This window comes from Nelumbo lutea, chromosome 3, assembly GCF_056320005.1.
Source record: "Nelumbo lutea isolate HS-2025 chromosome 3, American lotus-T2T, whole genome shotgun sequence".
In the NCBI taxonomy this organism is placed as follows: Eukaryota; Viridiplantae; Streptophyta; class Magnoliopsida; order Proteales; family Nelumbonaceae; genus Nelumbo; species Nelumbo lutea.
Window position 1 is genome coordinate 76,204,637 of NC_142686.1, and position 144,179 is coordinate 76,348,815.

Consider the following 144,179-nt stretch of genomic DNA (forward strand, 5'->3'; position numbering starts at 1 on the left):
ATGACACATGGTGTGACCTGCCCCGATCTGAAACTCCACCATTAAATTGTAGGGTCCAACTTCCACCTGCAACACCCGCGAACCCAAGGTCCAAGAAACATTACCGTTGAAGTCTAAGATCTCCATACCCATGTTTCGTCCCTAGTGTCCTCAATCCCTATGGCCCGTAGAGTGTGAACGAACACTACATTTACCGAGTTGTCTGCATCTATCAGCATCCTGGTTACTTTTATACTATTAAGGCACCTAAGGGTGAGCATAAAATAACCGAACCAAAATTTTGGTTTTGGTATTTTCAATTCGGTTATTTTGAAAAATCGGTTCGGTTTTGGTTTTAAAAATCGATTTGCCAAACCTTGGTTTTCGGTTTCGGTTGTGAGATTTAATAATTCGGTTAACCAAAAAAACTGAACTTTTAGGAGGTAAATTAGTAAATATGCAAATATAATGAAAAGACCAAAGGTTATTAGCCTTTGATCAAAACCCAAAAAGCTGAACTTTGAGGGATAACTTGGTAAATATACAAATATAGTGAAAAGCCCAAAGGTCTTACCCATAGGCCAAAACCTATTAGTCTTTGTCTCTTTAACCATCGACTTTCATCTTCCTCCAACCTCTAAAGACAAAAGCCTTGAGTCAGTGAGTCCCTTACAGCGGTGATCGTCTGAGCAAGAAAGTAGCAGCAAACTACGAGTTTCAGTTCCACTACTCCAAGGTTCAACATCCACCAAACTAACTTTCTGGCGGGCAGCGGCAAGTGATAGAGTCCGGTGGGTCTTCTTTAATTTATAGTTTTTCTGTTCATTTTAGTTCCCTCCCTGTTTTCTTCTTTGCCATTTGAATCTCTAAGTACAAGTATTTTTTTTCTATTTTCCCTTTTAATCTTCAGTTCTTCCTGGTATTTTTGTTAGCGCCGACTCTGGACTGTGAAAATTTTTAGCCACTAGATTCTTTAGTTTTTAAGTGCTTTGCTTAAAATTTGTACTATAAATTTTAGATGCACTTGCACAAATGCATAAAAAAGATCGAGAGTAGCAAGCAGATTCGGTTTTAACTAAATCAACCGAAGTAACCGAAAAAATTTTTGGTTCAGTTTGTTCAGTTTTTTCAAAGTTCGGTTTCCCTCGTTTTTTGAAAATTCGGTTTATTCGGTTCGGTTTTTAACCGAACAAACCGTGTTCTCACCCCTAAAGGCACCCTATCATGTACAACATTTAGTTATGGTGGAGGATCTAAAAGAGAACACCATTCATGTTCCCTCTCTCCTAATCTTGGCTAAGGCTCTAGCCATCCTCTGTTGTGCTTCTATGGAAATGCCTTCCTCTTGAAGTAACTATCGTAGATGGTCGCTCCTGAGAAACCTTACCACTAGCACCATAGGTGAAGCCATGTTGAAGACCACGCCACTGATTTTGTTAATGCGTCCTAAAGGTGGGTGGAGCAACAAGGGATGGTCATCCACTCCTCTAGCTAAGACTTGAGACGAGTCCTTTTAGCTGCATGAACTCCTCAAAGTACATTCATAGCCTATAGTGGAACTCGTAGAAGTACTTTCTCTGCTTCTCCTCTTTTGTGGGTTGCCACACAACCAACAACCTCTGGATCTTGTCATCCGCAAACAACCTCTCCATGATGGCCAATACCTCTTTCCCATACGTGAATGGCACAAGGATCGGTTGCCACAACAAAACCTTTCCAAATAAACTCCCTCCTCTTCCACGGGATGGTGACCTCCATCTATTGCTTCCTTCTTCTACTAAATAAACTTCTTCTAACTATTGCCCCCTTCCACGGTCCTCCCTCAGCCTCTTCAATGTTTGGCTAGTGAAGTCGTATAGGTTTGGGTTCTCTAGATTCACACGATAGTGGGGTGAATGTTAGATCATCTTCCCTTACCTGATAGTGTTTCACCTTGTGGGTGGTGGTCCTAATACGGGTATCATTCTGGGACCCATCCGATACGCCCCTATAGTGGATGTATCGGAGGTCTCACCGGTTCAGGGGGTAGAGGACCCCTAAACCGGCCCTCCTGAACCGGTTGCCAAAAAAATAAAGAAAAAAACAATAAAAATGAGTATCAATTCGCATGATATGCCCCTACCCATGTATCAGGCCTATCAATATTTTGAACCTTGCCAACAACACCTTGGCATATTGGCGAACTCTTCTCAAATCGGGCATGGTGAATTTGCTCTCTACCACAAACCAGTTCAAGTGGAACTTCTCTACCATTCGGTAAACTACAATTTTACTTTATTTGCTTTGTCTTGCGTTTTATGGAAGGTATTTGTAGGTTTAGGGTTTGAGTTTGTAGAAGATCCACGATTAGCCCCTTGTAGAAGTGTCCATGATTCTCTTTGGGATAGTACTACTAGCTATGCGACAGTGAATCCTGTAGTATTATTACTATTTCTGATCTGCGTGATGTATTAGTATTATATAAGTCTATCCTCTTACACCAAATACATCAACAAACATTACAATGAGTCATAAATTTACCAAGATGCCAAAAGTAGCTGAAAGAATAAAATTGCAAAATGATAAAAATGCTAGCACACAGATTATAGGGTGCAAAATGGATCAAATCATGATCTGATTCTATTCAAATCAATCTTGTTTTGCTGGATTTAGATATTGCACTATCACTAGTGCATATATTATATTGGTTTTTTTGCAATTTGACTTTTTATATTATTAATGTTGTTTTACAAAAAGGCATGTATACCCCCATTTTGTTTAAAATTTATATGATAAAAACGGTTGGAAAAATTGCTTGTGTTTTTGCTTTTCTTTGGGTAATTAAATCAAATCTAATCAAACTCAAGTGTCCAAAATCCTTAGTGAATTTCAATTAAAATTAATCTTTGTGAAATCCATTGAATCATCAGATCAGATTGGATATAAGATATATATTATCAAATCGATTTCAAATATACCCCTAGTCTCCTATCCAAATTCGATTAGATCCTTTTGCATCCCCAACCAAGGTTTAAAATTTCATCACGTATCGGCATGCTGAAACAGTATCGAGTTTGTATCGGGCTGGTATCAGTCTGATTCGTTATGTTTCAGCTGAGTATCGACTGATACACAATGAATTCACTGTTAAAAAAAAGAAAAGCCTTTGAAAGAGGGCTTCTAAACCCATTTCCACAGCCCTCTTTCCCCAAACCCTCCAAAAACTTTCTTTACATTACTATAGACTCAAACCTAGAAAAAACCCATCAAAACACCTACAAAACTGAAAATTCAACAAGCTTTTCAAGGTTGTTTAAAAAGTAGCAAAAATAGGATTTTTTACAAAATTTTTAACATTTTCAGCCAATGTTTTTGGTTTTTTTTTTTTATTTGGATGGTTGAAAACATCTTTATGTATGTTGATTTGCTATTCTTGTGCAAAAAATCCCACTTATTTTGCTGTTATATGTAAATCTTTGTAAATATTTGAAGAAACTCCAGAATAATAAAAAATCTGAAAAAAAAAGACATTTTTAGGTTTTTCTTTTGATCTACCTGTAGAAATTGATTATGTTGTAGATCTATGCATGATCTACCATGTCCATAGATCAATTGAATTTTTTTTCTAAATAATTTATTTTTTTTTGTATATATATATATATATAATTTCTTTAATTTTATATGATCTAACCCTATAGACTGAGTTTGTTTTAGATCTATGGATGATCTACCATGTCCATAGATCAATTGAATTTTTTTATAAATAATTGATTTATATTGTACATATTTGAAGAAATTCCAGAATAATAAAAAATCTGAAAAAAAAAGATATTTTTAGGTTTTTCTTTTGATCTACCTGTAGAAATTGATTATGTTGTAAATCTATGGATGACCTACCATGTCCATAGATCAATTGAATTTTTTCTGAATAATTGATTTTTTTTTGGTATATATATATATATATATATAATTTCTTTAATTTTATATGATGTAACCCTATAGACTGAGTTTGTTTTAGATCTATGGATGATCTACCATGTCCATAGATCAATTGAATTTTTTTATAAATAATTGATTTATATTGTAAATATTTGAAGAAACTCCAGAATAATAAAAAATCTGAAAAAAAGAAATTTTTAGATTTTTCTTTTGATCTACCTGTAGAAATTGATTATGTTGTAGATCTATGGAAGATCTACCATGTCCATAGATCAATTGATTTTTTTCTAAATAATTGATTTTTTTTTGTATATATATATAATTTCTTTAATTTTATATGATCTAACCCTATAGACTGAGTTTGTTTTAGATCTATGGATGATCTACCATGTCCATAGATCAATTGAATAGTCATTGGCTCAATCGGTACATAGTACAAAGTAATCTATACTTTTAATTTTTCTATTCTATGTAGATGGGTAGGTATAGGTTTGTATTTTACCTGGAGAAATTTCAGCAAGAATTCAATTTAACCCCATATCATATTTTATCTTATCCTATGATATGAATAAAACAATTTTTTTAAAGAACGCAAATAAATGAAGAATACAAATAAATTAGTTTTTTTAATATTCATCATCATATATATATATATTAATTTTTAGAATAAAAAATATTTATAAATTCTTTAATTTTATGTAATTTAACCCTATAGGCTAGTATGTTGTAGATCCATGGATGATGTACCATGTCCATAGATCAAATCCATTCAATCTTTCTGTTACATATTTACTTTTCTTAATTGTAATTTAAATTTTAGAATAAAGCATGAAAAATAATTATTTGAATAAAAATAAATAATTATTTAGTTTTAGAAAATTAGAATGAACATGCAAAATAATTACTTGATCTATTATGTCCATAAATCCATTCAATATTTCTATTACATATTTACTTTTCCTAATTTTTATTTAATTTTTAGAATAAAATAAGAAAAATAATTATTTGGTTTTTAGAAAATCAGTATGAAACATGCAAAATAATTACTCGTACTAGTCCAAATAAACTTGCCCTGCAACCAAACAGCCTAAAGTACAGGATATGGCATCACAAGTGAAAGTCGGTCTATTAAGTGTCACTACGCTCAAAGCACAGGTTACTTCCATTGAGATAAGATGCTGTTAATATTCTGGTAAATCAGACATTAATCATCCAAGCTGCTTTACACCTATACTCAAGACGGGATTTCCTGGAAGCAAAAATCATTAACCCTGATAGCACGGCATCCAGTCACACGATTTCTGCTTTTAGGAGATCTCCCATTCTCTTTATACTCCAGTAAGGCCTGTAGCCTGTACAATGCCATTGGTAGCATTAATCTTCCACCAAGGACTCCAAGAATTCAACTGATGATTCCACCCCCTTCCTCCTAATTCCCAAGCATATTGCTAATTGGCAGCGGTCATGATCACAAACATTCAGAAATTGGCATTTATCCTTGGTGATAATACACTAGAAATTACAAAGAAAGTAAATCAATTAATAATACATACCCACATGCCTTGCTTACAAAGTCTGTATACACAACTATAAGAATACCATGACCACAAGATAGAATATAATTTACAAAGAAAAAAACGATGCCGCAAAACCGTTGCTTGCACAAGATTTCCCGACTTAAAACGACAATAACAATGACAGCAACAGTGCCGTGACAAAAAACTAAGAATCAGGGGGAAAAAGCTATGCAATTCCCTACCTAAATCCAAAGATTGTGTACTTTGTTGATCCAGTGACTACTTTCTTTACAATTTATATTCATGTCTCTATTTTGAGAAGCGAATTGAGGGAAGTGCTATTGAATCTTTGTGCAAGGCCTCGGATCACAAGAACAACAATATCTCGCATATGTCGAGTCTGCACCATCAGGTCCACTTCATTCTCGCTGTCCACTACAATCCTGAGACGATGTTGGTCGTTTCGGAAAAGCTCCACCTGCATATTTACAATTTTAGGTAAGGGAGAAAAGGGCACCTCAACCTATGGACTGAAGAGGAGAAACCAACAAAAAATAGAGAACAGTACTACAGCAGTCCGACACCCCAATACAATTTGCGTATAGCACATTACTTGGCAAATGTAACAGCAAGAATGAAATGCATCTCAAGCCAGCAAATGGCATTTTCTGGGTCATCAATAGTAACTGTTAATTAGGAGAATTTGGAAGATGTCTTCATATATTCCAACTATCCAAGGAGAGCAAAGTCTCTTTCAAAACTTGCCAAATTTAATTGGATTTGGGTTTTAAAACCAATATGCTAATCATGTAGACGTATCCAGGTGTCATATCCTTTACTTCATAGTTTAACCTCTAAAGCCCACTAGGTATCTTCCTCATCCAATCAATCACAATAAGAGATTAAGAGAGTATCCAATAATGAGACCTTGTATCCAAACTGCTTGTTAGGAACAAAAGCAGTTTAAGAAGCATTCATGCTTTTAACATCAGTATGACAGTATAGATTCATAACGGATAGATTTTTGGCAGACTATCCAACATAAGAGATTCATATATACATTTTTTTAAAATATTATGGTGATGATTTTACTTTATTATTAACAATTTCTGCTAAATCTGAAGTATTACAAATACAGAGTATAAAGAAGCTAAGATATTATTCTTGTATCAACTCATACAAAAAATTCTATAGATGGCATGAAGAGTCAATGTTGGAAAAAACATTTTTCTAAAATGCTACATGGACTACCAGTCTTGTACTACCACATACACCAGGTAATTGTCAATTAATCTGCTGATTTATCCCATCCCAAAGAACAGGTTGGTTAACTGATTGCACTCATTGAATTATTTGCCATTTTGTAACGGAAGAAAGAAAATATGACAAAATTGTCCTTGACAGAGCCTTGCAATCAAATGATCAGTATTATTTGTTATGGTTTGGAAATGGAATTTCTGAAAAAGGACAGCTGAATCAAATTAATAGGTGTTTCATAGTTTTTCCACTGTTACTGGTAGGAAACTACTCCTAAAGCTACAATTTAACCAGATAGTTCATCCTCTTGGACAAAGAACACCTCAGACCTCTTTCCTAACTTATGTGGAAACAGTAGGGGCCATTGGCACTCCATGTCCCACAAATGGAATGAAATGCGGCATTGATCCTCCAACCCCTCAAATGGCGTTGACCTTAGGAAAAGTTGAAGAATCCTGACTTGGAGGAAAGACTTACATGAAAAGGAGGAGAATAACTTCCACGGATTTCAGTAGTTGGGAAGGAAGTCTTTGAACCAGGCTTCACAACCTTTACTCTCTTTCTGTTAACTTCTAGAATTCTTCTTTCCAGACTTCCAGCTCCAGGAACCTGCAATGATGAAGGTCTAAGCTTTACTTTCAACAAGTATGTAGGTAATACTAAGACAAATTAATTTACTAAGACGAGAAACAGGGAAGAAATGAAAAGTTCATGTAAATAAAAAGATGAGCACCTTTTTTGGAGAACGGTCCTTGTCACACAAAGCCTGCTTCCAGTAAAAGCAACAATCAGAAAATTAAAATAATCTTTTAATCTTTTTTTTTGATAAATAAATAATCTTTTAATCTTTTCTTTTATTGAATGCCTATTAATTAACTTACACTCTCCAACAAGATCAGAAATTGTTCTTTGCAGGAAAGTCAGCAATATTAGTTGATTATGAAGTTTTAATTGAACCACTAACTCAAATGAATGAGAACTTTCTCATCTCAAATTTCAATGGCAGAAAAAAAGTTGACTTCATGAACTAATTAAATTAACTCCTATAACATAAGTACCTTAGCACCAAAGTCATTATATTTTTTTACCTACTTTCCCAATGTTGTCAGACTTGGAATGGACCATGGTTTTAAAAGGTGAGGTGAGGTGGAGCCAAAATGCCTAACCCCAGGCGCCTTACCCCTATCCTAGAGACTACCACCTCAATTTTTGAGAGGCATATACCTGACCACTTTGCACTTCAAATTTGCGAAGCATATGCCTCATAAAAAGCGTTAAAACTGGAAAAAAAAAAGAATATTTTAGTATAAACTAATCAACCATAAATAAAAAAAAAAAAAACATTTTAAACTCAAAAATATCTCATAGTATCTCTTTTAACCCGAAAAGATTCTCTTAATGTACATGTTAGAATGGCAACTCATTCACATGTTCACCCAAGGCACCATAGTGGGACCCATCAATTTGAATATTAGTCACAGTCCCAACTTAATAAAAAAAATCATAAAATAGCATAAGAATATAATGAAAATAGCACGATACATGAGAATGGAGTTACAACCAGTGAACCCATTCCCACAAACCACTATAAATCAAATATACTGCAGATTTACAGATTGCAAGAAATTAGAAACGGGCTGCTGAAAGGATCCCTGGTAACTGCAGTGCAGGAGACCAATATTCCAACAGCAGCTCTGACCAGCTCATCAACCTGCTGATGTTCCTCTGGAAGATTATATTTTTTCTCAGTCCAAACTGTCTAAACCACAGCTGAGGAGTCAGACTCCAGTTTTGTTTATCCACTGAACTTGAACCCAGAGGTCACCAACTAGAAAGGAGCTCCCTCAGATTCCTAGGAGGCACCTGAGAGAGATTTGTAGCTCATAAAAAGTGTAATCAGATATCGTACACCACCAGGAGTGGATAAACAAATTATCCAAGCTCTCCGAATTCAGTTCACACTGGGCAGGAGGGGTCTTGAATCTGAATCACTCTTCTAAGAAGACAGTCCTTTATTAGACCTTTCTCAAGCCGTTTAATTCTAATAAACAATTTCATATTAAAAATAGTATAGTTTAATAGAAAGTATACAAATTAACTATGAAAGAAAAACATTGTATCCGAAAATGTATAAAGAAATTAAAAATATTAATTTGTTGTATATATATATAAACTAGGAAATATGAAAATTAAATAGTCTCAAAACAATTAGTCATAACACCTACTAGCACAAACAGTCTCAAAACATTTAAGAGTAAAGCAATTTTACATCAAAATTGTCTCAAAACAATAAATGTTCATAAGCATAACACCTACTAACAATTTTTTTTTTGGTAGCTTTGACCAAGTCAACATTTCTAAAAACAGGGAATCCTAAAACCTGATTTGGCGGATCCAAATAATCCGATTATCCAGTCTGATCCAATTCCAACATGCATTGCTCTATTCAAAGGAAAAAATAAAAGTAAGCCAGGTAGAGAAGAAGCAAACAGACAAAACCTGTAAGATTCCTTTTGTCCCGTATTCCTTTTCCTCCACTGTACCTTCACTCGTAAGATTTGGGTTTTCTTTTACAAGGCCATTTCGTACAACGGATGCATGCTCTCAGAATCTGCTCAGGCTTTATTAAAGGGATGGGAAGTAGCTGGCACGGACAGGAAAGGTAGTGAATTTTGGTCTACTATCCCTTGCCAGTTTTTTGGTATATCTGCCTGGAAATTAATTCTCAAGTTTTTGAGCAGAAGAGTAGCCCTGTGGAAAGAGTGATTAATGGTATTACTGAGGCTTTTAAGCAACGGTTATCAACCTCAGCTCTTTTCTAGGAGAATGACTTCTCATCTTCCTTATTGGCTGTAAACCTTCTTGAGGATACTTGAGTACTTGTGGATGTATTGTACAGAATTCCGTTGCACATTCACTCTTTAATACAATATTACATCACCTTCATAAAAGGAAAAAAAAATAACTTGTATTGGGGGTTCATATCGTACAGGATAATGGTCTTATATTTGGGTCTGGAGAACAATGTAAATTGGGTGAGTAGAAATGGTTCCAAACCATCTGTTAAAGCTATTTTACATACAAATAGTCTTAAAATAGTAAATATTCATAAGCTGTAAAACCTGCTAACAAATGTTTTTTTGGTAGCTTGAACCAGGACAACATTTATAAGAACTGGGAATCCCAAAAACGAATGTGGTGAATCCAAATAGTCTATTTAGGTAGAGAAGCCAAATAGACAAAACTTGTATTGGGGGTTCGTATCTTACAGGACAGTGGTCTTATATTTGGTTCTGGATAGACATGTATTGGATGCATAGTTCTAGGAAATAATTTTCTTACTAAAAATGAAAAACAGGAAATATATAAAATTGGTGTATATGTACTTCATGAAAATATCAAAATGTTTAATACACAGTTCTTTTCTCCCTGCAGCATGCACACAAAAAAGGGTTCTAAGCTAAAAAAAAAAGAAAATAAAAAGGAAAACAATCACCTCAAACTTGACAGCTCCAAGATCCAGCTTTTGCTTTACTTCTTTGTGGACATCAGGCTCTGCAAACAGATCAACAACCACAGCCTAAATATTAAGACGAAAAATACACGTACGTGTGTGCGCATGTGCACAAACACAGATTTTTCTAAGCAACTGAGCAATTGACAGTTTTACACTGATAAGTAAGGTACAAGGACAACATGGCAATTAAGGTAACATACACTGACAATTGTAAAGAATGCAGGAGAAAACAGAAATTTTCTTTGATTTTGACATAGATGGGTCTTTGCATATCAGAGGTGTCATTCATGACAATTTAAAAATCATTATTATTCATAAAAAAAAAAAAAAAAAAAACATTATCATGAGCTACTAGAACTAGAGCAGTTTAAGGGAAGAATCCACTCTAAGAGCCAAGCTAATCTATCACATGGGCAAAAAATGGCATTGGATTCCAGAGGAGCAAGTTGACCATTGAAGGTACTTTCAAGTAGTGAACAATTTGAACATTGACATTCAAAATAACTATGGATTGCCAGATATTCCTTTCAAACCTATGGGACAAAAGCATGTTCAGATAGGACCAAGATGAATCAATGACCTAGCTGAAAAAGGAGTACGGTTGATACTTGGTAGAGCTAAAATTAAGCGGAGGACCCCAGATATGGGGTCACAGCAATTAAGCTGTTTGTATTTCAATGCCATGCACATTTTTTGTGTGCTATTTGATTTAAGCTATATATGGTCTCTTTCTCTCACACTTTTACAAGAGAAAGGGTTATACATTTTTTTTTGCAGTAATATATTAATATACTCTGATTGCTATGGATGATTTTTGTTCTCAAATTGATTGTTGTTAGTTAATGATATAAAAGAAAGATGTAAAAGAATAGAAATACAGTAATAGATAAAAGCATCAAGGATAACCAGATTTAGACATCATTACAAGTGATTAACCAATTCCTAACTTCAAGTACCACCAGATTTACGTCTTATTAGATTGAATTTGAATCTTCTTGAGAGCTACCCAATGGAATGGTTTGGTCCTTGATAAAACCTAAATAATTTCTAGAAGCTTCACCTGTATCTAGTTCCAGCATAGTAATTTTTCATCATCAATAAAGGCACAAAAATCAAGGAGAATTTTGTTCATAATATAGCTATTGTATCTTACCCACTTAGATTAAAATTGAAATTTGTATTATTGTAGTAGGGGCTGAGCTATAAAAGTGAAATTTGTAACCAGCTAAATGAATTTGCATAAAACAAAGTAAAGCCCTAGATTTGAATATCTAATTGCACTCCTCAATCTCTCTCTTTTGTTTTAATAAAATTCTATCAACTTTATATATAAGAAAAGCCACATCAAGAATACAGGTTCAACAAATAAACAAATCACTCTATATGGAACACAAGCTAAGGCAATTGGACCAACATATGTGGTAGCTTAGTTATCCAGAACACAAAATAGAAGTTTAAACAGAACATAAAATTGATAGTTACTTAATGAAGAATTTATGCATAGACAATCAAATATCAATGATTAATATGCTAAGCAATCACAACCAATCATGAGTAGCAACTGGGCAAGACCAAATGACTGATCAAAGGGAATCAAGTAGAGGCCATAATTTGTTTAATCACAGAAGCAGCTAAAATATCTAATATAGACAGCTGACATCTAAACAACAGTGGCAAGATGGAGTTTGGAATTTACCAACAGCTATTGGCTCCGTAGATGCAGAAATAGGTTGCCCTTCAACTCCATCCTCTCTCACAGGAGTATAAATTGCCACAAGCCTGTACCCCACATCATCAACATTAGCTTCATACATCCTCCCTGTCTCACCTGCAAATAACAAGTAGCTCATGAACAATATACAAGATAAATAAAAAATTTGAAGCTCAGAATATGTTGATAAACTGGCTTAAACTCTCATAAAAGAGAGGAGATAAAAGAAAACAAAAGATACATCCCTACTATGATGGTAAAGAGCAATAGACAAGCTTCCTGTCGCAATGCAGAACTAACAAAAACAGTCAAACCCACAGAGGATCATCAATTAGGAGATTCAAATTCTAGGCCAGCCCATATTCACGGCCTTAAGCTCAACATCACATATTCTGCACAGACATTCAAGCAAAAAGACCCATGCACAATAACTATTATGCAGGTTTTTTTTTATTTACAATCTTGTTGCTGCTATGCACCATATTGGGGTATCATTGCACACAACCAATCATGCGAAGCATTTCAGTCAAAATTTTAAATGCCTGTCAAATAAGTCCTATATTTTTGTCCAACCAGGTCCTGCAAAGAGCAAATCTTACATGCTAAGGCAAGATAAAGGTCACACTATGAAAGAATCTACATTCATTCGTTTACCAAAATGGCCCATCTTTTCGCCCAGTGTTTTAAAAGCGCAAGGCACAAAAAAGGCGCAGGGGTCAATTTGTGCCCGAGGCACAAGGTGCAAGGTGAGATGTGCGCCTAGTGGTCGAATAGGACTGCAATCGGTCCTAGGTTCAACATGAAATAATCAAAATAAAAAGATTGACAAAAGAGAGAGGGAGACAAGAGAAGAGGACAAGTAGAGGAGAATTCAGAAATAGAGTTGACTAAGATTGTCGCCCCACTCTACAATTTATATTAATGTTTAAATAAAGATGAAAGGGCTGAATTACCCTTACTGCTTACATGGCAAATAAATAAAGTAGAAGTTCAGGACTGTTATCAGTCTTGAACCCTAATGGATTTCAGGATCGAAAGTAAGAAGAAAGGTAAGAGGAAAGAAGAGGAAGAGGGAGGAGAAGCAGTAGAACACAAGAGTTGAAAGGAGGAGCAGAAGCTTAATGTTCTGCCGCCGCCACTTTAATTAATATTTATAGGTTATGCTCATTACATGGAAAGGACAGATCTGCCCTTAGTCTTTACATAGCAAATAGAGAAAAAATTAAGACTGAAATAAATAACAACTGAAACAACTAAATGACCAATAGCTAACCCTAGGCAGACTAGAACATCTTCTACCCTACGAACACAGTAGGACCGTAGCTGTGGGAACCACATCAGTGTTCTCTACACTTCTCCTCAAGTTGAGTAAATGTTTATCATTCCCAACTTGGATAGATCTGCCTCTAGCTTCTTCCATGGTACAGCTTTGGTGAGGATATCTGCCAGCTGCAAGTTGGAGGTGATGTATGAGAGACACACTTCTTGTGATGAGACCCTCTCTCGTACAAAGTGTCAATCAACTTCAATATGTTTAGTCCTGTCATGCTGCACTGGGTTGTGTGCTATATTAATAGCCGCTTGATTATCACAATACAGCATCAGGGGCTTCTCATACTCAATACCCAACTCCTCAAGTAGTGATCTCAGCCAAAGAATTTCAGCCACTCCGTTAGCCATTGACCTGTACTCAGCTTCAGCACTGGATCGAGAGACAACACTCTGTTTCTTATTCCTCCAAGAGACTAGGTTACCTCCCACAAGAGCATAATATCCAGAGGTAGACCTTTCATCAACACTCCCAGCCCAATCGGCATCCGTATAGACTTCCACCTTCATGTGGTCATTGTTCTTGAACAGTATACCTCTACCCGAGCATCTCTTCAAGTATGCTAGTATTCTTTCTACTGCTAGAAGGTGCATGGTTCTAGGAGAATGCATGTACTGACTGACAACACTAACGGCATAACTGATAATTGGCCGGATGAGGCATAGATACAAGAGCTTTCCCACTAACCGCTGGAACATAACTTTGTCTTCAAGAAGCTCCCCACTCTCTACACTAATCCTGTGGTTCTGTTCAATGGGTGTAACTGCAGGTTTGACACCCAGCTTTCCAGTTTCAACCAATAAAACATATTTCCTCTGAGAGACAAAGATCCCCTATTTAGATCTAACAACCTCAATACCCAAAAAATACAGTAGTGTACCCAGATCTTTCACTTCAAACTCTTGATGAATGAGCTGTTTGAGGGACTCAATCTCATGGTTGTCATTTCCTGTCACCACAATATCATCAACATATACTGCAAGTAGTGTCAGTGACGACTCCACTCTCTTGATGAACAGTGTATGATCCGACTGGGCATGTACATAACCGAACTTCCCAAGGGCTAATCTAAATCTGTCAAACCAAGCTCTAGGTGACTGCTTCAAACCATACAATGCCTTATTGAGCTGACAAACCTTCTTACCTGCCTCTGTATCATAGAATCCAAGAGACAACTGCATGTAAACCTCTTCCTGCAAGTCCCCATTCAGGAAGGCATTCTTAATATCCATTTGGTACAAAGGCCAAGTGTAGCTTGCTACAAGAGATAATAGAACCCGAATGGTGGTCATCTTGGCTACCGAGGCAAATGTCTCCAAGTAATCTATACCATAAGTCTAAGTGAACCCTTTTGCAACTAGCCAGGCTTTGTACCTCTCAATGGAACCATCTGCATTGTGCTTCATAGTAAATACCCACCTGCATCCAACCGGTTTCTTTCCTTTGGGCAAGTCAACTAGCTCCCAGGTATTATTTTTCAACAGGGCATCCATTTCAACTTGCATTGCACCTCTCCACTCCGGGACTGATAAGGCTTCTTGCACTGTTCTCAGAATAGGGACATCAGCAACGGAGGTGAGATAGGACCTGTAGGAGGGAGATAGACGATCATAGGATAAAAACTGGGAGATGCAGTGGGCTGTAGATGTGGTGCAATGTCATTTTCCTTTACGGAGGGCAATGGGAAGGTCAAGGTCATCTGCAGAGGGTGAAAGAGCAACAATGGAAGGAGTCTTTGTGGGCCCTGGGACTATAATATCTGGACTTGGAGCCGCAGAAGAGGTTGGAGCTGGCCAGGACTGCTGATGACCGGGATCAACCTGCCTGTATCGCCTGTGATAGACTCTCAACTCCCGATCCCTCTGACCACCCTCGCTACTGCAGCCCTCATCACCAACTAGAATAGGTAAGGAAACAGCCCCAAAAGTATTAACCCTGTCCTCACTGCACTCCCCCTGAAGAAAAGGACCCAAATCTCCACGCTCACTACTCTCCCCCTGAGGAGAGACCCGAGAATAGTAGGGTGTCTTCTCAAAGAAAGTGACATCCATGGATACAAACTTCTTCCCTGAGACAGGATCATAACAGCAATAACCCTTTTGAATTTGTGCATAACAAAGAAATATGCATTTGGAGGCCTTGGGTTCAAACTTGGAGTGATGGGGACCGAGAAGCTAAACAAAACAGGTACAACCAAATGTCTTGAGGGGAATAGTGAACAACTCCTCATTAGGGTATAGAAGGGAAAAAGGAGGTTTCATATCAAGAACCCGAGAAGGAATCCGATTAATAAGATATACCGCCGTAAGGATAGCATCACCCCAGAAGCGAATAGGGACATTGGAGGTAAACATAATACTTCTAGCCACCTCCAAGATGTGCCTATTCTTCCTTTCTGCAACCCTATTCTGCTGAGTTGTATGAGGGCAAGTGCTCTGGTGGATAACCCCATGATTAAGGAGGTACGATGCCAATGGCTTAGCAAAGTATTCCTTTGCATTATCAGATCTAAGCACTTTGATCCTAGCATCAAACTGGGTTAGGATCATTTGGTGGAAGTTTTTGGTCAGGGCAGGCACCTCATCTCGTGAATGCATAAGATAAACCCAAGAAAATCAGGTGTGGTCATTAACAAATAACAAAAAATACTTGTACCCACCCATAGAAGGAATGTGAAATGGCCCCCAAACATCAGTATGCACAATATCAAAAGAACCATTACTCCTTTTATTACTCAATGAATAAGAGTTTCTACAATGTTTAGCAAACTCACAACTTTCACACTTCAACTGAGATGACTCAGCAGACTCAAACAAAGTAGGAAACAGACTCTTCAAGGACCGAAAAGATAAATGACCCAATCGGTTATGCCAAAGCATAACCGGACTCACAACCTGAGAAAAAAGTAACTTCTTATCTACTGACTCTTCCCGACGAGAACTCTCCCCGAGCAGATAGATCCCATTCGTCTCACGGCCAGTCCCAATCACCTTTGTCTCCAGGTCCTGAAAAACACATCGGTCAGGAAAGAAAGTTACTAAGCAGTTCAAATGTTTGGTAATACTACTAACGGAAAGGAGGTTAGTATCCAATTTAGGAACATGCAAGACAGAGGACAAGGATATAGTATCTGACAGTTTGATGTCACCCTTGCCAGAAATTGGGACAAGAGAGCCATCAGCTATAGATACTTTATCCCTACCAGAAGATAAGTATTAAGTAATAAACAAAGAGGGCAAGCTAGTCATATGGTAGGATGCACCTGAACCTAAGTGTGCAAAGGGCGATGTGGCCGAGGCTGACCATGACTACGGTAACTGAGTTGAACTGCCAACTTCCTTCTCCAACTGTATTAAAGCAGCTCGAACTGCAGTTAGGGTCTCTAATGGTGTGCCTCTTGTGCCAGATGAGGATGTTGAACCAATAGTCATAGCCACATGAGCATTACCCTTTTTATTTCTCAACTTTGTCGGGACCAAATGTGGATGCAACTTCCAACATGTTTCTTTTGTGTGTTTGGGTTTCTTGCAATGCTTACACATCACATCCCTTTTATATTCCTTTTTTCTGTCCCTCTCTGAATCACCCTCTGCTTTGGGTTTGACAGCTACCAAGGCAGGTGTAAGCGACTAAGGTTGCATCATGACTTTCCTCCTGGTCTCTTCACTATGCACTAAGGAGTATGCCTGAGAGAGGGTAACACTATCTCTGGTCAAAATCTGCTGCCTCACAATATCATATTCTGAATTCAGTCCTGCCAGGAACTCAAACACTCTGTTTGTCTCGATGTGCTTTTTATGTATCTGAGCATCTTCGGGACTCTCCCACTCAAGAGTCTCTAAGTGATCAATCTCAGGCCACAGGGACTTCAAGGTAGAGAAGTAGACCGACACCGGTTTCTCTCCTTGTTTAAGGGAATTCACCTCACATTTCAATTCATATGCTCTGGCAACACTAAGGGGTTGGGAGTAAGTCTCTTTCATCACATTCCATATCTCCTTGGTTGTCTTTGCCCACGAGTAATTTCGACTGATATGGGGCTGCATAGAATTACAGAGCCATGTCATAACCAAGTAGTTTTCTTGAACCCACTTGGTATACATAGGGTCTCCCTTGGAAGGTTCTACCACATCTCCCAAGAGATACCCTACTTTGCCCCTTCCTCCAATAACCATCATGGCTGATTGGGCCCATTCCAAATAGTTATACATAGGGTCTTCCTTGCAGCCGAGGGAGAGGTCCTCTCTTGTCGGGCTGTGTATGATCATTATGGGCTGAGAGATTAAGTGTAAGACCATTGAGGATAATACCTGATGGGCTAATCTTGCATCTGCCCAAAGTCCCTGGGTGTTACAAGGTGGCTTGGCCCAGGGACCATTTAGGGTAAGTGTTGGGCCCATAGAGCCCATCTGATGGGTTTCAGGGGGTGAACTGTCCATAACAATGTATTCGGCCAGGCCTTGTAACAAAGGCTGGGTTGAACCCATGTGGCTGATGTGTAGATCAATGTTTGGGTCCCACGCCATACAAGGAAGCCCAAATGGGCAGCAGTTTGGAAGGCTAAATGAATACATAACCCTAAATGGGCCTTAAGCCCATTTCGAACTTGGCTAATTTGATTAGTCTTTAAGAGGCGAATTCTGAGATAAGATCAGTTGATAGGATTGGACCCACACCCTATCCACTCAGAGAGTCCAAGATCTAAATGAGATTTAGATTTGAAAACTTCCTAATTAGATTAGGAGCTGGCGGATCTAATCTGTAGATAAGATAAGGATTATCCCTTATCTTAAAGGGACTTCTAATCCAGATATGATTTGGGTTAACAACTCCTAATGGGATTAGGAGCTGACCCCTTTAAGTCTATAAAAGGAAGAGGGGACGGTAGCCTTTAGACACATCATCCAACACAATTACCAGCAACAGTCTTGTCTTCAGAGCTGAGATCACAGAAGAGAGAATTCTGCACCCTGCAAATACTCTCTAGTCGCCTCCTTCCTGCAGCAGCCGCCTATAGCAGTTCGATCTCCATTGCTTGGGAGAAATCAAGATTGGATCTTGATTCCAATCTTTTGGAGAAAAGATTGGTAGGAGTTATATTCACAAGTCGTCCAGGTGATTCTTGGAAAGAATCAAGTTCTTAGGAAGGACACTGCTGATTCTGCTCCACCTTACACTGCACCATCTTCAGTGGGAGCAGATTTTGGTTTCTACCTTGGGCATGAACACCTCCATTGAGAGATATTATTTCTCTGTATCAGGTATTATCTCTCTCTCTCCTCCTTTTGGTTCAGATCTGGTTCAGTTTATGGTTCAAGAATGATCCTTGAAAATATGATTTTCTAAATAGGGAATTCGATTCCCAGTTGAAGGAAATGAAAAATTTTTGAAATTTTCCCCCTTTATTCCGCAATCTTAGGCGTCCATGTGATGGGTTTCCTATCCCTTCACCTTTACCCTCCCTCATAAATGTCCCTGATAGTGGGGAGTGAAGGGCATTAACTTCCTATATGGGATTATTGGATTCTAGGGTCTCAGATTGACTGATCAAAACTGCCAAACTAACAAATGATAACCATTTTTTTTCTTTAATTGCAAGAGAAACTGTTTATGCTCCCCATAACAGAAGCTCCAAAAGCATTAAATGCAGAACAGTAATCTTCTTCTCCAACTTTAATTGCAACCTTAACACTCATTTATAGGATACCTACCCTAGATTAGCCTAAACCTAATCTACTAACAGTACAAATAGTAAACCAGTAAAATTGATCTACTTAATTACCCTTAAAGATTGGTTGAACTTCTGGTTTTAACTTCCAAAATAAAGACCACAGTTTCCAAGGGCATTCAATCAATGTTCTTTGATTCTTGTCATTTAATTGCTTTCATGTTTTTTTCTTTTTTTTTGAAAGAAAGATAACCAGATTTCATTAAAGAAAGAACAGGTACATGAGAACATTTAATTGCTTTCATCACAACCCTTTCTGCAGAAATATTTATCCTTCTAACTAATGTCTTTCCTCTTTAATTACCAGCTGCTTTATTGACCTAATTCAAAACCCATTTGGAGCTTTAGTCCTACTTAATGGCCTAAGCCAAAACCCATAGAATAGGAGGCTGGATATGACACTAAAGGAGCTGTAAAGCATTTCAGAGAGAAAATGAACCAGAAATGGGCTATAGTGTAATAGGAAATAGGCCCGTAGTTTGAGCCTTCTTGTACAACATTATAAAACTGTAATTTTAATTAATATGAGTTCATAATTGTACAAGATTATAGCTGCTTTTTTTGAAATATAAAGAAGGGTGTTCCCTGATGCAGGTGCCCCTGCATCCTTGTTTATCATTTTTCTGTAAATATTCTGTTGGTGAGATATTAATTCATACACAAGCTTTCACACTCGCTATCTAGTTGGCAGTTAAATTCATCTTAAGGAATCTTATCTGACACAAGACTGACAAGGAGGCCAAATTTTCATTGATCTCATAATGAACGCTCTGAGATCAGTATTTATGCCTCCACATGTACAAGGGTACGATATCTTGAGTTATACCAGAGTTTGATCTAACTTTTCATTTATCAATATCTGGGTATTTGATTAATTGATGTAATGAAAGGCTATTCCATGTTTTTTTCTTTTTTTTTTTTCATGCACAGAAACAATATGTTCACTTTTTCTTTTTCTTCCATGTTTTTTAATCTCATTATATGTTACTTGAATCTAAAATTATGTACTTGTTTCTTTACATGTTAATTGGATGGTGTTGAACTTGGACTTCATGGATTTTTATCTCTTTATATGTTTTTTATTAGGGACAAAATTGGAAATCAGGGTTGTTTCTGATTCCAGCCTCTTGATGAACCAAACATCATTAATCGGAATCGGATTTTGATTCATGCCTGAACCAAACAGGTAGGAGGAATAGACCATTCCAATTCTGATTCTAAGGGATTCCAATTCCGATTCTGATTTCGATTCCAATCATCAACCAAATGGACCTTAATACTGATTGATTAATTCTATCATTAATCAAACTATACACAAATTATAAGATTCAGAAAGCAATGAAATACATTGATTTAGTTGTCCACTATCTGTTGCAAAGATCTAAACTTTGATCATGACTATCCAATATGTACCAGTACCTAACATTGATATGTTCTCATGAACAAGAATTTGTCACTTGGATGTGTATCACAACTCTCAACTGTAACATCAGCATCGTTTTGTTCATTTGTAGAACAATCATTATTTAAGGGCATTTAAAGAATATTAAAATGTACATGTTTGTTCAGTATAGCATGTGTGATGGGTAAAGTAGTAAATTGGCATTGATTTGCTTGTCATTTAGGCTCTGTTTGGGATGAGTGCAAATAACAAACATGCTGGTTCATGAAAATGCTAAGTTGGTTTAGTTTTGCATTGATAAATTTTGTTTTCTTACCAAGAATGAAATCCATTTTTTTTATACTGACCAATTTTGAGTGCAAAGTTTGTATCCACTTTTTTATGCAAACTTTGCTCTCAATTTTAATGCCAACATGCCTTGGAACTTGTGATAACTATCATTTTCAGAACACAAATGTATTTTATCAAACACCTGCAAAACTGAACCAGAGTGCAGTTTTATTTTTTTTTTTTTATTGATCAATAACACCTTCATTAATTCATCAGTATAAAATTTACAAGTGGAAGACAAACACAATTATCTTCCAAGAGTCACAAAGAGCTTCAAGAAAGGAAAAAAGAAAAAGACAAAGACACTAACGTTACAGCTTAGCCCAAAACAATGAATCCCTTTCTGCCCCTTGTTTAGCTAAACCGTCAGCTAGGGAATTAGCTGATCTTTTAATCCAACATGTCTTAACTTCCATCTCCCGCACCAGCCACTTGAATTTCCTCTTCTCATTATTATACTTCCATAAATCATTTTGATCTTTAGTCAGCCACCCTATCACCACCTCTGAATCCCCTTCAATTATGAGTTTCTTGATGTTCAATTCCTTAGCTTTCCGGACTCCTTCCATAACTGCATAGATCTCAGCTCTAAGAGAGTCACCCACTCCAATTGGGCCTAAAAACATAGCAGAGATGACTTGGTCATCCATCAAAGTTTAATTTCAAGAATCCACTAGGTGGGGGGGACCAAGCCACATTCATTACTGACTTGGCCTGCGTGCAATTTGCAATTTCACCCCACTTCCTCAACATGTCATCCACAGTGTAATCTGTGAATATTTCCAAAGATTTCAGCCACTGTACCGCCAGAGTGCAGTTTTATCAAACACCTTCCGGTCCCAAGACCAGAAAAAGGAGGCGGCTTGCATCAGGTTGGCATCTGGCACTAAAACTTTTGCCAAATTCTCATGATCATGGACCCAGATCAGTCCCCAATATAGTTGGGATAAGGTCTTGATGATGATCATGATTTACTTATTATCATTTAAAGGAATATCTTCAACAATTCCTGAAGGTATCTGAAAGTCTAGACATTATTAGAAAGGTGAAGGAAGGTTTTAGATAATTTCCCATGTTTTTCAAATTGATCCAGAAATTAAACTGTTTTTCCATCCTGGTGGTGGGTCAGCACTCAGCAGTTCAACTATCAAGGTCAAATGGGTCAGCTAGCAATGTCATATTAAAAAGAAACAATTTAAATATATATATACAAAAAAATTGTAGAAAAATTTGGGTGCATCTTTAATAATATATATTCACCATATTAAACAAAAAATAAGAGCAACAAACAAGAATTATTTTTATTGATAAAATGGAATACAAATTAGTCAGAAATTTTGATATTTAATATCTAACCCATGACCCACTGACCAGGTCAAATGGTTCAATAGTTCAATCCATTGGGTCAAAGGGTCATTGACTGAGTCAACAGTATTTTGCAAGCAAAAGGTTTGGTGCTGAAATAGACCTAGAATCCTGGTTGAGTGATGGGTCAACCAGTCCAACCAGCCTAGTAAATCACAGGTTGAAAACACTTATAAACACCAATATTAAAAAAATGGAACCACATTTCTCTCCACATCAGCAGTTCATCTGTCAAGGTCACGCAAGTAAAGTTGTGAGGTCACAATTTAAACTATATGTAGTCTATTTCTCCCCAGACCACTGTTTTGTAAAAAGAGCCTTGACTTGGTCAACAACCCAATTAACCATTTGGCCCAGTCAATGGGTTATTTGAATAGATATTAACTTGTTCATTTATAACATTAATTCTCATATAGTCACACATATTTTTGTTTAATATGACGGATTATATAATATTAGAGACATGCCTGAATTTACTACATCTATATAGCGAAAGAGAAAGGTGAAAAGCTAAGAAAAGAAAGTTAAAGATAAAAGGGCTTTCTCAGGGACAAGCTCGAGCCAATTGGTCTAGCCATCCGTTTTGACTTCTTGTCTTTGTTACATGGATTCTGATACAGAAATTATTATTATTATCATCATAATTGTTGTTGTTGTTGTTGTTGTTGTTGTTGTTATCTGAAATCACCATGTACAATGAAAAATAAAACAGCAGAAATTAAAATATGGCTGTCAATAATCCTAAATCACTGAAGAGCAATTAAAATATGTCTGTCAATAATCCAAAATCATTGAAGCATCATGTTGATGCCTTCTTGGAATAACCATGAAAATTTTTTTACTCGACTACAGTATATATGGTGGTTTGAATTTTGAAAAGACATAGATATGACCATCTCAGACACAAATTGAACATACCAGGCATAGATATAAGATCAGGGCTTCCAACCATTGATCTAAGCCACTGGATTCTGCTTTTCCCTTCCTTTCCTCCACTATAAATGCCCCGGACAGCGTATAAGTTGGTGTGAAAACCCCTCCCCTCAATCTCTAGTTTATCAATTTTGGGAATCCCTGCAAAGCAACAAAAGAACTCAAATAAAGAAAAACAACAACAATATGAAAATACATTCCCCAACAAAAGCAATAATCATAATGTTAATATAGCATACTGGCAATGCTAAGGCAAGACCAACAAACAGATCAAAGCACAAAGGAAACATACAATAAGAATTAAATGAGATGGGATCTCCTGAACGCAAAAATTGCACAAGAGCATGGCATCCAGCTAAACACTGGGAATATCTCCACATGAATTTAACATAAAAGTATGGCAGATATTCCCCATGTGCAGCTCGATGCTTTGCATCCAGGGTGTTTGCACGATTTTTGCTTTCAAGACATTGGGATTCAAATTAAATACCCAGTGACAGTTTACTGTTTAGGAAAAGAGACTTAGCATTCATTCATACAACATCTTACATATGGCAGCTGAAATAGTAGACCAAAAAGCTGAATTGGTTCCCCACAACTTTCAAATTTGCTTGGATTTACTACATATATAAAAGTTTTCCTTGATTCCCCTCTAAGAAATCAAGATCTCAAAGGTGATTAAACATCTTACATTAGCTTCAAACTTTGTAGCAGATATTGAACATTTCCACTATGGCATAGACATACTGAATATATCAATTAACTAAAGAAGAAAAAGAGACTTCAGTAAAGTAAATAGACTGCAAAGAAAATGGACCTGGCAAGACGGGAGAAGTTTCTGCAATTGTAGGCTCACTCGACCTCCCAAATACATCTGTCACAATGCATTCACATCTCAAGCATCGACCTATATCCTCCAACCGCACTATATATGAGCATGTTCGCCGTGAAGGCAATGTCTCAAAACACTTATTATCCCCCGCTTCGGATGAACAGAACCTGCAGTACCAAAAACTAGCATCATGTATCATAAGAAGCAAGGAAATGCATGCATATATAGATACTTCAAATAATCTACACATGGAAAATATTATATCTTCTGATGTTCCCGAGCAAGGAATACGTGTTCATGGTCATTGTGGAGATACTTTTGGAGGGCACGGGGCAGAAGTGCACATTGGCAAACCATGTCCATATAACCAACAATTTGAAAATATGGAAAAAAGACATGACCAAAGTATCTCCTCCACAATGGAAAAATCAATACTTCGGACAGTTCAAAGAAAAAAAGGCCTTTTATGTGTTTGTATCCTAACTGGTGTATTCTTTGCAAAGCTAAATGGTGAGGATTGTTTTCACTTACTAATATCCTACTCTTTTGTTGCAACTATTTGGAATTGGATTTTTGTTTTGTTCTGGTGCAGGTGGAACCTACCTACAAATGTTTGACTATTGTTTGAACCTTCTTTTGGGTGACCCACTAAAAGAGGGTGGAGCATGTGGAAATGTATTAAGCAGCTGCTCTCTGGACAATTGGGAAAAAAGGAAAGCAAGAATCTTTCAAGAAAAAGAAAGAAACCTCCTAAATGTCAAAGACTGCATTTTGACAAGAACAGTGCATTGGTTGAGAACTATGGACTCCTTCCAATCCTTTTCCTTTGATGACCTCTGGTGTAGCCAGTCAGTTGTGGCAGTTAGCTCTTCCAGGAAAGATAGTAAATGCAGAATGGGTTCCTCCTGAAGGAAGTGTAAAGATGAACTTCAATTTGTCTCTAAATTGAAGATCAATTTTTAAAGGAGCTATATAGTGGGGTTGAGCATGGGGGAAGAAGAATGTTGCTCAATTTGTTAAATGGCTATGGAGATGGCCAATAGAGAAAGGCTTTGGCATAAGGTTGTAGGAAGTATTCGTGGACGTGCAGGTAAAGGTTGGGATGCTAGAGTGTCTCGGCAGGCTACTTTGAACTCTACATGAAAGGCTATTTCCATCCCTAATTCCTCAGCCTCATCAGGTATGATGTATGTATTGGAGATATGGTTCTCTTTAAGGAAGACACTTGGATTGGTAACTCCACCCTTAAGGACCTTTATCCATCTTTGTATTCCCTTTCCCTCTTTAAAAATGAACCCACTCAAAGGTTTGTTTCTTTCTCCCTGTCCTCTGGTTTCAATTAAAATTTGGGGTTCGTAAGAGACCTGAGAGACTCTGAGCTTGATCGAGCTGCTTTGATACCTAAATCCCTTGACATGGTTTGTCTGGATTTCTCTAAACTTGATGCTAGAATCTGGACTCCCAACTCTCATGGTCTTTTTTTTATGCCTCTTTTTTCTCTCAATTGTGTTTTGTCCCTAACCCTCTTCCTTTCTTTTTTAAGGAAATCTGGTCTAAGCCCAATCTCCCTAAGGTCGAAGCCCTTTATTAGAAAGCCTCTATTGGGAAATTGAACACTTTGGATAACCTACAAAAGAAAAGACCCAACCTTTGTATATCTCCAAGCTGGTGTTTCCTTTGCAAAGCAAATGGAAAAAGTTGTTACCATCTTCTAATATCCTGCCCCATTATTGTGAAACTTCGGGAAAATTTTTTTGGCCTTTTTGGGTGCAAGTGGATGATGCCTTTGCAAATCGGGGGGCTTTCCGACCTTACAATAATCAGGTGGTCTAAGTGAAGAGGAGAGTTTTAGGGATATGTGTTAGGGCTGCTTTAGTATGGACAGTTGGGAGGAAAGAGATAACAAGATTTTCAATGATAAAGAAAGGGATGAGGCTACTGTTTGGGACTGTCTGCTGATTAGGGTTATTAACTGGGCTACAGCTTTGGATCTATTTTCACTCTTCTCCTTTGATGACATATGGAGAAACTGGGAATTAGTTGCTAAACCTTCTTCAGTTAAGGACAAACTTGTTGTAGCCTAGAAGCCCCCGGAAGAAGACTTCATAAAGCTAAAATTTGATAGAAACGGCCTTGGTAATCCTGGGCCCTCTGGTATTGGAGGTGTATTCGGGAATGCGAAGGGCCAAATTGTTGGTTTATTCTCTGGTCCAATTGGAGTGGCAGATGTGGTTAGTGCAAAGGTCCAAGTTGTTTTACAGGGAGCTCAAATTGCTACAGAGTTGAACTTCAGGAATTTGGTCATTGAAGGAGACTCTAAAGAGGTAACTGAGTGGCTGAAAGAACCAGAGACAGTAGCTTGGTCTTTCAAGGGGGGGATGAGAAGATTCAAGTGACTAACTTCTAATTTAATAGTTAAAGTTATATGGGAGAGGAGATCAGCTAATGGATTGACAGACCTACTAGCTAAGCAGAAGTAAGGGGTGAACAAGGATCACTTATTCTAGGCTAAATTATAATTTTACTTTGTTTTTGAGGCAGCATCTCACACCTCGTGGGTTGTGTTACATCAGTTGTTAGTTCATCTAAATTAATTTTAACGAAATGCTTTATTATTCATCAAAAAAAAATGGACTGTAACATCTTACCTCTATTCTCTACCCAAGTGGGTTTGGGACACTCTAATGGGGATCAACTTAAGGCATACCAAAAGACAACTAAATCTGCTCCTGTAATTATTTGGCACCCTTATGATGACGTGGGGACCACATGGGAGCTGAGTTAACAGTGGATCAACTTGGGAAGACCCTAGAGTCTTCAATCCTCCTTAAGGTGCTCTTTGTGTGGCTGAATTTGCTGCTGCACAGGATTTATTTGACTTTCTTACATTTCTAGACGGAAAGGGTATTTTTGTAATTTTGCATATCTAGGGGTTATGTTAGGGAACAGGTCTTAGCCTAGTAATCTCCCTGCGGTTGGTCTTATGTTTGTAATTGTTTGGGGCAGGTTTAGTCTAACCAAGCTTCTTTTTGTAAGTGGCTTGTTGGGCAAGCTAACTTGGAGGGGCAAGTTTCTTCCTTTGGAAGCTTCATTCTCATTAAGCTTGTAAGGCTCATTCGAAGAATGGTAATTGCTAATGAACAAAGAAAGTTCTCTACAAAATTTGTTGTGATTGCCCTCACCCTTGGGTGTGATTGCCTAGAGTTTCATCTTATTTCCATCTCTTCCTTTCTCTTCTCTTCTTTCTCTGTTAGTTCTTTGTTTGTGCTACACATCTAGACCTAATTTGGTTGCAAAAATAGTGCTGAATCACAAAGATCCTGCATCAGACTCTAATAGGGTTGAACCGTTAGCCATTAGCAGCCCTAAAAGGTATTCAAATTGCAGATCAACTTGGTGAGGAAAATCTAATACTTGAAAGAGACTCTAAAGTTGTTGTGGGGTGGCTCGCAGATTTGGACTCAGTGTTTTGGTGCTACAGGGATCTTTTAAAGAAATCTAAGTGGCTAACAAGAAACATGAATATTAGCTTACATTGGGTGTGAAGGTCAGCAAATGCTCTAGCTGAGTGTCGTGCCAATGCCAAACAAGGGATTAATAGTTCCACCAAGAAAAGGGGTTAATAGGGAAAATTGTAACGGGCTGCTTTGTATTTGTAATTTATTCCCTACTGTTTAATCTGTAATTTTCTTTTCAGAAGAGGTTGTACCTCGTGCCTCTCCTTGGGATGCCTGTAATAGTTCTCATTTCTTGTTAATAAAATCACACTTAATTATCAAAAAAAATTCTATTTAGCCAAATAATACTGGAACACTTGAAGGCAAGTTTATATATCACTCCACTCCTAATATTCCTCAAACTCAGACTTGTCAGTAAAAAACAGAAAATCCCAAACAAGCCACAACCAACAAAAAAAAAAAACTATTTTTTTGATAGAAAAAAAAAACTATTCTAGCCCTTGAAAAACCACTATAATACTTTCAAAACAATGCAATCAATGACTTGAACCAAACAAACTATTATATTGCTTGTTTATTCGCCTATTCAATTATATATACAGTTCTGAGCAGGTTCTTTAAACTCTCAGAAGAAATTACATACAATTATGCACGAATAGGGGCCATTGTTTGATGTAATGGTAAAACCTCAGGCTTACAAGCATGACAAGAAAGGTTCAAGTCTGAGAGTAGTAATTTTGTGGGGGAAAATGCCAAAGGTTAGGCCCATTTCCAGTCCACCCCACCCAAGACCCCAGATAGTTGAAACTAAAATTGGCTCATGCCCTATTTACAAACAATTACACACAACATTTCTGCACAAGAGAATCTTGAAAAAAAAAATATAGCATCATACCATTGGTATTTAATGTCCTTTTTGTACTTGGCCCAAACGTGTTGTTGACTCTCACTATCTGGGATAACCTCGACAGCTGTGAGAACTTCTCCTTCCACTGCCTTTCCCATAAGTGCAAGCAACTGAACTTTTGGAAGTTCTGATGAGCATTGAACCCCACATGCAATAGAAGCATATTATGAAAGTATCATACTGCGGATATTGATGAAACTCCATATGTTTGATACGTGCAAAGGAGAACTAGACATTCACTTGTTTAGAAGGCAATAACAGTCAAAATTTGAAGATAAGATGCGAAATAACCACAATATAAAATAGGCAAAATACAGCTGCAGCACACCAAAAGATAAGAGAGAGAGAGAGAGAGAGAAAGAGAGAGAGGACCAAAAGTGCCATTTTTTTATAATTGATCAAAAGTGCCATTTCTAATGCGGATATCTGCCACCATGTAGATAAAACAAGTACAGCAAGTTTCATTTCATGCCTTTATGTATCTGGATAACCACAGTAGTTTCCAGAAAAATAAAAGGAAACAAAATCACTCTGGCCAGAATAGTTCACGAAAAACAAGTAAACCCTCAAGGATCAAAAAGTTGACTAATTCAAATGGCTTGATCATGCACCAAAACACCATTTTTTCCCATGTTGAAGTGTAAATTAGTCTTGGCAAGTTTTAATTCCACTACTTCACACGGAAGCACGTCCTTTTTTGTTTTGATCATTAACAGGATAATTTCATTATTTATAGAAAATGATACAATGTAGCACCAGAGAGAGAGAGAGAGAGAGAGAAACTCTCTTAGCTCTCTCCGAGATGACAGCAGATTACACAAATTACAGCACAGCCCAGAACAATTGATCCCTTCCCACCCCTTGCTTTGATAGAGCATCAGCAAAAGCAATTGCTCTCCTTTTTAACCACTGCATCTTGATCTCCATATTTTGCGTTAGACACTTGAACATTCTTCTTTCAATCATACGGAAACACATAAATAAGTATGAGTTCAAGCAATCTTAAAATGGAAGTCTTAAATTTTACAGAACACCTCGAAGTGTCAATAGTTTCACAGAATGAGATTCTAAAACCCAGACCCAGTTTTCACCAACACCTAAATTTTGACTAGATATCTTGTAAACCTGAATAGAAATAAAACTCATAATTTCCGGTTAAACAGAAGCTTTGCATATTATGATGCCCAGATACAAAATGGGCATTGACACAAATAAGGAAATGGGGATGCAACTCTCCATTTCTTAAGATTTTGGAAATGGATTGTGTCTAGTTTTCGAAGCAAAATGTCATTTCTCAAGACTTATGTCTTGCCAAATTTAATTAAATTTCTAACAAGTGCATAAAGCTTTATTGTGTAATTTGTTAAAATATACCTCTTTACAAATTTCAAAAGTGTTAATGCTATAGAGTTCATCTAGAAATATCCGTGCAGCATCCGGTACCTTATCCCTATGTATTGGATACAATACTGGTGTGCTAGGAATGTATGCATATCCAGGTAACATAGTAATGCAAGAGCTGAATAATCAAATATGGAATTTTCTAAAATTTTCTATATTTTTGTATTTTTGGTCAGTATGGAGTGATTCCTTGGGATCTATCTCTTTGCATTGATGTGGATATAGCATCACTTCTCAACAAAATGGTATAGTATTATAAAAAAATGTAATTGACCTGGAACCATAATCACTTAAGCTACCAGTTTCCAGATAAGCAGTTCAACTGTCTGGCAAAGTATAGCCACAGCAGGATATCATCAAGAGCCCACAAATAATGTTTCAACTTGGTTAGTATCTAACTGATTCTGTGTAGATTTAAGAGTGGAACAGGTGTAGGATATGAGAAGAATGGTTTTACAGAGCCACAAAAGAGCATGAGGCATGTGCCTCTATTGCATACATCGCTGTTTTAAAAACCAAATTAGAAGCCAAATCAGTTTCCTTCTGAGTGATGGGTTGGTGGTTCAAACATCTGAGGTCAACAGATTGGACCATTAAACAATGGTGAAATCTAAACCCTTAGATCAACAAATGTACATCAGTCATTGGTCAGTGGCAAACCTCTTTTAGATGTTTGATTGACAGATTGGTCATCTGAACTTTAACATTCAAATCATGTTAACAAATAAAAATACAATACAAATAGTTGAATAAAATGATATAAACCATCACCCATGGACTGGGTTGAACAGTTCACAAGTTTGAACATCTGGGATGAATAGGTTTTGACTAAGTCAATAGGTTTTTGTAGTTAATGGGTTTGGGGATGAACTAGACCGTCCAGGCCTCTAGGTGACAAGTCAAATGGTTTGACCATTTGGTTCAACGACAGTGAAAATACTGATTTATGTATCAAATTCAAATTACAATAAAGTGACCAATTTACCCATTGCCACTAATCACCTCTATAACAACAATAAAACAGCACAAAATAAAGATTCAAAGCATGTAAATCAAACCCCCACTACTACCAAGAAAACTTCATATCAAGAAACTACTCAGACAAGTAGACTTGTCCTAACATTGCTCATTGTTTTTTTATCAACATTTAGCAACATTTGGTCATTATTCAACAAAACTAGCATTTCTCTGCAACAATACACTCCACAAAAGAACTTAACCACTTAATTTCTCGAATTCTTTTTCATTCAGCTATACCTTGGATCCAAACAACTAAATGTACATTTCTTTTAGATTTTCCTTTATTTTCTTTCACTTTCTGAGTTCCGTTTTTAATGTTCAGTACTCTTTTCTGAGTTCTATTGTTCTTTTGTTTCTTTACATTGTCTGAAATCTGAATCTAGATTCATATAATTATCAAATAAAACCCAAATCAACCCACAAAATCATCAGGAAACATCCCAGACCTCCACCTAACTAGCCTTCAGGCCTCATCATACTCAATCTTAAGCCCCAGGCCACAAACCCCCTTCCTATTAAATTTCCCTAGGATTTAATTAATTTTTCTTCAGTCCAGCAATCACCAAATCAGAAAGTCCATGATTTATATTAAGGATTGATTATTTTCCACATCAACATCTCACTAAGATGGATCCCAAGATCATCTGACACATTGTGTAAGATTTCAGTATATGGCTCCTTCATTCCTTATCTGTCAAGCAGTTTTTGAGGCCTTATGGTCCTTATTGCTATCATGCCTCCCCTCATCTGGGGGTCTGAAAGATAGTTCTTGTTCCTTCATTTCGATTGAAAGTTTGAAATAAGTTTTACCAACAAAAAAGATGACCAACCAGGATCTGCTTCTCTGTGTTGATTGTATAAATCAATCTGATGCCAAGTCTTCCATTTTCCAATTTGGGATTAATGATAAATAAGACCAGCAAACAACTTGGTTTTAACTTCAGACAGCATGTGATACAATACATATTCAATAGTATATTGGATCCCAGCTTAGGGCATTAGAAGAGTTTAGGGTTACCTGGAAGAATGATATCTGTAGGCTCTGATAATCTGAGCTCCCCAATAACATTATCTGAACGAACAGGTGTATAGCTGGAAGAAAAATTTGGAAGTTAGTAAACCTAACAGAAACAACAAAAAAAATGCCAAAATTTGTCACTAGAAGTTAGCTAACAAGGCCAAGTCACTTAATCAGCAGGGGAATCTTTATTACTATTACCATTACCATCACTAGAAGATAATGACAGCCTTACTTGTAGGCTGGTCACCTGGTTTTTGATGTGACAATTTAAAGGCTTCATGGCAGATCAAAACTGTTCATGTTGATGAAGCAAGAATGAATGAAGGAGATGATTGTGAGTGAAGTTGGAAAACTTTTGAAGTGAGTAAAAATTTTAGAGTCAAGTCTTGTTGGGTTTTTCGTTAATATGGATCTCGGTGAGGAAGAGGTTTCAAAGTGGGTGGGTTCGGAATGGCGGATGAAAGACAAATTTCAGGTTATAAAACTCAATGCGGGTTTCTTCCTTTTCATTTTCAGTTGTAAAGAGGAAGCAAAGGAGGTGCTTTGGCAGGAATCAAATAGAGCCAGTTTGTCAGAGCTTCAATTGCATAGATGGAATCCTCTTGTGGGCACCATTAGAATTTAGAAATGTGGGAGAGGATACTAGAAGCCTGGTCCAGACTCCAGATCATGGTATTTGGCATCCCTCTTCATGCATGGTGTCTGCAAACCTTTCGAGCAGTCGGAGACGTGTGTGGAAGATTGGAGAAAAACAATGCTAGGAATAGGGCGTGGAAAAATAGTTGCAGCAAGGTTACTGGTTGTAGTAGAGGAAGTTCATTTGATTCCAATGTCACTGGTCTTGAAATTTGCAGGAGAATGGTATGATTTAAGGATTGTGGTGGAAGCGTTACTTTCAGATGATTGGGAGGTGATTTTGCTCAGGGAAGTGCAGCAGAGTCAAAGATGGAGGCGGATTTGGAGGGGATTTTGGAAAAATGGAAGATGAATAGTCAGGTCAGGAGGTAGAAGACGAGTATTTTTGGAACCTTCAACAATTTGGGCTCAAAGGTGGATGAAGAAGTTTTGAGACAAGTGGGAGTCGGTTTTAAGTTGGGTTTATGAGGTTGATGATCAGAAAACACAAAAGCCGGTAGACCTAATTGGGTCAATGATGAATCGGTTTTTGTGCGCTAGGATCAACAAGTCGGGTTAAGCCAAGTTTTGATCCCCTTAATACTGAGGGGTTTCTGTCGCTCAAGCAGGTCTGGGGAGTGGCATGAACCCTAGTCCTGAGGATTTTGGTGAAAAGATTCTTCCCAGCATAGTTCTAGCAAGCGGGTTGGCATGAAGTCATCAATCATCAGAGATGAATCTCAACTCTTAGATGTTGAAAAAGTGGTTATTGGATTTACAAGGCTTAAGGAAGATGGTACCATGGGTTATTAGATAATGATAGAGGAGCAAGAGATCTCTAGCGATGCAGCAGGTAAATATTCTTGTGGGGAAGTGATTTCTTGGAAGTTAAAAACAAGTTAGGAACAATCATTGTATGCCACAGTCTTTGAGGAGAGAGAGTCATGTAGAAACAAGAGAACTACCTTGTTTGTGGGTGTCATATGTATTAATTTTCCTAATTTGTCCGGGGGAGAGACTCTTAAGCTGGGTTCAATGGTGGCTTTGAATCATCTAAGGTTTGAGAGTGTGGTGGTAGAAGAATTTGGTGTGCAGAATTTGGTGTGCACTCTGAAGAAGGTTATGTCTGTCAACAAGGGATTGGCTTGGCAGAGCCGCAGAGGGTCGAGTTGGGGAAGGTAAGTTGGGCTCGCCAGTGTTGGGTGGTTTTTCTAGTTATCAAGTGACTAGTTTTCCAAAGAACTGGAGGGACGTTGACCCAAGTAACTTCATTGAAGTTGTAATTGGGAAACTGGGCAAAGACTTGGGCAGGAAAAGAAAAGAGAATGGGAAGTGTATTTTTTTAAGGGAGATAAAGGTAGCAACTAAGATTCCGATTAACCCAAAAATAATGAAGAATTCAAAAAATGGTTAGTTGGAGCATGTGAGAAAAGTATTTTCCCAGTTGAAAGATGTTTGTGATGTTGGCCCATCCAATAAGTTCAAGAGAGTATAAAAGGTGAAGTTGGGGTGTCTGATGATCTTCGGTCTTCTCGTATTCAAGATTTTTGTTTTAAGGAATCTAGAGATGTTCTTGACAGCATAGCCAACATTACTTCTCAAGATTCCGATCAAGAGGAAGGGGAGGATGGCTTTGAAGCTAAGGTGAAGATGATGGAAAACCCTGCTCAGGCCCTTGGGGAAGCCTTGGATTCAGATGGCTCAGTGCATGAGAAGTGGAAGTGAAAACTTATGTTGTTTAAAGAAGGGAAGATATCATACTCAGATATCTAACATCCTTAACGGATTCAGATTCAAATCGATATTTGTGAGATCCGATCAGATCTTCGTATCACATCTAAAATTTGTATCATCAGATCGGATTCAGATATACCCAATTCAATCCAATCCGATCCATTTGTAATTGTGTGGAGTGAGCTCTATGTTTCAAAATGTAGGGGTGTTTGTATTCCTTCTTTCTAATGAATTTCTTTTTTTATTTATTTTTCAAAAAACAGTATTTTCAAAATGTGTACTAGTTACAAAAATTGATTCAGTAGAAATATTAACAAGTTTGGGGGAAGAGACAGCTCAGCTAAAGGTTTCCCAGTAAATGACACCAAATGGTTCTATATTGCAACTACTATGATGAATGTCTACCTAAAATTAGCATTTAATTCAATTACTTAAGACATTATATTGATCCAAGCCTATAAATAGACAAAACAATCATATATTCTGATACATTTCAAGTAAGGTCCAATGATGGGCCCTAACTAAGTGTACCATCTCCAACACATGGAATTGGAAGCCCAATGTCGTTGTTGCACATTGAAAAAAGTGCACCAACACAATTAGATTGTGCCTAAGTCGCCCCTCAACCACTATAAATAACATGAGAAAATTTTAGAATAGAGAAATTATTGAAAGGAAAAGGTTTCTCTTAGCACAATAAAACAAACACCAGTGTGTACCACAAAAAGAAACAGGAAAATTCTAGTAAGCCAGTAATTAAGTCCATGTTTTCTTTCCTCAAAACAGGGGGGGGGGGGGGGGGGGGGGGACCTGGTTCGAACTCCCATCTTCAATACACCTGAAAGTAGATAGAAACCACAAATGCCATCACCAATGTCTTCCACAGTCAGATATTTCATATTTCCAATGAAAAATGATTAGTGGTATCTTCACCAAATCTAATGCAAGTAGTGGTATCTAGACCAAATTGGTTTCTAAAAGTAACCAAAATGTTAAATATTTGCACCTATCAACTAAGGGTATTTGTTTCCATTAACATTTAATGGGATAAAGACATCTGAAAAGGGACCTAAGAAACCGAAATAAAGAAAAAAAAAGAACAAAGAGATTCCAAATGCCTGAAGCATGACAGTGATTCAAAAAGCACACCTAGGCACTCAAGTAAGGTGTTTTTTAAGGTATTTGCCTTGCCTAGGCCCCAGGCGCAGCACTTTCAAAAGGCATGTGCCCAGTGTGCCAAGGCCCCAGACATGCACCTGATGCACCTAGACCCCAGGCACAGCACTTTCCAGGAATCCCCTATTTGCTAATGTTGTTCATTCATTCGTCCTAGTAAAATGTCTGCTTAAAATGCCATTAAATTATAAAATCATTTTTTGTGTAAGGACTAAGAATTTAAGAACCTAACATGGACTTCTTTGGGCTTGCCTTGAGGGGCTTGCTAAAAAGGCGGCTTAGAGGATCAAGAATGCAAGATGTTTTACATCAAATTATCTATTTGAAGTAATGCAATTGGGGAAAAAAGAAATTGTGGGTTTTATATGCTTGGAAATGTTTTATATGTTTGATTTTATTTTTAAATTTTCATTTGAATATGCTTTACATGTTATGTTTATGTATTTTAATTTTAGATAATAGATTTTTTAAAATATTTATTTTAAAATTTAAGTTTATAATTTTATTAATATTCTGTTTAATTTAATATTTTTTTAACTCTTTTGCATTTTTTTTAGATTTTGGCATTTTTTGTATTTTTGCGCCTTGCTTTGAAAAGGTGTGCGCCTCACATTGCACCTTGCGCCTTGGGCGCAAATTGCCCCATGTGCTTTTAAAACACTGGGGCATGAGCCAGAATGAAGTGAGGCACAACTTTTCAGAAAATAAAAAATATAAATCTTGGCATGTAAATATATGAAAATCTTGATTCTAAATCTAATAAAAAGCACATAAACCTCCATAATGGAATAATGTGATGATCCATTTCAGCCAGTTTAAAAAGTATAGTGGAAATTTGAATAACTTTCCAAAAAAATCCTGAGATATAAACAAACTAGAAAATAACTATCAAAAGACCCAATTAGAAAACCCAAAAATTAAAAATTTGCTACTTGATAAGGAATCAGCAGAAAGCTGATTTCTGTCTCCATGGATTCTTTCCTTGCTTCCATGCCTGTCTCAAGGAACCAACTTATATCCAAAGGAAGAAGACAACAAAAGAAGAATAAATGGTTAGTTGTATCCTTACATCATTTGCTTACAACACAACAGTAACAAATCTCCAACCCCACCCCCTCCCCCAATTATTTAGGTGATCAATAATAAGCATCTTACAAAGGAACAGCAACCATATAAATGCCTCCATCCTAGAAGAGTCAAGCTTCCCCATGATGCATGATGCCAAATAACCAACTAATAGAACATAGAAGGATATGATAACAACCCCTCAGGTTCCCCTTTCCAAAAGATTTCATCCCATGGTCAAGCCTAAGGAGAATATCTTCGAACTTTATAAAACAGGCAAACATCCATGATTTCTATAATTTATGATAGGTCTAAACTGGTTTTCATCCAGAAGTTGATGTGTAAGTCTAACAATAAAATTTACACTTTTCTAGCAAGAATTTGCATTAAAACCTTAAGCTAAGATTTGCCATAAATAGCACCATGTGAATAATTGCAATCCAATAAATAATTGCTATCAATCACAAGTGAGAGAAATTAAAATATTTAATTAGCTCAATGCTGCTAATCACTTTAAAATCAGTTCATCTGGCCAACAACTTCCGTACTTATAATAAAATAGAGAACAGAATGGTTACCCAAACAACAAACGGCAATTGTAATCAGAATCCATAACTTCATAAGTTGTAGAATCAGCTCCATTGATAAGGACGATTGTTCCCTCACTAGTTTCTCTGTACCAGCTAAACAGGCTTGAGCCCTCATATCCACCATAGTACTCACCTTCTCCACAATATACACTAGAAGAAAGTTCCTTCACACATACATTAGAAACTACTGGTGGAGCTGCCAAATTATTTCAAACGATGAGTCCAATGTTGTAAAATGGTTCAAAACATGGTTAAAGTTGCTTGGTTGAAAGAAGGGTCAATAAAAATACACAGCATAATAGCAGCTGCAGTAAAGCAGAGGGTAGGCAAACCCCATTCAAAGATCTGACAGAAACTACAGGGTCAAAATTGATCCGATAACAGCAAAGGCACAATCCAAAAGAGAACAAAAATGAGTGAAAGGTCAAAGTGAATTATATGAAAGCATGTTTAAACTTAACAAAATCAGATTATTCGTAGTGAAGACCATCTAATTGAGAAAAATTGCACTCTAACCTCAGCAGAGCTGTCTGAATACACATTTTAGTATGACAACGATCCACATAACTATCCTAGAATTCCAGAAAATATCCATAGTTTTTCCTTACTTTATGTCTTTGTGAATAATAGGACTTTTATTGCCTTCATGAATATATAAATTAGATAAACAGCAAATAAAGTCATACCTGGGGTGACTGGGTATTCACTAATCCTAACCAAAGGATCCCCACATTTTCCATCTGCTCGAGTTGGCACCCAATACAATGCCAGGTAAGTTCCCACATCTTCCAGAGATGGAGTGTACACACTGAAATGTTAATAAATCAATCACTAACATAGTTTTGCAGGAAATATAATTCTAAAACTAGAAACACGTAATCACAGCATGAAAAGGACTTACAATGTTTTTCCACATATAAAGGCATCTTCATGAACATTAGATATATTAATCAAATCGGATTCCTGAAGCTTTTTCTTTGTTCTGTACCAGATGTATTCACCATTACCTTCCTGTCCGCCATAGTAAGTCTTCTGAGGAACCACTTCCTTGTCCTCAAAGCATTCAGGAATGATAAGTTCCAAGCCCATAGGATCCGCTGGCTCAAGAAAAATAATGAGGATAAAAAATAATTTATTAAAAAGAAAGGAAAATAAACATCAAATACCACTGAACCAGTACAATAAATAATGAATAAGTAAATAAGAGGAAAAAAAGATAAAGAAGAAGATCAATAGAGTTTGGCATACAATTCATGAAGGACAACAAATTACATAAACAGTAACCGCATTGTCATTCTCTCCATAGATATTACAAATGAGGAAAAACTTCCAGCACCTACCATCAGGCCATGACAGTTACCAGTACATCAAAAATATTTTCTTTTATAATTGGTACATTGTAGAGAAGATGGGCCGAATGACCCATAGGTTGTTTATTCTTTCTTGTTTTTTATGTTTCTTTTCTGTAATGGGCCTTATTCTGGGCCCATCCTGTCAATATTAAGTTCTCTGTAAATTCTTGCCCAACTAAGGGCCTCCTTGTAATTATTCAAATATATCTAAATAAAATAGTGTTAGGGTGCTGAGAGAGGGTAAATCCGAAACTCTCTTCTAAGACCCTCATTGCCGAACTCTCAGCTCTCCTCTCTTCAGTTTTCTTCATGGTATCAGAGCATACCTGAACTTCAATATCCTAGGGCTGGAAGCTTAACTCGTGTTGCCTGATTCTTGGAGGTCATTGGAAGTGCCCAATACTCGAATCTCTTGAAGAAGTGGTTCGGTGGACAGGAGGAATCAAAGAAAAGAAAAAAGGGAAAGGGGAACAGCTCAGTTCTGGTTTGAAGCTCGAAACTGTAAGTTGTGCTCAGATTTCTGGGTTTAGTTTTCTTCTGGTTGTTCTGTATTGCTTTCGAATGTGTTTGGGCTGTTGAAGTGTCCGAAAACTCTGGTTGTTCTGTACTACCTTCGGCTGCCATTGAATCTGGTTTGACCCAGAAATTTCTGGGCTATTTTTCACTCCTTCTTGGACTGTTAAAACTGCCGAAACATCCTTGTAACAAGGTTGTGGATTGTTACTTATACTTGGCTGTTTTGGGGGGGTTGTACGAACTGTTCTTGAGGCATGTTTTTCTTTTTGACAGTAGGTTTGTCTCTATTGCCCACACTGTGTTTGTAAAAATGGCTATTTCAGCAATACCAAGTGGTATTTACCTTGAAGTCCAGATTTGAAAAGATACTTCGGCTGAGTGCCTAGAAGTTTCTGTTTACTTCTTGAAGGCTGAACTCAGTATGTTGCCTTCTTGTGGTTGGCTGAACTCAATGCGTTGCCTTCTTGTGGTCGGCTGAACTCTGTTATTGCTTGTCCTTATTCAGTATACTAGTAGAAGTCATCTGAAATCATATTTGGAGTGTTTACATGATGTACTCCTCAGAGTTTGAAAACAAAAGTGGTGCTGAATATGGACTAGTTCAGGGGACTCCAAGTGATTCCTTATTGGCTGTGACCACAGTTAAACTAGATGGAACTAATTATCTGGCATGGTCACAATCAGTAAAGATTCATGTATGTAGTAGAGGAAAGTGGGGGTTCATTTCCGGGAGTAAGAAGGCTCCCCCAGAAGATAATCCATCCTACAAGAAGTAGATGCAAGAAAATTACATTATCATTGGGTGGCTTGTGAACTCAATGCAGCCACAAATCAATCAACACTACCTATGGATGAATTCAGCAAAAGAAATTTGGGACAGTGTTGCAGAAACCTATTCCCGAAAACTCAATGTGGCCCGGGCATATAAATTGAGAAGTGATGTAAAGAATTGAAGGCAAAGAGAGAAACCTCTTGCTATATATTTCTTAACCCTGAAGTCCCTATGGCAAGAGATTGACCTAATAGAAGCAGTAACTTGGGACACCACCAATGATGTAGAAACCTACAGAAAATTGGTTGAAAGGAACAGAGTATTTGAGTTCTTAACTGGATTAAACCCAGAATATGATATGACAAAACAAAATATTCTTTCCAAAGAGTGTGTCTCTTTGTCACAAGCTTATGCATTGGTGAGTAGTGAAGAGAGCAAAAGGGTTGTCCGGGTTAAGGGGCTGATATTAATGATCACTTTGCCAATATGGGGAATAAACCTAAAGGGAATGTTGGAACTTCTGGTGGCACAGGAAAGAAAAAAGTTATATGTGAGTACTGCAACAAGTCGAAGCACACCAAAGACAAGTGCTGGAAATTACATCCTAATCTTGTTCCCATTCGGTTTCAAAAAAAAATATGATAGTAAAAGATCAGGAAAACAGAGTATTTGAGTTCTTAACTGGACTAAACCCAGAATATGATATCACAAAACAAAATATTCTTTCCAAAGAGTGTGTTTCTTTGTCACAAGCTTATGCATTGGTGAGTAGTGAAGAGAGCAGAAGGGTTGTCCGGGTTCAAGGGGCTGATATTAATGATCACTTTGTCAATATGGGGATTAAACCTAAAGGGAATGTTGGAACTTCTGGTGGCACAGGAAAGAAAAAAGTTATATGTGAGTACTGCAACAAGCCGAAGCACACCAAAGACAAGTGCTGGAAATTACATCCTAATCTTGTTCCCATTCGGTTTCAAAAAAAAACATGATAGTAAAAGATCAGGAAGTGCAAATGTAGTTGTCGGGCCAAATAGTGAAGAGATGTCTGCTTCTGCACAGTTAGCAGCCATGAGAGTAGAATATGAAAAGTTTGGGAAGATGATTAGTCAGCTGGGTGATGCGACCTCTCCTTCCAACCCTTCATAAAATTCTACTACTTCAGCATTTGCTCATTCAGGTAAAAGGGCTTCTGCCAATCATGCTACCACTTAAGGTAATCTCAAGATCCCTTGGATTATTGACTCAGGTGCCTCTGACCATATGACCAATCTGTCTACCTTGTTTGTTTCATATGACTTACTTCCTGGACATGATAAAATCACTTTAGCTTATGGTTCACTTGCCCCTATCTCTGGTAAGGGAACCATCAAGGCTACGGATTCCTTGTTCCTACCTTCTGCCCTCCATGTATCTAAACTAAATACAAATCTGTTGCATGTGAGTAGTTTAACCAAATCACTAAACTATTGTGTAACCTTTTTTCCTTCCTACTTTGTTTTTCAGGATCTGAAGTCTCAGAAGGTGATTGTGAGTGGCCATGAGACGAACGGAATATACCTGCTTGATACTCCAGGATCTGTCTCTTCAGAGTCTGTTAGTCGGATTATGTTGTGTCATTGTCATTTTGGTCATCTGTCTTTTTCTGCCTTGAGTCATCTATTCCCTGAACTGTTTAAGGGAATTAGTTTGTCTAGTCTTCATTGTGAGTCTTATGAATTGTCAAAGCATTGTAGAAACAGTTACCATTTGAGCAATAAAAGATCTTTTGTTCCTTTTAATATTGTGCATTCTGATGTGTGGGGGCCGTACCACTTACCCTCCATGGGTGGCTACAAATATTTTATCCTATTTATTGATGATTTTTCTCGGTTCACTTGGATATTCCTGATGAAATCCCATGAGGAAGTTCCAAGACTTGTAAAACAATTCCATGAATTTGTTCTAACCCAATTTGATACCAGGATTAAAATCTTCAGATCGGACAATGCAAAAGAATACTTTGAGAAAAACCTATCCTGCTATCTTTCTGACATGGGGGTTATTCATCAAAGCTCATGTGCTAGGACCTCAGAACAGAATGGGGTTGCTGAGAGGAAAAATAGGCATATTGTTGAAGTTGCAAGAAGTATCTTATTTGCCTCACATGTTCCTACCAGGTTTTGGGGTGATGTTCTTCTTACTGCTACCTACCTTATAAACCGTATGCCATCCAGGGTTGTGGGGTTTAAGTCTCTCTTCACTCTTCTTCATCCGGACAATGACCTTTTTCCTGTTCCTATCAGTGTCTTTGACTGCACCTGTTATGTTCATGTTCCAAGTGTCCAAAGGCATAAATTTGAACCCAAAGCTCAAAAGTGTATCTTCCTTGGTTATTCCCCCACAGAAGGGTTATTGTTGTTTTGATCCAAAGTTTGGCAATCGGTATGTCTCAATGGATGTCACCTTTGATGAGCTTTCCCCCTTTTATGGTTCCTCACCAGAAGGACATTGTCCACAGGGAGAGGATTTGTCACAGGTGTTTGCTCTTCCTCTTCTTGTCTCTGTTGAGTCTCTTGATGTGTCTACCTCTCCTTCAAATGCATCAAGGGTGGATCAGTCGTTCCATTCTCCTTGTCCCAGTACTCTACCTCCCCATCCTATCCTCAATCCCAAGGTGTATCAAAGGCAAAGATCCAGAAATGTGCAGGTTGTTTCTCCTACAACACATGAGCCTCATACACTTCCAGTCACAGAAGATACAACAGGTACTGTTTCAGCACCTTTGGATTCATCCTTCCCTGAGCTTGATATTCCCATTGCTGTTAAAAAAGGAAAACGGAAGTGCACTGCACACTGCATTTCCAAGCACCTTTCTTATCGTTTGCTTTCACCTTCATACATTGCCTATCTCTCTTCTGTTGCTTCTCACCCTGTTCCCAGGTCTGTGTCAGAAGCTCTTAAGATTCCAGAATAGAGGGATGCTATGAGATCTGAAATCGATGCCCTACACAAGAATGAAACATGGGAAGTGGTGGATTTGCCTGAAGGGAAGGATCCAGTTGGTTGCAAGTGGGTCTTTACTATCAAATACCGAGTTGATCGCACCATTGAAAGGTACAAGGCCAGGCTGGTTGCAAAAAGCAATACACAGACATATGGGATTGATTATTTAGAGACCTTTGCACCTGTTGCCAAGATGACATCTGTGAGGGTTCTTCTATCTTTAGTTGCTCACTTTGACTGGCCCCTTTACCAATTGGATGTGAAGAATGCATTTCTGAATGGTGAATTACATGAGGAGGTTTACATGTCTCTTCCTCCAGGGATGTATGGAACTGATATGAAAGGAAAGGTATGCAAGCTGAAAAAATCTCTTTATGAACTAAAACAGTCCCCTAGAGCATGGTTTGAGAGATTTAGAACAGCACTTGTTAACTTTGGTTATGTGCAGACACAGTCCGATCATACTCTTTTTGTGAAGAGGAGTGGACCTCTGGCAGTATACCTCATTGTGTATGTAGATGATATTGTAGTGACTGGTAATGATGTTTCAGGAATTCATGATCTAAAATCTTTTCTCCATACAGAGTTTGAGATTAAAGATCTGGGGGAATTGAGATACTTTCTTGGCATAGAAGTGGCTCAATCCAATGATGGGATTCTTATCTCCCAAAGAAAGTATGTTCTTGACTTGCTCTCTGAAACTGGAAAGATGGGTGCTAGACCAATTGTTACTCCTATTGATATGAGTCATAAACTCTCAGCCTCAGAAGGGACATTGTTAGAAGACAAAGGAATCTTTCAGACTTATTGGGAAACTTTTGTACCTATGCATGACTCGGCCAAATATTGCATATGCAGTCAGTTGCATTAGCCAATTCATGCATGCTCCTCGAGACACTCATATTGCAGCTGTAAAGAGAATCCTAAGTTATTTAAAGGGCTCCCCAGGAAAGGGTATTCTGTTTCCCAAGCATGGTCATCTGAAACTTGAAGCCTACACCGATGCTGACTGGGCCGGGAACATTGATGACAGAAGATCTACTTCTGGGTATTGCAGCTTGGTAGCTGGTAATGTTGTTTCTTGGAGAAGCAATAAACAATCGGTTGTTGCTCGGTCTTCTGCTGAAGCAGAATACAGGGCCATGGCACATAGAGTTTCTGAATTATTATGGCTCAAATCTTTGATGGAAGAACTTGGAGTTGAATATGACAAGCCAATGATGTTGCACTGTGATAATCAGGCTACCATCAACATTGCTCACAACCCAGTGCAACATGATAGAACCAAGCATATTAAAGTTGATCGACACTTCATTAGGGAAAGGATCTCTTCGGGTGAAGTGTGTCTTCCTTTCATCACATCTGAAGGACAGTTGGCAGATTTTCTCACCAAAGGCATTCCCAAGGCAAAACTTCAGCATGATACCAGCAAGCTTGGCATGATTGACATCTATGCTCAGCTTGAGGGGGAGTGTAGAGAAGATGGGCCGGATGGCCCATAGGTTGTTTATTCTTTCTTGTTTTTTATGTTTCTTTTCTGTAATGGGCCTTATTCTGGGCCCATCCTGTCAATATTAAGTTCTTTGTAAATTCTTGCCCAACTAAGGGCCTCCTTGTAATTATTCCAATATATCTAAATAAAATAGTGTTAGGGTGCTGAGAGAGGGTAAGTCCGAAACTCTCTTCTCAAACCCTCATTGCCAAACTCTCAGCTCTCCACTCTTCAGTTTTCTTCATACATAAAGAAACTTTTTTCGAAGGTTGCAATAAAGCACCCCCTAAGAAAATAAATACAGGATTAGCCACAAGGAAAAAAGAATTTACCAGGAGCAACAACTTCAGACAGTACACTCCTAGAACTCCCCTTCATTCCATCAGTCCGAACAGGTGTGTAAACAAGCTCAATGCGTCTACCCACATCATCAAGGGTCAAATCCAAAAAATCTGCTAAGAAAAACAAAACAATAATTTCACCTAGTATGTTCACATTTCGTTTCCATAAGATAGGCTAAAGGCTTTGTAGTTGTTACCAAATAACCCAATACACTTACCATTAACACTTAATTTGTCCTTTGCACCATTACTTCTCATCCTAAACCATTCGTGCAAGCAATTTCCCCTCTCACTAAACAAGAATCAGCAATTTAACTTAAAGCTCAGGCATAACATTAAAATAAAAGGACGAAATTCAAAAATCAAAACCCAAGAGTAGTTACAATTGTTAACAATATCTTACCCTCCACAATAAGTAGCAACAAAGCTCAAACGTTGTCCCTCAATCATTGAGCCAAGAAATTCCAGAGACCGACAAGTTGGTGGCCCTGTGCCATGAATCAATTCAAAAAACAATTACTTTTCTATGGTAAAACTTTCAAGTTCTTACAAATAACAAACGAAAAATCATTAGCATCATACATCTTAAAATGAATAGAATACCACACTATCAATGACACCCATCTCATTGGCAAAAAAAGGACAAAAAAAGATGATCCCTCACTAACATCTATTTCAACCAAGTTCATAAAATTCATATCTAAAAATCGACAACTTACCAGGTATAATTGGTCCAACTTGTTCAGAAACAACAGTGGGACCACGAGCCCAATCATTTCTAACAGGTTCGCATGAAACAGAGATAAATTGGCCAATATCATTACTTGAAATCATATATGAAGAAGAAGTTGCACCTTTGATTTCGGTATGTGTTCCATCTGAAGCAGTCTGCTAACACATATTGTTTGTTATTCAAACATTCTAGAATATCATTGACTAACAAAAGAAGAAAAGAAATTAAAAAATATATATTATAACAAATAAAAGGAAAGAAAATTTGGAACATCACAATATTTTTCCAGTTAGGAGTAGAATAGCACATTATTATTGAACATTTCCCATGGAAAACAATTAGGAAGAACAAACAGTGTTCTTTGTTTAGTATTATGTCAAACATAAAGAATTTAATCTAATCCAAATCAAGTCTCCTTGAAAGGTACAACAGTTAACAATCAACATATACTCTACTGTAATGCAAAAAAAATTGATACCAGGAACCAACGGAAAACCGATTCTCCTTCTTCTCCGCCCCAGTACTTTTTATCAATATGTAGTTTAGTTCCTTCTACAGCCCGCCCTTGTATTTGCAGAGAAAGCAATCTTGGGCTTCCTATTCATTAATGTGCATTCAAATATTATTATGAAACCCATCAGCATTTAAAAAATAAAAGTAAATATGCATTGTATTAAAGATCACAAGAATAGAAGTTAAAGTTCAACTGTCTGTAGCACAACTATTACAGCCAACCATTAGATAACTTACAAAACCATAGCATGTTAAATTAGGTACCTAGACCCCGTGCCAAGATGAAGAAGCTAAGCAACAAGAAAAATATCAGACCATAAATGTAGAATACAAACTCCTTTTTTAATTCACTGTTAAAGTGAGATTTAATTCATAAGCATCAAGGAGAAATTCATTAAAAGCAGAAACCACACTGCTTAGAACCAGAGCAAGGGGACAAAAATTACAACATAACCTTAGAACAAGCCAAAAAAATGACAAAAACAGCAGAACAAATTCCTCTTACAAATTACAGCCCGGCCCTGGGCAACCCCAATCCAAACCATCTTTTTCCTACCACCAATCTCGCCAGGGAGTCGGCTACACTATTTGCACTCCTGGGTACCCAAATGAACAAGATGTTCAAGTTGGCACCTAAGGAATGAGCCAATCTCACCAACTGTCTAAATTTCCAAGGTATTAAATCCTGAGATTGAATCCACAAAATAACTGTTTGACAGTCCCCTCAACCACTATATCCAATAACCCTTCCTCAATTATCAGTTTAAGACCTTGAATTAAGCCAGCAACTCTGCCCTTAGAGAATTTCCAAACATAGCTGGCCCTGAAAAGCTAAGAATTATATTGCCAACAGAACCTCTTAACACTCCCACTCCTGAGCTCCCAGGGTTTCCATAACAGAACCCTTTTTTTTACCAACCAGATTACCAGAATAATTCATTAATTAATAAAGAAGATACAAGAAAACATCCCAGACAGAGATAAACTCTCTTAGCTCTCTCCAAGATGACAAAATGGTACAGCAATTACAGAACAGCCCAAAAGAGTTGATCCCTTCCCACCCCTTGCTTTGCCAAAACATCAACAAAGGCATTTGCACTCCTTTTAACCCACTGCAACTTAATCTCTATATCCTGAGTTAAAAAGCTTTAACTTCCTCCTCTCATTGACAAATTTCCACCATACAGTCTCATCATTTTGCAGCCAACTAACTACCAGCTTTGAATCCCCTTCTATGATCAACTTACTTATATTCAGCTCCTTGGATTTTTGGATCCCTTCCATCACAGCCAGAATTTCTGCTCTCAAGGAGTCTCCCACACATATTGTTCCCAAGTAAAGGGCAATAACTCCCCCCTCCTCGTTCCAACAAACCCTCCAATACATGAAGGGCCTAGATTCCCTTCACTACTACCATCAAAATTCAGTTTAAAAAAAACACAAGGTGGTGGGACCCAAACAGACCTTATTACAGCTCTTGGAAGAGAATAATCAGCTGAGTCATTCCACTTTCTAAGCAAGTCATTTGTAAGAATGTCATCAAAGCTTCTCAAGGTTTTAACCCAATGGATTACACTAACAGTGATAGCTTCTATGATTGCTTCTCTGTTCCTTTCCTTGTCTGAAAAAAATTCTTCAATTCCTTTCTTCCCATATTGTCCAGCATATTGCCTCTCTTGTAGACCACCAAAGGGTTCTCCCCCTCCTCTTTTTCTAGTTAACACAGGAAGAGTCAAACAAGCCATGAACATTTGGTGGGGGGTTCCACCTGCACCCAAAAAAAGAGAAAAACCAATCCCAAATATAACGAGCAAAAGGGCAGGAAATTAATAAGTGGTAACTAATCTCACCATTATCCTTGCAAAGGATGCACCAATTTGGGGAGAGGAACCCATCAACGTTTAGTTTACAACTCCCAACTGCTGGTGGAATCCATTCCACCACTCTGTGGTACCCATGGTTTTACAAGGCAGTTGAGACAAGGTGAGAAGCGTACGCCTCAAGGCAGGGAAGCCAGATTTCGCCTGGCCTCAGTAGCCTTAGTTGCAAGACAAGAGGCGTAAGCCTTAGTTTGATAGAGGTGTAGGCCTTTAGCCTTTAGCCTTTTGCCTCATTTTATGTGAGGTGGGGGCCTCAAGTTAAGATAGTTTGGGGTGGGGAGAAAATGATTTCATCATGGGTAAATTTGGAAAAATTAAAAAAAAAAAAAAAAGAAAAAGTAAAACCCCCAAAAGTTTAGGGTTCCCATCAATCAAATCTCCATTAACGGACCAAACTCGGGGTTTTCTCAGTTCTCACTGAACTCTGTAGTGGCTTCTTCAATCTTCATCGAAATATTGAATATTCAAATTCAAGGAGGGACCAAAATCAAATCGTACTAGTCAGCCGTCCTTCCCCCTTCTTCTTCTTCTAGACTTCTTCCTGAATCGTTGTGGAACGTAGACAAATGTAATATTTTTGGTTGAATTTTTTGTCTCAGATTTACCATTACCATTGGTTTTTTGTCTCAGCTTTTACATCTTGGGTTGCAGTTCCAGCTTCCATGAATGTAACAATTTCTTTAGGACGCAATACTCTTCATTTGTTTGTCTTCAGTCGTTCTTCTCCCCCTCCCCCTCATCATCTCTCTAATTAATTCTATTCATGAAATCCATCCCTTCCCCATATACAGATTTTACAAATTTGATTGGTGTCAAAATTCATAAAAGAAAGACAGTATCACTGTAAACAACTACCATTGTCTTTATGCATATTTGCCTTATCTAAGTGTTAGGTTAATTGCTTTTATTGATTGTTGATTGTTGATTGAGTATAAAATGGGATTATAGTATCACTGTATGTCGACTACCTGCATGGCAAGATGGTATCATGAGATTAAGCATGTTGAACAGGGATTTTACCACAGGAACTAATAAGAAATCCTTTATTTCAAATCATTGAAATGAATTATATATTTTCACTATTTGTTGGTTTAGAATTCTACTTTGCCTTTTGTCTTATTTATATCAAAATTTACTTCGTTTCATTAATGTTTATGGATATCTGCTTTATCTAATTGTTAGTTTAATTACTTTTATTAATTCTTTATGCATATCCGCTTTATGTGCTGGTTAAGTATTGGACATTTGTATTGTAGAAACAAACTCTATATAATAGTTAGTAGTTAGTAGTTAGTTACTACTTACTAGTTAGTGACTTCATAGAAGCAATCTTGAAAATATTTGAACAATCAACAATTATTGAACCATTGATACATTAAATAAGCCACAAATAATTATATAAACTTTCAATTATTTATTTTTCCATAATTTTTAAGTTCTTAAATTGAGGCTTACACCTCGCCTATTTAGCACCCAAGCGCCTCGCCTACGCCTTTAGCCTATTAAAACCTTGGTGTTACCCTACAATTAAAACCCACAATTATGTTCCACCCTTTTAATAAATCATTCAGGCTTACTCCACTAAACTTTTCATTAACTTGAACCCAATGTGCAACCCTTACAGTTTTAAGTTCGATCAGTTCTGCTTCTTTGTAATTTTTTTCAAATATCCCGCTATTCCTTTTACTCCATAAACCCCACAATACCACCCCTCTCATGCACTGCCACAAGATTTTCTGTCTTGGTGTAGAATGTCTCATTGAAGTTAGACTATTCACATAGAAAAGAAATAGAGGTAAATACAAGTTTACAACTACAAATGCGTAATGTGAATGCAGATAATTTTGCACCCCAGCAGCCTAGCTAATTTGATGGCATAGAAAAGCCTATTATGAGGAAAAGAAAATCTCATAAAGGAAAGCAACCACAGAAAAGCATCCTTATCATACATTGGATCTATGAATTGAACAGTCAGTGAGCTTGTCAAACTTCACAGCTGGACTTGACCAGATGGTGGACGAATGTGGTTATTTTAGGACTATTAAGTCAGTATGAGGAATGTGGTTAATTTAGGAAGAAAATATTGAGCCAGGACATTGATGAAATTATCAGGCCCATTGGGATTATCTTAAAATGAGAGAGACAAAATTGGCAATGTGGTATTGCCAGAAGCAACTATCTGCCCTATCCTTATTCTGACTATTCACAACAAGATGGGTGATAGCAACAAGACAAAGATGATGATGAACATGTTGAAAGTGATCAAGCCCATCCACCAACTTCATACTTGTAAGTTAAATTCTTTTTCTTTCTTGAAAACCCATTATTTATTCTGCTACTGTGTTACAGTTCAATATTCATTGTTCTTGTTATCTTTCATTCAGTCTTTTCTTTATCATTTGGAATTTTGAGATTTCAATCAACAATCCAGTTAGTTCTACCTCCTAAATCCTAATCTTAATTTATTCTCTTGTGATTCTTATTATCAAATCACATTTTACTATAAATAGTAACTGTGGGAATTCGTACAAAAAGAAAGTCCACAAATCCATGAATTATTATAAATATTTTAAATTTTCAAATATATAAATAAATAAATAAAAAGTAATCATTTTCTATGGGCAATGCCATTCTTTAATTAACTGAAGTTTTAGAAGACATTTGGAAAACTTTCCAGAACATTTTGATGCCTAGGAATGTAGGAATGTATCCTAGAGATTATGGCCCAAAAAATCTAAGAAAATCAAAAGATCAATTTCAATCTTGACCACAGTAACTGTGAAGTGTGAAATAATTATCAAAAAAAAAAAAGATAACTGTTAGCTGTTTTTTAAGCTGCAATCAAGCATTTCTTGATCACTTCAAAAATTTCTACAGTGGTAGGAAGTGTCAGAACAAGTTTACATGAAAAAAGGAAGCAAGCAACAACCTCTTATCCCTCTCTGTTTTACCATCAACTTGTTTTGGGCTACCCCTGCACTGCCTTGGGGTGTGAGTTCCTTAGGTTGGGTGATATTTAGTGAGTATGTTATTATTATTGTGAATATAAACCCTCTTGAGTTCTATGACATTCTCTGAGATCTATTCTAAGGACAATCATGTTTGAAATGCTACTAGAAAGTATTCAGATGTCCCGTTGCAGACAATGTTTTAAAATGTGGAGGAGTGAAAAAAGGCATTCCACTGCCTGGAGGCATGAGGCATGGTTCAGAATGTAAGAGGTGTAAGCCTACTTAAGAGGAGGGGGAGAGAAGGAAGAAGAAGGAGGATTTCTTTTTTTCTTTATTTTTAATAAAAATCATTTATATGAAGAAGAATGAATATGCATAATACTAGCAAAGGACAACCTTGTTTCAAATGCTACTAGAAAGTATTCAAATGTCCTATTACAGGCAATGTTTTAAAATGCAGAGGCATTCCACTACCTGGAGGCATGAGGCGTAGTTCAGAACATAAGAGGCATAAGCCTCCTGAACACAAGGAGGTGTAAGCCTCCTTCAAAGGAGGGGGATGAGGAGGAAGAACGGGGGGGGGGGGGGGGAGGTAGAAGAAGAAGAAGGATGATCTCTTTTTTCTTTATTTTTAATAAAAATCTTTTATGTTAAGAAGAGTGAAGATGCATAAAAATCTTTCATTCCCCTTTTCTTTCCTTCCCTTCCATTCCCTTTTATTTTCCAAGCATACACCTCCCATGCCTTTTAAAGCAATGCTTGCAGATTAGAGAAACACCAAAGCTTACAAAGAACAGAGTGAATGGTTCTTTGATCATGGGTAAATTTATTTTGATTAAACTTCCTTGGAGATGCATGTTGCAAAAATAAACCAAATGATTTCCAGCACCAAGATTCATCATGCTCCCACGTGTTTTTAAAGATATTCTTGAAAATCTACAAGCTTTGATTAAGGGAGAGTCATTGTCGTGTTCAAGGGTCCTTTTATTTCTTCTTTACTTTTAGTTTCTTTTGTGTGTCATTGGGGTATTTGATACGTTAAACTCCCTGAAGAGTGTTCCTTAGATTTCTGGTTTGATCTTTGTTAAGTAGGTATCATGTTTTTGTGATTGTAAATGTGATGAAAGGTGAACTTGCTTGATGACTGATCATGTCTTGGATAAAAGCCAACGGACCTCCATGAGTACTTTGTTGATGATGTCTTGAGTAAGAACCATAAACCACCAGGAGCACCAATCTAATCAGTTAATGACTGGTCTCCCATAAGTAAAAAGCGAAGTGTTGTCATGAGTGCAATCGAGCTGATTGGATCCTTAAAGGTAAGAGATACCTGCCACCATGCTGGAATACTCGAGTTGAGTTGTATGAGAGATGATCTAGAATGTTGCTACCAAGATTACATAGTTTCTTTTTAAGCAAGCTATTCGGAGCTAGCTTAATGGAGATTGTTGAAATATTCACTTTATATGAAGAATGGGGTAATTTTAGGAATAAAATATATAGTCCTTTATGTAATAGCAGACCCATTTGTCATTTTCTTGTTAGACCCATTCTTATCCTTGTTCTTTCTTCTCTTCTTTCCTCTCTCATTATTCACAAAAAGATGCTTGCAAATTAAGTAAGGTGGGTGAGGAATGGGCTAAAATCACTTATCTATATATTTAAGTACTCATTAAAAATATCTTCACTTTTCATATGTATCTAAAAGAGAAATAGTCTTAAAATTTATCATAGGATTTACAATTTGATTCAATTCAAGTTTTACAATTTATGATAAGATTGACAGGCTAAATGTTTGATTCATAGGTTTTTTATTGTGGTAACCCCCAAGCCACAAACCAATCCAGCCAGTTGCAAGGGTGATCATTTTCAGCACAGCCCAGATATTTTCAGGGTTTGGGCCTAGGTAAACTATAACATATATTTTATCCATATATTATATGTCATATAATATAAACTAGTATATGAGGGTGGGCCTTGGCGCAACAGTTGGGTTGCTCCATTGCAACCTGGGTGACCAGGGCTCAAATCTTGGAAACAGCCTCTGTATGTGCAGGGGTATGGCTGCATACAACTGTCCCTCCCCAGCCCATGATCATACCCAGTAGCAACCAGTGGAAGGCATGTTTCATGTTTACTACGAAACATGATACACAATCAAATTTGCATTTATATTTGCCAAATATTGAAGGAAATGTAATCACCAGGACGAACCCGCTCCTGCCCCAAGGAAGTTCTTGGCTCGCCCACAATCCCATCATCACGCACTGGTGTACATCTGAAAGAAATAAATTTCCCAATAGCATCTTTTGTAATACGATACTGTAGAAGCCCAGATGCTTCAGGTATTAAAGCACCTGCATCTGACTCAACCTACACAACATCAAGAAGTCAAAACCATGAAAGATGAGGCAACAAAAAGATGCATACAGGTCCTATCAAGTAAAATAAACCTTGTTATACCCATAAACAAAAGCAAGCATCCATTGCCTCAAATTAACTACTAGCTAAAATAATATGCCAAAAAGAAGTGCATGTTCATTCTCTTAGTTAATAACAAAATAAAATGTTATTATATAAAACTACCCTTCACTTTTCCCCGTTTCTCTTAAACTCTCCCTGACTTTTCAAAACCTCTGGAGGCCCCCCTCCCCAGTCAAAAATTAACAGATTTTGAAAATTTGCCATACTATCCTTCTTGTCAGATATCTATGTTAGGAAATGAATTGCCTAAATGAGAAAGACGCAATTAAAGAAAAGAAATAACAAAGGAAAATAGGAAAGACCTGGATTTCTGCCAATGAAGGGGGGGGGGGGGAGAGAGAGAGAGAGAGAGAGAGAGAGAGAGAAGTGGCGAATGGGTGGGGTTGGATGTGGGTTGAGCACTGACCCACCCATATTGACCCTCTAACCCATTTGCCACCCATATTTATTGATGTTAGTGGGTCATAACCCACCCTAACCCTGACCCTTCCTGAACCACCCATATGACCCACCCTAACCCAAAAAGGACTTTTTCCTTTTTTTTACTTTTTCGCTATTTCAAATGCATAAACACGTAGAAATATATACTTCAACTAAGAAAATATAAAAAATAATAAAAAAGTTCAAAAAAATATTTTCAAATAAAAATAAAAATGCAAAAAAAACACTAAAAATGATAAATATATTCCATGTAAAATATAAATAAAAAATTTAATGAAAATGATAAATATATTTCATGTAAAACATCATAAATTATAGACAAAATAAAAATAAAAATAGAAATAGAAATTTGAAGAAAAACGACAAAAATATAATTATAAAAACAAACAAATATTAAAAATACAGAAAGTTGCAAATAAAGAACGAAAAATACAAGAAAATGTATAAATTGCAAAAAAAGTTACTAAAAAACTGGAAATTATAGAAAAACATGAAAATACAAAAAATAAATTATAGGAAAATTTTCAGAAAAATATAAAAAGTGCAAGAAATTCATGAAAAATGGAACTGTGGAACCTAATTATACTCATCCAATTTTAGAGATTCTTATTTACTAGAAACATTAAGCACAAACTCAAATAAATTGTTTCCAGAGGCTTGCAAGTTGCAAAAAAAAAGTGAATATGAGCTGCGACAACAACATTGGAAATGAGAATATTTGAAAAGAGAGAAACCTTTGATTGAAGCTGACAAAATTTGAATAGATTGAAACCAAGAAAACAGTCTTGTCTTGCAACTATCCAAATAATGAAAATAAGAGGAGACCATGAAGACTTACTGATTTCAGATGTAATAAAACCTTCAAACGATGGCAGACAGGATAGAGGAGAAAAAGATGTGGCAACAGGAAAGAAGAAAAAAGACTTCAATATAGAGAGAGGTTCAACAAAAGCATCACCTATCCAAATTTGGAAGTTCTAATCTACAGATTAACAAGCTTTTTGTATATTGTATGCATATACAGATTAGCGACAATTGGTGTAGAAAACACTTGGTGGCTTAAGAGCTGAGAAATAGCAGCAATGAGATTTACTTTTGACCCTTCCCTCAATCCTAACCCTAATAGCTTCAATGGCAGAACAAAGAACTTAGAAAAAAAATTCAAACCCGAACAGAGTAGCAGCTTCAATGACAACCTCCACTGGCGGAACAGAGAACTGAGAAAAAAAATTTCAAACCCTGATAGAATAGCAGCTTCAATGGAGACTTCCACTGCCAGAACAAAGAACTGAGAAAAATTCTTTTTTCAAACATTGATAGAATAGCAGCTTCAATGGCAACTTCCAGTGGCGAAACAGAGAACTGAGAAAATATATTTTCAAACCCTAACAGAGTAGCAGCTTCAAACCCTAACTGAGATAAAGAAATTTACTTTTGACCCTCCCCACGACCCAATTCACCCTGACCCTTTTTGACCCATTTGGTACCCTCAACCCAACCCCACCCTGACCCTTGTTCTCAAGCACCACAACAAAGACATGCTTAAAAATCTGAGGAAGAAATGTTTCCTTTTGACATGTTTGAATAATGTTTTTGACGTGTTTTCAAAATAACTATTCACTAATCCAGTAAAGAAGGAAGAAAGAACTGGAATTAACAAAATTGACTTTCAAGATATTAACATTTTGTAACAAGTTTTGTCTATTTATTAATTTATTTTAACTTTTCCATTAATATTTTCAATTTAAAAAAAAATTATGCCACCCACGGCCCAGCCTGGCAAGGACCCACCTGGACTCATGTTGTGGGCCGTGCCGGGCCTGACCTTTAAGGCTTCCGTGCCAGGCAAGCACGGCCCACCCAAGACTGACCTCCATTTATCTCTACTCAAGGTTAGATTGGTCATTAAAAAGATTAATAACTTAGCTAGACAACTTCTATTAATGGTCATTAACAGTGCTCTGACAGAAGGTAAATTACAAATAACAAAAATTCTCTAGCAAGGGGTTCTCTGGAGGTTTTGAAAAGTCAGAATAAGTTAAAGAGAAATGAAAAATGTAAAGGGGAGTTTTAGAAAATAACCATAAAATAAAAATAGCACTCCTACTCCATAATATCAAAAATTATAACAAACAAATGCAGCACTATCTTAGCCTGACTAACCTGGATACTAAAGTGCTGAGATATCTAGGTACCAGTAACATGCTCAGAAGAAGTTAATACCTCATGGAGATACCAATTATAGATGCTTTTGCCTTCATGACCCCCTATATACCCATATGACGCAGTTAGTATTTCACCCTCTGAGTAATCCCCAGTAACAGATAGGAAATTCAGACTTGGGGGAAGAGCTGCATCAATGTTGAACTGTTAGCACTAATATTAACAGCTCATGCAAGATAAATTTGTCACATCAAAAACATCATGGGGTCATTGCAACTTGCAAGCACAGCAAAATACAGTAAGAAAATATAAATAAGACACAATGTAATAATTTCATAAAAGCTAAGATGAACTTCAAAATGATAACCAAAAATAAAGAAAATAAAAGAACAGCAACAGATACATATACACATAAAAAGCAAAACTTACCTACAATATGTATACATGTTTGAGGCAAAGACAAATTATAATTGCCAACACACCATAGAGAATGGAGCTACCAAATGAAGATGTTTATTTTTAAGGTAATATATAAAAAATGTAAGACTGTCTTGTTCTTAACTTAAAATAGCACCAAATTTCTTATGATAATCTAATGAACAAAATTGCCATGGCTCATTAACCCATTAACTGCACAATACAAAATAAACCAATACAAGTCTTCAAGGTTTGGAAGTAGCAAAAAATAGAGAGGAAACCATACACTTTTCCAGGATAAAATGCACCTTATTTCTATGCAGACTACCTCTAACAAAACATTAAAAAACAGAAAAAAAAAATCAAATACTGTTAATGCATGTTCCAGTTTACATACTCTCAACAGCCCTTTCAGATATAACATATGCTGGATCACCAGATTCACCATCTGGAGCCATTGGAGTAAATTTTGCAACAATATAGTAGCCAACAGCTCCTAAAGGTATCCGAAAAGCCTGTGACACAGTAAACTCACTTCTGAAATTACATATTTAGAAAATAAATGAAGAAGAGAAACAGTATTAACTTGAAGAATGAGTCCAAGATGAGTATGAATTAATAACTTCAATGGTTTCTCACCTTGGCAATTTTGGATGTACTCACAGCTTCAAGACCATTATCACCCTCCAACTCTGAAGATGTTGTTTTAAACCATTGAACCCTACTAGATCCTTCAGTTCCTCCAATGACAGTAGCAGTTACAGTTACCTTACTCCCCTCTCTTATATCCCCAATTATCTTCAGATTAGTGACTTTTGGGGGTGCTGGAATTTGGACAAACAAATGCACGAAAAACAAAAGGATATTAATGCCATACTGGCAAAAGAAGTAAATGCAAAATCAGAAATTGCTCAATAAAATAAACTAAAGAGATGGATGAATAAAGAAACTTGAAGAAAACCATCAAGCTCAAAGAAATATAAGCATGTCTAAAAGTATTTTACTTTCTATTTTCAAATTTCAAAGCACTACCACAGTTCATCAGTTAAGATACTTTTTCTTTAGCCTATTGTTTTAAGTAGTGAGAAGGCTAGACTAAAGTGCATTAGAGCATCAATTCCTAGTTGGTTTGTTGGGAGATTTGGACAGAGAAACAGGTGTATTGTTTGAAGACAAATACTGATCTACAAAAAGAATTGTTGCTGATTTTTTTCAGTATTAGCAAATGGGGTTTCTACAGAATTTTTTAATGCATCCAAGGTTTTTTTTTCAAGATAAGAAAAATTTTATTAAAAAAAATAAGGTACAAGAAAGGATTATAAGCAATCATCAGAGGGAAAAGGAAACTCCCAATGAAAACCCAACTAAAGTAAAATAAAAACCCGGCCAGGCCAAAACACCCCAAACAGGCCAACCCCCCAAAAACTAAACCCCTTACAAAAGGAACAAAAGTGATACAAAACAAACAATGAAACTCCAATCATCAAAACAAACAAAACAGACTTCCTTTCAAGCCCCAAGCACCCACAGCCACCACCCAACGGTTTGAGACAAGGTGATGTGTTAAAAAGGTTAATAACAAAAGAGTGAAAGCAAGGTTAATTGATAATTTTAAGGTTGGTGGGGTGTGACCATTCACATTTTCAATAAGAAGATGATACCTTGACTTTTGTGGATGTTTCAGTGGAGCAAGTGCTGAAATTGAGAGATACTCCTAAATGTTTTGAGATGCCAATAGGCCAAAAAATTAATTTAAATAAGTGCTTAAGATTGGGGTGGGTGATATTTCTCACACACTGCTTGAAGATTGTGCAATGGCAATGCAGTGTTTAGTGGATGAGTTTCCTTCTACATATTTGGGTTTACAGATTGAATCAAAGGTGGCAACACCACCAATAAGGCAACTGGATTTGTACAAGATTGAACAAAGGCTGCCTGGGTGGAATACTGGAATAGGAGATGCTAATCATTTGGTGGGAGAATTACCCTTGTAAAGAGTGTCTTAACCAATTTACCAATTTATTACTTCTCAGAGTTCCAACATCAATGGCTGAAGAAATTGGAAATAAAAATGCAAAAGGGAATTATTGTGGAATATTAAGGTGGAAGAAAGAAATTTTCATTTGGTTAAATGGGATTGGGTGTGTAAGGACATGAAGGATATGAGTTTCAAGATTAGGAGGATAAGGATGTTTAACAAAGTTTTGTTAGGTAAGTGACTTTGGAGGTTTGAAGTGGAAAGGGAGTCTTTGTGAAGGAGGGTTATAGCTTGTAAGTATAGGGTGGTCAATTTTGATTGGGATACGAGGGAGGTTATATCATAACATGGGTCGAGTGTGTGGAAGGGGTTTATGAAGTTCCATTCCCTATTGGTGTCTTTTTCTTCTTGGAAGGTTGGTTAAGGTTCTAGCATTAAGTTTTGGGAGAATGATTGGTCAGGTTTGGGGTAGGACTGCAATTTCACAATCTTATGAAGTTAAGGATAGGGTTGTGGTGTAGCATCTCATTTTTAGAAGACCACTCTTAGATTTAGAGTTGGAGGAGTGTGTGATGCTTCTATCTAAACTTCAAAAGGTGGAAATACATCCAGACAGTTCAGATTTAAGACTATGAAAGGAATGGAGGAATGGCAAGTTTTTGGTGAAACCCTTTTACAAAGCAATGGCAAGAAATCAGGTTGGAAGATCTTTCAATCAAAGGTGTTTGGTGTAATCCAATACCTCCAACAGTGGAAGCATTTGCGTGGCTGGTAGCAATGGATAGTATGCTTCCTCAAGATCATTTCAAAAGTAAAGGATTTCATCTGGCTAACAGGTTTTTTCTATGTGAATCAGAAGTCCACAATGTATTCCATCCATGTTTTGGGTGCTGCTATACAAAATTTATTTGGGGATACACTTCTCGACTTCTTAACATGGAGATGTGGACACTATTGCAGCTCTACAAGGTATTCCAGATAGCAAATCAAATAGAAGTGGAGCATCTCCTAATTGAAGGAGATTCTAAGGCGGTTGTGGGCTGGTTAACAGACCCGAGTTTAGTAATTTGGTGCTACAAGGATTTCCTAAAGAAGGCAAGCTGGTTAACAAGCAACAGGAATGTTAGTTCATATTGGGTGAGAAGGTCAGTAAATGCTACGGATGATAGTCTCGCTAAACAGGGGATCTTGAGGGAACACCTGTATTGGGCAACCTTGTAATGAATTGATTATAGTGTACTGTGGTTTCTTACACTTTCTTTTACTTTCAAGAGAGGTCGCACCTAGTGCCTCTCTTTGGGGTGCTGCAACTTTGCTTACATATTGGTAATGAAGTAACTTTTCAATTATCAAACAAAAAATGGAGATGTGGTGGCAGCCTAATGGCACTTTTGACTTTTGCATTGCATTTTGGCCAGTTTTTAATGGGAATAGATAGGGAAAAAAATTTTGGAGTTGTGTTCCTTTTGAAGTTTGTTGGGAGGTTTGGAAGTAAAGGAAAAGAGGAATTTTTTAAGGAAAATGAAGAGACAAGGAGGTTCTATGCAGGAATAGGATCTAAACTGTTGGACTGGATTTTGGTTTCATTAGAATTTAAGGGGATCAATAAAGAATCTTTGGATCCAGTTTTTGGTCTACTCTTGACTCTTGAGATAGAAAATGGAGGCTTTGGTTGAAAAGTTTTATGCACTTTTTCTTTTTGCATTGGGTGATGCCTATTACCTCATCACCTTAAGCTCTTGCAATATCTTGTTTATATACTGAAATTTTCTTTTTATTTCTATCAAAAAAATAGGCATTAATTCATCCAGAATTTGACAGTGTAACACAGAGGTATTTGAGTCAAGTTTATAGTAAATTTGGACTTAGCTAATACAAATGGATGAGATTTTTAGGTTGCCATATGGTTTATGTTTTTGTTTTTGTACAAGGAGGTGAAACATTTCCACTAAATGGTTGTAAATTTGTAATCTTTTTTTTTCCAATAATGGATTTTTTTACTTAACATCAGAAAAAAAATCTAAAAGCAAATAAACTCATAAATGATAAAAGAATATAAAGGCTTGAAGAAGAGATCAAATCACTTTATTATGTGGGAAAAGGAAGATGGACAGGTTGCTTTTCTTTGCCATTCCATTATGAACCTTACTTATGGATCAGTTGCATGAACCTTTCTTTACCATTCCATTATGTCTCCAACCATATACATAATTGGATTGTTGACCTCAGGTTGCTTTTCACTACTTTAACCCATGCTCTTTTTTGCAAGTCCTGAGTTCTTCTAGACCATTTAACTTGCATCAAGTCACTTGTTATTGGTACAGTCTTTGGTCTTCTATGCATACACCTAAACCACCGTAGTCTGGCCTCATTATTGTCTATGTTGATTGCAATTTCTTCTATTTTTGGCTTTAATATAATTTTATTTTGAATTTTTATCATTTTCTATGTTTTTTACAATTTCTATTTTTTAGCTGATATGCAGACTTTCATTTAAATTTTGTATAGTTGTATATGTTTTTTCTGCAATTCATGATGTTTTACATGTAATACATGCACACACACACACACACACCATTTTCTGTGTTTTTATGCAATTTTTTATTCTTTGGTTGAAAAGTATTTTTTGAATTTCTTTATTATTTTTATATTTTTTAGTTGAAATATATATTTCTATTTTTTATCATTTGAAATAGAGGAAAACTATATATGTTTCTATGTTTTATCAATTTTGTACTTTCTTTTTTGGGTTGAAATATATAATTTTTTTATTTTTCATCAAATTATATATTTTCTACAATTTTACTTTCTCACTGAAATATAGATTTTTTGAATTTTTTTTATTTTCTTTGTTTTTCTTCAATTAATCTTTTTTATTTGAGATATATAATTTTTACAAAGATTTTATCATTTGATGTATTTTTCTGCAATTCTGATTTTTTGGATGAAATATATTTTTTATTTTTTTCATTTTTTATGTTTTTAAAATTTTTTCTTTTTGCTAAAATGTATAATTTTTTATTTTTATCTATGTTTGTGTTTTCTGCATATTTTTTCTATGTTTTGAAAAAAAAAATGTCGAGTGTGGTGGGTAAGCGAGTCAATATGGGTGAGTTAGGATGGATGAGGTTTAGGGTGGGTTGTGACCCACTAAGATGCTTAAATATGGGTGTCAGATGGGTTATTGGGTAAATATGGATGGGCTCAACCCTCTTTTTTTTGTGAAAGGTAAAAAGTGAAAATTTATTGTAAAAGGAAAAAAAAAAAAAAAAAAAACTGATTACAAGCAAATAGAGAGTTGGGAAAACACCTAATCCAACTAGAAAAGACAACAGAAATGCCAAAGGCAGTGATTGCCAAGGCAAGGAACCACCCACCCAAGACACCTCCCCATCTCATTATCTGCTAAACATCTCTTCAAACATTTATTGCCCATCATCTTCCTCATTCCACACATCTCCCCTTCCCCTAATGTGGCCTTCATTTTCTCTTTCCTCTTACTTCTTTCAAAAGCTTCGAATGCCTTTCTGGCAAACTCCTCACACCCCAATAGAACAGTCCTAAGCTCATGCCAACCATAACAGTCCTGTCAGCCAAACTCTCAATTTCTGCTTTTCCCCATTCTCCTCCTTTCTCCCTGGCTGGCACTCCACAAGGCTCTTCTCACCCTCTTTACCACTCTCCTCCTTTCCCCCCGTGGCCCTAGCCACCCCACTGATCCTCCTTCCTCAGAAGTCAACAGTTGCTCCCCTTCCGAGGCCTGAGACTCACCTTATTGCCTCTCCTCAACCTTCTTCCTCAAACCTTTGTTTTTTATTCTTTTCTCTTGTATACTCTTTTGTATTTATAGGTAGGGCCACTCCAACCAGTCTGTCTTTTAACCATGAAAAAACTTTTGATACGTGAACAATATGAGACTTACTTGTTTCTCTAGCTTTCTTCAACACTGCTGGAATGATGTCCACACGATCCTTACTCAAAGATCTTCTTCAACCAAAATCGACGCGGAGCCTACCAACTGGGACTTCAAATTTAGGAAATCTTCCTGACATACAGATAAACCAATCTCCTCTTCTCCGTCTGCAACAACTGCCAAGCAATTGGCTTCTGATCTCTTGTCAACACCCCTAACAACGACCTCCTCTTCCAACCTTCCTTCTTGGACCTCCCCTTCTCCCCTTGCATATTCTATCACCCCTTCCCCCTGGTCCATCTCACTACCCTCCTCCCTCTGTGGCCCTGCAATCCCTTGGTCCACCGCAACCAAACTCCCCACTTGAGACGATTCAGGGAAGACCTCAACAACAAAAGAACCAAAAGAACTTACCCTCACCCAACCCACCCATTTGCCACCCCCATATACGTAGTGCTTATGATAAGAGGTTTGATCATTTCGTGAGTTTTGTATAGGTGTGGGGTACCTTGTAACTTCTGTGTATACTTTTTCTCTTCTTAAAATTTTTCTTTTAATATAAAAAATGGAAGAAAGAACTAGTTCAATTAAAGATGCAGGAAATACTAAAAAGAAAGTATAACCATAACCTCTAGAGAGAACATAACCAAGATACCTTTCTTTACAATCTGAGTCACTGTTGATGCAGATTCTCCTTCCTGCCCTGAAAAAAAATCATAAAAATCACATTGTAATAAACAATTAAGTCTTTGTGGAAGACAAATACATGAGAATCGACTATTCAGATCAAAAGCCAATACTATGGGGCATGCACCTACCCTCAAAATTGATAGGAATATACACAAAAGCCAAGCGCCGGCCTACATCTTCTTTGGTCAGAATATACTCAGCAGTACCGGCCGATACCAAAATGAAATCACTGCCAGGAAGTGCCAAATAAAAAGAAAGAAAAAAGTTATGAAAATAAGTGGGAAAAAAAGGAAAGAAGAAAACTAATTTAAAACTAGAAAATTATCAAAGTTTTAAAAACAAAAGACGTAGATTTTCACCTTTTCCATGGAGGATATGGAAGAATAGAAATGCCACAGTTATTAACAACAAGAAATTGGATTACCAAATTAGTGATTACAAGAGTGGCAGATTGTCTCAAACTTTATCTCACCTGTGGGAACCCCTCTTGGATCCGAATTGGGATTTTGGCTTTCGTAGGGGGTTAAGGGGTGAGGAGATTGATTCCCTCTCTAATTTGATTTGTCTTTTAAATCAGTTTTGTTTGGATCCTTCTAAGCCAGCCTTGATCTGGACAATCTGGGAAGAAAGGACCGCTAGAATATTCCAAGAGAAGGAGGGGAATAGTCAGGATTTAAAGGATTGTGCGTTGAATAGGGCAATACATTGGTTTAAGACCATGGAACTGTTCCATCAATTCTCCTTTATAGATTTATGGAGAAATTGGTTAGAAAGGTGTTAATCCAGTAAGGCTAAGGCAGTAACAAGATGGATCCCACTGCATGAAGGCTCACTTGAAGCTGGATTTTGATGGGAGCAGTCAAGGTAATCCAAGACGCTCTGGAATTTGGGGGTGGGGGGTGGGGGGGTATTCCGTCAGGGCAGAATTACTAACAGCCCTACGGCCCCTACAAGGAGTGCAATCCGCAAATCAACTAGGCATAGGGCAGCTACTGATTGAAGGGGGCTCCAAGGTGGTGGTGGGGTGGTTGAAGAATCCCAAGGATATTATATGGCGTTACCAGAATGAAATCAAAAAATTTCAGTGGCTGACAAGGAATATGCCTGTTCCAATACAATGGGTGGGGAGATCAGCAAATGCTTTGGCTGATGGTTTAGCTAAGGAAGGGGCAATTAAGGAAGTCTTGTTTTGGGCTCAGCTGTAATGTTTGTTCTTTCTTCTTTCTTATTTCCTTGAAATCAGTTGGGAGAGGCTGCAGCTCACGCCTCACCAAAGGCTGCTGTATACTGTTAAAACTTTCTTTTAAGTTATGAAGTAATAAAATTTTTCTTTATTCATCAAAAAAATAAGAGTGGCAGATTGGATACTTCCACTCTTGTTGCAATTCTCTACCTGAAAGGGAAGGAAGCAATGGATTTTAAAAGACAAATAGCTAATGTGATGTTGTCTACAGAGATGGAGAGGTCTCGAGCCGCCATGAAATGGAGAAGGGAACTACAGGTCGAAGCCAAAAAGTTTAAGTTTGAGGACTGCAGAAACAACGGGATGAGATCATTGAAGATCAGGGAAGAGAGGAAGGCAACAGTATTCCTCATTGGTGATGAAACAGAATGGTTGAAAGGATTCCTAGATGGAGCAATTTATTCTGTCAAGAAGGAAGGTTAGACGAGTCAACTAGCACTCAATAGGAAGAGCTATGTAGAGAACACTAATGTGGACCCCACTAAGGTGGTCCCCACTGTTCGCATGTCAGCAACAAGTTATGATTAGGATTAGTTCTTTATGATAAGATTAGAACTAGTCTTTTATAAGATTAGGACTAGTCTTTATAAGATTAGTAGTACTCTTTTTTTCAGCTTTATCTTATCTTCCCATGTAAGCAATTCAGTCCTTTTACAAGTATGATACTATGTATAAAAATTTAAGAGGGGGCGGCTGTTTCAAACATCAACCCAACTCTCTCTCTCTCTCTCTCTCTCTCTCTCTCTCTCTCTCTCTCTCTCTCTCTTCTTTTCTTATTTTTTTCTCCTCCTTTTAAGTGTCTGTTCAATCTTGAGCGACTACTTGGTATCAAAGAATTCGATCTAGGTTTCTCATGTGGAATGAATTCAGCCGACCACATGATAATTATTTAGGGCTGAGTTTTTCATTCAACTGATTCTTGGAGATTATGAGAAGTCTTCAGCAACCGTCCAAGGATTGGAAAGTGCTCCTTGTAATCAAGAAGAATCAGAAAGAATTTAGTGATCAAGGTTAGGTCTTTGATCAAGATTGGAGGTGCCAACCAGATTTTTTTGTTCTCTTATCAAGACTGGAGTTGGCAATCAAGAAGATTTTTCTCTGAGATCAGTTCTGTTTCAGAAGTTTCTCAGGTTGATCAGAATCAAGATCAGTTTTGAGCAAACTGAAGTTGGCGATCAGAATTTTAGGAAGATTTTTTATTAAAAATCAGGTTTTTTCAGAAATTCCTAGGTAAGGTCTTATTCCTTCTTGAGGGCAGCAGCAAGGATAGCTTAATTTGTGAGGTACGGCTATACAGAATTCTTTTTTTCTTTTTGTCTCGGGTTTTAAGAGAAAACACTGAAATCCAAGACTTTACTGTGTCCGGATAAGAGATCAGCCTTGTTTTTAAGTTTGGCTGCTATCAGATTTCTGTTCTTTAATCTCTGTTATTGGAGTTCTGTACCTAGGCCAACTGCTATTAGTTCTCAGATTTAGTAGGCTGATTGATACAGTGATACGGTGAATTGGAAATTTTTTCTTTCTCTGAATTTGATTTCTGCTTCTAGACCTACTGCCGTTAGTTTTCAAACCCAGTAGGCTGATTGTTACAGTAAATAGAAGGTGTTTTTTGCTTAACCCCTAACCAATAATGGAGTTCAAGCACCAAGGGGGGGTGTTTTTGGGACTGGTTCAGGTGGCATGACTAAAAACACCTTCCAGATTACAACTGTAAAGTTAGATGGTTCAAACTACTTAGAGTGGGCCAAATCAGCCATGATGGCCATTGGGGGAAGAGGAAAGCTAAACTATTTGTTGGGAGATGTGAATGAACCAAATAAGGAGGATCCCACTTATGCTAAGTGAATTCAAGAAAATTATTTGGTGATGACATAGTTGTGCAATTCCATGCAGCCACACATCAGCCGAAATTACTTATGGGCAAAAACAGCTAAAGAAATATGGGATGTTGTGAAAGAAACCTACTCTCAGCCCCTTAATGTTGCTAGGGCTTATAAGCTGAAATGTGAGGTTAAAAATCTCAAGCAAGGTGAGAAACAAGTTTCTGTTTATTTTTCAATCTTGAAATCCCTATGGCATGAAATTGGCCACCTTGAATCAATTGAATGGGAAAGTCAGAAGGATGCACAAATTTACAGAAAGCTGATTGAAACTAGTTGAAAAACAGCCCACTTGATGTATGGAACTGTTTGAGATTAGATGCAAACCAGAAAATGAACAAACAGGAGAAGAAGAGAAGAGAGAGTTGGCGGCAATGAGTGTTAGAGAGTAAGAAATTCGAACATAACCTCTCTCTAACACTCTAAACATCTTATTAATAAGTTAATCTTTGACAAATTATAGAGAGGCCCTTGAGTGAGCAGGAAAATACAAAAAAAACAGAATATTACAGAGTATGGGCCCAGAATAAGGCCCACAACAGAGACAAACATAACATAACATGAAATGACAGTCTATGGGCCATTCGGCCCATCTTCTCTACACTCCCCCTCAAGCTGAGCATAGATGTTAATCATGCCCAGCTTGCCAGTGTCATGTTGAAGCCTTGCCTTGGAAATGCCCTTGGTGAGAAAATCTGCCAGTTGTCCTTCAGAAGTAATGAATGGAAGACACACTTCACCGGAGGAGACTCTTTCACGAATAAAGTGTCTATCAACCTCAATATGTTTGGTTCTATCATGTTGTACCGGGTTGTGAGCAATGTTGATGGCAGCCTGATTATCACAGTACAACATCATGGGTTTGTCATGATCTACCCCAAGTTCTTCCATTAAGGACCTTAGCCACAATAATTCCGAGACTCCATGTGCCATGGCTCTATATTCTGCTTCTGCGGAGGATCGAGCCACAACTGTTTGTTTCTTACTCCTCCAAGAGACAACATTACCAGCCACCAGACTGCAATACCCTGAAGTAGATCTTCTATCATCAATATTTCCAGCCCAATCAACATCAGTATAGGCTTCAAGTTTCAGATGACCATGTTTGGCAAATAGAATTCCTTTTCCTGGAGAGCCTTTCAGATAGCACAAAATCCATTCTGTTGCTGCCATATGGGTATCTCTAGGAGCATGCATGAACTGGCTAATGCAACTGACAGCATACGCGATATCTGGCCTAGTCATGCACAGGTACAAAAGCTTCCCAATAAGTCTCTGAAAGACCCCTTTGTCTTCCAACAAAGTTCCATCCGAAGCTGAAAGTTTGTGACTCATATCAATAGGAGTTGCAGCTGGTCTTGCACCCAATTTTCCAGTTTCAGACAACAAATCAAGGACATATTTCCTCTGGGAAATAAGAATCCCATCCCTGGATCTGGCAACTTCTATGCCAAGGAAATATCTCAACTCCCCCAGATCCTTAATCTCAAATTCTGTACGGAGGAAAGACTTAAGGCCCAGAATGCCAGAGGCATCATCACCAGTCACTATAATGTCATCAACATACACAATGAGATACACTGCTAGAGACCCACTTTTCTTCACAAAAAGAGTATGATCTGACTGTGTCTGAACATAGCCGAATTTAACAAGTGCAGCTCTAAATCTCTCAAACCAAGCTCTAGGAGATTGTTTGAGGCCATAAAGAGATTTCTTCAGTTTACATACCTTTCCTTGCATATCTTTCCCATACATTCCTGGAGGAAGACACATGTAGACTTCCTCATGTAAGTCACCATTCAGAAATGCATTCTTTACATCTAACTGATAGAGAGGCCAATCAAAGTGAGCTGCCAGAGATAAAAGAACCCTCACAGATGTCATCTTAGCAGCAGGGGCAAAAGTCTCCAGATAGTCAATCCCATATGTCTGTGTGTAGCCCTTTGCAACAAGTCTGGCCTTGTACCTCTCAATAGTCCCATCTACCCTGTATTTAATGGTAAAAACCCACTTGCATCCAACTGGATCCTTCCCTTTAGGCAAATCCACCACCTCCCAAGTACCATTTTCATGTAGAGCATCCATTTCAGCCTGCATGGCATCTCTCCATTCTGGAATCCCAAGAGCTTCTGATACAGACCTAGGAATGGGGTTAGAAGCAACTGAAGAGAGGTAGGCACAATATGAAGGGGAAAGTAGGTCATAAGAAAGGTGTTTGGAAATGCAGTGTGCAGTACACTTCCGCTTTCCTTTCCTAACAGCAATGGGGACATCAAGATCTGGGAAGGGGGATTCCAAGGGAGCTGAAGCAATACCTGTTATCTCATCTGTGATTGGGAGGGTATGAGCCTAATCTGTTGTAAGGGAAACCACTTGCTCATTCCTGGATCTCTGCCTTTGATACACTTTGGGATTATGGGTAGGACGATGAGGTAAAGAAATAGGAGCACTAGGACAAGAGGAATGAAGTGGCTGATCCTCCTTTGATTCATTTTGTGAGGATACAGATTTGTCAAGAGACTGAACTGGGACAGGAAGGGGAAGAGCAAAAACTTGTGACAGACTCTCCCCCTGTTGACAATGTCCTTCCTGAGAGGAACCATAAAAAGGAGAAAGTTCATCAAAGGTAACATCCATAGAGACATGTCTGGTGCCAGTCTTTGGATCAAAACAACAATAACCCTTTTGTGTGGGGGAGTAACCGAGGAAGATGCATTTGTGGGCTTTTGGTTCAAACTTGTGTCTCTGCACACTTGGAATGTGAACATAACAGGTACAACCAAACACACGAAGAGGAATTGGGAAGAGATCCTTATCTGGATGAAGAAGACTGAAGGGGGATTTAAACCCTAAAACCCTGGATGGCATACGGTTTATGAGATAGGTAGCAGTAAGTACAGCATCACCCCAAAATCTTGTGGGAACATGTGAGGCAAATAAAAGGCTCCTTGCAACTTCAACAATATGTCTATTTTTTCTCTCAGCAACTCCATTTTGTTCAGGGGTTCTAACACAGGAGCTTTGGTGAATAACCCCCATGTCAGAGAGATACAAGGATAAGCTCTTCTCAAAATACTCTTTTGCATTGTCAGATCTGAAAACCTTAATTCTGGTACCAAATTGAGTCAAAACAAGCTCATGAAATTGCCTCACAAGTCTCGGGACTTCGTCTCGGGATTTCATTAAGTATATCCAAGTGAATCTAGAAAAGTCATCAATGAACAGGATAAAGTATTTGTAGCCCCCCATAGAGGATAAGTGGTAAGGCCCCCACACATCAGAGTGTACAATATGAAAAAGAAAAGAGGATCTTTTATTGCTCACAGGGTAATTTTTTCTACAATGCTTTGACAACTGACATGACTCACAATTGAGACTGGACACACTGACTCCCTTAAACAGTTTGGGAAGCAAATGACTTAAAGCAGAAAAAGGTAAATGAACCAACCGACAATGACACAACATAATTTGACTGACTGACTCTGAAGAAGTAGAACCAAAAGCAGCATTCTTGGGATGATCAAAACATTGGCCAGGGGTGTCGAGCAAGTATATTCCATTCGCTTCATGGCCACTCCCAATCACCTTCCGAGACTTCAGGTCCTAAAACACACAGTGAGAAGGGAAAAAGGTTACACAACAATTCAATGACTTGGTCAAGCTACTTACAGATAACAAGTTGGTATTTAACTTAGGTACATGAAGAGTGGAAGATAAAAGTAAAGAGCTTGTAGGCTTGACAGTTCCCTTGCCAGAAATGGGGGCAAGAGAACCATCAGCTAAGGTGATTTTGTCACGACCAGGAAGCAAATCATATGACACAAACAAAGTGGAAAGGTTGGTCATGTGATCAAAAGCACCTGAGTCAATGATCCAAGGGGTCTTGGGATTACCTGAGGTAGATGCATGGTTAGCAGAAGCCCTTATACCTGAGTGAGCAAATGCAGAGGTGGCTGGACTTCCAGAAGGGTTGGATGATGATGTTACACCTTCAAGCTGGCTGATCATCCTTCCAAACTTCTCATAATCAGCTTTCATGGCTTCCAATTGTGCACTTGCAGACTCAAACTCTATCTGTACTTGTGGCTATATGTGCACTTCCTGTCTTTCTACTGTCATTCTTCTTCTGGAATCGGATAGGGACAAGACTGGGATGCAATTTCCAGCACTTGTCCTTAGTGTGTTTCGGCTTGTTGCAATATTCACACACCACCTCCTTCTTTCCTGTGCCACTGGGGACTCCTGTAACCCCTTTGGGTTTGATTCCCATATTTGCAAAATGATCATTGATACTGACCCCTTGAACCTGCACTTGCCTCCTGCTTTCTTCACTGCTGACCAAAGCATATGCTTGAGACAATGAAACATCTTCCTTGGACAAGATGTTTTGCTTTGTAATGTCATATTCAGAATTCAGCCCTGTCAAGAACTCAAAGACCCTATTCCTTTCAACCAATTTCCCATATGTTTCAGCATCCTTAGGGGTATCCCATGTCACGGCCTCTATCAAATCAATCTCTTGCCATATAGATTTTAGGGCTGAGAAGTATGCTGCAAGTGACTTCTCCCCCTGTCTTAGATTCTTCACATCACTTCTCAGTTTGTAAGCTCTGGCAACATTCAACTTCTAGGAGTAAGTTTCTGCAACACTATCCCAGATTTCTTTAGCCGAGTTCATCCACAAGTAATGTTGGCTAATCTGTGGCTACATTGAGTTCACAAGCCACCCAATCACTGTGTAATTCTCCTGCACCCATTTCTCATAAGAGGGATCGTCCTCTGGGGGAGCTTTCTTGCTCCCAGAGATAAACCCCCACTTTCCTCTACTGCAAATATGAATTTTTACGGATTGTGACCAGGCCAAATAATTGGTTCCATCCAATTTAACTGTAGTTACAGCCAACAAGGAATCAGTTGTAGTTCCCAAATTATGTCCATATTCAGCAGTGCTCTTGTTCTCAATTTCTGAGAAGTCCATTATGTAACAATTCAATTAGGGTTTCGGCAGGCCTTTAAAAGTGATTTGATTTCAAAGAACTCAGATTGAGTTGAAACAATAGCAAACACAACAACACACAAACTCAGTTCAGAACTGACAGCCGTGAGAACCAAGTTCGGTGGCAGCACTTTCAAAGAGGAGAAACTCTGATTCAGCCTTCAAGGAACAATCAGTAGGCCTCCAAACAATATGTATTCTTGGTTCCCAACAATAATTTCCCAAGGAGAACAAAGAAAACAGTCCACAGTACCTAAGAGGACTTTTTACAAACACTATGTATGCAACAGTCAACACTTCACTGTTAACAAGCAGAAATCACTTCAAGAACACTTTGTCTAAGTCCAAGAAGCAGCTGAACTAAAGTAGAGGCTTGTACCACTCAATTTAGATCAGTTTTTTTTGGCAGTTTGGAAGCCCAATAACAGCCGAACCACACTTCCAGAATAACCCAGAAATCAGTCCAGCAACAGTGCGCCGAATGGAGGTGTTTTGAATGCTTTAACAGTCCTCCCAAATAACAAAAAATAACTCAGCAAAGAACTGAGAAAAGACTTACAGCAAGAGAGTCTCTGGTTTGAACTATAAACCAGGCCGAACACTTGTTCTCTAAGATAACTTCGAAAGTCCTTTTCTCTGATTTCAAATCAGGCCAAACAACTTGCTCTCTGGTTCTTCTTGGTCACCGAACCCTTCTCCAAGTGTATAGAAACTTGGGCACCCTCCAATGACCTCCAAGAACCAGGCGGATGACTGTAAACTTTCAGCCCTAGAACCTCCTCATGTAGTTGGCTGAACTAGAACCACATGAGGGACACGCCAAGCAATGGCCCGCTCTGATACCAAGTTGAAAAACAGCCCACTTGATGTATGGAACTGTTTGAGATTAGATGCAAACCAGAAAATGAACAAACAGGAGAAGAAGAGGAGAGAGTTGGCGGCAATGAGTGTTAGAGAGTAAGAAGTTCGAACATAACCTCTCTCTAACACTCTAAACATCTTATTAATAAGTTAATCTTTGACAAATTACAGAGAGGCCCTTGAGTGAGCAGGAAAATACAAAAAAAACAGAATATTACAGAGTATGGGCCCAGAATAAGGCCCACAACAGAGACAAACATAACATAACATGAAATGACAGTCTATGGGCCATTCGGCCCATCTTCTCTACAAAACTAATAGAGTGTTTGAGTTCCTGGCTGGTCTAAATTCGGAATATGATATTGTGAGGCAGCAATTGTTGACAAGAGACAGAGTAACTCTGTTCCAGGCCTATTCCTTAGTGCACAGCGAAAAGACTAGGAGAAAAGTTATGCTACAGCAACAACCTTTTGAACCAGCTCTGGCAGCAATTAAGCCCAAATCTGGGGGTGATAAGGAAGGAGACATGAAAAAGAAAGCTAAGAAGGACCTAGTATGTAAGCATTGCAAGAAACCCAAACATACTAAAGAGACCTGTTGGAAATTGTGTCCACATCTAGTTCCAATAAAACTTAGAAACAAAAAGGGAAATGCAAATATAGCTGTTAACACTAATAGTACAACCTCGTCTAGCACAAAAGGCAATCCTCTAGACACTCTAGCTGCCGTCCGAGCTGCTCTAATTCAGCTGGAAAATGAAGTTGGTAATTCAGCTCCACCTCCTCAGACACCATCAGCACCCCCTACCTTAGCTTTTGCTCATTCAGGTAGTCATGCCTCAGCTCACCATGCCTCAGCTACAGGTAATACAGAACATTCACGGATAATAGATTCTGGAGCATCTAACCATATGACTGGCTTGCCGTCACTATTTACTACCTATCACTTATCTTCAAGCAGAGACAAAGTGTCCATTGTTGATGGCTCCCTCATTCCTATTTCTAGCAAGGGAGACATCAAGTTGTCTAATGCTATTTCCTTATCTTCAGTTTTGCATGCTCCTAAGCTTAATACTAACTTGCTTTCAATTAGTAACATTACAAAAAACCAGAATTGTTCAGTAACCTTTTTTTCGGATCGACGTGTTTTTCAGGATCTGGAGACAAGGAAGGTGATTAGGACTGGCTGTGACGCAAATGGAGTCTATCTGCTTAGAAGGAGTCCTCATTGGGAAGATAGTGAGACTAAGAGGTCTTGTGTTTCTCAGTCTGTTGATCAGGCTATGCTTTGGCATGATAGGATGGGTCATTTATATTTTCAGGCTTTGAAGAGTTTGTTTCCTAGTTTATTTGAATCTATCCAGATGTCTAGTTTGAAATGTGAGAGTTGTGAACTTGCAAAACACTGTAGGACAACCTATTCATTAAGTAATAATAGAAGTAATATTCCCTTTGAAATTGTGCATACCGATATGTCTGGGGACCTTACCATACCATTGTCAGGGGGGTACAGATATTTCCTACTGTTTGTTGATGACTATACTCGTTTTTCGTAGATTTATCTCATGCGTTCTCGAGATGAGGTTCCAGCGTTAACCCAGATCTTTCATCAGATGATTTTAACCCAATTTTCAAAATCAAAATTTTTAGATCTGATAATGTGAAAGAATATTTTGCAAACCCATTAGCCTCCTATTTGCTTGACCATGGGATTATCCATCAGAATACTTGTCCTCATACACCACAGCAAAATGGGGTTGCTGAAAGAAAGAATAGACACATATTGGAGGTAGCTAGAAGCATTATGTTTACCTCCAATGTGCCTATACGTTTCTGGGGGGATGTTATTCTTACAACAATGTATCTCATCAATAGGATTCCTTCACGAGTTCTTGACATGAAACCTCCATTTACCCTCTTATATCCTGATAAAGAGTTATTTACCATTCCCCTTAAAACCTTTGGTTGTACATGCTTTGTTTAGATTCTTGGACCTCATTGTTCCAAGTTTGATCCTAAGGCCTCAAAATGTATTTTCCTTGGTTATGCACAAACTCAAAAGGGATATTGCTGTTATGAACCTAATTCTGTGAAAAGATTTGTCTCAATGGATGTCACTTTCTTTGAAGATGTACCCTATTATCCAAGGGTTTCTCCTCAGGAAGAGAGTAGTAAGGTTGGGATTAACTCGTCAGAAGTTCCTTTACCTATCCCATTAAGTGAAGAGGGGTGTAATGGGGAGGGCTGTCAGAGATGCAGGGATGTGAAAGTCTACCACAGACGATGGAGACTGGTTGATTTCGGACATCAACAGTGCAGGCCAGTCCTAGTCTCCTCTGCAGATCCAAATCCCGATACCACAATAGCCCCAGTTCCTTCTGCAAAGCCAGATCCAGGTACCACAGATACTACAAATGAGAGACATCCCACCATGGAGCCTTCACCTTCATTAGATGATCTTGATCTTCCCATAGCAGTTCGTAAGGGCAAGCGTCGTTGCACCACATCCACAAATCACAGCATTTCTCATTTCTTGTCCTACGATCATTTGTCTCCAATCCTATAAGTCTTTTCTCACATCCATTGCCGATGTTCCCATTCCCAGAACAATACAAGAAGCATTAGAAGTACCAGAATGGAAAGATGCAATAAAAGCAGAAATGGATGCCCTCATCAGAAACAATACTTGGGAGATAGTTTATCAGCCTAAAAGTAAGAAACCAGTTAGATGTAGATGGGTATTCACTGTGAAACATAATGTTGATCGTTCTATTGAAAGGTATAAGGCCCGATTAGTTGCAAAAAGATTTACTTAGACATATGGTATTGACTACTTGGAAACTTTTGCACCAGTAGCAAAGATGACCACTATCAGAGTCTTATTATCTCTTGCAGCCAATTACTCTTGGTCATTCATTGTATTAGATGGATGTTAAAAATGTCTTCCTCAACGGAGACTTGCAAGAAGAAGTTTACATGCAATTGCCTCCTAGATTTTATGGTACAGAGACAGGAAAGAAGGTTTGTCGGTTGAACAAAGCCTTGTATGGATTAAAACAATCCCCTAGAGCTTGGTTTGATAGATTTAGACAAGCCCTTGGAAGGTTCAGACATGTACAGGCCCAGTCAGACCACACCTTGTTTATTAAGAGAGTGGATTCTTCCTTAACCTTGTTTGTTATATATGTGGATGATATTGTAGTAACAGGAAATGATAATATAAAGATTGAGTCCCTTAAACAACTCCTTCATCAGGAGTTTGACGTAAAAGATCTGAGAGAACTATGATACTTCTTGGGCATTGAGGTAGCCAGATCCAAGCATGGGATTTTTGTTTCTCAAAGAAAGTATGTTTTTGACCTGTTAGAAGAAACAGGAATGTTGGGTGTTAAGCCTACTGACACACCCATTGAACAAAATCACAAGAACAGTGCAGAGGGTGGAGAGCCCCTTGAAGATAAAGCTATGTAAAAAGTTGGAAAACTTCTCTATCTTTGTCTCACTCAACCCGACATCAATTATGCAATATGCAGTTAGTGTGGTTAGCCAGTACATGCACTCTCCTAGGACTACTCACCTCCTTGCAGTTGAGAGGATACTAACATATTTGAAGAGGGCCCAGGCAGAGGCATTTTATTCAAGAATAATGATCACATGAACATAGAAGTTTTCACAGATATTGATTGGGCTGGGTGTGTTGATGATCGAAGATCTACCTCCGGATATTGTGCTTTTGTAGGAGGTAACCTTGTCTCTTGGAGGAGTAAGAAACAAAATGTTGTTTCTCGTTCCAGTGCTGAAACTGAATATAGGTCCATGGAAAATGGTGTAGCTGAGATTTTATGGTTGAGATCATTATTTGAGGAGTTGGTTATTGTTTATGAGAAACCCTTGATGTTGTACTGTGATAATCAGGCTTCCATCAATATAGCCCATAATCCGGTACAACACGACAGAACTAAGCATATTGAAGTGGATCGACATTTTATCAGAGAAAGGGTTACATCTCAAGAAGTATGTCTTTCCCTACATCACCTCCGACATGCAACTAGCAAACCTTCTAACCAAGGCGGTTTAAAGGAAGAAGTTAGAGGCAAATCTATGCAAGTTGGGAAGGACAAACATCTATTCCCAACTTGAGGGGGAGTGTAGAGAACACTAGTGTGGACCCCACTAAGGTGGTCCCCACTGTTCGTATGTCAGCAATAAGTTATGATTAGGATTAGTTCTTTATGATAAGATTAGAACTAGTCTTTTATAAGATTAGGATTAATCTTTTTTCAGCTTTATCTTATCTTATCTTGCCATGTAAGCAATTCAGTCCTTTTATAAGTATGATACTATGTATACAAATTTAAGAGGAGGGTGGTTGTTTCAAACACCAACCCAACTCTCTCTCTCTCTCTCTCTCTCTCTCTCTCTCTCTCTCTCTCTCTCTCTCTCTCTCTCTCTCTTCTTTTTTTTTCTTCTCCTTTTAAGTGTCTGTTCAATCTTGAGCGACTACTAGCTACTCAACTGAACTAAAACGAAATGGAAAAGGATGGTTTGTTGTAGCCACAGAATGGTTCGCTAATGGTAAAAGACAAATGCTCAACATCCCGGAGGGGAAGGAATACAGAGGCTGGAAATTTTTTACATCAAACCTCCAAGAATATCTGGTCAACACTGAAGCACATATCACAGTCAAGAATGAGAAAATGGAAGGAGATTCAGAGATAAGTGGGGAAAAAAGGAAGGTGGAAAGTCTAGAGGTTGAGGCGAAACAGAATAAAGTCACAAAGGATGATGAAGACGTAAGGTTTGCTGCAAGCAACAAAAGACTAAAGATGTGGGTGGAAGGCTTTAAAGACAACTTGCAAAATTTCTGGGTATTGACAGCACAGCAGAAGATACAAGACTGGCAAAGCCTAGGAGTTCAAGGACAAAAAAGCCCTAATTGATTTCCAACAAAAACCTACGGAAGTTGAAGCGATATCTCCCAGTTGTAACTAAAAGTTGGTGGAGCCAATAAGCCATATAAACTTGAGGATCCTAGGGCTGTCGTTTCACCTTTGATCAGAAGATATCCTCATTAAAATATCTAAAATGTGTGGGGGATAAATGGAATCATATAGCTTCTTAGACCTCTAGGCAGCTAAGGTGCAATTGGTAGGAACGACCGCTATGAACGGTGGGGAAGACGATGCCGACGTGGAAAGCAAGAGGATAGGTGTTAGCCTGGGAAGGGAGCAATGGAAAAGCTAGCAGGTTATCACAGATTTGGAAAAACAATCACCTGAACAAGGAAAAGAAGAAAGACCCCCTATGAATGGTGTCAAATCAAAAAACGGGGATCTAATCTTACGGCCAACATCAAAAGCTTCGCACAAGTGGTTGCTTGCAGCAGTGAACAAAGGTCAATCCCTCAGTTGGTGGTACCTTCCTTAAAAATCAATCTACAAAATTTTTTGAATAAAAAAGCAGGCCAAGCTGAACTAGGTCCAGTCTCAAAAGGAACAACCTAGGCCCATACTGGCTCACTCAGGATGCTCTTGGTGGTGAAAGGACTCACCTACTAGTGACTTTTCAAGTAACCACATGACCTTAGAGAAGGGGGGGGAAGCTAGTGGATCGAACTAGAGGTGTAAATCGGGTCGTGCCGCCCGTGGCCCAGCACAGCCCGACACAAATTTGGACTGGCACGGCACGACAGCTTACATGTCGTGCCAGGCTCAGCAGGATGATCTATGTCGTGCTGGGCCGGGGGTTCGTAGTCCACGAACCGGCACGACTGTGTGTGCCATGCCACCTGTGGCCCATGTGCCGGCACAGCACGGCCCATAGGGCCCATTGCGGGCCGTGCTCAACCCATCCGAAAACTAGCTGTCTAGCCAGGTGGCCCCCTCCCTCCAACGCCTAGTTTTAGCTTTTGGGGGGGGTTTTACATAAATACCCCCCTAACAGTTATAAACAGCTATATAGGGGGGTATTTATGTATTTTGCTTATGGAGGGAAGAAAAGTGACACAAATGCCCCCCAACAACTATATAACAACTAGTTTAGGGGCTTTTTGGGTAAAGCTATAAATAACTTTACAATGACCAAAATACCCCTCCCAACAACTAAAAAACAATTAGTTTTTAGGGTATTTTGGGCAATTGAATTATTCTCAATTTCTATAAATAGTCCTATCCTCCACCATTCTTCTCACCATACCAATTCAACATTCAACAATTCTCTTAATCTCTTCCCTCTCTCTCATACATTCTTTGCAATCTAAGTGAAATCTGATAGTCTGATTGGCTGATTGTCTGATTCTCCAATTCTCAAGTCTCAACTTTATTGAAGTCTCAACAAGAAGAAGGCTTGCTGCCTTGCTCAACCAACTTAAGTATCTCAAGTTAGCAATTTGGGAGGCTTGGGCATTGAAAGGCTTTAACCGTTGAAATCAAGTTGGGATTCTAAACCGACAATCCGGGTAAGTCCAATTAAATTAATTTTATTTTTTTATTTAAAAAAAATGGTTGACTCTTCCCAAAACCTCAAGTTTAGTAGCCCAATTTGGAAAATATTTAAAATAGGAGATGTTGAGAAGGGGAAATAGCAGTTTGCCAAAAATGTAGAAAAGACTAGCTATTGTAGCAAGGGTGGTACTGGCCATTTGAGCAAACATTTTCTCACACATGAGAAGGAAGAAGAAATAAAAATGAATTGTTGAAATAATGGAAAATAAATTTTAAAAATATTGGGAGAACATTTCTCCCCTTTATTGCTTAGCTACAACAATAGATCCTAAGATTAGGAAAGATGGTTTTGATATTTCACTTCAAACATATTGTGAAAATATGAATATTGAAATTGGAAATAAAAAAGAATAAAATTAATAATGTATTATTTTAAAATGTACAATTTATATGAATCTAATTATCTGAAGCAGTAGGAAATAATAAGTAGAAGGCATAAATCTGTTACTTCTACAACAAGTTCATTTACTGAACTTAATTTATTTACAAGCAAATTTTTCTAGTTTAGGTGAGGGAACAAATAATTTTGATATTTTAGCCTAGTGGAGTGAACATTCAAAAAACTTATCCAGTTCCCGCCGCCAATGGCACGTGATCTACTAACCCCTCCGATGTCTACAGTTCCATCGGAGTCTTGTTTTAGTGCAGCCGTGCAGGTACCACCATACCAGGGTTGGTTAGATGCAGTCATGCAGAAGATAGATTACAATTTTACAAGACAAAGGAGGGCATGATACTACTACATACACCGGATATCACCTAAAGCAAATGATAAAAGTCATGATTTTTTTATGAATGATAATAAATTTAGAAATTCAAAAGCAAATTTAGAGTGAGTTCATACAACATTCCAGGGAGAGGCGCGAGCTGCAGCCCCTCCTTGAATCTTACAAGTAAACTAGGAAAGAAAAGCAAGAATCACAACTAAGCCCAAAACAATTCTTGCCTATTTACCCCTTGCTTGGCTAACACATCTAACAAAGTATTTGCAGATCTCCCCACCCACTGTACAATGATCAACATATTCCTTGTCAACCAACTAAATTTCTTCATTTCATTCTTGTAACGCCACATAGCCTCTTCAGGATTTTTCAACCAACCCACCACCACTTTGGAATCCCCCTCAATTGTTAGGTGTTGTACCCCCATCTGGTTTGCAAATTGCATCCCTTGTACAGCAGCTAATAGTTGATTCATGAACAATAGTTGACTAGTTGTATAGAATTTTTTATTTTATTTCAAATTATTGTAAATTTTGTTTTAATTTTATTTAATTTATTTGCTATTAATGTAATTTTGTATTTTCAATTTGTAACTATATTGTATTTTTTATATTTTATTAATTTATTCCATTTTCATATTTCATTCATCCAAGTATGAAGTATCCAACCATTATATACTTGTATGCTTTGTAATTTGCATCATTCAAATTTAAATGAAATAAAATTCCTATTTGAATTGTTTTATTTATTTATTTATTGGGTTATCCATTCAGTCTAGCCCGATTTGGCCCAAGCCGAAGGCCCACCCTGTGGCCTAGCCCGGCATGGCCCAAGACCACGGCCCAACACAAGCCCACGGCACGGCACGGGCCTGGGCCGTGGCCCGTGCTGGGCCGACCCCCAAATTTTCACCAAGGGCAGCACGACCTGTGACGGCCCGCAGGCCAGCATAGCACAGCCCGCACTCTACGCGGGCCACCCACCTTTACACCTCTAGATCGAACTTGTGGTCTATCATCTTCAAGTTCGCTCCCTCCTATTCAGTCGACAAGGAAACAAGCTTCAGGGGAGCAGACTTCATCTTTGCAATGGCAACCTCGAAAAGACTACAGTACATCCAATGGTGACAAACCAAATCCTAGGTATTCTAGGGATAAAGTAGAAGATTCTGACAATGAAGACGAAGGATGGGTAGACTGTAGTGGTTCAGACGATGGAGACTCTATCGAAAATTCTTCGATAGGTAGTGTTGATGACTATCAAAGAGAAAGTGGTGTGGTTTCAGAAGACCTGAACACAGACATACTATTTCTAGAGGAAGAAGACTCCAGAGATATAGGCAGTTATGCACAGCGAAATATCGACTGTGAAGGCATTGTAGACCTATGATGAGAGAGAATAGCAGTAGAAGAGAAAGCCTTCAACTTCAATACAAGAAATTCAAACTTAAACCCACAACTCATAAAGGTGTTAAATGAAGGAACCGCCAAGTGTATCTGTAAGTTTGTTAAGACTACCCCAATTGAGGAAGGGCTAAAAGAAACCCCCAGCGGTCAAAGTAAACAAGATAGTGTTATAGCATCCATCGGTCACAATACGTCTATGAGAGTAGGCTTAAGCTTTTTGCTTCTAAAAAGCCTTTCACCTCGTTGCAACCCTCCCATTCCCCCCCAGGTATGGTAGTCAATTTGGTTTTTGATACTAATAAGATGTTTGTGCCTTTAGCAGGTGTTCAAGCATCCAACATCGAAACCAAGCCAAGAGCCTGTGTAAACAAAGTTGGGGCAGTAGTGGATGATAAGGCAAGTGGAAATGTTGTAGGAGAATATGAGGATGAGCAAGAGAGGCTAGGAGGAGAGATAATCTGGAAGCAAATAAGTGCTAGTTTGGAGCAGTTAAAGAGGATGGTGGAACAACTGTTGCTAGGTACAGGGGAGGACAAAGGAAATGGAGAGGAAGAAAAGGGTGAGTTACCAGACTCAGAACAGGAATATAGGAAGAAGACCTAAGATATAATAGAAGAGATAGAAACTGTAGCAGGATTTGTGGAGAAATTAGGCTGCAAACTGAAAAATCCGAATGCTCTAAAGGCCCTCATTAGAAATTCAGATGGTCCTAAAAAACTAGAAAGAAAAAGTTAAATGAAGTTGAGAGACTGAAACTAGATGTGAAGGGGGGATAAGGAATTTAGTGAGAGGGGGGAGAGAAGAAAAGGTAGTAAGGTCTTCCAGCCTAGGCTTAATTTGAGGTGATTTCAAATGAAATTTTTGAGCTGGAATGTTAGAGGCTTGGGGAGTGTGAGGAAAAAAGTAGTAATAAAGGAGGTCATTAGGAAAGAAAACCCTGACATAGTAATAATTCAGGAATCTAAGCTAGCAGAATTTGATAATAAATGGGCTAGAAGTCTTTGGAGATCTAGAGGTCTGAGTTGGGCTTGGTCACCCTCTTGGGGAGCTTCAAGAGGAATTATAATTTTGTGGAGAAATGAGGTAGTACAAGGCAAGGAGGAACTGATAGGTAGATTCACAATTTCAATTAAATTCCGACAAGTGGAGGATGACTTTGAATGGGTCTTGACAAATGTCTATGGACCAAATGGCTATAGGTAAAGAAATGAGATGTGGGAAGAATTAGGTGACATAAGAGGTTTATGGGAAGGGCCTTGGTGTATTGGAGGAGATTTTAATGTAATAAGATTCGCAGAAGAAACAAATAACCAGAGACAGAGAATTAATACTAACATGAGGAAGTTTAACCAATTTATCAATACCTTTGAGCTTAAGGAAATTCCTCTAGTACACCATAACTTCACCTGGTCCAATATGCAACTAAACCCAATATGTTAAAAACTAGATAGATTCATGTTTACCTTGGATTGGGAAGAACAATGGGAAGGATTAGTGTCCCGAGCATTACCTAGAGTCACCTCTGACCATTGGCCGATTACCATCTGTAAGGAAGGAAGCTTCAGCCTGGGACCTGCACCTTTCAGGTTTGAAAACATGTGGTTGTCCCATCAAACTTCCTAAAAATAGTGGAGTGGTGGAGAGAAGGCAAACCTAGAGCCAATTGGAAAGTAATGAGAGTCCATAGAAAGTTACAGATGCTAAAAGGAAAATTTAAGGAGTGGAACTTGATAGAGTTTGGGAGAATAGAAGAGAAGAAACAAGAAGTGATTGACAGAATTGAAGGGCTAGATAAGAAGGAAACTCGAGGCATTTTGGAGGAGAGAGATAGAGGACAAAGATGGGAGCTAAAAAAGCAGTTGGAAGACATTTTGTACAAGGAGGAAGTCAATTGGAGACAAAAATCCCAACACAAATGGATTAGAGAAGGGAATGGGAACACAAACTTTTTTCACGCCTTAGCTAATGGGAGAAGAAGCAAGAATTTTATTTCCAAATTGGAAATAAAGGGAAAGTTATAGAGGACCAAAGAGAGATTGCAAGGATCTTTGCAGAGCACTTCAAAGTTGTGTTTCAAAGACCCCAAGGTGATAGAAGATGGATAGAAGGACTGAACTGGCCAACCATTTCAGATGATTGCAAGAGTTGGTTAGAAAGGAGGTTCGAGTTGGAAGAGATCAAGGGGGGAGTGTTTTCAATGGATAGATCAAAAACACCGAGGCCAGATGGATTCACCATGGCATTCTACGAGGACTGTTGGGACATATTAGAAGATGACCTAAAAGAAGTCTTCGATGAATTTTTTGACAGAGGAGTAATAAATCTTTGTATGAATGCCACATTCATTGCATTGGTGCCAAGAAGAGGTGAAGCGGTCCATCCAAAGGACTTCAAACCCATAAGCTTGGTGAATAGTTTGTATAAAGTCATAGCTAAGGTGTTATCTTTGAGGATAAAGAAAGTGTTCCCTTCCATCATCTCTTCTAACCAAGGGGCCTTTGTTCAGAATAGACAAATAACAGATCAAGTTCTGCTAGCAAATGAGTGCCTTGAAGAAATGAAAAGAACTGGAAGAAAAGGCATACTTTGTAAATTGGATCTGGAAAAAGCCTATGATATGGTGGACTGGTGCTTTCTGATGGAGGTTTTAAGTCACTTTGGCTTTGGGGAGAGGTGGTGCAAATGGATCTAGGGTTGTATCCAAATATGTCATTATTTGGTGCTAATAAATGGACCAGTGGTGGATTTTTTCGAAGCAGAGCGTGGTATTAGACAAGGAGACCCCCTTTCTCCCTTTCTCTTCACCCTCATTGCAGATGTCTAACAAAAGCTGATACAAGACAACTACTAAGAGGTTGGAGAGTGGGGAGGAATAGGGTATCGACCACCCATTTACAATTTGCTGATGACACCCTACTGTTTTGTGAAGGGGACAATGTGACATGGATTAGGAACTTAAAGTAGACAGTGCAGCTCTTTGCAAATTTATCCAACTTAAAAGTCAATTTCGAGAATTGTAGGTGTAAACATGGAGGATAGAGAGTTAAAAGTTTGTGCTGAAATCATGGGTTGCAATGTCTCTCAATGGCCTCTAAGCTACCTAGGATTACCCTTAGGAGCCAACCCGAAGGACTCAAGCTTTTGGAATCTAGTTGTAGAAAAGGTGTCAAAGAAACTGGCATGTTGGAAAAAGGGCTACATTTCCCTAGGAGGTAGGATCACCCTAATAAAGTCGACCCTAGCAAACCTCCCCGTGTACTATATGTCAGTCTTCAAGATGCCGGTGGAAGCAAGAGCATTGAGAAATTAATAAGGGATTTCTTATAGGAGCCAGGAGAAGAGAAAAGAGATCATAAGGTGTGCTGGGAGACAGTCAATAGAGAAAAAAAGTATGGGGTCTTGGAATAGGAAATATCCAAAAAAGAAATTTATCTCTACTAGGAAAGTGGTTATGGAGAACGCCGAAAGAAAGAGAGAAACTATGGGCAAGGGTGGTGGTGAGCATACACGGGCTATTGAACAATGGATGGGACACTGATTCACTGCAACGGGCTACTAGAGCTTCGCCTTGGAAGGCCATACAAGAGATTCTACCTTGTTTCTTGCCTCTTGTAAGGTATGAACTCAATTCTGGCAACCTAATCAAATTTCATGATCAAATCTGGTATTGGAATTCCCCTTTGAAGGACTTATACCCCTCTTTGTAATCTTTATCATGTTTCAAGAGTGAGCCCATTTCCACTTTCTTAGTCCCTTCAAACTCAATCAATGATTTTGATTGGAACCCTGGCTTTAGAAGGGAATTAAGGGATTCAGAAATTGATAGTGTACTCTCTTTAATCCAAAACCTTGAAGGAACTTTCCTTGATCCTGATAAGTCTGATGAAAGAATTTGGACACCTTCATCTTCGGGTCTGTTCTCCTGTAACTCTTTCTTCAAAGCTTTAACCCAACCTCCCCTTAGTCCCCTTCAATCTTTTCCTGTTAAGGAGGTATAATGCAAGCCTATCCCACCTAGGATTGTGGATTTTTGTTGGGAAGTTGTACATGAAAGAATAAATACTTTTGACTGGCTACATAGGAAGAGGAAAAAATGATGCCTTTCCCCACACTGTTGTGTTCTTTGAAAGGCTAATAGTGAGACTTGCTTTCAATTGTTTATTACTTGTCCATTTGTTGCTAGCATTTGGGAATGGTTTTTTCCTTATTTGAATGCAGGTGGACACCTCCGGCTGACATCAAAAGTCTCTTTGATCCAACTTCCTGTCCATGGCCAAGGAAGATAGGTAACATCATGTAGAAGAGTGCTAGGGCAGCAATAATCTGGGTAGTGTGGAAAGAAAGAAACGCAAGAATTTTTAGAGAAAAGGAAAGAACAAAAGAGGCCTTGATTGAATCAATACTGATTAGAGTGGCTCAATGGCTGAAATCCTTAGAAAGCTTCTCACATATATCCACTGATGACACCATTAGAAACTGGAAGGTAGTGGCACACTCAAATGTCAATAAGCAGCTTGTTATTCCTATCTGGGCCCCTCCTGAAAGAGGATTTATAAAGCTTAACTTTGATGGAAGTAGCATGGGAAACCCAGGAAGGTCAGGAATTGGAAGTGTATTTAGGGACGAGGAGGGTAAAGTGTGTGCATTATTCTCAGGCCCAGCAGGTGAAGGAGACTCACTAAGAGCAGAAGTAATGGCAGTTATGGAAGGGGTGCAAAGGGCTAGAACCATGAATGTTAGAAAGCTAATCATTGAAGGGGATTCCAAACTGGTAGTGGCTTGGCTACTGGATGAGGAAAGTAGGATGTGGAAGTACAATAATGAGAAGAAAAAATTCAGATGGATCACAAAAGACATGGAACTGAGAATACAGTGGGTGAAAAGAACAGCTAATTCGATGGCTGATGCACTAGCCAAGCAAGGGGTTGGGAGAATTCAAACATTTTGGGCACAAATATAATTTTAATTATAACTAAAGTTAAAGGGGAGAGATAAGGGGGTTTGTCTCTCTCCCACTTTCTCTTGTACACTTTCTTTTAAATTCAATGAAATAATCAGCTATTCATCAAAAAAAATGGATTTTAAAAGACCATTACAAGCCTATCAAGCATATTTTGGTAAAAACCAAAAGCTTATATTTCAAGGAACTTGAGGAGATCTGATTTGTTCACTTGCAACATGAATTGGCTCATATTTTGTATGAATTCTAATTCTGTGCATACAGCTAGATTACTCTCACCATTCAGCCTCTTTACAAAGGGAGTTTCCTTCCTCATTCTTTTTTTTCCTTTTGTGTTTTTCTTCTTAAACAATCTTAGAAATACTACAAAAAGAAATTATGCGAGAAATTTGATGTTTCACGAATGTCTCCTATAAATTTCACAAAAAGGAAATATATAAACAAAAAAATTGAATGAAAACTTGGGACAAAATGGACCACCAAGTAAAATGATGTAATCTCAAACTTCTAAATAGTTAAATGTTCAAAAATGGGAACGCAGCATACCCAGAATCTTTATTTTCACGTAACCACTCAAACTTGCTAGGACCTTCCCTTCCTCCAAAGTATTTCCCAATACCTTTGATTGTACTTCCTTCAACAGCATCCCCAATAATCGTAACATCACTAACTGATGGAGGAGCTGCCACAAGAAAATCTAACATTAGAATCTGAGGATCATTACTTAAATAAACAAAGTGCTGCTGAAAAAAGATACATTAGATATGCAGAGCTTTTAGCCTATCTTTTGTATGGTGCTATGGGTTGTATGTTTGTACAGGCTATTGGACAATGGCATGGTTTGCACTATGCTCTCATTTCAATCTGTGGAACCCATGTCCACAGTTAAAGAAAAGATAGTACAAAGGTTCCACACCTTTCTGCATGATAGTTGCAAATAAAAGGTTCATGGAACCAATTAGTTAATTACAGTTCAATTTGTGAATCAGTATTTCTTCAACCATTGTGATTGGGATAGATTCAGAAAATTTTCAAGCAATAACTCAACAAAGAAAATTGTTAAGATTAACCCGTATGTATGTTTGCACCAGTTGATAATAATATTTTCACATTCTATAGTAAACTGAAATGAAGTTTATTGAGCAAAAAGAATGAATATGATCAAAAATAGGGAAAATGAAAACTAGAATTGCAGTTCAATATTATGAATGCTTGAGCAACATCTTACCTGCTTTAACAAAATCTATCATTGCATACTGAGGCTCTCCTTTGGCACCTTCTTCTGTCACTGGTGTGTACATGAAAACCAAGCTTGAATCAATGTCATCTATAGTTAACCGATACTCTTCATCTTCAGCTCCCACGATTACAACAGGACTACTATTCCACTTTCGTCTTAACCAGCTGGAAGTTGCAGAGGAAAATATTATTGAGAATACATGTGCGACTCATATGATATAAATAATGCTGAATTTGTTTCCTAAAGAGTTAATTATTAGGGTTTTGAAATAGTGGAAATAATGCAAACAACCAGTTTAATCATTCTCAAGGAAACCTTACCTAGCAACACCCTTTCCTGGAGTCCCACCACACCATGCAACCTCAGCAGATCCCTTGATCACATTCCCTTCGACAAGTTCACCATGTACACTCAAGTTCAAAACCTTTGGAAACCCAGTTCCTGCACAGGATTTCATGGTCAGAATCAGTGTTTATAAAACAGGACCAGACCAGCTGGTCAGACCGATTGAACTGTCACCCACTCCCTGGCCAGTTTGGTCATACCCTAAAAATCGGAATTCATAAAAAACCAATCAAAACCAGATGACCGTCCAGTTTAACCGGTGAACCAGTCCCAGTTTCATGAAACCATCTGGGTCACTAAACAATGGAAATTTTAAAATGCATATGGCAAGACTTGAACCCATGACCTCTTATTTGTGTTTTTGCTTAATTACCATTAACCATTTCATTATTTGTGTTAATTAATGACACTTTATTTTATATAATCTACTGTATATATTACTTTATTTTTTTTTATAATTGATTGTATATATTACTTTATTACACATGTATTTTAATGAAAATGTGAGTTAAGAGGCTTGAACCTTGGTCATTTGCTTTAAAAATTAAGAAACTTGCCATCTATCCACCACATTCAGTTATGACATAATTTGCAAAATACAGTATATATATATTAGTTATATGGCCTGCAGTATATACATATATGCCGCATCATTGCGGTTCAATCTTCGGTTTGATCCCGGTTGAACCTCTGACCCTTGAACCTCTCACCTTTCCAATTCTATGCCCAATCTGGTTCTCTGAACATCGGTCATAACAAGTTAAAAGAACATGAAAATATGATATTTGAACAAGGTATCAAAACTCATTTATAACACCCACTCACCACTCTTAGCATGAAATTGGATATCAGGTTTGTAAGTGTTAGTTTCTGAATGGGCATGGTAAGACATTTTACAGCATAGAAAAGTGCACAGAAAGTATACCAGGTGAAACTGGTGAAGACACTGCATAAACAGGAGGGTACTCGGTCTCCCTTAAAATAGGAGTGCACTCAACCTTCAGAAATCTATCAACATCCTCATGTTTCGGCCAGTATACCTGGTTTATCAACCAGTGTTATTGGCATACCATGACAAACAATTAGAAGTTTACAACAAAAAAACAATATTGAAAATAATCACTACCTCTCCCACTGCATCTGTGATAGCCACAAAATTTGTAGGTGTTTTGTCTCCTACAAACCATTGGTATTTGAGTACCAATTCAGAATCTGTACTCAGAGTGCGATCTTTGACAAAGGCGAAGTGGCAGCGACAAGCATCATCCTCAAATGGATGATCAACAGAGGCTTCCTTGAGAAGGTATCCCGAAGGCAAATGATCTTTCCATTGTTCAACGAGAAAACAAAAAGTTGACTCTGTTAAAATGGTAGAGCAGCAATGTTAGAACTTCCATAGATGAAAAGAAAAAAAAAAAACTAAGAAATTAAGAAAAAATCCGTGCACAAATAGTTTTTTTATTTCTTTTCGAAGGGCTACACAATGGGGGGTAGCCCATCCCCCAACCCAGGTGCAAGTGGGATTAAATTCCAAGTCTCTGCTACAACCAGCAGGAGACATTACCAACCCGCTGGTTGGCACCTTGCATCCGTGCACAAATAGTTGGATATCAATTTGCATTCAACATTCCCAAATTTCAACCATATGTTAGTCCAGCTTCCACCAACCAACCGCAAAAGCTATAACACAGAATAAAACAATAACTACACTTGTGTTACAAGGAAGGGTGGTGTAGTATCCAAGGTTTAAAAGGCCTTTGCTGGATTGGGAAACTGAGGATTGTGTGGATTTGTTATCAAAACCGCAATTGGCTGAGCTACAAATTGAAAGAAGAGACTTAAGGTGGTGAAAGGAATCCAAGAATGGAGTGTTCTCTCTTAAATCCTTTTACAGCGCCCTTCCAAGGAATCATGTGGAGAAATCAGAGGCAAAAGGAGTTAGGAGAAATCCTATTCCACCTAGGGTGGAAGCATTTTCTTGGCTAGTTGCTTTGGATAGCATTCTTATGATGGAACACATTCAAAACAGGGGAGTTCAGTTGGCTGGAAGATGCTATTTTATGTAAACCTGCTGAGGAGAATGTGATTCTTCTTTGGTCTCTTCAAAGTTGACATCTTGGAACCAAGAACCCCAGGGAACATTGGCCTACTGCTGGAAAGTTTGGAAAGAGAGAAACAAATGATATTTGAAGACAAAGCAAGAAGAAGAGATCAAGTTGCTGCAATATGTGAAAAAAGGATCATGGATTGGATTTTCATTCTTCCAGAGTTTGAACAAGTCTCAAAGGAGTATCTTGCAATTGGGTTTTAGTATTTATTTGAAATACATTCAAGAAAAAAAAAATTGTATTTGACTATTTGTTCCTTTGGAATGTTTTTTGTTGTCCTTTTGCTTGGAGATTCCTCATCACCCTGGTTGATGTACTCCTTTTCTTTTATTAACAAAATTCCTATTTATTACCAAAAAACATTATGTGAAAACATAAAATGCTAAATTGAGAAAACTCCTCACAGATCAGTTTAAGAGAATAATCTAGCTAAATTACTAAAAGATATGATTATATTTATTGGTGGAATGGTGAATACAGTAACCAAAAAAAGTCACTAATTGTACAATGTAAAACACCAAAAAGCCTCACCAGCTGCAAGATCTGGGCGACAGAACTCCCAACCATCTCTGATGCATAAAGCCGTGTGAGCAGGATAATGCTTGGCAATTTCTATCTCTTCACGTGAAAGATCTGCATATTAAGCATAAATGACCAACTTAATGAAAAGTTAAAAGAATTTTGAGGAAAAACAAAATCAAGAAGTCTCGACCATGTATAATGATGAGTTTATTCCACAATACCTCTGTCATTGAACTTTTTGAGTGTAGGGCCAACAAGCAATATCGAAGCAGCTTCTAAATGAGGCATTTCAAGTATGGGATTCTCCTCTACTCGTAAATGCTGCAACATGTCATAGTGGATAAGGACTCCATCCAAGAACTAACTAAACAATAAAGGTGGAGGTAGAAAAACTAGTATGCTGCATTTGTTTCCTTCAAAAAATATACTTTTTTTTAAATAACTGAATTCAATTAAAAGAAGTACATGAGAAGATGTACATCAGGAAAATAGTAAAAAGAGCCGAACAGGCTACAAAGGAAGAGAACTATTACTAAACATTACATCCAGATGTGCACCAGATTCAGAGAAACCATCTGTGACATTTACAAGAATGGAATATATTTGTTTCAGATAGGATAAGATGTCTTCCATGACGAAAAACGATTTTGTTAAAGGGATGCAATTTCATTATTCAACATTTAATCATTAGAAATTTAAGAAAAGAGTGGGTAAGGAATGCTAATGGGTTGACTCAGACCCCAATCCCCATGTCGCAAACACAGCAAACAAGAAAAAGAAACATGGGGGAGAAAGCCTGAGTTCTTAAGACACTTGTCTTGCAGAACCTATAACCATCCATGGAGCCCACAACCCCATATGATCCTTTGGGTCATTCTGAGAATACCTTATGACTGAGTTAACTTAGGTGGAATCTCAAATTTTAGGAAGATATCAAATCTCTATAATAAGAATAGCAGTGGTATTTTTTTGTCAATAACAGCAGGTGTGTATTTTTTGCAATTTTATTTTCTCGGCTCTAATTCGATTGGGTACAATGTGGATTGTTATTATTATTATGTTTATATACATGATGACAGCATCTCAAGATGTAGAATAAAGAATAAAAATCATTCAAACAGGCAGAAAAATACAATGTTTTCATGACAAGAAGTCACCCCAACTCTTATGAAGGAGAACCAAAGAAGAAACAAAAAGATTACAACTAGACTTAACCATTCAAAGTGTTCCAGAAGTCATCTCCGAGATTTGCTTTGCTTAATCCTTCAAATTCTGACAAAACTAAGACCCACCCTACAATTCTTGAACTGATGACAGCCCCTAACTCTCTGTTGCTTCTCGATTTTCTTTTGAATATTCTCTTATTTCTTTCCTTCCAGATTTCCCAGCGTACAGAAAAAGGAACACGGCTCCAGATGATTTTTACTTTGATGCTTTCATTCACCCTCAGCCAGCAGCCAAATATCCCCATGCAGTCTCTAAGATTCCATCCATCCATGTTGAACAGCTTGAAAAAATAGGCCCACATACTCCTAATGAATATGCAACGGACCAGTAGGTGAAGGATAGACTCCTTTTCAGACAAGCAAAGAAGGCATCTACTAGGAAACTGATGGCCTTTCTTTTTCAGATTGTCTTTGAATCAGGATACTACTTCCCCATTGAGATGAGTCAAGCAAAAGCCTCCACCCTTGGGGGAACTGGCTTACCCCAAACCCCTTTAACTGAATCAGATTTTACCTGATTTCTGGACAAAGCATTGTAAAGAGACTTGACAAAAAATCTTCCATTTCTTTTTCTTTCCACCATCTAGCATCTGGAAGTGATGGGTTCACTTCCACCTCTTGAAGCTTTGCCAACAGCCCCACACATCCCTCTATCTCCCAATCAGAGGTCTTCTGAATTTAGGACACCACACCACTGCCCCAATGCAAAATTCATAGGCGCACCTTTTAAATCACTGTTTCACCCATATCTAAGTAACATAGTGTTTAATATGGAAAACAAAATTAGAGAGAAAGAGAAACCCATACAAAAAAAAGCTTTGCATGGACAATATATACATGTGGACAATTATGCACGCCATAAATTATGTTGCACTTAAGAAGGCAAAATAAAAGCACACTGTGGATGATTAAAGATAATTAATTTGTAAAAGGTATGGACAAAAGACATGCATATCCCTACTAATATATACCACTATAAGAACGGCACTAATCTTGAATCATGAAAATAGAAATTCAATTACTTTAATGATAACAGTTCATAAATTGAAGGATGGACTCAGCTATATGAAATTTCATTGGCACAGAAATTTATTTGTGTGTGTATGTTTGCACATATATGAACGTGTTTACTTAAGAGAAACAGTACATCAACTTATTTCAAATGCATAGCAAGAATAATGAAGTAATATGCATTCTTTACTTAAACCAAGCAAGAAAGCTACCTCAAGAACTGGTAAATGTGGGAAACCCTTTAGAGTTGATATCTTGTTTTTGCTGGCAGCTAATACCTGTGGAAACACCAAAAGGATTGAAATAATAAATAAAGAAACAAAACATATCATAGCCCAAAGAAATACAGACATCAAGGACAAATTTTTGAAAAAAAAAAATAGACCTGAAGACGAGGCTGACTCGCCATTGAAAGAGTCTTTAACCTATTTTGAGCAACTGAGAGAAACTGGAAAACAGAAGATTTTAATGGAAAAATGTCTTCAAAGCCATGGCAATGGAAGCATGGATGCAAATATTACCAATATCACAAAATCTACCTATGATCATACCTCCAAATTTGGAAGTTCAGGAAGGCTTCCAAGTGATGTGATTTGATTCCCAGCAAGATATAGTTGCTGTATTAATAACACATATCCCAGATCTTTATGCACAGAAAAGTTAAACATGTAACATAAGCCAGTCAAACACCAGAAGTAGAGAGAGAAACAGACCTGTAAGACTTTGCAATTCTCAAGTGGCTCAAACCCAGGTCCTTTGAAATCATTGAAACTCAAATCAAGAACCTAGAAAGAGTTATCTCAATCAGCCACTAAACTATAAATTTGTAAATATAGATTGGGAAATGTCATCCCAAAAATGCAGAAGCAGAAATAGGGCTCTCAATGGGCCATGTCGGAATTGGGACAGGGTAGAACAGGAACCAACCTGACAAGATATATCAAGGAACCAGAACCGAACCAGACCCTACAAGGCCTGTAATTTTAGACCCAGAACTGAACCGATCAGTTCTCAGGACAATCAGGTCTGACCCGATGGACCCGACGATTATAATAAACCTGCTGAAAATATTATGCATTTAATATATATATATATATATGTTAATTTATTTAATATATATATTTACCTAACATATATAATTTATTTAATATACATTTAATGTGTATATGATTATATATGTGGATCAGGTCGGGTCTGAGTCGGTTCAGGATTGAGTAGAACCAATTCCAAACCGACAATAATTAGGACAATGGATCAGGAACCAGAAGCAGCCCATCAATACAGATCCTGGAACCAGAAGCATCCAATCAGTTTGGGTCCATCGGGCCGGACCCTGCCCATTGATTATATACACATTTATGTGAGGTAAATCATGGAAACAGACCTTCACCCGCTTCAAAATCTCAATTCCTTCCAGAGATGATAAGAGATTGTCCCTGAGATAAACAAACTGCAGCAGAAAATTATTAGCATGTAGAAAAAGAAAAAGAAATACTATGGCCTCAACTATATCTGGAGACATTGATAGGATGAATGATGAACCCACCCCCCAGGAATTTGATTGCTCAAAACTCAGAAATCGCAACCTTTCAGGAAAAAAAAAGATTCAACAGTAACAAGAACACAACCTAAAGTGGCCATGTAATAATGCATTATGAACTTGAAAAGAACTATCAACTAAAAGAGGTCTTCAAAGCAAATTCTCAGAAGGAATGAAGACCAATGTTTTGTATAGGATTATGCGCTCAGTCAAGAAACTGTATTTGCTAATGTTGCTCATTCATTCATCCTAATAAAATATATTTTCAAAAGACATTTAAAGTTATAAAACCTTTTTTATAGGAATTAAGAATTTAAGACCCTAATATGGACTTGTTTGGGCTAGCCTTGAGGGGTTTGATCCAAGGTTCAAAGTATCAATACGTATCAGCCGATATGTATCATATCAGGAGCTTCCCGATACGCCCCTGCAGAGGGTGTATCGAGGTTTTGACCGGTTCAGGAGGTGGACGGACCTTAAACCAGCCCCTCTAAACCAGATTTAAAAATAAAAAAATTACCATTACAGCCCGATACGCCTCTACCGGTGTATCGGGCATATCGATATTTTGAACCTTGGTTTAACCGGGTCTGGGGGTGGAGCCCCCAATGCAGCTGCTAAGCACACACACAGAAAAGAAAAGAAAAATGCACAATCTTTCAAAAGACACACGCCTAGGCTGAAGCACAAGGCAGACCAGGTGTATGCGTTTTGAAAGTGTTGCACCTGGGACCTAGACAAGGCACATAACCTAAAATGTGCCTCGCTTATGCGCCTAGGTGCACCTTTTAAATCATTAATGGACAGTGACATGGGAGTTGAAATCTAACATATATGCAAAGTCTGACTCAACAAGATGAGAAAACATGGACTAATGGACACAAGACACATCTATGGAAAAGTATATACTATTGAAATAGTTCATATTTCTTGAATTCTGACATTATATACCATCAAAAGGGACATGGCTCTTCTGGGGACACATAGTATAGTATAGTATATACTATTTCAATAGTATATGACATTATATACCATCAAAAGGGACACAGGACACATATTTCTTGAATTCTAACTTCACAAAAAAGGATAGTATATACTTTTCCATAGATGTGGTCTCTAGGTGTAAAACATGGACTAATGGATAGATATCTGCTCAAAAACATGGACTAATGGATCCAACTGGGAGGTGGTATCTAGGTGTAAAACACAAGGAGGTCTTGGGATTGGTAATTTCAAGAAAAGGAACATGGCTCTTCTGGGGAAGTGGTTGTGGAGGTTCTCTTTGGAAAGGGATAAATTGTGGACTAAGATTGTGGCTAGCATTCATGGGTTGGAAGACAATGGTTGGGATCCTGGAATCTTGGCAAGGGCTTCAGCTGCTTCTCCTTGGAAATCCATCCACAATCTGCTTCTAGTTTTCTCCCCTTGGATCAGGTATGGTCTAAACTCTGGTAACCGAATAAATTTCTGGGTACATCTTTGGGTCGGGGATTCTCCTCTGAAAGACAAGTTTCCTTCCTTGTATGCTCTTTCAGACTTGAAAAATGAACCCATTTCTTCCTTCTTAGTCCCTTCAGCTTCCACTTCAGGCTTTGGTTGGAACCTTGGCCTGCGTAGGGCAATTAGGGATACGGACTTGGATAGCCCGGTAGCTCTGCTAGCCTCCCTTGAGGGTGTCTTCCTAAACCCTGCAAAGGAAGACACCAGATTTTGGACCCTTTCTAGCTCTGGTACATTTTCTTGTGCGTCTTTCTTTGAAACCTTAACTCAGCCTCCTACCCCCCTGGGGTTGTCCTTTCCAGTTAAGGAAATTTGGAGCAGACCTATTCCTCCTCGGGTGGGGTTTTTTTGTTGGGAATTTTTCCTAGAAAGAATCAACACTTTAGACTTACTTCAAAGAAAGAGACCCAACTATTGTCTACTTCCTAATAGATGTGCTCTTTGTAAAGCTGATGGGGAATCTGGCTACCACCTCATGGTCTCTTGTAAGGTTGCTAAATCTGTTTGGGAGTGGGTTTTCTCCCGTTTTGGGCATTCTTGGTATCCTCCGGAGACTATCCAAGGTTTGTTTTCTCCTTCTTTTTTCAGTTGGCCTAAGAAGCAAGGGAAGACTATGTGGAGGTGTATTAGGGCAGCACTTTGTTGGTTTTTGTGGGAAGAAAGAAACTCACGCATATTTTCTGACAAGGAAAAAACTTTGGAAGATTTGTTAGATCGAATCCTCATAAGAGTGGTCCACAGGCTAAAATCTTTGGAGTTGTTTTCAGATTGTCCTATGAATGACTTACTAAGAAACTGAAAAGAGATTGCTTTCACTGCTAGATGCAAGAGGACTCTTTGTCCATCCTGGTCCCCTCCCCCCTCGGGCTTTATAAAGCTGAATTTTGATGGCAGCAGTGTAAGGAATCCAGGGCCCTCTGGGATTGGAGGAGTCTTCAGGAATGAGGAAGGGATTGTTACTGCTTTATTCTCTAGCCCTATTGGAGAAGGTGACTCTCTTAGGGCTGAGATCCTTGTAGCGCTTAAAGGAATTCGAAGAGCAAAAGATCTAAATGTTAGCCGTTTGATTCTGGAAGGTGACTCAAAGGTGGTGGTTAATTGGTTGAAGACAAAGGACAGTGGTTTGTGGAACTTTAACAATGAGAAAAAACAGTTCTTATGGTTGGGTAGGGACATTGAGATTCAGTACAGCAGGATGAAGAGGAGTGCCAACTCATTTGCGGATGGGTTGGCCAAGCAAGGAGTGAATAGGGAGGCTGTTTTTTGGGCTAGTTTTTAATTTTCTTTGCTTTCCCTATGTTTTCTGTTTTGGGGGAGCTAAGTTATTTTATCTCCCTTTGTATTCTTTTCCCTCTATTCTCTTAATTTAATGAAGTTGATGTTATTGATCAAAAAAAAAAGATGTTGTGTTTGTTACCAAGTAACAAGTGATATGAAAATGGCATCTTGTACAACATCTGTTCATTTATGCCAAATAATGCTAGGAAAGGAAATGTTACATAGAAGTGACATCAAGAATCCATGGAGTGTCAGATTGTGGCGCATGCCCAACATGGAGACATCATCCATTTAGGATAGTCAATGCAACATTTTTTATGGATAGCAACATTTATTTAATGCTTACCACGTTTCCTTTTCTAATAAATCATACCTACTAATTGAAGTGTTCCATATGAGAGGAGGGCTTGCAAAAGGTAGACAATGGTTATCTGACTTGGGGCCTTTAAACAAAGCTTCCTCTATTTCTAAGTTACAAGATTTTATGGGGGGAAAACATAAAAAAGCTAGCCTTGGTGACTTTGCAATTCTGTGCTAAAACTGAGGTCAATTTTAACACCCAACTGAAGATCAGAGCTAAGCATCAAGCAACCAAGGAGACAAAAAGCTTCTGGATAATCTAGCATGCAGTTGAAGGCATTCATAAGAAGAATAGACAGGTGCAATGGCACACAAAGCCATGCCCCCTTAGGTTTTCCATCATGCATAAGTATATATTGAGCTAATCATCTAACAAGTAACCCCTTACCCCTCCAAGCATCAATGCACCTTTACATTTGTTTATAACTTTAAAAAAAATTATAAAAAAAAAAAAAAGATATTATTAAGAGAAATGACTTACAAGGTAACCAATAAGACAGCCAAACAGAGAAACAGCTACGTCAAGAAAATGCAAATAAGATTTACCTCTAAATTGTGTAACAAGTTCAACCCGCTAGCTGTGAGACTTCGAACTCTATGGCCTCTAAGATCCAGCCTCTAAAACAATGAGAAAGAATATCAAGGGGAAATTTTTATTAGTTAAAGGGGAAAAAGAACCTTCTCACGACAATAACCACCAAAAAACACAAACAAAAGAAGCAAATAATCTTTAAAGTGTTGTATTTCACCATCATAGTTGAAAATTCGAATTTGCCTCCGTCAAAGAAAATGGCAATATACACTCGAAGAATCAATAAAAAACATGTGCATGAAGGGTAATAACAAAAATATAAAAATTCTGTTCAGAGCCTCCTAACTACAATTAATAGAAAAATTATTCCTCCTAACGTTTACTAAATTCAGAGAGTCAAAAAATGTATACCCATCGCCATGGATCCAAAGCAAGACTTATGATACGAAAAAGCAAAGAAACGCATACCAATATCAATTTCAGAACCTAATTGATCTGACAAAATTCTTAAACAACCAAACCATAGGCACTAGACCTAACTAAAAAAATGGATCAAACAAGGGGACCATAATTGCAGATTCACCTCCTTCTTCAAACCAGCAGAGCCAGAAACCTGATCAAACCTATACACAGAGTAGGATATCACCTAATAAGTTTGCAAACACAGTGCTCACCACATCATCTCCAGCTTTAATCTCCACCTGTGGGAGCATAATGAAACGAGAATCCCGGCTTTCGGGAGTTGATGCTCTTCTACGTCCAGATAAAGAAGATCCCCTGTCTACCGATGATGACAAAGACCCAAGCTTTGACATACTGGTAACCGAAGGTGAACGGGCTGATGGAGAAGAAACCTTAGAAACAGTCTTCCTAAGGGTGCTGCTGCCACTACTGTCCAAGGATGAAGAAGGAACCTTCTTTGCAGAAGAAACCGATAGTGACGGTCGAAGTGTGGGCTTTTTAACAGAATCTTGCTTGCTGGCATCGGATTTTGGTGATGCTCTTGAAGTCCTAGAAGTAGGTGTGACTGGAGATGCCTTTTTCGTCTCAGAAATGTTCGTGGCATTCAGTACTTTTGTAGTGGCTGCATTCGACGCTTTTGTTGTAGCTGAAGGCAACGAAGCTCGTCTAATTTCGGTGGCTGATCGCCTTAATGGTTCCGAAGCAGAAGATGTCGCTCTTCTTCCTGCAACGGAATTAACATTCTCCTGCCGTTTGGTTACCCATACCCACTGTTTCTCTGTCAAGCCTCCAGTGCTATTTCTCCTCTTCAATGAAGCTGCATTTGAACTACTAATAGTAGGCCTAGTCAGAGTCGATTTGACCGCATTTGAACTCGAATCAGAAACTCTCGTTCCATCAACTCTTTTCCTGCTCAAAGTAGTTGGCCCTGAAGCTTTGGCTACCGTTGTAACACCCACTTTTACAAGTTTCGAAGATTTCGTAGCACTTTCCACTGAATTAACAGAAGAGTTCAACGACTCCGAAGTTTCAGGTTGAGGCTTCACCACATCTGCGCCGGTATTCACTGGCGAACCCTCCATTTTTCTCTAAAAGCACTATTTCTCCGCCCAGTTCTGCAAGAAAGACAAATAAAAGAGAACCTAACCCAGCTTCAATAAAGTAATCCCTAACCACATTTACTCAGACTCAACAAAATCAAGCAGAACCCCACTCAAAACATCCGAATTTACACCACGCAAACCGGTTCCGAGTCCAAAAGTCCCAAAACTCCCAGTCCCAGCATTCACTTATGAATGATAAAAACGAATACTTTTCGCCAATTCCATAGATCTGTGAAAAATCTCGAAGAAAATGCAGGTTTCTGAACTAGAGCCCGAGTATGTTACATCGATCTAACTAACTCAAGAAGAGAAAACAGAGTATCTGAAGCAAAAAAAAAAAACAAAAAAAACAAAATGCAACAGAAACAGCGAATACGTTGTCGATCTTACCTTCCAGTCTTCGACTCACTCTAGATCCACTAAGCTCTCGCGAGGGATTAAATCATTGCCAGGGCCAAACAGTAAAAGTTGTTACTCTACGCTGCAATGCACGAGTACAGAAATGATAAACAGTACAGAAGTGAGAGAGAGAGAGAGAGAGAGACGGAGAGAGAATGTGTGTCTCTAATAAGACTTCTGTTGGCTTTGATATGGACTATCGTCTGAAAACCTGCTTATTTCAGTCCAGCGTCGGCCGCACTTTTAAAAAAGAAAAACAAATACAAAAAAGTGAAAAACAAAAGTGAGGTCAGGGGTAAAAAATCACTCCGCATCAAATTACTGTAATATCCCTGTTTGTTTATTGGTCTTTACTTAATTTCAAGGGCTTTCTGATAACTATAGAGGTGACCATTCTACTTGTTATGACAAAATTACCCTCCTCCAAGGCTTACCGGTCCCACATTTTATATGTCTGTGACTCTGTGAACCAAACTGAACTTGCAAGATTGGGGATGTATGGGAAGTGTTGCCAATCTACGGTCAGGATTGCAGATTTGTCATGATGAGGGATATGCAGGGGTATTTTAGAAAATTCAAAAAATTTTGTGGAGGGAAAGGGGATATTGCGCACGGAATCTGCCGTTTACAATGTAACGGTCCAAGGATACCAAAAAAATGCCCCTCCATTAACAAAATAGCCCACGGTTGGTGATTGACTGACTGGCGACTGCTTGGCTGCCAATATTTTTTTATCATTTCTCGTGAGGTTACGCGAGGTTCATGTAAAATTTATTTTCCTTAAGCATCAGTTATTAGATAATTAGATAAGTGATACTCATGTTGGTGAATAATTTTCTAGTGAAAGTTGTCTTATTAGATAATTAGATAAATTTGCTTAATAGTCATTATTTTATATACATGAGAAAAAAAAGAATATAAATAAATACATTTATTTAGATGAATATTTTTGAAAAACATTTACTCGATTAAGTAATTTCTCAAAAGGCAAACCGCGCCTTAAATGATTAACTCTATGCTTTATTTTCCTAAAAATTCAAGTATGTACTTTGCAAAAACGTTGTTGAATCAACTACCATGTCCCGACCAGCCATTGAGCTGCACATTTGGAACATATTCTCATCGATGATAAGTGAGATATTCCCAATGTGCGGTTTTAATAGCCTATTTGAAATGTTTTGTTGGTATTATATATTTCTAAAAAAAGTCAGCTTCTAGACAAATAAGAGGAGATTATTGTCATTTATGCAAATGAGGCCGAATGCAATTTCATCCCTTACTTTTTGATACTAATAAGTGTGTACATGCTTTGCTTTGAACATTATAATTTTATATGATGATAATTATAATAATAATATATCTAAGATTTTCTATAAATTTTATGTTATTTTTTTGTTTTTTATTTTTAAATATATTCAAATTGCAAAACCCAAATGTGGTTGATTACATAATCAATTGCTTGGTTAGATTATTCTTTTTGTAGTATTTTATTTTTTGGATTTTTTTATTTTGTTCATTTATCAAATAAATATAAGATTTAAATAGAGGGAATTGAATGAGGTGAAAAAGAGTAGTAGTTCAATTTACAGTTAAAACCTTGCAATTAAATAGAGACTAAATTCAAAAATAAGTATTTTAGTTGTTGTTTTAAAAACCAAACCAAACTAGGCCATCAAACTGTTTGGCTTAGGAATCGGTGAGGTCACCAATTCTATTTTGGCCTTGAGCCGCTATTTTACACACACACACACACACCCAAAAAAAAAAAAAAAAAACTATCGAAATGGTCAAAGAATTGTTGACCTTGGTGGTTTGATCGTTAAAATGTTCGACCTAATTAACGGTTCTCGAGTTGCTTCAAATTAATTCTATTTTTTGTTTATTTTAAATATAAATTAGAAAATATAAATTTTGAAAAATAAACTTCCATATATCATAATCTTGTTCGATTATTCCCAATGGCCAAATTTAATTAGAGTTTAAAATTTTTTCCTTTTGATTTTGAGTTTTCTCCTTTATGTGATTCTTTTTGTGTTGTAATATATGTATATGTAACAACTACAATGAATAAATCAAAAAATCGATGCAAGAGGCAAATTATTAAATACCTCTTATATTCAAATCTAAAATACAACAGTGAAACAAACAATATGAGATATGAGATAGAATTAGAGATATAAAAGAAATGTATGAAGAGGGCAAACAATGTTATAACGGTGGTAATGATGAATATAGAGATGGTTATTGATGATGTTTTCGTTATCTTCTTCTTCTCTTTCTTTTTTCTTACTTATCAAGCTTTAACCAACTACCTCATTCTCAAAGTCATACACTCATATCTCATAATAATGTATGTATATGGTGGACTTTTAACCCAATCGTAATCTAACAGTAAAACTAAAAAGTTACATTATATTTTACATTTTACTAGTTTGATCCACCCAAACTAAATAGTTGAACTAATGACATGATAATGGGAATCCAAAGTAGTTAATTTTCTAGGTCAATTTTTAAGCATTGATTTTAATCAAAAGAAAGTTCAACAATTTTATTAATATTTTTAGTAGTAGTGTAAATATAGAATTATATATGTGTTCAATTTTTTTGTAAGTTCTTTTTGCATTTTTTGTGTGTAAAAATAATTTTGATATATCACACTTACTTTTTGTTTAATATGATAAATACATGATATGCATGTGCCTGAATGCTTTTTTTTTTTTTGCAAAATTTATGTATTTTTATATTTATTAGCTTTTATTTTTATTTATGTCATTAAAGATTAACACATTTAACCCAAAAGTTGAAATATTTATTATTAATTTTCATTTTCAAATTTTGGTAAGTTATAAGTTATGTATTTCATTTTCATTATCAATAAAAATAATTATTGTTTATTGTACCTATTTTTTAATTTGATTAATAAAAATATCATAAATGCATTTCATTTTTCCTATATTTTTTGTAAACTTTTATATTTATTTATATTTTAAAATTTTGATTACCTAACAACGAGTTCATAGGTTGATCAATTTGCTTTTGATGGTTGAATTGCTTAGCCAACACTTGGACAAAGAATAGTTTTGTTTTTCAGTGGGTTTTAAAATATACGGGTTTAAATTGTTAAAAATATTGACATATATCTAATTAGTAGCATTTATTAGCAAAAAAAAGACTTAAAATATAAGATTTAATAAGAAAAAAATGGGATTTAATACTTTAAGTATAAAACTTAATGAGAGGGGATTAAATGAGGTATAAAGTAATAATTGAAATTAATTTTCAACCATTAAAATTAGAGATTGATTAAATACACAAATATGGCCATTATAATAGCCATTAAAACTATAATAAAATAACTTTTATATCCTTTATCAAACAAAGAAATAAAAGATAATTTTAATAAAAAAAAATTCGCATTACACCCATACTTTTATATATAATAATAAATATGAATTTATGTCCTAAAATGATTACAAAAAGAATCAACGGAGCCACTATAGGCACTAAGCCTTTCTAGCGTCAGATCGGAATTTTAAGAGTACAATCCGACGCCATGTTATCACGGCCGCGAAGGCTAAATTGGAACGTTTCATGGGCATCGGTTTTCGGCAACCCTAAAAGTTGCCATTCGTAAATAATTCATGGAACCGAACCTTCCCTGTTTGGAAACAGGAGCTGGCACGCATGCCACCGCCAAGATCAAGGCTCAACCTTTGTCTTGGAGCCGGAGAACGGGGAGCTGTCTCTCTGTCTGTCGTACCCTTGTTAGATTTCGTTCTTCCCGCCCATCCAGTTTAAAGGCGTCCAAAGTAAGCCCAAATCGTTCATTCAAATGCCAGGCTCATATCTTGAACACGTCAACGTGGACAGATAAATAATCAATTTACTTAATATTAATTAATTAATTAATAGACTGACAAGTTGACTGTAATTAAGATTAAAGATGATTCGATTATAGCCATGATTAAGAGAGATTAAATGATGAACAATTATGTGTTTGGGTGACTTCATATAGAAGTACATTTATTATTTGTATTGACGCTTGGAAAAATAAAGACCATTTATTAGTAGTTCAAATTTCCAAGTAACCCGCCTTGACTTAAAAGGGGATTGGACTTTTTCAACAAATAGGGTTGCTTCTCAAATGCATGAAGTGTGATTGGGGCATTGGGCTGATCATCCAAACAGCCCTCATCTTCTTCATCACACTCAAATCTTTCTTTCTTTCTTTATTTTTTATATTTTCTTGTTTAGATAAATCCATCACAGCCAAACCATACTGCATTTGCCCCCTCAAAAAGCTTATAATTGCTTGTAGGGGTGGAGTTGGTGTACCTTCCACCCTTTTCTTTTTACCACGTAGAGACATTTGATTTAGACTATATATGCATATAATGTATTAGTGAATTTAGTGGAGACCGGTGCAATTAAATAGTTTATTTACAGAATTATGCCAATTTACCTTTTATTTTCCAATACTTATTAGTTATTAATATCCTTTTTCCAATTTATAATCTTTTATTTTCCAATATAAATATTTTAATCAATGATTTTCTTTTCCAAAATTATACTAATTTATCTTAATGCACTACTACATTTTGATTTCAATTTCCAAAATAAAACACATTACACTAATTTTTAATAATTAATAATTAAAAATAAAAAATTGATAATTCACACTAATTTCTAATAAATTTCAATAATTGCTGAATATGCAAGTACGTCGACTTCGGGCCATTAGGGTTTGGGTGGTTGAGTCTTGTTCCTTCCGTGTTGTTTCTAGGAAAGATTTTTGTAAGAGCAAATATTCTCACTAAAGCTTTTCCTTGCCATAGATTATCTCTGAGCAATTTCTTCTTTTCTAATACATTCCTTTTGGACCCAGTTTCACATTTCACAACCATGTATATAGAATGAAACTAATAACATTTGACCTCACCCAATTATCATGCAGACGAAACAACCATAACAACACAAATTCTAGCATTCTCATCGGGATTTACAATGGTCACCTTCTCCGGCATGGCATGAAATTTCAGATTTTAGCTAAAAGAAAATGGGCATATAAACCCATTCCATTTGCTTAAATCTATAAGAGCAAAATAGTCATTTTCCATCATTGGTATGTTTTGCAATTTTTAATTTGTTAGCTCTTTACTTAACGAAAGGTCAAAATTGTCATTTTACCTTTTTAGTCAATATTTAACTGTTTTGTCCATTGTCATAAAATCTTGGGGGTACCCTAAGTAATTTATTGAACTGTAGGTAAATTTTTGCTCATTTGTATTTGTACTCCTTCCAAATTGAGCCTAAACAAGTAGTGGGTTTTTAGATGGAATTATAGTGCATTCTAGGATTGAACATGGAAAGGTATGAATAGCGCTCTCAAGCCTTTTTGGTAATTGTAAGAGGCCTTGTTGGCATCTGGAAAGTCCAACTAAATAGTGGAGTTGAAACTCACACTGATGTTCTTAGGGAGAGGAATAGTTGAACCTCTATAAATTTTGTGTGCTTTTTGTAGATATTATTTTTGTATTTATTCTTGCATTCACTATTCTATTGCTTTCAATCTTTTTATTCTTGCATGTATACTAGAAAGAGGGAAGGTTATACGCACAATTCACCCCCTCTTGGGTTAGGCCACCTACATAATGTCATGAGTTCAGGTTTTGCCATTCTTATTTTGAAATTACCATTAATCAATTTTGACCAGTTTCTACTAATTTTTATTTCTAGGGTAGGACTGAACTGACTAGTGCCTCGAGTCATAATTCAACCGGTCTATTTGTTACATGAAGCTAGTAAAGAGAAAGTAAGCCATCTGTTACTCTATACTAGAAAACTCAAAAAATATTATATATTGATATGCTCTCTTTTGCTTCTCTTGAATATTGTTGTTTCTTTCATTTATTTATTTATAGCATTAATAGAACATGGGTTAAGGCTAACCCAAGAACCTAACATCCAATCACAACCTAGCTACCTACTTCACCCTAACAAAGAGGACTTTCTTCTGTTATGGTGGAAACCCCATCAAGGCCCTAAATTTTAGGTATGTGAACTTTGAGAAGGAGAAATTAGTTGATGTTTTCTCAATTACCATCCCATCTTTCTATTTATTTCTAAGTTCTTATATGCTATTAAAAAAAATACTTCATTCCACTTCTAGGGCTTGCTTTTCCTCAATTATACAATATAAAATTCTAATTACTATTTCTTGGTAATGATAAATGATTAATATTTAACATCTCAATTATAACCTTATTTGTCTTCTCATTAATGTATAAAATCAACAATTTAGATTTGTTCATGGCATAAGCCTAGCCTTTTCAACCCTAATTCTATCTTAATCAATATATCTATTTTTTTTTAAGTTTTAATCTATCCAAATAAAGGCCATTAAGATAAACCAAATAAAAAACCCTAGCTAAAGACCCATGTATTATTTTCACAAATTCTTATGTTAGTTTTAAATTGTCATAACTCCACACTAATAAAACTAATACTAAAAAGAAAAAAAAAAACTAGCTATAGAATCTTGAATCTCTTTTTTGCCATCATACATCAAAACCACATATTATTTATTACTTTTCAAATTAAAACCCCATTGTCATTTGGAAATACCATAAATGAAATCTAAACCATTAGCCACTTACTAAAATTCTTTTTTTTTTTTATTGTAAAATCATAAATTTATATGATTAGAATTTTCTCTTTCCTAACACTTAACCTTTAGAGCCACAACTGTAGGGCATTATTTGGCCGTCTCAGACATTAAAGAAAATCGCCAAAACCAAACTCATCTCAACAAAGCCTTGTTAACCTTTTTAACATGTGTAAATTTGTTTTTAGTGATGAGGCCCATATGTGCAGCCCAGGTCTGTGCCACCACGTGTCCTGGAATGTACTAGAGAACTCCTAATCACCTATCTGACCCGATGATCATCTCCTTGCAAGACTAGGACTCTTCCGAAACATGATATCTCTCCTACATATATAGGTACAACCTCCTTGAATAAAAGGTACGCAATGCACAACACTTTTTAGTTCCTTGTCTCGCCCACCAGCCTTCTCAACTCAACCCAGTGACTCCTTATTCACTAAGTTAAGCATTAGAGAGCTCACCTAGGAATCTCCCCTTTAACAAGCCTACCGAAGCAGCTTAGTTTGACCACTCACCTCAATTTTTTGAACGAGTGTTCTCACGAACCGAAAACTTAATGATGCTAACTTGATACGAATTACAATTAAAAGTAAAATATTGCATTAGGACATTTGTATGTAGTGAAATATAAATGAGTATATGAGATTATCCAAACTTGAAATTACCTTGGTAGCATTAATAATAATATCTCATTGTCACGGCTTGCCTCATTTACAAGTCCTTGCATTTTGTAACTCTCTTCAAGGTTGGTGTGATGTTAAAAGAAGGTTAAGTTCATCATTAATTATCCTCTCCAGTACCATGACCATAAGAAGGAAAACAACTAAATACCAATGATGAAACATAATTATTGAATTACTAATGTTGCAAAAATCTTTTAAAAGTACCCCAATAATGATTAGTTTAGCATACACACTGTTCACAATTAATTATCCTCTACAATACCATGACCATAATAACTGCAAAACAACTAAATAATACCAATGATCAAATACATTTACCGAATCACTAATGCTCCTATGATTAAACACAATTACTAGAACAATGGAAAATTCAATATGCACATTATTCAAAACTAAATTAGTAATGCCCCCAACTGATATTTTGAAAACTAAATGATTTAATTCCCAGTAGACGATCTTTCACATGGAAAATCCTAGTACCCCAATGGTAATTAAACCTAACATGTGATCTAATATGGAAATTTTATAAAAAAATCACATGAATTAGGCCCCCTAACCTTGACTTCCTACAGATTGAGATCTATATGAATACAAATCAAACCCATGTTCATTGAATGTTTGAGAGTTTCGTTGCTTATCTTTAGTTACTTATCGCACTTTTAGATTGCTATGACATGCTTACTTTCGGTGGTGATAGGAGTGATTTCTGGAGAAACCTTTCCATTCGACCAAAGTTCTATACTTTTAGGGTTTGGTGGTCTTATAGAAAATGGGGGAAGGGAGAGGTGGATGGAAAGGTGAAAGAGAGAGTTGAGGAAAGTGGGAGCTTTAGTGGTCTTTTACGGGTTTAGGGGTTCCTGGGGAGAAGGGGAAGGGGGCATTTGATGGTTCATAGGGAGAAGAGGGGAGTGACATCTTTTACTAAAGAGAGAGAGAGAGAGAGAGAGAGAGAGAGAGCCCATGCAAAGATTCCCCTGCATAGCTATGCCATTTCATTGTAGTTTTTTTTAGTATTTTGATATTATTGATCAAATCACTTGACTAATAATGAGGTTTTTTGACCTTGGTCATTAAATGTTAATGCCTTGTGTAATATTCATGATGGCACACAATGCTTTATTATTGTTTTATAATGACATATTTTTTAACTTGTCACTAATTATTGGTCATTAAAAACTCAATTTCTTGTAGTGTCCATACACCAAAAATTATTGTCTGCCTATAATTGTTCTCCCACACAAATACTACAAATGGCCTATTGTCCATGTTTATTTATATGTTGTGTCAAAACATAAATGAGTGGAATGTATAATGTCTTGTGCATCTGCCCAAAATGGTTTTGTAACAAATTTAGGTTGGTTAAGTTATATTGCAAAGGTGAATGGGAGATCTTGTGAGTGCCTATCTACAAAATATTTTATAACATCACCTATCTCCGTTTTTTATTCCTAATAGAGTATGTATGTAAGTAATTCACCAAATCACCTAAAGTAAAACCAACATTTTCATGACGACAAGTTTTATTGGTCATTAATTCCATTATTGCTTTTGGAGCTAATCCTACATCATCTGCCATTATAACTTGATTACCATGCATGTCACTAATCTTATAAATTTTAACAAATTTGATATACTTTAACATAAGGTTATATTTTTATAAATTATTAATTGATATTTTAGTTTGCACTTGAAATTTTAAAATTTATTTAAGTATTTCTTAATGTTAAAAAATTAAAATAGTAAAAAAAATAATTGATATAAGAGTTAAAATATAATAGATGCATATGTTTAATGTCTTGGATTGTTGACTGAGGCACTATAAATAAAATTATGCATCCTAATTCATTAATCGTAATATATTTCTTCATATATATACTTAATATTTACATTTTTATGTATTTATATACTATTTTGTGATCATTTTGATCTTAAATTTAATATTGTTAATATATTTATGAAATTTGTATGTATTTCCCTAGCATATCCATGTGTTTCCATCTTTTTCGTCCGTATCCATGCGTTTCCAAAGCGTATCCGTATCCGTATCTAGTTGTCCAATACAATACCCGATACCGATACTTTAATCATTGATAGGGGTATTTATGTATTTTGGTTTGGGGGGGGAGAAAGAATGACACAAATGCCCCCCCCCCCCCCAACAGCTAGTTTGGGGGGAATTTGGGTAAAGTATTAAATAACTTTATAATAACCAAAATACCCCTCCCAACAACTAAAAAATTGATAGTTTTTAAGGTATTTTTGGCAATTGAATTATTTTCAATTCCTATTCTCAAAATCTCTTATCTAGTTCTCATACTCTCTTAAGTCTCAATCTCTCATACATTCTTTGATTCTCCAATTCTCAAAATTATTAAAGTTTCAACAAGAAGAAGGTTTTGCTCAACAACTCAAGTATCTCAAGTTAGCAATTTGGGAGGCTTGGACTCTTGGAGTTGAAAGGCTTCAATCGTTGAAATCAAATTGGGATTCCAAACCGGCAATCCGGGAAGTGCAATTAAATTAATTTTCATTTTCTTTAGAATTAAAAAAAAAAGGTTGGCTCCTCCCCAACATGTTCAATGTCGACAGTATTTAGTCACAACATAGTAGTGTTAGCACCGATATGGATGCTATTGATCTTGACGGAACTTCCACCCCTAGTACTGATATTAAGGGAAAGAAAAAAGAGGCCACTAAGTTGATTAGCCCGATTTGGAAAATATTTAAAGTAGAGGAGGTTCAGGGGAAGAAAAAAGAGTGTTTGCCAAAAATGTAGGAAAGACTTTAGCTATTGTAGCAAGGGTGGTACTGGCCATTTGGGCAAACATTTGCTCACCCATGAGAAAGAAGAAGAAGAAGAAGAAGAAGAAGAAGAAGAAGAGAAGAAGATGGGAGAGAAACAACATAAACACAAATTTGGTGGGGGGTTTTGGTACTTTTAAATATTCCCAAAAAAATGAAGCAAGAATTAGCAAAAAACTTTGTACATGCTAAACAACCATTTTTGTTAGCTGAGGATATTAAACTTGAAAAATCGTTATGTAATTCTATAAATCCACAATTTAAAAGAAAAAATTCTAGGAATACTACTATATCATATGCTTAAAATTTTTTTTATTCATATAAAAAATTACTTCTAATATTTGGACTTCTAAGGCTCCGTTTGGTTTGTCGGAAGATTTGGGTGGGATGGAAAAAGATGGGATGGGATGGGATAGGATGGGATAGGATGGGAAAGTGTAAAAATTTACACTTCCATTGTTTGGTTTTAGATATGGAAAAATAATGGGAAAAGCACTGTGATGAAGATGAAAGGAGTGAGGGAGGAAGGAGAGGTAGCAGATTTGGGTTCGAACAGGGAAGGTAGTAGATCTGGGTTCGAAAGGGGAGGTAACAGAAGAAAAAGAAAGAGAAGTCGCCGCCGCTGCTCTACTACTTGGTTCGAATGGGGAAGGTAGCAGATATGGGTTCGAAAGGGGAGGTAGCAGAAGAAGAAAAAAGAGAAGCCACTGTCGTTGCTCTGCTTCTAGGTTCGAATGGGGAAGGGAGCAAATCTGGTTACAAAAGGAGAGGTAGCTGAAGAAGAAGAAAGAGAAGTCATCGTCGCTGCTCTGCTTCTGGGTTCGAACGAGGAAGGTGAGGTAGCAGATCGCCGATGGTAATGAGGAAGTCACTGGTTCTCTCCCTCCTCTGTTCGTTGTCGATAGTAACAATGATTTCTCAAAATTTTCCACTGGGGTCGCACTAAAACCGTGCGACCCCAAATCCACAATTTTGGGATCTGATATCCCACATTTTTCTCATCTCATCTCTCTATTTCCCTCAAAACAAATGAGAGAAAAAGGAATATTTTAGGAATATTCTCTTTTTCTCATCCCCATCCCACAAACCAAACGGAGCCTAAATTTAATAAGTTATATTTGTGTTACCAGTCATTTTATTGGTGAAAATTGGCTTTTAAATAAAAGAGTTTTAAGTTTTACTAGGCTTGAATTGTCACATACTAATCCATCTATTGCTGCAAATATTTTAAATACTTTACATACTTATGTAATTGATGATAAATTATTTTCTATTAGTTTTGATAAAACTAGTAATAATGATTCAACAATAAATATTTTAAAATTTAAATTAAAACCATATTTAAAGGGTAAATTATTTCATATCAGATGTGCATGTCGTCACATCATAAATTTATGTATTTAGGGTGCTTTAAATATTATCATTACTCATATTTCTAAAATTAGAAATTGTATTGTATATTCTAAAAATTTGGAGCAAGAAAACAATAATTCAAATATTTATGTCAAAATTGTGGTTTAAAAGATAAACATTTTATATAAGATGTTAAACATAGATGAAATTCTACATATGCTATGTTAGAAAGATGTATTTTTCACAAACAAATTCTTAGTTATTTTTATAATGCAAAAATGTCTACTAATGTTATATAACCTTTTGTATATAATGTTTTTATTTTTTTGTAAATAATAAATATGTTTTTATTACTTAATAATATAAATTAAAATATTAGTTAATAACTAATAAAAGTATATAAAAATTTTAAGATTTATATCACGGGCAAATTTATAAATTTTAAGTATTATTATAATTATTCTATTACTAATATTCTATTTGTATAAATATCTTGATATCGAAAATCATTTTTTATATAAATGTGGATTTGATACATTATTTATTATATTAGTTTATAAAATACTATTTTTAGATATTACTTTTAAAATTTTTAATTAGAGTTGTTAAATATAAGTATGTATTTTATGTTTAAATTGCATGTGAATAGAAAAAGTTAATACAATTTATTTTATTTTACTTTATATCACAAAATGTAGCATGGCTTATTGGTTTTGAAACATAGCGGATTCTAAATGCGCATGGGCTGATCCGGGTTTGAATCACTTCTTTTACATTTTTAGTAGAGAGATTACTAAATGGACCCACCGCGTGTCAGTGCGTATCGGCCGATACAATGCAATACAGGCCAACACACATCCGTATCCGATCGATACGAGCGATTGACGGGATACGTTATATTGGTAGTGTATCCCGCATTGTTACTAACCGATACATATATGATACAAGTTGTACCGGACATATCGTATCGATATTTTAATCATTGCCCCCAATATAGTTGTTCATACCCGTCAGAGGGATATTTCTGTAAAAATATACTCCAAAAGTTAAAACCCCCAAACGACTATTTCATCGGGTAGGCCAAGAGTGACCCTCTACTGGCTTGCATGCCATGCCGTGCAAGCATGTGGGCCGCAGGCAACATGACACGTGCCATGCCGTGCTGGCCCGTGAACCCAAAACCCCAAGCCTAGCACGACCCAAACCATCATGTTGGGCATAGCACGACTTGATTTATACCTCTACTTGCATGTGCAATATACACTTTAATGAAGTATTCAACTTTTAAATATCTTCTCTAGAATATATATTTCATAAAACCAAACTTGACAAAGTTTCAAAACTATTACCCCTAGGTAAATGATCTTTAGATGCATAGAATGGTTGTTTTTTTCATTTGATACACACTTTTCTGCAAACATTTGGTAAACTTGTATCTATATTATTTCATTAGATTTACATTGGTGAACTATAGTGCCAATTTGTACTTTCTTTTTCTAGGACACTAAATCAAGAATACCCTAGAGATCATTAACGATCTCATCTTTAGTATCTTTGTAAAAAACAAGCACTAGGATTAGAAAAGCAAGTTTGAATGAAAGGAGATGAGACAAATGTTTGATCCACTTGCCTTTTTATTCCTTCAGTACTTAAGCTAATAAATTCTTGTAAATGAAAGAGAATTAACATTAGGTGCAAGTGTTGCATGATATAGTCTTTCTAATATCAGATAGTGTGGATTTTAAACTTCCCCAAAAAAGATTTCAACCCAACATCTATTCCATAAGCACAACCATATCATTTATATTATCTGGATAGTTGCATACTCAATCAAGGGGACTTATAATCGGAAGACATTCATTTTGAAGAGAACTTAAGAATTTTGTTCTTTCATAATCTTTTGACATATAAACCTTCTGATAAAGTTTATTAGAAAAAAGCATATGTGATTTTGAAATCTTATGTCGATCAATACACAAAATATCAACACATTTGCATTCCAAGAATTCTTTGATTATGGTTTTTGAGAGGAATGTAACAATTTAGTCCTGAACAATATCAATTGTTTAGAATAGTACTTAGCAGTTTCAACCATGACTATTTAAAAAGTCATATATTTTCCTATGGTCAATAAAAATGTAGTGTTTGTTTAAGACCCTTAAATAATGGAGTTTTATTTTTACTTAATTTCTACATAATTTGTATTTTTTTTTAAGTTCATTCAATGAAAAAGAATGATTTGTTATTTTATGATTAAAACTTTCATGTATGTTATGATATACATATTTTAAATATCATTTTGAAAAATAGAATGAAGAAAATAAATAATGTAATATCAAAATTCATAACTGTGCAAAGTATATATATATATATAATTCATCAACATTGGTTTAACAATTTAAATATTGTATCAAATAAGAAAATAATATAAGTAAAAGCCTTGCTAGTTTAGATTCGTTAACTAAGTGAAATTTTACATATTTCATTATATATGTAGTTTTAAAATTCAAATAAGCATTTGGGTGATTTATTAACCAAGACTCAAATTTGTTAGAGATTTTATAGAATATTTTTTAATAGAGAAAATTATAAAATTATAAAAGTATGCAAATTGCTAGAAAAGATTTATGATATAAAACAAATATGTAAGCATTCATTCATTATATCAAATATTTATTTTCTTAAAGGTGTTCAAAGAATCTTAATATAAGGGGGATATGAAATATTTATTGTTTTGGCGTATATAATTATTAGAAGAAAATCAAAATTTGATAAGTTCAAAAAATATAAACAATGTGAATAATAATGTTTTTTGTTGTGTTTTAGATCTGACATATAAGCTGAAGTATATATAATTTTATATTAAAGATTTTTGAATATAAAATGACTGAAATAATTATTGTTTGGGTTTTGAATTAAGATTAATGCAACTAATGCTTGTTTTTTTTTTAATTTTTGATTTATTTGATAAGGATAGTGTAATAGTATTTTTATCTTTCTACAACAAAACTTATTTAAAGTAAAATTAATGTAGCTAATTTAATAATGTAATTCATTTTTTAAAAATAATGTTATTATCTATTTTTAAAAGTCATCATAGTTAATTGCAATTAATGGATAAATAGAATAGAATAATAAATGACTATTGGTTTCATTAGAAATGACACTACATTAGAGACATCATACATTATCGTGTAATGATAATGTTGTATGTTTCATATCTACAACACTATGAAAACATGCTATTTGAAATTGTAAGTTTTTTTCTTCCTTTCTAACAATTATAACAGAAGTCCAATATTTATTGATAAATTAGATTTTTCTCATTATACTTCATATATTTTGAAAATTTTATGATATATATTTATAAAACTAATGTTTATATTATTTTTTTTTTGTAAAATTAGATAGCCAATTAACCTTGTAAAGGTAAACCTTAATATATAAATTGAATTGTTTGTTGTTTTTTATTAGTTCATAATTTTTTGTAATTGTTTTCACTTTTGTTTTACTTGTGTTTTGTAAAGATATGAATGTTAAATGTGCAATATGTGTATGTGTATTGTATTTTATCACTCTTAAATAGGGAATTTTCATTATTTATAAAATATATTAGAAAAGTTATAAATCACTGAAAATGTTGCATCAAAACCAAGTAGAAGAAAATTGGATAAAAAAAAAGAAATTGTTTAAGTAATTTTAAGAGAAATTTATTGTAATTATGTCATATATTTAAGAGAAATGTGTGAAAATGTTGTATGTGGATTGTATTTTATAAAGCATTGAATACCATATGTCATAGATTTAAGAGAAAATAATAGTTTTTTTTCTTTAAAAGAGAGATTTTTTTATACATTTCTAATAAGAAGTTGTTTAATTAATTTTATTTATATTATTATAATTTTTGCTGTTTATATTGGTTATATCATGTGTTTATATGTTTTTATTTACAAGATTTTAAATACATTATAGTTAGTTTAACGAAGATGCAAGTTGGTTTTTTTTCCTTCTTTATGTCATTTTTTATAAGTATTTATTTATTCAAATAGTTTGCACGTATTGATTTTATTTTTGTTTCTCTTATTTGTTTTATAGGTTTATGCCTATATGACTATAAATTTATTGGTGTTGAATTATTTTATTTTTTTAAAGTATTATATTTTGTATATTTCTACTTCAAATTTTTTAATATAGCTTTTGATGAATAGGTTTTGTTGTCAATTGTCAACTCAAATCCAAATCTTTGAATATTTTGACTTTTTATCAATTTCTATCAAAATATAATGTGGAAAATTCAATGAATATCTAATAGATTTTCAACAAAAAAATGTTTTCCATAATTATACGTTTGGATTCCAAGTAAAGAGACTGGTTTAGTGTAAATATGCATTTTGATTTAGTTTTGTTATTATTTGGTAAGAATGGATTTATGCATTAAGATTGATAGAGAAGACAATTTCCAATGCATGTTTACATCAAAAAGGGGATATAATTTTAGATTAAAGAAATAAGTATATTTCACTTTAAAGTGAGCTTTTGTGAAAAAAATGCATATTATTTTATTAGGATTCATATTTGTATTTATAACAATTAAAAATCATTTGGTAAGAATGTAATTTTGTCAAGGAAAAACCAACACAACGTTGCTTTTGTATCGACCGAAATGCACATTATATATTTGCATTTACATTTTATTTGCATCATTTTCAAACATAACCTAAAGATAATCATTATTGTGAATGGACATTGAAAATCTTTTGACATCATAAGAGACCAACTCATTGCTATACATAAGGTTGTAATGTATATTTAAGGACAAAAATGTGTAACAATCAAAACTCAAGTATCATGTTTGAATCACATGCCGCATTAGTAAAGCCTCAAAAGGAAGGCTCAAAGTATTAAAATGTATCGGCCCGTTCGACTGATACATATCGTTCTAGGACCCTTTTGATATGCCCCTATAGTGTGTGTATCGGGGGTCTGACCAGTTTAGGGGGTGGAGGAGCCCTAAACCGGCCCCCTAAACAGGTTTCAAAAAAAATAAAAAAAGTAAAAAGAAGGGTATCAATTCGCCTGATACGCTCAAAGTATCAGTATTTTGAACTTTGCCTCAATGCAAAGTGGTTTATCCCATATTCTTAAAGACTATTGTTTTATGAAATCTCCATCATCTTGGACCAACAAAGATTTTCAAGATCTTCATTAGTTTGTAATGGATGAAATCACTAAAAAGAACTTTTTATCTAATTAGGAATTAATTACTTATAAATAAATATTTTTTCCAAACAAAGCTTAAAAAATACTAAAAATAGATAAAAATAAGAAAACTCCAACATATGAATACACAAAAAAAAAAAAACTCTCATAAGATGTAAAAATAAAACATATACTTAATGTGAGAGAGGGTCAAGAAGAAAAGAATCATATTATTTAGCCCATGAAATATTTTTTGGTCAGTTATCATTGTAGTTATTATTAGGAATCAATTAAAAGTATTTTTAGTTTCATGTGTTCTTATAGAATGGTGTATTAATATTCATGTTTTTATATAAATATTATTTGTGAGACCTTATCTTACATTGACAATTTTATGTTTGGATAATGGGAAGGGTTGTATCAGATTAACAACCAACATTAAAATGTTTACCAAACTCACATGATGATGGATCGCATTTTTATACACTCATAATTTAACAATGGGTATGGAATTAAATAAAATGGAACAGTAAAACAAGATTCATGTGGTTAACCCCATATAATTGGGATAATATTTAGATTATTATGATGATTATCTAGATGGATTGCAATTTTTCGTTAAACATTGTCAACTTTAATTCTACCCGTACCACATGCATTTTTGTATTAAATGATTTAATACATTGTGCATTAAAAATATTGTATAAATACATATAAAATTGTTAACCAATGGGCTGAAGCCATTTTTTTTAATTTTTATTTCATTTATAGTAAAAGACTTTATCTTTAAAATATAAGTATATCTAACATTATTATCATTCAAAAAATTCTTCATTGTTTGATGAAAAAAGTATGGGGATATAAGACATGTTGATGCTTAAAATGGATATGAGTAAAACTTGTTAGAGTATTATAGACTTTGGTGTCGTTTGGCAAGTCTTTTTTTAAAGATATTTTGGAAGATCTAATAGCCAAAAAATGTTGTGAAATTTTACGTAAAGATCTTGGTAGCCTCTAAATCGTTTGGAGGAGGCACACCTTTCTATGTATCTTTCTGCGCAAAGATAAGGCGAAAAAAGTGGCTAGATCTTTTTTGGGGTTGAATATTTCGGTGGCACACCCTAAATCGTTTGCAATTTTCCATTTGGAGTTTCCCAAAAGTAGCTCGAAATGGGTTTCATGTATCTTTTTGGGGTTGAATATTTCGGTGGCTAGATCTTTTTTTCGACCCAATAGAAAAAGACAAAAAATAGGCTTTCGGGCTTTGAAAAAGCTGTCAAGCCACATGAAAAGATGTGCCAAATGGGCTTTTTTTATTACAAATCATGTCTTTATTTGGATTTTTTGGACATTACTTTGCTCTTAAAAGAATGTGCATCAGTAAATGTGTTATGTAATGCTAATTAGTCCCATCAATTCTTTAATTCCTAAAGGGGGCTCCATCATAGTTGCAAAATATAATCAAAGAAATAATTTGCAAGGGAGCCTTAATAATTACCAATTTAATGTTTAAGGATGATTTTATTATTTTGGCAAGTTTTTAAGGTGTTAGTGGCTTTTACATTTCTATTTTTTACTAGGGATGTACAATCGATCAATTCGGTTCAACCTGTGGACCTAACTAACTATTCGATTTTACCATTTCCTCTAACCGAATCAAATTATATTTTAAAACCGAATTGGCCCTAATTGAATTCAGTTCGATTTGGTTCGGTTGGACCTTGGTTCCACATAAATGACAAGCATTTAATAAGTGTTATTAATGAAAAGCTAAAATGACCCCAAAACCCAATGGTTTTAATTAATTAATTATTAAGTATTATTAATTAAAAGTGAAAATGACCCCAAAGCCTAATAGTTTTAATTAATTAACTATTGTTAATTGAAAGCTTAAATAGGCCCAAAGTCCTATGCCAATGGGGAATTAGCGAATTGGCCATTTTCAAAAGTAATTATTGATTAATGAATAATTAATAATTAATAAACAATTAATAGTTCATCTAGGTTTTAATTAACTATTATTAATTATTCATTGAAAAATATACTAATTTATTAGCATAAAATATTAAATAAAACATTAATGTTTAATATACTTAACTAAATAACAACATTAATTCAGTTTTCGGTTCCATTGAAAATTTCAGTCAAACCAAGTCTAAACCAAAAGTTTATTTTTTTAAATAAATTTGAACAAAACCAATAGTCGAATTAACCAAACTGAATTAGCTTATTCGGTTTGGTGGATTTATCAACCAAATTTGAACACCCCTAATTTTTACATCTATTATGGAGTTGTGATGTTTAAAGAAAAATGATAAATATTTACACAATTCTAATTCATTTACCGGAGTTGAAAATTAAAATTTTATGTTTGTTGTAAATAATTTGAAGGGAACTGAGCACGTAGAAGGCTAAAGTACAATTTTTATAGGGCAAAATATATTAATGATCAAATTTATCAGTTTTATGATGAGTTTATTGAATGCCTATTATTTTTTCCTTTCACATGTCATGATTTTAGTTTAAGTCTTTATAATTTTTATAAGAATATAAGTTACTTTAAAGTCATTTATTTGGAATCATAATACTGATTAAATTATAATGGATTTTGAAACACAAAAAAATGACCTAATAAATTTATTATTTTGGGAACGATTTTAGTAGGTTATAAATTATCAAAAGATGTAACGTTCATTACAAGAAACTAGGGTTTCAGTGACATAAACAAATGTCCCAAAAAATATAATAAACGTCATTAAAAACTTATGGCGATGTTTGCATAGATGTCGCACCTCTAAAAGCCTTAAAAAGTTTTGGCAACGTTTATCATGATTTGTAATAATGCTTGTAATTGTCATTGAAACTAATTTATACGTCGTTTGATTGCACTTTTGGCAAAATTTTACAAACGTTAATAAAAGTTTTTTTGAATTATAAATGTTAGAAAAAGTTAATTTTTTGTAAACTTTAAAACATTGCAAAAAAATAACATTTTTGACAATATTTACAAATGTTGCCACAAAGCACATTTTTTGTAATGTTTACAAATGTTGAGAAAACATGTGGTGTTTTTTCACAATTGTAAACGTTGCCAAAAGTGATAGCATTTTTTTATTTTTCTCATTTTTGGTGACGTTTAACAAATGTCACAAAATGTTGGATTTTTGTTTTTATTTTTATTTTTCGTTTTTGGTATCCTAATGATTGTGAATAACATACTTTACACTTAATTTATCACATTCATTCATTTAACATCTTAATTGTCAATATAAATGTATATTAACATTAAACTTTAATATTATAATTAATTAAAAAGTATTTTCAATTACAGATTGAGGTTTAAACAAAAAATATATAAAAAGGAAGAAAATTATGAGCCAAAATGAATGGATTTCCCCTTTGCATTTGCAATATCTATCTCTTTACTTGTTATATGTGCATAAAAGGACCCTGTGGTAGGTACATGTTCAATATTTTGCAAAAGACAAAATAATCATATTATTTTTTTGTTAAAAGGTGTAAACATAAATTTTCTTGATTGGAATAAAAATAAAGTTAAATTTGATGTTTATATTAAACATTGTGAATAAAACATCAATAAAAGACATTATTGTTGAATTCTTATTGATGGGTGTCATATTGACATATAGAAAGATCTATATTGTCTATGGATTCCTAATTTTGTACCGATTCCTTCTTTTGTTAATCTTTAAAGCATTAATATAGTGGAATATTTCACCTGTAGTTGGAATAATTAAAAGTGGACAAGATAAAGTCATTGACTTATTGTTTAATAAATTCACTATTACTTTTATTAAGACTAATGAGGGGTAATTTGTCCTTTAATGAATGTGCCATGTTGCACTTTTGAATCGTTTTATAACACGTCGACTCACCTCGAACGCCTCGAAGAGACTGGTGTGAGTGCCTAGCATCTCTTTGTCTAGGGCCACGGAGGGCATAGCCCTATGTAGTGAATACACGTAGGCAGATCAGATTGGAGACCTCAATAGGAGGGTCGACCTCCTACTGAGTATTTGTCAATCGGATCAAGATCCAATGTGGCAACCAACATGGTGCGATGATTGACTTCCGCTACATGTGACTTATTTTCTCCAATTCCTCTAGGACTACATCGCCTGAATAATAAAATTGAGTTTTGTGCCACCCACTTTAGAGATAATCGGATAAGCCTTATTGTTACCTACTAAAACCATATCCAAGGATGGTGGGTCGATAAGCCACATTCCCCCAGAGATCTTAGACATGCTATGTGAGACCGATACATATATAAATGCTCCTCCTTCACCTACGAAAGGTACATGCGATTGTACATTGAATTCACTCTTTTGTTTTAATCTCTTTTGCTCTCTTTTACAATTATCGCTGATTTAAGCATCGGAGTACCCACTCTGAGTAAAGTATCTTACGTATTCAAATATTGTTTTCTTACAGCTTGGCTTGCTGACCTCATTAGCCCAATGTTCGATTTGTCCTCTAGCAAGGAACTATCATATTGCGCACCCTCAAAGGTGTTATAGCATAGTGAATGATTCATTGGTCTTTGAACATTTTTTTTTTTTGGTTTTTACTCTCATGTTCTTTTCCTTCAAAATAAACCCATTATGACCTCCAAAAGATCTTTTCAGGGTTGTCTTCAACAAGCTTTACTATTAATTATGAAAAAAATTATGCCTTAAAAGCTTGTTCTACAAAAAATACATATGTTTTTATAATGTTAATAAACTATATTATTTTTCTAAATTGTAACTTTGGTTATAGAATTAGGGGCATTGATATTTAACATTTGATGGTGAGTATGTTTACCATATTTTTTTTTATACAAAACATGTATGGTTTGACTTGGATTTAAGTATTACATTATTGATTTTTTGACTTGTTTTGATGTTTGAAACACTTATTGGATTATAGGTGAGGGTGGAATATCAGGATGTGGATATTGTTATTACCATGTGGACAATTTGGTAGGTAAGAAAAGTTATATTTGCTTCTAAGTAATTTCACCCTTATTGTATTATTTGTTCATGCCAAAATTCATATTAACAACTTAAGATATGGAATTTTTTATTTCTAGTCATATGAAGTGTTGTTTTTACTGTAATTTGGAATCATATAATTTAGTGGAAAAATCCTCTCAACATTTTCATTAAAATTAATGTTGATACCTCTATCTCTATTAGAGACTATTTAGGTTCCTTTGTTACCCCTTAGGCTTTTTTTATTCATGTTCTTCAATTCTTGAAGTAGAAGTCTTTCTTCTCTCAATGGTTTTAGGTTTGGTAGGATTCTTTTAGTGTAGAAAATTGTCTTTAGAAAGAAATGCGAGAAGTGTGACTTAATTTTTTTTTTGGAGATTAATATCCACATCCCTTGATAAGTTATTGGGAATTTAAAGATGCCAACAAAATGATATACGAGTTGATCCAAAGAACTTTATCTTTACCATTTAATCCATCATGGTTTAATTTTCTCCCATCTTTTATTATGAATGAGTTCGTAAATAAAAGAATGATATTTCATAGTTCTTATAAAGAGAGGACACTATTAATTGTAGTTATGTATATTTATTTTAATTTTAAGGTGTATTGGTATGATGTTCCATCTCTACCTAAATCATGTTATATAGTGTTTATTCATAAGATATGTTTTTTTTTTTTTTTATGTTAAAGGATGCTAATTTCATGAAATAGTGATATTAAACCATTATAACTATTCACTTTTTATGATAATTATTAATAGCTAATATGTTAATCATTTCTTATCCATACTTATATTCAAGGTTTAAAGTATCAAAAATGCAATATGTATCAATGAGACAATTTTAAGAGACATTGAAATACGTTTAGGATATGCGTAGATACAGAGGAAAAAATAAGATACACATGTATACACTAAGAAATTCAAATAAATCATAGAAAGCTATATGAATTACAATAAATATGAGTTTTATATGACTATAAATAAGCTGCACCATATTTCAATTATTTATACAAAGTGTGAAATATCAAGACATAATTGGAAAACATTGAAAAATGATTGTTTATTCACACATATCATAGTTTTTAAAGAATTAATATAATTTGTATTAACACGTATCATTTATTAGAAAATAGGAATGATAGGCCAATTGGCCATGACTAGATTGGGTAACTTCCGACCCATTTAGTCAAATTGATAAACCAACAAATTAGTCCCAACTTTAGAAAACCAGTTGATTTTTAAAATTGTTTTAGTACATTAATGCGAACTCTAAATGTCATAACTTTTCACTCAAATGTCCTATCGGGGTGACCTTTGCTTTGATTTTGGGTAACTTTTTGATATATGTGCCTTATAAAAAATTAAAATTAAAAATATATATATATGTTATAGAAAAATATAATTATATATTTTTAATACATTATAATATAATATACAAATCATAACATTGTATTAATTTAGTTTAATCCTGATTGAAGCTCTAACCTATGAACGTCTCCCTTTTTAATGTTGACACTTAGTCAAATTCTTTAAACATTGTTATTTGTTATATATATATATATATTAATAATGAATTTTAGTTTTTTTTATAGTGATTCCTTAAAAAAGTAGTTTAATTAAGAATTAAAATGTATGTTTATATGACAAACACTTATGGTATGGCATAGTGGTGGACTTGTAGTCATTATAAGATAATGAGTGGGGTTCAAATCCCTTTGTCCCGTATTTATGATTTTGAAGAGGCAAGTTAATGGCATGTCAAATTAAAATTTGAATTTGGACATTTCCTTCAATGCACTATTTAATTTGCCTTTAATAACATGTAATTAAATATGATAATTAATTATTGTTAAATTTGATTTTAAAAAGTTCTTAAAATTGTGGGAGGAAGAGTGAAATTAAATTTGATATTTAAAAGTTGATAAAATTAAATAAGAGGGAAGAATATTAAATTCGAATTGTATGTATCGATACATACGGGGTTGTTTTGGTCAATACAGATTTGAAATGATTTGATACGTACGGGCCTATATCAGACCGGTACAGATCATCAATGAAACACGACATATTGGTCAATATGAACCGATACATTTTGAAATTTTAAACCTTGCTTATATTATCATTTAGTAACATAGATTATAACATAAATATGTTATCATTCTATTTTGTATGTACCATTAGGTTATTGTTATTAAAAATGTGATATTATAACATTAACATTTGTGAAAAATTTTATTTTAGGTGCAATTTTGAGAATGAAAGTTTTTCATAAAATTTAGATGTTCACCAATATGTATGATATTATTTTTTAAATGTATTTGTTGATGTAACAATTATTTTTGTATTGAAAAACAATATGATACAAATTAATCAATTTCCTCTTAATTACATGTTAATTTAGTGTTAGCTTAATAGGATTTCACATTATAACAAATGTTTTATTTTTGTATAGTGGAAAATTTGTAAGGTGGATCTATGGGTGTAAATGATATTTAATTTTTCAATTTTGGATTTGATTAAAACATAATTGAATTGAATTTAAAAAATTTGAATGTGATAATAATTGAATTTGTATGATTAATTTCTCTCAATATTTGATTTGATTATGATATGAAAATTATACATATTATTGTTGACTTGTTAATCACTTAACTTTTATTTTTATTTGTTAATAAGCTGTAAGTACATGAAGTTATCTTTCACAAAAAATGTAATAAATATCAAAATTACATGAAGGCAGTCATCACTATGCCCGTGATTGAGGTCATATCTACTACCAAAGCAGGTACAATTGTACATACAAGAATCAACATTGTAAGTTCGTTACAACATTGGTCAAACTTGTTAAGGTTATGTAGGTTTGTGATTTTACACACAAGATCATATGATTGTCCCGATAGTAATGATATCACCTTTAGAACATCCTCACAAAAGACGATAAGATATGAAAGTCGTAACCTATGTTTAGCCTGATACTTACGTTGTTACCCGATTCAACATTGTAAAGGATTACTAAAATAACACCCATCATAATCATAATATTATTGTATTGAGACCGACCAATGACCGTGGTGTATTTCCACGATGCCTTAGTATTGCACCGGTTGTGTACCACCTTTAAGTACTTAAGCACTCCACGAAATATTATAATACGTAACAACAGACACATTTTTAGAAGGGGTTATATCTATGAACTTTTCATTATGTGAACTCTATGAGGAAGGACTTTTTTATTTTGAGAGATTCACATAGGCACGTGGCATTACCCCTAGTTGCTTATTTATTTTAAATCTAACAAAGTCTTACTAAATTTCTGAAGCGGAAAGGTTTCCATTTCTTTTCTTGGTTTTTTATTAGTTCTCACTTTTTTCTCTTTATAAATAGGAGAGGCTCGAGGGCCTTTACACACTACACTCTATTGCGCCCTCATGCAAACTTAACCCTTCATCTTTCTACAATTTGCCCTTCTCTTTTCCTTTGCTAAACCCCTCTAGTCACCCTACAGTCTTTCAAATAGACCCATATTATTGTCTTACCTCCCTACTTACGCAAGTAACTTAAATGTTATTGTTAAAAGTAAATTTTTATTTAATATTTTTTACACTTTCAACATTCTTTTTCGTCTTCTTATTTTTTAGTTGATATACTCTCACTCTTTCCTTTTCTTCCTCTCTCTTCTTCTCATGCTTCTTTTTTTTTTTTTTTTACCTATGCACTTTGATTTTCTTCCATTCTATTCTAGTGATTTCCTCATTCAATTACTTACCTATGTGCTTGTTTTCCAACTTTTTGTTATTCTTGTGGCTTGGTTGTCAAGAATCTTGAGATGAAGGCATACTACTTTTTTTTGTTACTTTGGTTTTCATCATTCATTGCATTTACCTTGGCTTTCACCTCCACCATCAACCCTAGTGTTGCATCCCTTCCACTTTTTGAACCAAACGTCTTCTTCCTCGTACCATCATCTTGAAAGTGAAATTGCAATAAATAAAGCCCATTTAATTCATAGTAAACCCAATATCACCATAGAATATCTAATTTTTTGTAATTTTTTTTATTGCATACCTGTATATTGCCCAAATTTAAGCTCCCAAAATCTGAATTCATTAATGAAAAATTCTGTTGATAATGTCAATCTAATAGGCCAAATCAATTCCTTCAATGGAAGTCATATTGTTTACTTTCTTTATAGATTTTTAGCACTCATTTCTAGATCAATTGAGCACCAAAATAAGGAAATTCAATCTTCCCTTTGTTAATGGTTAAATTCTCTTTTATGAGCTCTTTAATATCAAATATATTAAGAAATAAAGTTCTAAGGACTCTCAGATCCCATCAGCATTTTATGGTAGTTGGCTTGTGGGCATAGGGCTACAATGAAATGATGAAGGGAGAATGGGTTGTGTAGGGGGAGGAGTTGTCACCTAAAAATTTGGAAAAAGAGATTAAAAACAAAGAGTGGGGGAAATTTTGAAAACCTTTTTGGTCTGAGTAGAAATAAAGGAATTTTGGACCAAAATTCCCATAAGTAACTCTAGAGTTACTAGGTCTAACCAACCTAGATAAGGGGTTAAGGTATGGGTGGGGAAAGGGTTAGGCACCACACTTGCTCGGGGCTAAAGCCCTAACAATTGTTTATTTCCGTAATGCCTTAAATTTATCCCTATGTAATGAACCATGAACTTGTGAAATAATGGAGGGCGCCTTAGATTTTGCTTAAGTGCTTTTAGAAAAGGCCTAGAGCATAATACTCCTCATTGGTCCCTAGAAAAAATTAAAGCCAAGTCTTAGTCTACATGACTAGATGTGCAATTCTACATGGTATGTTATAGTGCAAGCTACAATGTACCGAGGGAGGTAAACCGTTGACCTAAATGATGGATGAGCATGTTATCATACATAATGAGAGAGGGTAAGCAAGCTATAATCCTAGAGGGTGGTGCATGAACAAGAAAGATGCAAATGGTTAAATCGGGAAAATGATAAGTAGCTCCCTAAAGAAAACTACAATAAATATGTAAGGGATGGGGCTTACTTGGGAAATGCCCATCTTCTTTAAATTGAAGACACAAACCAAAGCCTTTTTGCACTTGGGGCCTTTAACAAATTAGACCTAGTACAAAACCTAGCTATGAACTCAAAACATAAGAAAGATTGAACTTAAATCTTCCTCAACTCCTTATTAGGAAGAGAGAAAGGAAACTTGTCTTCCTCCCTTGGAGAAATTTCATAAAAGAGGGAACTTCCTCTTAGGAAATCTCTTAGGATTGACACTTATTGGCTAAGGCTAGGATGTGGTCACCGTCAATTTATCGACTGGGAATGGTATGTGGTTGTCATCAATCTATCAACTAAAGTTGAGTTGTGGTCGTCATTGATCTATCAACAAAGGCTAGAACTAGAACTGTGGCCATCGCCTTTCTATCAGCTAAGGATAGGTTATGGCTCACTTGTGGGTTGAATCATGTTGTTGAGTCGCTAAAGGCCTTAAAAGGGGGCCTCCGCCTTTTGGGATTTAAAAATGCATTCCAAGATCCAAGATTCATCCAAGAGAGGTGAGTTTCTCCCAAACTTAACTTTTGCAACTGTTCTTGAGTTTCTCTCTTTGGATTTATCTTTGTTCTTGCTAGAGAGCCTTTCTTGCATACTAGGTGTTTGTAGAAACTCTTCTTAGACCAAAAGGTTGTAAAACATGTCTCATAGCACTGGTTTTGCTCTTGTAACTACACTAAGAAATCTCCATATGGATTCTTAGCATGGTGGAAACATTTGATCCTCAAGAATCCATAGAGTTAGGTGAGGTCGACTTGCTATTCCTTCCTAGAGGACATAGGACAATAGTTGAGATTTTGGCCCCATTGGTAGCTTGATACCGTGACAACTTGATAGGGGATGTGAATATTTGGAGGAGTATGCAAACATACCAATACTCTACTCACTCGTACAGAGTATGTACACTATTCCTTTTCATTATTTGGAGGAGTACAAATATCCTGCACATCCTAATTTGCACATTTTCCAGTACATCCTATCATAATGTGCTAGATCAGCATCTCACAATTAAATTCCTATAACTAGTTAACGGATGTGAGAGAGCATTCGTTTGTATTGTTTCCTTGTTTTGAAATATTAAAATACATTTAAAAATTAGAAAACCTTCTTCTTCTTCAAGGGGTTTATTGCCTTTTCTTTTCAAGAAGCCAAATCTATGTAAAAATTTCTAGCCCATGTTCTTTATTTTTGTTGTGAGAAGGCTTTTACAAAGTGGGCTGGCTAAATGAATTAAAAATGGGATGGGAAGAAGGAGATGCCTACAGTCTACTTAAGACACAACAATGATGATCTTGACAAATTTGGGAGCTCATTTTCTCTATCGTTCTGAAGCACTAGAAGCACTTTGAGAGATAGCCTTGGCCAAATACAAAAGCCTCGACCAGACCCAAACATAGCAGAGAGTTAAAGAACATGATGGGAAGCTCTCTCTATTGTGGTTGCTTAGAAAGTTCAGGTTAGATTTTGTTTGTATCAATGACCCCTTGTTTCAAGGTATTTTACACAGAAAGATATCCGTGACCTCATTGCTTCTCCTGTTTTAAGGGAAATGGAGAAAGGAAACACGTAATGATGTAAATAAACAACAAATTTTGTTGTTTTCCCTTTATTGTGGATTAAAAACAGATTTTACTTTATTTCTCCTTTATTGTAGAAAATGATCTTAGAGATATCGTCCTTGTTGTTGCCAAATGTGGAGTCGAGGGCAACAATGTAATTTCTAGTGTCTAAGGTCGACGGTACCTGTTGAGGGAAAGAAAGAAAGAGGATGTCAGAGGCCTTGGGAGTTACCCCAGGGATGAAGACTCCGATGGTCAAGTTAGCAAAGGGCTGCGAGGGGTTAGACCAAGCAAGAGAGGAGACTTAGATCTTGAGTTCTAGACAGTCTTTACCTCAATGTGGCAGCCCCCTTTATAGTCAAAGTTGCTTTAGAGGAGGACTAGTTGGGAGCAGTTGGTGATGGATGGTTTGGGTGCATTTGGCTGATGCCATGTTTCAAGATCCGTAGGATGGCCAGAATGGATCTGGCCGACACCACGTGTCAAGATCTGTAGGTCGGCCATATACCCTACATCACTTGCCCCCCACTCTTGAGGTCATAGAGACAAAGGTCGTTTGGCGGGTTGTGTTGAGGCCTCCGCTTTGGCCAACGAAAGTACAATACATTCACGTGGAGGTGTTGGCCTTAGTTGCATAACTCTTCTCAGGGTGTGTGATTGTGGTCTTTATGGGCATAGGCTATCCACGTGCATTGCTCGTGCCCCGTACGAGTGTTGACATCATCTGCCTTAGGACAGGTGCCTGGGTCAATTGATTGAGGTCGTGCATGAGAAGACACAGGGGTCTCGATGGAGCACAATCTGGTCGGTCCTAGCTGTCAGCGGTCTCGCCTCTGACTGGAGCAAAAGGTGCCTGAAACGGGGAAGAAAGCGAGTAGTCTCTGGGGAGGAACCCGGTGAGAGTGCTCTGAAGCTCAAGTTAGTATTTTCTCAAAGGCAAGATAAAAAATTAGATGGCGCAAAGTTATCACGTACCTCCATTCTTGGGGGGAAAAGGGCCTTTTATAACCACTTCGCGCACTCACTCCCAAGCTCCAGTAAGATCGGGTATCATTACCTCTGCACTTCTGCCAGTTCGGGTGTCATCACCTCCGCTGGGGCAGACAACCACCACTGCTCTCTTTGTCAGAGCCATCTCTGTAACTGGAGGTGGCGGTGGCAGGTGGCCGTTGAAGTGCGGCTGTCATGTGTCAGATCCTAAGTCAGTCAAGCACGCCGCCTCGGGATACAGACTCCTTTGGGATTAGGTACGGTTTTTCAGTTTGGTGGCCTGAAGATGAAGTGCCGGAGTGGTGTGCGAGGTGAGGTCTTGAGTTTGGATAGAAGTGTGGCCCGAATTGCCCTGGGGTGGGCTAGTTCAGGTTGTTGCCCTTTGCGTTCCTCGTAAGGCTCAGGGTCAAAGGGAGAGTTCGGGTTCCTTTTGGGGAGCTCGGACTACAGGTTCCTCTTCTCGGAGCTCGTGCCTTGAGCATACTGCCGTGCCGAGTTGTCGCTCCTGTCACGTCACCCTTGGTTGTTTCCACGTGTTGGGTGGCCAAGAGGTCGGGCCAAATCTTCCTCCATCAATGGTCCCCCACTCCTCATGCTAAGGGTCTTGCCCTAGCGTGGGGAGTTCACGAGTTGATTGGTGGATTTGACCCGTACTTCAAACTGGTTGACTGATGGCGTGAAGTGTGCGTACGTCAGGAGATTTTCTGGATTCCTTGAGCACCAAAAAGTCAGAAAGCGCGCCAATCCATCTTTAAATGCTGGGAGATGTGACGGCGGACGCTATTTTCAAATTCAAAAAATGCGCCACTACTGCCTTCAATGCTGGGAGATGTGTGCCGGCACTGCTTCAGTTTCCAAAGGCGTGCGGCCAATCACGTCTCGGTCTTTGGAGGCGTGTGGTCAGCTTGATCGTGAGCCATTGATTTTCGGTTACTGTGGGTATAAATAGTGGGGGACCCCCAGTCGCTTTCTATCACCATTCTCCTACATTCACTTCTTGAGCTCGCGTCAACCTTCCGTAGTTCGTTAGCTTTTTCCTGGTGAGTCAGTACTTTCTTTCTGTTTTTCCTCTCCTCCCAATGTCTAGCTCGGACAGCTTAGACAACTTCTTGAGGGGGTTAGATGCAGGTTCCACGAACTGAGATGTATCCCCCGACAACCTTAGTGAGCTCGAGGAAGAGCTTGAAGAAGAGTTCGAATGCGTAGGTTGAGTTGCCTCGGGTAGTTTGACATCGTCCTCCTGTCGAGGTCGGACGTTAGACAAGTTTGGGTCCTCGACCAAGACGCCTGAGGGGCTTTACTCCCTTATCACTCAGTTTAACCTGCCCGGGGAGTATACTTACTTTATACCCTCGGGCGACTTCCCTTGGAAACACGATCCGAACGAGATCGTGATATTCCGGGAGTAGTTCGTCGCCGGGCTGCACCTACCTTTCCACCCTCTTGTCGTCGAGGTTATGAACCACTTCGGTGTCACCGTCAGTCAGTTCCACCTGAACTCTATCCGCAATTTGGTTGGGACTATCTCCCTCTTTTGCGAACACATTATGCCTTCAGACCTAGAGATCTTCTCTTTTATTTTCATGCTTAAGAAGCAAGCGGGTCCCCTTCCCGGGCGTAGGCGGGCATATTACCTGTCTCCTCGTCTGGGGTTCATGCTTTTACACAATCTTCCCAACAAGGTCCCGGCTTGGAAACGAGACTACTTCGGGGCACAAAGTGCAACGGGGTGGCCATTTCAAACCGGGTGGGGGTTGGCTGCTCCTGACCCCGGTGTTACGCTAGATAGAGAGACGACAAAGGGCCTCTAGGACTGGGCCCGACTCAGGCTAAAATGCATCCATTATCTGACGGAGGCCAAGCTCATCCAGGCCGACCTGAGTTCGGGTAGGTTCCTTGCTCAGAGGTTTGCCTTTGTTTTGCTTTCCATTCTTTTATTTTCCTGATGTCGAGCTCTTTTTGCAGGTGTGATGGACGCAAAAAAGACTCGTGGTGGGAACCTGTTTCATGCCATGAAGAGGAGGAAGCGAGTTGTCAAACGGGCTCGTGCTGAACTGCCTCGAGATGTAGAGTCCGAGGTACTGAGCTCTCCGCCAATGGATCTGCCCAGGGAGCCCGAGATGGCCCCTCCAATACAAGGCGACAGGGGCTTATTACGGCGAGGCTGCTCATACCCGGGCTGGGCCTTCAGGCTCGGGAGGCCAAAGTGGGCTCTAGAGCATGATGTCGCTGAATCACACGCTTCTTAAAAGTAAGGAGGCCGCTTTCCCTATGGAGGTCATGGCATGGGCCCAGCTTCCTTTGAACCACATAGCCGGGCGTGCCGCCTCCTATGCCATGGTGGTAAGTCAATAACCTCTCGTCGGTCTTCTTGTCATTTATTCTCTCCTCATCGTTATTCTCTTCTTGGTAGGTGAACTCTTCCATCCATGCTTTAGCGCTCCAAGCGAAAAAGAGCTCGAGGTGGGTGCGAGCTGCCGAAGAGGCATCCCGCGCTGCCGAAGCGGCTTCTCGCGTTGCACAGGCCAAGCTGGCGAGGTCTCAAAGAGACACCGAGGCCATGGGAGTGGTGGTGAAGCACATGGCGGACCTGAGGCTGGACTTGCAGCATTAGGTCGAATACGTTCAGGAGGATATTAGGGAGGGGACTGAGATCTTTTCTCAGGAGGATGCCAAGAAGAAAGCCGTTGATGACTATATCACCTTGTCGCGCTTTGACGACCTGATGGTGAACTCGTACATGAGGGACTTTGAACTAAGCCGGTGGATGATCAGGAACATGTACCCCGAGCTCAACATCAACACCATAACCACTTTGTGCATTACTTATGAGATGGCCAACGCAGCTGACGGTAAACCATATTCTGAGGACGAGGCAGGACCCTCGGGTATCATTGAAGTGCCTTCCGAGGGTGAGGAAGATGTACCTCTGGGCCTGTGAGCTTGCTTCTGTTGTTGTTGTGTTTTCTTTTTTCTTTTTGGAATGTAAACATTATGCTATATTGAAATGCCCTCCTTTTGGTTAAGTGTTGTTTTGTCGAATCCCCATATCTTGGCACCATTCTTGAAATTTGATGTCCTCGAACTGCTTGCCATTGTCAGAGATCAGTATCTGAGGTAACCCGAAGCGACATACTATGTTCTTCCAAAAGAAGTTCTGTACGTTTCGAGCTGTGACTATTTTGAGAGGTTCAACTTTCTACCCACTTTGTGAAGTAATCTACTGCCACCATTAGGAACTTCCTCCTACCTGTTGCTGGTGGGAATGGCCCCAGGAGGTCGATGCCCCATTGCGCAATGGGCCATGGACTAGTGAGATACTTGAGGTCGGCAGCAGGATGATGGTTGATATTGGCATGCTTCTGACACTTGTCACATTTTCTGACAAGTTCGATGGCCTCTGCCTTCATCGTTGGCTAGTAGTACCCTTGTTGAAGTGCCTTCTAGGCGATGGCCCTGCCCCCCAAGTGTCCGCTACACAGACCTTCATGAGTGTCGCGGAGTACGAGCTCGGCTTCGGCAGGTCGCAAGCAACGCAGGTAGGGGAGCGTGTAGGATCGTTGGTACAGCCATTCATCTATTATGACATATTTGGCTGCCTAGCGCTGCACCCTTCTGGCTGCATTGCGATTTGCAGGGAGGGTCCCATCTAGCAAGAAGCTCACGAGTGGGTCGATCCAGCTTAGCTCTGCTTTAAGGACAAGAGCGACCTCCTCTACCCCCCCGAGAATGCTAGGCCGAGGTAAGTCCTCTATGTACACGGTACTCATGGTGTTGTGAGTCGGCCTCAGTGTTCTCTGACCTCGGGATTTGCTTGATGAAGTGTGACTAGAAGTTGAGCAGAGCCTCCTTTACCATTGCCAAGTAGGCGATCATAGTTAGTTCACATGCTTCGTATTCGCCCGTAACCTGGTTGACCACAAGCTGGGAATTGCTGCAGATAACTATGTGCTTCGCTCTTACTTCTTGCGCTAAGGCTAGCCCAGCTATCAATGCTTTGTATTCCGCCTCATTGTTGGATGCCGCGAACTCAAAGCATAATGCGTACTCCAGTTTTATGCCACTCGGGCCGTGAAGAACTACACCGGCTCCGCTGCCTTGCTGATTTGAGGTGCCATCTAAGTGAAGGATACAGGGCTCCTCATCCTAGTTCGCGCTCGGCCTAACTAGGAGAGATACCGAACTGGGTGTAACGTCATGGTTCTCGGACTCAACCTGCCTGGGAGTACCGAGCTCTCCTGAACTAGGAACCTCATGCTCGACCGGGCTAGGGACCTCGGAGTTGAATGTGCATTCTGCAACAAAGTCTGCCAAGGCTTGCGCTTTGATGGCAGTTCGGGGCTTGTACTAGAGGTCGTATTCACTGAGTTCGATGACCCATTTCATCAACCAACCAAAGACCTCGGGCTTGGGTAAGATTTGCCTTAGAGGTTTGTCGGTCAAGATGATGACCGTGTAAGCCTGGAAATATGGGCGAAGTTTTCGAGCATCAATTATCAGTGTGTATGCCAACTTTTCTATCTGCGGGTATCTCGTCTCTGATCCCTGCAAAATTTTACTAACATAATAGATGGGTCGTTGGACCCGATCTACTTCTTTTATTAGTACCAAACTAACCACCTTGTCGTTTGCCGAGAGGTACAGTTCTAAGACATCGCCCTCCTCGGGCCTGGTTAAGACTGGTACACTAGCGAGGTATTTCTTTAGCTCATCGAATGTGAGCTGGCAGTGTCGGGTCCATTCGAACCCTTTGCCTTTAATTGCCTTAAAGAAAGGCAGGCAACGATCTACTGACTTGGACATAAAGCGGCCCAGGGCGACTATGCGGCGCCGGTTAACGATGTGCCCTAGGAACTTGCCCGAGGTGACAATGAAGATAGATACATTTGTTCGAATTGTCTCAAGATTTGAAATACAGAACACAAATCGTGTATTAATTCATGCGAGAATTGTGTCTTGACGACCATGTCATCTACATAGCACTCTATCTTTGTGCCAATTAAGGGTTGAAACAGCTTACTCACAAGCCTTTGAAAGGTTGACTCAACATTTTTTAATCCGAAGGGCATAACCTTGTAATAGTATAGGCCGAACTTTGTGATGAACGAGGTATTTTCCTCGTCGGCTAAATCTATTCTGATTTGGTTGTAGCCCAAATAGGCATGTAAGAAGCTCAACAACTCATGCCCCGAGGTCGCGTCTACCAAGCAGTCGATTCTGGGCAGTGGGAAGCAGTCTTTTGAGCAGATCCAATTCAGGTCGGTGTAGTCGACGCACATGTGCCACTTGCTGTTGGCCTTCTTTACCAGAATGGGGTTGGCTACCCAGCTCGGGTAATGGACTTCTCTTACGAAGTCGGATGTGAGAAGCTTCATGACCTCCTCGTCGATTGCTTTCCATCGCACCGGGGCTAGGTTGTTTTCCTCTGTATAACGGGCCTAACTTCATGATTGGTATTAAGTTTGTGAGTTATAAGGCTTGGGTCAATACCGGGCATATCGACCGCGGACCATGCAAAAATATCTAAATTTTGAAGTAAGAAACTTACCGGTTTGGATCGTAGAGGTTCTTGGACGAAAGCACTGATCTGTAACGTCCGAGCTGGGTCCGCAGCTGAAGTTGGGATCGCGACCATTTCTTCAGTGGGTGCAGCTCGTTCTTCGCCTTGCTCCGTAGGCCGCTCCAGTTCGAGGTCATCGACTACCTTGGTTTTTCCCTTCTAGGCGGCAACATAGCACTTGTGAGACTCAAGTTGGTCGCCCCATGCTACTCCCACACCGAAGTCTGTAGGAAACTTCATTGCCAAGTAGTAGGTGGAGACCACCACTCGTAGGACATGAGTGACTGGCCACCCTATTATGGCATTGTATGGGGAAGGGGTCGCACCACCAGAAAATCGTGGTGGAGTCTGACCGCACAGGGCCATGTGCCAACTTCCATAGGTACTGTCACTTTCCCGAGGGGCCTGACTTCCTCTCCACTGAAGCCCACCACAGGAGTGTTTGTGGGATTCAACTCACTTCTCCACAACTGAAGTTGGTCAAACACCGACTTGAAGAGAATGTCCGTAGAGCTGCTTGAATCAACAAGCACGCGCCTGACTTCGAAATCGTTGATCCTTAGTTTTATGACAAACGCATCATCGTGGGGGTAGTGGACCCCTTACACATCGTCTTTCGTGAAGAAAATTGGTTCCTCCGTCTTCGGCCTCTTCAGAGGGTTCTGCTCTTCTCGGGCAGCTTCGCGAACTGACGCCCGGGCCGCTGCCGAAGTACAACCTGCTACTACCGAACCTCTCACTATCACGTGGATGGTTCCCTGAACTGGCCTCTCTTTCGGAGGCTGTCTTTGCGACTGTTCGACTGGCCTGCTGCTGGACTCGGGAGCATCCTTACCGTGCTCCCTTTGCCGACCTGTCTTATTATTATTATTATTATTATTATGCTATACAAAATTTCTTAAGTACCCGCGACAGATGAGTCTCTCTATCTCGTCGCTGAGATTATTACAATGTTCGGTACAATGACCTTGGTCTCTATGGAAACTATAATACAAGTTTTTGTTCCTCTTGTTTGGGTTCCCTTTTAGGTGAGGTGGCCACTTTACGTATGGGGCATCTTTGATCGTCATCAAGATTTCAGCCCGCTTCGTGTTCAAGGGCGTGTAGTCTATCCGACTTGCCATGGGAGCTCGGAACGACTGGCTTGGTTTCTGCGCTCGAGCTGGATCTTTCCGGCTGTCTCCTTGATTGAGGAGTTCTTCTCTCTTCCTTTTTTCAAACCCGCCCCCAGTCCTTTGGTTGATCTCCTCCTCCGTTCACATGAACTTGTCCATGAGCTTAAGGAACTCAGCAATGGTCGCGGGCTGGTTGGCCACTATGTGCCACTTGAACTCCTTGTGTGTCACCGCCATCTTGGCTGCCGCGAGATGAACTGCGGGGTCCAGGCATGGGATCTGTAGGCATGCATCGTTAAACCACTTGATGTAGCTGCGGATGGGCTCCCCTTCCTTCTGGACCATGCCAAGGAGGCTCTCCTCGATTCGGGGGCACCGCTTGCTGGTGACGAAGTGGGCGGTGAAGACCTGCACGAATTGAGCCCAACTCCTTATTGACCCGGGGGCCAGGTTCCTGTACCAGGTGCAAGCCACTCCACTGAAGGTGGTGGTGAAGGCTACGCACATACAGGACTTGCTTGCCTTAGCCAGGTGCATCTGGGACTGAAAGGCATCGACATGGTCGCTGGGGTCAAAGGACCCATCATACTTGTCGAGTGGGGGGAGTTTGAAGTCTCTGGGCATAGGAACTGCAAGGAGTTCTGATGATAGGGGGGAAGGGACTGAGAGGATAGGGGCAGCCTTTACCTCGTTCGAGCTCGTTTCTTCACCTCGGAGCTCGGGCAGGACGCGGGTTGTAGTTCGGCGGCTTTGCCGGTGGCGCCTCTGCTGCTTGGAAGGCCCAATGTTGGCATTGCTTGCCTCGGTGTTCCCGAGCTCGATGGGCCTGGACTGCTGGAGGTAGTCTGCGGCTAAGGCGCTGAACCGGTTTTCGGTGTGCAGGGGCCCGTCCTGAGAGTGTCGAGGTGATGCTGACTTGATGGATCAAGTTCCTGGTCCGTCGGTGTGTGGCGAGGCGGGGGCAGCTAGGGATGAAGCCTGGCTTCTAGAGGGGCTCCGGGCCTGGGAGGCCTGAGCTTGGGAAGCCTCCTAGTGGGGGCGTTGGCCTTGAGGGGAGGGCTTGGCTCACTTAACGGCGGGGAGCCGAGGTGGGAGCTGCGGCTGACTTTGAGGCAGTTGAGGGAGCTGCTGCTGGTAGTGGTATTGGGATACATGGTGCAGCATCTGCTGTTGGTAGATTTGATGTTGTTGAAGCTACTGTGTTTGGGCTTGGATGGCCTGCATGCCATGCACCAGGTCATCAAGCTAGTTCTGGCTAGTTGTCAGGGGAACAATGGTTGGTTTAGCAAAGGTGGTTCCAACAGAGGGAGGAAGGGGGACGTTCATGGCGGGAAGATTCATGGGCGCCATTGTTCGTGGTAAATTCAGGCTGGGGATCCCATCCACTGGAAGGGGGATGGTGAACTGTTCGATGCACACCACGGGGACTTGAAGTTGTTCCCCAGTGGCGTTCATCTCCGTGCTACATCCGACATTGTTGGAAGAATCCATGAGTGTTGGGGTTTCTTGGAAAAAAAGGTGCTATGAAAGTTTTAGAGGGAGGCTTTTAGAAGCGTTCCCACAGACGGCGCCAATTGATGGAGCGCAATCCGGTCGGTCCTAACTGTCAGCGATCTTGCCTCTGACTGGAGCAAAAGGTGCCTGAAACGGGGAAGAGAGTGCTCCGAAGCTCAAGTTAGTATTTTTTCAAAGGCAAGTTAAAAAACCAGATGGCGCAAAGTTATCATGTACCTCCATTCTTGGGGGGAAGATGGCCTTTTATAACCACTTCACGCACTCACTCCCAATCTCCTGTCAGGTCGGGTATCATTACCTCTGCACTTCTGCCAATTTGGGTGTCATCACCTCTGCTGGGGCAGACAATAGCCACTACTCTCTTTGTCGGAGCCATCTCTATAACTGGTGGTGGCTGTTGAAGTGCGACTGTCAAGCGTAAGATCCTAAGTCAGTCAGGCACGCCGCCTCGGGATACAGACTCCTTTGGTGTCAGGTACGGTTATTCAGTTTGGTGGCCTGGAGACGAAGTGTCAGAGCGGTGTGCGAGGTGAAGTCTTGTGTTCGGATAGAAGTGTGGCCCGAACTACCCTGGGGAGGGCCAGTTCGGGTTGTTGCTCTTTGCGTTCCTTGTAAGGCTCGGGGTCAAAGGGAGAGTCCGAGTTCTTTTTGAGGAGCTCAGACCGCGGGTTCCTCTTCTCGGAGCTCATGCCTTGAGTGTACTACCGTGCTGAGCTATCGCTCCTGCCAGGTCACCCTTGGTTGCTTCCACGTGTTGGGTGGCCAAGAGGTCGGGCCAAATCTTCCTCCATCAGGTCTAGTTCGACGCATCTTGAGTTAGAGTCGACGAGCAAACCGGCCCTGTCTCTTGGCGTTTCTTCGTCACTTGAGGTTGGTGCCATGTCTAGCCCGTTGGTTCGGGCTATCAGGTTGCTAGATCTGCGGCCTTTAGATCAATTGGATCTGAGCCATATATTTTTCTTTAAATAGGGAGGCTGGTTTAGCGACTCTCCACCACTTGCTTGTAGCATTCCGCCTTGGAGCTATTGGGGACACCTCGACTATCAACAACTAATCCCTTAGACCTTCTTTAACTAACATCTTTAGGTAAAGAATTTCTGTCCTTAACATGTTGGCCTTGGGTTATGGTTGTGAGGCTTATAACCTTTTTGACTAGAGTACTCTTAGCATCACTCCTAGTAGTAATGAGAGTGACAGTAGCAACTCTGAGAGCTCCTTTTGGATGTCTAGTTTCCAAGTGTTAAGGGAGAGGGTCATGGCTTGTCGGGCCGAGTGCGATCAGCAGAGTGCGGTCTCTACCAATGAGAGTACCGGTTTCACGCAGCCGAGGGCTGATGTCCCAAGGAATATTCTTGGGCACCCTGATGTGGTGGATGTGGAAGAGGCCGAGGAACCCACAGCCATGGAGTGGGTCAAGGCTGTGCATCAAGATGTGACCTTAGGGTGTTATCCCCGCGTTGACTTAGACAACAATCTCGGCAAGGTGCAAGTTGGCGTGTTGGCTGAAAAGTACTACATTCTGGGGGACTATAGGGTTAAAGTCCCCAACGTGGGTGATAGGCTATGGCTTGCTTCTGAAGGGAAGGTGTGCATCCATGAGCGTTACCTTCACTTTAGGTTGTGGTTTCCCTTGCACTCCCTCATTCACGAGATCCTGAACCACTATAACCTCATCCTTAGCCAGCTCGCTCCCAATGCCGTTAGGAAGATAGTGGTCATATTGGTGATGGCCCATCTTCGAAAGGTGTTAGTGACGTTGAACATATTTTGGAGTTTGTTCGCATTGAGGAAGCATCCTCACGGGGACGACTTTGTAGTACTTCCAAGGCCAATGGGGAATGGTGGTGCACAACCCATCGTTTTTCCACACTTGGAAGAAGAAATTCTTCTTTGTTAGTTGCCCCCAAGGCTGGTCCTTTTGGTTTGGTTGGGGGAACCTAGATACGCAGGCTGAGAGGATTCAACCATGCAACAACGATGAGGAGAAGGCTGTGATGAATCAACTTCGACTAGGTGGGACAATTCATGTTGGAGCCTTGGTGAAGGAGGGTTCCTTGGTTATGGCTGGCCTTAGTCCTGCCCCCCTTGGTATGGACGCTCCTACTGTCTTCTAGTTGTGAAGTTTTTTTGAGTTTTGTTGGAACTCTCTGATCCATTTGTTTCTCTTGTTCATAGAAATGGAGGGCAATAGAAAGGCAAAGTTGTTGGAGGTGGCGTCTAAGAGAGCAATCGGGAAGGGAGCTGCCGGGAGCATACCTTGACTTTAGCCGGAGGAGGGGGCACCAGACAATTGGTCGAGGTCGAGGTGGTCCATGAGATGACACAAGCATAGAAGCGCCCTGTAGAAATAGCCTGAGATCCACCAAAAGACTTCAGTTGTGTGAACATTGCTAGCCCGAGGGAACCTCGGGCGGGTCCCACCATGTGATTCCTCGATTGTTTGACCCTCGGGAGAATGGGACGTTCACCACTTGTCGAACCTTTTGGCCGTAGTGGAGTATCCCAGAGGGGGACTCCTTGTCGATTCTTGGTGTCAGCCGACAGCTAGCAATCGACATGGTCCTTCTTGGGGGCCAGCAGTCCTGGACACAATATTCGGTGAATTCAGTCTGGGACACACTTTTAGACAAGGCCACTGAGGTATGCACACACTTCTTTGAGTCCGTTGTGTCGTCGATGTCTTCTTGGCGAAATGTTGTTGATGATTTTCCTTTTTTATATGCGAATGGTCTCCTGCTCAGTTGGACTTTGTGATAAGGTTGAGGTGTTGATCCAACAACTTCGACGGATGCAAGAGAAGATTGAGCACCTAAAGTAGTAGATGGGTGCGTTGCAGTCCGGTTGGGAGGCGACCGAGGGTTGGGCACGCGATGAGCATGAGTGTCGCAAGAAGGACGAGGTAATAATAGGGAGCTCGTAAAGGAGCTAACGTCCTTCTTAGCATTAATGGAGTAGTAGTTGGACGAGTTGGCCACATAGGCAATCAAAAAGTACAAGACCTCGGAGGAGCACGAGACAGACTTGACCGCCTTTGCCTCCTAGGCCTACTTAGAGGGCTTCGACGACTACAAGGCTCAAGTGATGAAGATCTCCGAGCTTTGATGTCGGTCTGTTGGATCACTATTGAAGCTCAACAGATAGTAGATATACTCGGGATGAACGAGAACCTGACTGTTGACGCTATTGCCCAGGCTGCTGGTTAGACTGGAGGGGGCCAATAAACTATTTTCTTGTTTTCTTTTGTTTGGGCCTGTGTGTCCCTTAAACTTGTATATTTTTTTCTTTCTTTTTTGTAAAGGGCCGATGCCTCCCCCATAAGTGGCCTTTATTTGTAAAGACACTTGAGTAAATGGAACTTAAGTTTCTTGCCAAAAGATGCTCTTCCTTTTTCTTCTTTTTTTTTTTTTGTTTTGTGCAATGGGCCGATGCCTCCCCCTCCAAGAGGCATCTTTTTAAAGAAACTTGCCATCCTTAAATAAAGTAATTCTTTATTGTGAAAGTATTTCTTTACTTAGTCATTCATGATGATGCTCCGTATTAGAGTCCTTTAGGCCGATGCCGACACCACGAGCCATTCGATAGCAGTTATCGAAGTCTTGGAACTCCTTGCCTTAGCGAAAAAGAAAGAAGGTGATTATAGCCAAGGCTGACATCATGCTTAATGCATCATTACGCAAGGGCTTTGTGGACAAGGTCACGAGTGGTTTCCTTAGTGGGGAAGTGTCATTTACTTAGTGTGTTGTTCATCATTTTTTTATTAAGTACTTGGCCAACATCGAATCTTTGGCCTCCAATGACTTGCTTCTTTAAGGGTCTTTGAGATTGAGGCTGGGATCGTGACCTAACTTATCAACAGTCATCGAGGTATTGGAAGCTCTTCCCTTAGTCATGGACGATCAAAAGGAAAATGGGCGTATGACTCACAAAGTGTCGTATGCCTTGGGCTGACGTTTGGTCCGAGCGTATAACCTTAAGGAAGGTTGTATGCCATGGTCAGCCGGCCAAGGGGGGTGCCATCCGGTTTGGATGTATAACCTTAAGAAAGGTTGTATGTTGCGGTCAGTCGGCTGAGGGGTCTTGGTCTTTGGAGGGGACCAGAATTTTATCACAAAGAAAGATTCAAGGTGAGAGGAACTTGCATTTTTCATTTAGAACTTTCCACTAAGGTATTTACAACTCTATTGATATGAGGCACCAGTCTAACACCTGTATACTCCTACCGAAAGGTGCTAGGTCCTTCTACTTGCTTGGTTCTATAGGGCCCTTCCTAGTTTGGGCCAAGCATTCTGACACTAGGCTCTGGAAGCATGACTTTTTTGAGGACGAGGTCGCCTTTCTTGAAGTGATGCTCTCTGACTCAGGAGTTGTAGTATCTTGGAACTCTTTGTTGGTATGCTGCGACCCTGATTTGGGCTTACTCTCAGACACCTTTCAATAGGGTAAGTTTGTTCCTTAACTCTTCACTGTTCTTGGCTTCCTGGTATGCCTTGGTTCAAAGTGTTGACTTTTTTTGGACTCCTGATTTGGGCATTTTCTTTCTACCTTTATTGGTGGGACCATCTCCGTGGCCATCCCTTTCCTTCCTCTTCTTGTTACTGGGCCCTCAGTTGGCCTCGACTTCTAGTTCTTGGAGGCATTTGTTGGCTTCGACTTCTTCGATGGTGATGTACTTCTGAACCTTCTTTAAGAACTCGGCTTTAGTCTTAGGCAGAGTCTTGGAAATGTACTAGCTGAGTGGTCTCGGCCGGAGGCCACTAATGGCCGCATGCATGGAGACCGAAGGGATGAGGTCCTTGGCCTCTTGTTCTTCCTGGTTGAACCTCTTCATATATGCTCGAAGGCTCTCCCTGCTCTTCTGCGTGACGGACATCAAGGGCATGACAGTTTTTTGACATCGTCAATTGCTCATAATGTGACCTAGGAAGAGGTTTCGAATTGTTTCCAAGAGGCGATGGAGTGTGGAGGAAGTGTGGAGAACCATCGATGCACTACTCCCTTGAATGTGGCTTGGAAGGCCTAGCACATGAGGGTGTTAGAGTATCCGCATAAGAGCATGAGGGCCCAAAACCTTTCTAGGTAGTCCTCAGGGTCTGTACTCCCATTGTGGGTCTTTAACACTGGGGCTTGAAATTTGGCGAGGGGAGCTTGGAGAGGATGGAATCTATGAATGCCTTCATTCGGCTGGATGAGGTAGGGCAACTGGTGGAGGCATCACCTCAACCCTCCTTTACTTGCCGAAGTTGTTCTTGAAGGGCGTCAATTTGAGCTTGAATATCTCTGGTGCACTGGCCGATGTATGGCATTGTCGCTTCGGCCTGGTCCTAGTTCTCTCTCACGCAGGACGTGCTGATCCCATTCCCAAAGTTCACGAACGTTGGCATATCTCGAGCCTTATGGGCACGATGATTGTTGAGGAGGTCGTAAACTGGTCGGGGGGCCACCTTGTGGGTGGATTCTTGCCAGATGACCTATGTTGTCCAATTGCTAGTCAGGTTGTCCAGATGTCAGGGACAGGGTCTTGCTTGTCAACCATTTCATGGACACTAGTTGATTAAATTAGGTTTGTTTTCTCTTAAGGGAAAGTTTTGAAGGCGTTCTCATAGACGATGCCAATTGCTGCTACCAAATGTGGAGCCGAGGGCAACAATATAATTTCTAGTGTTCAAGGCCGATGGGTCCAACTTGCTGAGAGAAAGAAAGAAAGATGTTAGAGGCCCCAGGAGTTATCCCAGGGGCAAAAACTCCGACAGTCAAGTTAGCAAAGGGCTGCGAGGGGTCGGATCAAGCAAGAGAGGAGACTTAGAGCTTTTATTCCAGAGAGTCTTTACCTCAATTTGGGAATCCCTTTTTATAGTCAGAATTGCCTTAGACGTTGAGTAGTTGGGAAAAAGTGGCAGCACTTGGCAGTGGTTGGTGATGGATGGTCAAGGTGCGTCCAACCGACACCATGTGTTAGGATACATGGGATGCCCGGGATAGATCCGATTGATGCATGTGTCAAGATCTGCAGGTGGGCCATATACCCCCTACATCAGTCCTCATAACCCTTAGTGAAGGAGATAATGTTTTTTCTCCTTTTCGTTTTAATGTTTTTAATATTTTAAAAAATAAAAGCAAAGAAACGGAAATTCTCCCAATACATAAATTAATCAGATCGTACGTGTAAGAGTTTAATTATGTAAAATTGACCTGGCACATTATGATAGAATGTGTAGGAAAATATGCAAATCGGGATGTGCAAAAAATCCAGACTCCATTTGGAGGTATCATTTAATTTAATTGCACTTGGGCAATCTTCTAACTAGCTTTGCTTGGGAGGGCCGGAGGGGTACATTCTTTGTACTTCCGTGGCTCACTCAACGTTGTGGGACTGGTAGGACAATATGCACGCTGCCATACAAGAGAGAATTCAGACCAGTGCGATAAGTACACCTAGTGCAACAATTGAGAAGGATTGGTCTGGTCCCGGTTTGACAAGATTCTTGCGAATGTAGCCTTGTTGTAGAACTTCCTGGTGAAGCCTTCTAATGCGTCTTGTTCCATAATCTTATTTGTATATTGATACATTGACTCATTTAATTTCTTTTTTGGTCTACCGCTAGCCTATTCAACATCTTCAGCTTGCAGCAGATCTCTTCTAATTAAGGGTGTTGACAATGGTCTTTTATGCATGTGATCATATTATCTTAGTCTATTTTTTTTAGATAATCTATTATATATATATATTTTTTATAATTATAGTATATATTTTATTGTATATTTAATTGTGCAGAATAATGTTAGATTTATATTAAATTTTTTGATCATATTGGATATCCATATAACAAATTTATTCAATTAGAATTGAACTACCCCTATCTGAATTTAATTGAACCCATTTGTATTCTATATTCTAAGGGACACATGTAAAAGTAGTTGTTAGTAGGAATGGCAAATTTCCTCATAAAACTGGGGCCTTGCCCAAATGAGGAAGGTTTTCCCTAATCTTAAATGGGGATGGGATGAGAACAGGAAAAACATTTTTGCTTCAATTGGAGATAGAATAGGGATGGAGTTTGTATATAATTCCGTGAACCTGCCTTTAACCCGGTGGTAAATTATTAAAATACTCCTAAGTTTAATATTATTTATTAAAATACCCTTAACTTTCCCCCAAATTCCTAAAAACCTAGGATCCCATAACTACATTTATAAAATACCCCAAATTCCCATAATTCTATTTCTAAAAAAAATGATTGGGACACATGTAAAAGTAGTTATTAGTAGGAATGGCAATTTTCCCTATAAAATCAGTCACAACTATAGCTAGGAACTTCTTGGGTGAGGTGGTAGATTATAAGGCTTACCATTTAGGTTCTACGACAATCAACTTGGCGGAAGCTTGGGCCATGTGGGAGGCCCACAACTTGGCAATGAATTTTCCAAACCATTCCATCATCATTGAAGGCGACTCCTTGATCATGATTTCTTGTCTGAAACGACTCACCGACCCCTCCTGAAACCTTTGGAACATTATTGAAGAGTGTTTGGATCTGAAGAATCAAGCAAACAAAGACTTGGTCTACAATCATGTCTATCAGGAAGCTAATCAAGCGGCAGACTGACTCGCCAATCAAGCCTTTTCGTCTCTACAGGGTACAATAAGTCTCAATCTTAGTGATATTCCTTGGAATCTAGCTTGTATTTGTAAGTTTAATTTATGGGGACGTGCTACCCCCCATCTTTTATAGCTCCTCTTGGTTTCTATCAAAAAAAAAAAAAAAAAGGGGGACGAGACAGGAACAGAAAAAAGACTTTTGCTTCAACTGGAGGTAGAATAGGGATGGAATTTGCATATAATTCCCCGAACCTGCCCTGAACCTGGTGGTAAATTTTTAAAATACTCCTAAGTTTAATATTAATTTTTAAAACGCCCTTAAGTTTCCCCAAATTCCAAAAAACCTAGGTCCCATAATCACATTTCTAAAACACTCCTAAATTCCAATAATTTTATTTATAAAAAAAAATGATGTATTTTTTTTGTAATTACGTACTCAGGTGGAGAAAATTCAGATTACTCATCCTCA

At 37.6% G+C, this 144,179-nt stretch overlaps 1 protein-coding gene and 2 long non-coding RNA genes across 7 annotated transcripts; 2 read left to right on the top strand and 1 right to left on the bottom strand.

Moving 5' to 3' along the window:
* Positions 1-5,416: 5,416 nt before the first annotated feature.
* On the bottom strand, positions 5,417-98,847 carry AIR9 (Outer arm dynein light chain 1 protein). 5 transcript variants are annotated; one of them, XM_088976849.1, is made up of 38 exons: positions 98,612-98,847; positions 97,331-98,233; positions 96,671-96,742; positions 92,831-92,896; positions 92,160-92,231; positions 91,998-92,063; positions 91,832-91,894; positions 91,659-91,724; positions 89,431-89,530; positions 89,219-89,320; positions 87,706-87,938; positions 87,505-87,619; positions 86,555-86,675; positions 86,223-86,398; positions 85,541-85,676; positions 62,553-62,653; positions 62,390-62,437; positions 56,483-56,667; positions 56,241-56,358; positions 55,487-55,614; positions 52,543-52,711; positions 45,473-45,591; positions 44,981-45,149; positions 44,665-44,749; positions 44,480-44,553; positions 44,253-44,372; positions 37,708-37,903; positions 37,493-37,614; positions 36,795-37,002; positions 31,624-31,697; positions 28,173-28,311; positions 23,805-23,986; positions 22,973-23,128; positions 11,885-12,016; positions 10,168-10,226; positions 7,405-7,437; positions 7,149-7,280; positions 5,417-5,892 (listed from the first exon to the last, which is right to left on the bottom strand). In XM_088976849.1, the coding sequence occupies exons 2-38, from the start codon at positions 98,198-98,200 to the stop codon at positions 5,716-5,718; spliced, it is 5,184 nt and encodes a 1,727-aa protein (XP_088832975.1). In that variant the 5' UTR covers positions 98,201-98,233; positions 98,612-98,847; the 3' UTR covers positions 5,417-5,715. The 5 variants fall into 5 exon arrangements, with proteins under 5 accessions (XP_088832975.1, XP_088832973.1, XP_088832974.1 ...); XM_088976847.1 differs by having other exon boundaries at positions 44,253-44,375; XM_088976848.1 differs by having other exon boundaries at positions 44,253-44,375; positions 97,331-98,450; positions 98,612-98,799.
* Positions 98,848-125,351: 26,504 nt separating this feature from the next.
* LOC148865515 (uncharacterized) lies at positions 125,352-142,799 on the top strand. The gene is made up of 2 exons (XR_016109128.1): positions 125,352-125,877; positions 142,491-142,799. It is a non-coding gene; the product is annotated as an uncharacterized LOC148865515 (long non-coding RNA).
* LOC148865516 (uncharacterized) lies at positions 129,483-130,949 on the top strand. Its single transcript, XR_016109129.1, has 2 exons — positions 129,483-130,266; positions 130,337-130,949. It is a non-coding gene; the product is annotated as an uncharacterized LOC148865516 (long non-coding RNA).
* Positions 142,800-144,179: the final 1,380 nt, after the last annotated feature.

Coding starts and splice junctions, on each gene's coding strand:
- AIR9 (XM_088976847.1), bottom strand. CDS start 98,200: ATGGAGGGTTCGCCAGTGAATACCGGCGCAGATGTGGTGAAGCCTCAA. Junction 44,750..44,980: donor AGTTGGACCAATTATACCTG/GTAAGTTGTCGA, acceptor TTCATGGCACAG/GGCCACCAACTTGTCGGTCT. Junction 23,129..23,804: donor AACTTCTCCCGTCTTGCCAG/GTCCATTTTCTT, acceptor GTTGCTTTGCAG/GGATTCCCAAAATTGATAAA.